Here is a 124,368-nt window from a genome sequence, read left to right as displayed (position 1 = left end):
TCAACTTTTTCACTCCGGACGCTTTACCTGGACATGGTTCATCAACATCTTCAACAGCCGAAGCTAAGTAGTAACATTAACATGATGTCTTCTAATTGCAGTCGCTGTACTCGCTGTACTCATAATATACAGGAGAATTCTCGCCTTACGGCGAGAATAGCTGTGCTACAAGCCCAGCTTCAGACGCAATCGTTAGGCAAGGGTAATATCAGTGTAGGAAAGGAAGAAACAGCGTCTGTGCCACCAGTAAGTACAGATAGTAATGTTAGTATAAAATCCCCCGCACAGTCCCCGCGGCCGGACAACTTTCTCATGGCTTCTGGAGGGAAATACTGTTGGAATGCTCAACCGGTGTCGCTCATTCAGCCGACAGAAACCTTCAACCGGTTTTCCCCATTATGTAGCGAGTCGGAGTCTGAGTCTGAGTCTTCTCTAGTCTCTACTCCTCCCGTTACGGGGTCTGAGACTCCGAAGGCTCCCACCATTAGCTCTGACAAATTGAAAACCCTAGTCATTGGCGACTCCATTACCCGCAGTATTAGACTTAAAACGAATCACCCAGCGATCATACACTGTTTACCAGGGGGCAGGGCTACCGACGTTAAGGCTAATCTAAAGATGGTGCTGGCTAAAGCTAAAACTGGCGAGTGTAGAGAGTATAGAGATATTGTTATCCACGTCGGCACCAACGATGTTAGGATGAAACAGTCAGAGGTCACCAAGTGCAACATAGCTTCAGCGTGTAAATCAGCTAGAAAGATGTGTCGGCATCGAGTAATTGTCTCTGGCCCCCTCCCAGTTAGGGAAGTGACGAGCTCTACAGCAGAGTCTCAGCACTCAATCGCTGGTTGAAAACTGTTTTCTGCCCCTCCCAAAAGATAACATTTGTGGATAATTGGCCCTCTTTCTGGGACTCACCCACAAACAGGATCAAGCCTGACCTGCTGAGGAGTGACGGACTCCATCCTAACTGGAGGGGGTGCTCTCCTCTTATCTACCAACATAGATAGGGCTCTAACTCCTCTAGCCCCACAGTGAAATAGGGTGCAGGCCAGGCAGCAGGCTGTTAGCCAACCTGCCAGCTTAGTGGAGTCTGCCAATAGCATAGTCAGTGTAGTCAGCTCAGCCATACCCATTGAGACTGTGTCTGTGCCTCGACCTAGGTTGGGCAAAACTAAACATGGTGGTGTTCACCCTAGCAATCTTATTAGGATAAAGACCTCCTCCATTCCTGCCATTATTGAAAGAGATCGTGATACCTCACATCTCAAAATAGGGTTACTTAATGTTAGATCCCCTCACTTCAAAGGCAGTCATAGTCAATGAACTAATCACTGATCATAATCTTGATGTGATTGGCCTGACTGAAACATGGCTTAAGCCTGATGAATTTGCTGTGTTAAATGAGGCCTCACCTCCTGGTTACACTAGTGACCATATTCCCGTGCATCCCGCAAAGGCGGAGGTGTTGCTAACATTTACGATAGCAAATTTCAATTTACAAAAAAAAATGACGTTTTCATCTTTCGAGCTTCTAGTCATGAAATCTATGCAGCCTACTCAATCACTTTTTATAGCTACTGTTTACAGGCCTCCTGGGCCATATACAGCGTTCCTCTCTGAGTTTCCTGAATTCCTATCAGACCTTGTAGTCATAGCAGATCATATTCTAATTTTTGGTGATTTTAATATTCACATGGAGAAGTCCACAGACCCACTCCAAAAGTCTTTCGGAGCCATTATCGACTCAGTGGGTTTTGTCCAACATGTCTCTGGACCTACTCACTGCCACAGTCATACTCTGGACCTAGTTTTGTCCCATGGAATAAATGTTGTAGATCTTAATGTTTTTCCACAAAATCCTGGACTATCGGACCACCATTTTATTACGTTTGCAATCGCAACAAATAATCTGCTCAGACCCCAACCAAGGAGCATCAAAAGTCGTGCTATAAATTCTCAGACAACACAAAAATTCATTGATGCCCTTCCAGACTCCTTCTGCCTACCCAAGGACGTCAGAGGACAAAAATCAGTTAACCACTTAACTGAGGAACTCAATTTAACCTTGCGCAATACCTAGATGCAGTTGCACCCCTAAAAACGAAAAACATTTGTCATAAGAAACTAGCTCCCTGGTATACAGAAAATACCCGAGCTTTGAAGCAAGCTTCCAGGAAATTGGAACGGAAATGGCGCCACACCAAACTGGAAGTCTTCCGACTAGCTTGGAAAGACAGTACCGTGCAGTACAGAAGAGCCCTCACTGCTGCTCGATCATCCTACTTTTCCAAATTAATCGAGGAAAATAAGAACAATCCAAAATTTCTTTTTGATACTGTTGCAAAGCTAACTAAAAGCAGCATTCCCCAAGAGAGGATGGTTTTCACTTCAGCAGTGATAAATTCATGAACTTCTTTGAGGAAAAGATCATGACCATTAGAAAGCAAATTACGGACTCCTCTTTGAATCTCGTATTCCTCCAGGGCTTAGCTGTCCTGGATCTGCACAGCTCTGCGAGGGCCTGGGATCGGGAGAGACACTTAAGTGTTTTAGTACTATATCTCTTGACACAATGATGAAAATAATCATGGCCTCTAAACCTTCAAGCTGCATACTGGATCCTATTCCTACTAAACTGCTGAAGGAGCTGCTTCCTGTGCTTGGCCCTCCTATGTTGAACATAATAAACAGCTCTCTATCCACCGGATGTGTACCAAACTCACTAAAAGTGGCAGTGATAAAGCCTCTCTTGAAAAAGCCAAACCTTGACCCGGAAAATATAAAAAACTATCGGCCTATATCGAATCTTCCATTCCTCTCAAAAATTTTAGAAAAAGCTGTTGCGCAGCAACTCACTGCCTTTTTGAAGACAAACAATGTATACGAAATGCTTCAGTCTGGTTTTAGACCCCATCATAGCACTGAGACTGCACTTGTGAAGGTGGTAAATGACCTTTTAATGGCGTCAGACCGAGGCTCTGCATCTGTCCTCGTGCTACTAGACCTTAGTGCTGCCTTTGACACCATCGATCACCACATTCTTTTGGAGAGACTGGAAACCCAAATTGGTCTACACGGACAAGTTCTGGCCTGGTTTAGATCCTACCTGTCGGAAAGATATCAGTTTGTCTCTGTGAATGGTCTGTCCTCCGACAAATCAACTGTACATTTCGGTGTTCCTCAAGGTTCCGTTTAGGACCACTATTGTTTTCACTATATATTTTACCTCTTGGGGATGTTATTCGAAAACATAATGTTAACTTTCACTGCTATGCGGATGACACACAGCTGTACATTTCAATGAAGCATGGTGAAGCCCCAAAATTGCCCTCGCTAGAAGCCTGTGTTTCAGACATAAGGAAGTGGATGGCTGAAAACTTTTTACTTTTAAACTCGGACAAAACAGAGATGCTTGTTCTAGGTCCCAAGAAACAAAGAGATCTTCTGTTAAATCTGACAATTCATCTTGATGGTTGTAAAGTCGTCTCAAATAAAACTGTGAAGGACCTAGGCGTTACTCTTGACCCTGATCTCTCTTTTGACGAACATATCAAGACTGTTTCAAGGACAGCTTTTTTCCATCTACGTAACATTGCAAAAATCAGAAATTTTCTGTCCAAAAATGATGCAGAAAAATTAATCCATGCATTTGTTACTTCTAGATTAGACTACTGCAATGCTCTATTTTCCGGCTACCCGGATAAAGCACTAAATAAACTTCAGTTAGTGCTAAATACGGCTGCTAGAATCCTGACTAGAACCAAGAAATTTGATCATATTACTCCAGTGCTAGCTTCCCTACACTGGCTTCCTGTTAAGGCAAGGGCTGATTTCAAGGTTTTACTGTTAACCTATAAAGCGTTACATGGGCTTGCTCCTACCTATCTTTCCGAGTTGGTCCTGCCGTACATACCAATACGTACGCTACGGTCACAAGACGCAGGCCTCCTAATTGTCCCTAGAATTTCTAAGCAAACAGCGGGAGGCAGGGCTTTCTCCTATAGATCTCCATTTTTATGGAACAGTCTGCCTACCCATGTGAGAGACGCAGACTCGGTCTCAACCTTTAAGTCTTTACTGAAGACTTATCTCTTCAGTAGGTCATATGATTGAGTGTAGTCTGGCCCAGGAGTGTGAAGGTGAACGGAAAGGCTGGAGCAACGAACAGCCCTTGCTGTCTCTGCCGGGCCGGTTCCCCTCTCCACTGGGGGTTCTCTGCCTCTAACCCTGTTGCAGGGGCTGAGTCACTGGCTTGCTGGTGCTCTTTCATGCCGTCCCTGGGGGTGCGTCACTTGAGTGGGTTGAGTTACTGACGTGATCTTCCTGTCTGGGTTGGCGCCCCCCCTTGGTTTGTGCTGTGGTGGAGACCTCTGTGGGCTATACTCGGCCTTGTCTCAGGATTGTAAGTTGGTGGTTGGGGATATCCCTCTAGTGGTGCGGGGGCTGTGCTTTGGCGGAGTGGGTGGGGTTATATCCTTCCTGTTTGGCCCTGTCCGGGGGTTTCTTCGGATGGGGCCACAGTGTCTCCGGACCGCTCCTGTCTCAGCCTCCAGTATTTATGCTGCAGTAGTTTATGTGTCGGGGGCTGGGGTTAGTTGGTTATACCTGGAGTACTTCTCCTGTCTTATCCAGTGTCCTGTGTGAATTTAAGTATGCTCTCTCTAATTCTCTCGTTCTCTCTTTCTCTCTGAGAACCTGAGCCCTAGGACCATACGTCAGGACTACCGGGCATGATGACACCTTGCTGTCCCCAGTCCGCCTGGCCTTGCTGCTATTCCAGTTTCAACTGTTCTGCCTGCGGCTACGAAACCCCTACCTGTCCCAGACCTGCTGTTTTCAACTCTAAATGATCGGCTGTGAAAAGCCAACTGAGATTTATTCCTGATTATTATTTGACCATGCTTGTCACTTATGAACATTTTTGAACATCTTGGCATGGTTCTGTTATAATCTCCACCCGGCACAGCCAGAAGAGGACTGGCCACCCCTCATAGCCTGGTTCCTCTCTAGGTTTCTTCCTAGGTTTTGCCTTTCTAGGGAGTTTTTCCTAGCCACCGTGCTTCTACACCTGCATTACTAGCTGTTTGGGGTTTTAGGCTGGGTTTCTGTACAGCACTTCGAGATATTAGCTGATGTAAGAAGGGCTATATAAAATAAAATTGATTGATTGATTATGAATAATGAAGAATAGAGAGGAAATTGTTTGGCTGGTTACACAGAGGTGTGATGTTATAGATACACAGTCGTTCCACACAGCTAAACCTTAATCAATAGTGAATAATTTCTGAATGATGATGCACCCACAGCGCCACTTCATATCTGTCTGCTTGAACTACTTGTTTATCAAATGGCTTATTGACAGACAATTAATGTAAGACAAGGTTCATTTGAATGATGCTGTTTTTGATCAACTACTGTAATGTACAAGGTCTATTCCCTTTGTAAATGTCCTTTACTTCAGCTCCTTCATTGAGAGTGTGTACTTGACTAAATACATCAGTTTATTAAATTAAAACAAATCAAATTGTATTTGTCATATAATCCGAATACAACACATGTAGACTTTACTGTGAAATGCTTGCTAACGAGCCCTTCCCAACAATGAAGAGTTTAAAAATTAAATTAAATTAAAATAGTAACACAAGAGGAATACAATAAAATACATGAGAATGGAGCTATATAAAGGGAGTACCAGATCAATGTGCAGAGGTATGAGGTATTTGAGGTAGATACACTACATGACCAGAAGTATGTGGACACCTGCTCGTCGAACATCTCATTCCAAAATCGTGGTCATTAATATGGAGTTGGTCCCCCCTTTGCTGCTATAACAGCCTCCACACTTCTGGGAAGGCTTTCCACTAGACATTGGGACATTGCTGCGGGGACTTGCTTCCATTCAGCCACAAGAGCATTAATGAGGTCGGGAACTGATGTTGGGCGATTAGGCCTGGCTCGCAGTCAGCGTTCCAATTCATCCCAAAGGTGTTCGATTGGGGTTGATGTCAGGGCTCTGTGCAGGCCAGTCAAGTTCTTCCACACCGATCTCGACAAACCATTTCTGTATGGACCTCGCTTTGTGCACGGGGGCATTGTCATGCTGAAACAGGAAAGGGCCTTCCCCAAACACTTGCCACAAAGTTGGAAGCACAAAATCGTCTAAAATGCCATTGTATGCTGTAGCGTTAAGATTTCCCGTCACTGGAACTAAGGGACCTAGCCCTAACCATGAAAAACAGCCCCAGACCATTATTCCTCCTCCACCAAACTTTACAGTTGGCACTATGCATTCAGGAAGGTAGCGTTCTCCTGGAATCCGCCAAACCCAGATTCGTCCGTCGGACTGCCAGATGGTGAAGTGTGATTCATCACTCCAGAGAACTTGTTTCCACTGCCCAGAGTCCAATGGCAGCAAGCTTTACACAACTCCAGCCGACGCTTGGCATTGCGCTTGGCTGCTCAGCCATGGAAACCCATTTCATGAAGCTCCCGACGAACAGTTATTGTGATGATATTGCTTCCAGAGGAAGTTTGGAACTTGGTAGTGAGGACCAAGGACAGACGATTTTTACGCACTACGCGCTTCAGCACTCGGAGGTCCCGTTCTGTGAGCTTGTGTGGCCTACCACTTCGCGGCTGAGCCGTTGTTGCTCCTAGACATTTCCACTTCACAATAACAGCACTTACAGTTGACCGGGGCATCTCTAGCAGGGCAGAAATTTGACGAACTGACTTGTTGGAAAGGTGGCATCCTATGACGTGCCACGTTGAAAGTCACTGAGCTCTTCAATACGGTCCATTCCACTGCCATTGTTTGTCTATGGAGATTGCATGGCGGTGTGCTCGATTTTATACACCTGTCAACAACGGGTGAGGCTGAAATAGCTGAATGCACTAATTTGAAGGGGTGTCCACATATATAAATAAAAGTATATATACACTATATACACTACCGTTCAAAAGTTTGGGGTCACTTAGAAATGTCCTTGTTTTCGAAAGAAAAGCAATTTTTTTGTCCATAAAAAAAACATCAAATTAATCAGAAATACAGTGTATAGGTTGAGAGCTTTTGTGAAAGAGCACAGTTAGAAAGATATGGCATATAGAAGCAAACCGGATGGACATCATGAAAATGATTGGAGAGGTTGAGGGTAGAGGAAGTTCAGGAGTAAAAACAAACAAAATAGAATTATTGTAAAATTGACTGTCTGTAAAATGTATATAGTATGTATAAGCTGGAAGTAGAGGCCTAAGCATGGTTGTTCACTAGTTTACTCCAATTAGGGAAGGGGTGGTGGGGTTGGAAAGTAATAAAGGGAAATATATTTTTAAAAAGGATATGTATGTATGTATGTATATATATTTGCGAGAGAAAAAAAACATATGGGGGATTGGAAGTGATGCAGACAATTACATTGATGGAAATTAAAATCGATCTACAATATTTAAAAAACTTTCTGAAACTCGTCAGTCTATTCTTGTTCTGAGAAATGAAGGCTATTCCATGTGAGAAATTGCCAAGAAATTGAAGAAGTCGTACAACACTGTGTACTACTCCCTTCACAGAACAGCGCAAACTGGCTCTAACCAGAATAGAAAGAGGAGTGGGAGGCCCCGGTGCACAACTGAGCAAGAGGACAAATACATTAGTGTCTAGTTTGAGGAACAGGCACCTCACAGGTCTTCAACTGGCAGATTCATTAAATAGTACCCGCAAAACACCAGTCTCAACGTCAACAGTGAAGAGGCGACTCCGGGATGCTGACCTTCTAGGCAGAGTTGCAAAGAAAAAGCCATATCTCAGACTGGCCAATAAAAATAAAAGATTAAGATGGGCAAAAGAACACAGGCACTGGACTTTTTCTTTGTTTCTGGCCATTTTGATCCTGTAATCAAACCCACAATTGTTGATGCTCCAGATACTCAACTAGTCTCAAGAAGGCCAGTTTTATTGCTTCTTTAATCAGCACAACAGTTTTCAGCTGTGGTAACATAATTGCAAAAGGGTTTTCTAATGATCAATTAGCCTTCTAAAATGATAAACTTGGATTAGCAAACACAACGTGCCATTGGAACACAGGACTGATGGTTGCTGATAATGGGCCTCTGTACGCCCATGTAGATATTCCATTAAAAATAAGCAGTTTCCAGCTACAATAGCCATTTACAACATTAACAATGTCTACACTGTATTTCTGATCAATTTTATGTTATTTTAATGGACAGAAAAAGAAAAAATTTATATATATAGTGTATGTACATGAAGGCAGGGTAAAGTGACTTGGCATCAGGACAGATAATAATAAGAGTAAAATAAAGAACAGAGTAGCAGCAGCATGTGATGAGTGTAAAAGTGAGTGTGTGCGAGTGTGCGTGTGTGTAATGTGTATGTATGTTTGTGTTTTGTCGTCTGCATGTGTGTGTGGGCATATGTAGTGTATGTGAATGTGTGTGGGTTTTGTGCGGGAGAGTCAACGTAGTGTGTGTGAGTGAGTGTGTATATTAACCAACAGACATTTACTGAAAACGGTATAGCCTAATAATGTTCTCATTTGATTGTTATCCCTCGCTCCCTCTTTCTTTATCTTTCTTTCTGAACGACCAGAGCAGTGCTGTCGTGACCCAGATATAGGCCTGCTGTAGTGTGAGTGCTGTAGTGTGAGAGCACAGAGAGGTGGTTAACCACAAACACACATTTTCACACTCTTCTTCCCCTCAGTGCTCTCTGTTTCCCAGGCCTGTACAGTCTATCACAGTTGAGCTGAGTCCTATAAATAAATAAATAATATTCCATTTAGCAGACGCTTTTATCCAAAGCGACTTACAGTCATGCATGCATACATTATTTTTTTGTGTATGGGTGGTCCCGGGGATCGAACCCACTACCTTGGCATTACAAGCGCCGTGCTCTACCAGCTGAGCTACAGAGGACACACACTACTAGTAGTCGTCTACTACTGCTTTATATGAATGGAGATAAGGAGGTCTTCCCATGAGCCACTTACCTGGGACCATATCCAATCCCTCCATCTTAACGGACAGGCCTCTCAACACTTGCCAAAAATGAACTAAGGAAATACAAGACATGGCAACGATCGAAGCCATTTTGAAGATTTGACAAAATATTGTCTTTGTCTATAGTTGCTAGCTCTTACTCTCAATATTGGGCTATTGTGTTATCAAAAGAGTTCCTATCACTGTCATGAGCCCTCTCACTCCACCGGGTTACCACCTTAATGTGTTTCCACTATCTTCCACTCTGCTCATCTCTCTCTCTCTACTCAGCCTAACGAGCTCCACCTGTCCCTGCTCTGCTCGGCTCTAATTACTCTGCCAGCTGCGCTGCATTACCCACTAACCTCTCCCAGTATTTAAAGTCCCGTCTCTCAGCTCTCCTTTGTCAGATCGTCTGCAAAGCTCACACCCGGAACCTGTGTGCTCGCGCTTCTGGCTCACCCTTGTTTTGTGACCCCGGACCTGCCTGATTCTTGGATACTCTTCTGCCCCAGGAAAACCAGACCTGCTTTCTGCCATTACGACTCCTGACTACTCTTCGACCCCGGTAACTCTGACCAGCCTTCTGCCTTGCTACAACGTATTTGGATTTCCCTTGAACTGTACTTCTGCCTTGTTTCATCCGCCCCGTTGTGTCTGTGTTCCTCCCCCAGGACTTCTGGACCACCAACCACCGGCGTCATCGGACGCACCGCTGCCACTGGGGGGGCACAGACCCAGCACATTGACGGGATAACCCCTGGAGCCTTCACTCACTCCCTACTTCCCTTTTCCCTTAAGTTTTAATAAACTTTCTGGTGTGACGCAATTGTGGTCCTCTTGTCGTCTGTCTGAATCGTGACAGTACGATCTGACCATCATGGACTCAGCGCACACTTCCCCCGACATGGAAACCGAAGAACCTGAGCAACCCACCGCCATGCTACGCCTGGAACACACTGAGAGAGAGCTAGGCCGCATGAGCGGCGACATCACCTCTCTGCTTCAGGTCGGCCACCAACAGCATCAGCAGTTCCAGCAGCACCAGCAGCAGTCCCAGCAGCAGCAACAACAACTCGCCAGGATCATCCAACTCCTCACCAACCTTACCCCAGCCAGTCTGCCCACCAGCCCTGCCTCCGAGTCACCTGCCCCGGGTCATTTCAGCCGCTGCCCCGGAACCCAAGATTGGAAACCCCGAGCGGTTCAACGGCGATTCTACCCAGGTCCGGCCATTCCTGACTAGCTGCCGACTTCAGTTCTCCTTGCAGCCAAGGACCTTCGCCACGGAGGGGGCTAGGGTCGGGTATGCCATCACTCACCTGACGGGCCGAGCTCGACTCTGGGGAACAGCAGAGTTCGAACGTCAAACCCCCGCATGTGCAACCTTCGACCTGTTTGCTGAGGAGATGCTGAAGGTGTTTGACCTGGATTCACCAACCGCAGAGGCGTCTCGTGAACTGTTCAGTATTCGACAAGGCAGACGTGCAGTCGCAGACCATTCCATCGACTTCCGAACCCTGGCAAGACGAAGTTCTTGGAACACACCATCGTTGGTGGACGCGTTCTTCCATAGCTTGGCTGACTATATCAAGGACGAGTTGGTCTCCCATGAACTGCCTTCCACTCTTGATGAAGCCATCGCACTGACTGTCCGGATCGACAGAAGGATACAGACCCGTCGTCATGAGAGGGGGCGCCAAGGCCCACCAACTACCGGCATTCGGAGAGATCCGACTGGGCTCCTGTCAGCTACTGCCACTCACCCAAGTCAGCTTGATCAGTCTGAGCCTATGGAGATTGGGCGAGCCTCTCTCACTCCTGCAGAGCGCCAGCGCCGCTTCACCTCAAACCTCTGCCTCTATTGTGGAGGTGATGGACATCGTGTGGTAACCTGCCCTTTAAAAGCCGAAGCTCACCGGGCATAGGGGGAGTCCGGTTGAGCTCAATGACCATCCAGTCCTCCGACCGCAAACCCTTGCTGCAAGTTCACCTCCGCCTCTCTGACTCTACTCACACCCTGGCTGCTCTGGTGGATTCTGGCGCCGAAGCCAACATAATGGACATCAAGCTGGCACGCCAACTGGGACTGGAGAACCTCCGTTTGACACCTCCTATTCCTGCCCGGGCACTGGACGGACACTTACTCGGATCGGTCACTCATGTCACGGCCCCGGTCTTGATGGGTCTGTCCGGAAACCATCAAGAAACTATCCAGTTTCACCTGCTCCCCTCTCCAGGCCAACCCCTCATCCTGGGTTACCCATGGCTCCGCCGGCACAACCTCAGCTCGACTGGGTGACCGGGGTGATCAGGAGTGGGGAGAGGACTGCCACCGAACCTGCCTGCTTGCTGCCGCACTACCCCCTCGGCCAGTACCTACTAACTCCGCCCCTGACCTCTCCCATGTCCCAGAATGCTACCATGGTCTCAGAGAAGTGTTTAACAAAGCAAGAGCCACATCTCTGCCCCCTCACCGACCGTACGACTGTGCCATCGACCTCCTCCCTGGAACAGCCCCTCCAAGGGGCCGTCTTTATTCGTTGTCTGCTCCTGAAAGAAGGTCCATGGAGGACTACATCAATGACTCTCTGTCCACAGGATTGATCCGTTCATCTTCATCTCCGGCTGGTGCTGGCTTCTTCTTTGTGGGGAAGAGGGACGGATCTCTTCGCCCCTGCATCGACTACAGGGGACTCAACGACATCACAGTGAAAAACCGTTACCCTCTCCCTCTGCTCACCTCTGCTTTTGAGTTGCTCCAGGGAGCCACTGTTTTTACCAAGTTGGATCTCAGAAACGCTTACCACCTAGTGCGGATCCGGGAGGGAGATGAATGGAAGACCGCATTCAATACACCAACAGGCCACTACGAGTATCTGGTTATGCCTTTTGGCCTCACCAATGCTCCTGCTGTGTTCCAGGCTCTAGTGAATGATGTACTGCGGGACATGTTAAACAAGTTTGTCTTCGTTTACCTGGATGACATCTTAATCTACTCCAGAAACCTGTCTGAACACACCCGCCATGTCCAGCAAGTCCTTCATCGTCTTCTGGAGAATTCCCTACGCCAAGGCAGAGAAGTGTGAGTTTCACGTCAAGACAGTGGCCTTCCTGGGGTACATAGTGGCAGAGGGAAGTATCCAAATGGATCCTGCCAAAGTATCAGCAGTCACGTCATGGCCAGTTCCGGAGAACAGAAAGAAGCTGCAACAGTTTCTGGGGTTTGCTAACTTCTATAGAAAGTTTATCCGGAACTACAGTACCGTTGCTGCCCCTCTCACTGCTCTAACCAGCACCAAGCAACCCTTCACCTGGACCCCAGCAGCCGACAAGGCCTTCAGTACCCTCAAGGTAAGGTTCACCTCCGCTCCCATCCTCCAGATGCCTGACGTGGACCGGCAATTCATTGTGGAGGTGGACGCCTCGGATGTGGGAGTTGGTGCTGTGATTTCTCAGTGGGCTGCGGAGGATAGGAAGCTCCATCCCATGTGCCTTTTTCTCACGTCGGTTGTCCCCTCTGAGTGCAATTACGACATAGGGAACCGAGAGCTGCTGGCTGTGAAGCTTGCCTTGGAGGAGTGGCGTCACTGGCTGGAGGGGTCCACCATTCCATTTCTCGTTTGGACCGATCATAAGAACTTGGAGTACATCCGCACGGCCAAACGGTTGAACTCCAGGCAGTCCCGCTGGGCCCTGTTCTTCACCAGGTTTAATTTCACTCTGTCATACCGGCCTGGATCACGCAACACCAAGCCAGACGCCCTCTCCCGTCCAATTCCAGAAGGATGACAACCCCTCCAAGGATCCTGTGTCGATTCTGCCAAGTCCCTGCATCGTAGCAGCTCTGACCTGGGCTGTTGAGGAACAGGTGCTGGAAGCTCTCCGTAACCAGCCCGGTCCCAGCACTTGCCCAGCTGACCGCCTTTTGTCCCCGAAAACCTAAGGTCCCAGGTCGTTCAGTGGGGACATGACTCCCGCCTAGCTTGTCACCCTGGCTCCACCCGCACTTACAACCTGCTCGCCCAGAGGTTCTGGTGGCCCGCTCTGAGAAAGGATGTACGGGGAATTCGTCCAAGCCTGCCCCATCTGCAACCAACACAAGTCGTCCTGCCAGCCCCCAGCCGGATTGCTGCAGCCCCTGCCTGTGCCCAGACGTCCCTGGTCTCACATCGCCCTTGACTTTGTCACGGGGCTGCCCCCTTCAAGGGGCAAGACCGTCATTCTCACCATAGTTGACCGATTCAGCAAGATGGCACACTTCATTCCCCTCCCCAAGCTCCCAACCGCCAAGGAGACCGCCCAGGTGGTCCTGGAACACGTCTTCCGGATCCACGGACTGCCAAAGGATGTAGTTTCTGACCGTGGTCCACAATTCTCCTCCGCTTTTTGGAAGGAGTTCTGTCACCTGCTGGGAGCCACAGTCAGTCTGACTTCCGGATTCCATCCCCAATCCAATGGGCAGTCAGAGCGGGCAAATCAGGAGCTCGAGAAGGCACTGCGATGCATGACTTCACGCAACCCCCACTCCTGGTCGCAGCAATTGACATGGGTGGAGTACGCACACAATTCTCTGACCTGCTCTGCCATCGGTATGTCCCCTTTCCAATGTGTTTATGGATACCAGCCTCCTCTATTTGCCAGTCAGGAAGGGGAGGTTACTTGCCCATCTGCACTTGCGTTTGCCCGTCGATGTCGCCGCACCTGGTCACAGGCCCGAGCCACACTTCTCAGATCCGTTGCCAGCTACACTACCGGGGCCAACCGTCGGAGAATCCCTGCTCCCCACCTACCATGTTGGTCAAAGGGTGTGGTTGTCGTCAAGGAACCTGCCACTCAGGGTGGAGTCGCAGAAGTTGGCACCTCGGTTCATTGGCCCATTCCCTATCATAAGCGTGATTAGCCCAACTGCTGTCCGGCTCCAACTGCCTAATTCCATGAGGGTGCACCCCACTTTCCATGTGTCTAAGATTAAGCCCATTCATGAGAGTCCGCTGGTCCCTGCTGCGCCTTGTCCTCCTCCTCCACGGCTCGTCGATGGTGGTCTGGTTTACACCGTCCCGCCGCCTGCTTCGGTCCAGACGGAGGGGTAGGGGTCTCCAGTACCTCATTGACTGGGAGGGCTATGGACCTGAGGAAAGGACCTGGGTGCCAGCTAGTCGGATTGTGGATAGGACTCTCATCACCGCCTTCCACCAACGGCATCCTGATCAACCTGCAATCCGTAGGGGCCGCCCCAGAGGGATCCCTAACCGTCCTGCCCGCTCGGCTTCCTGTCCTGTGCCTGATCCTGTCTCGGGACCTGTCCCATCTCCCGACCACGGCCCTCCGGCTTCCTCCGAGGATGAGGGCGTTCGCTCGGACCGTTCGGAGGAGTTCTAGCCCTCCTCCGGCTCCCCTCCTCCCGCCCGGCGTGGTGTTGCTCTTGGGACTTCTGGGGCCGTCCCTTGGGGGGTTCTGTCATGAGCCCTCTCACTCCACCGGGTTACCACCTTAATGTGTTTCCACTATCTTCCACTCTGCTCATCTCTCTCTCTCTACTCAGCCTAACGAGCTCCACCTGTCCCTGCTCTGCTCGGCTCTAATTACTCTGCCAGCTGCGCTGCATTACCCACTAACCTCTCCCAGTATTTAAAGTCCCGTCTCTCAGCTCTCCTTTGTCAGATCGTCTGCAAAGCTCACACCCGAACCTGTGTGCTCGCGCTTCTGGCTCACCCTTGTTTTGTGACCCCGGACCTGCCTGATTCTTGGATACTCTTCTGCCCCAGGAAAACCAGACCTGCTTTCTGCCATTACGACTCCTGACTACTCTTGACCCCGGTAACTCTGACCAGCCTTCTGCCTTGCTACAACGTATTTGGATTTCCCTTGAACTGTACTTCTGCCTTGTTTCATCCGCCCCGTTGTGTCTGTGTTTCCTCCCCCAGGACTTCTGGACCACCAACCACCGGCGTCATCGGACGCACCGCTGCCACTGGGGGGCACAGACCCAGCACATTGGACGGGATAACCCCTGGAGCCTTCACTCACTCCCTACTTCCCTTTTCCCTTAAGTTTTAATAAACTTTCTGGTGTGACGCAATTGTGGTCCTCTTGTCGTCTGTCTGAACCGTGACAATCACATTCACTGTTTGAATGCATTAAAATCATCGACTGACTTCAGAAGATTATGTCTGAAATTGCCACTTGTACATGAGATAAAAAATGCAGCTTTTTTATTTAAACCAGTTAAATGGTTGTTTACTCCTCTGCAATCAAAATGTATCCCGTTTGTTTTCAGATACAGCTGGGAAAAGGGGAAAATCATGCAAAACAGACGTTAGAAATTGTGTTGCCAGGCAACCATTTGAGGTAGCAGTTGATTCAACCGCTTTTCAGACTGGCTCAATCGAAAGTGTCAGAGTTGGTGTGTGTGTATGTGCTATTAAATTAATTCAACTGTGCAGTAACAGAAAATTGGTGAAGCACGACTCATCTTACTGCTGTGAAATACCCTCATCTGAATATGTACTGTCTGTATTAAATTAAATGTATATTACATTAAGAACATGCTACAGTCTTGGAAATACAATAGGCTACTAGTCACTGCCTGTATGAAGAATCACAATGAAATCCAATCAGTAATGAAATGGTTATTACTACCTATGTACTTCATTCAGGCCTACCCTCCAGCGAGTTTATACATGCTAAAAAAAAAAAACACCTTGATGAATTCTTAATCTATATAAAAACTGGAAAACAAAGCGTCACTACAAAATCAGTAGAAATTTATTTTCTTATCAACACTTATCAAAAATATCTGCACCGCATTTTGCATAGATGGATAACAAATATTTTACATGATTGTTAAAACAACTTATTAAAGTGAAAAGTCAAAAGAAAAGAGGGTTTTAGCTAATTCAGGACTTTGGTCACACTGTAGATACTATCAACAAACTATCTATTTCTAAGCAACAGACTATCTGTTGATAAGCAACTGCTTGCTAAGGTTAGGGTTAGGGTAAGGTTTAGAATAAGGGTTAGGGTAAGGGTTAGAGTTAGGGCTAGGGTTAAGTTTAGGGTTAGGATAATGGTAGGGGCTAGTAGATAGTTTAAATGTTACTGATAGTCTGTAAAGCATCTACAGATGGACTATCCAATTAAAGTTTTACCAGGATATTTTACAAACTGTTAATGAGAAAATGCAGCAGACCTACAATTTCCCTATGTACACAAGAAAAAACAGATAATTTAATAACAGGACTAAATTCCTATTGACTGGAATAACTCATGAACATCCTTAAATACATATTTGAAACTAAAGCCTTGGACATTTCAATAGCCTATCAACTCTCTCTCTGAATATATTTTTCTTACATCCAAATAAGATATATTATATCTATTCAATAAGGAATACAATAAATATTGCAAATATATTATTGTAGGTTACTAACCAATTTTTGTTAATCAAATATATTAACCTAATTTACTTAAATATAACAATGAGAGAAAACATTGAACAAATATTTAATAACATTTGTTCATAACTTAAAAACACTGTCAGGGCCATCAGTCTCAAACAGCATGTCAAAAAAAGTAAAGATATTCCAAGAAAATAATCCTCAATTTCAAAATGTTCCAAGAACATAATCCTCAATTTCGATCAGTTTCTTCACAGATCTGTATTCCATATGGATTGACTCATATGTACTGTACTCAACTATCCACAGTTGACTGATCCTTCCACACAGTACTGTTGAAATCTGAACCTTCCAACCCATCTCTGCCCGCTGTCGCGGATGAGGATGAGGATGATGTCCTGAGCTCCGTATGTGGGTAGCTCCTCCTCTGCTTCCTCTGACGTCACTTCCTTCTCTATGTGACATCAGTAATCCACGGAAAAGTGGCTGGGTAATCCATGTCCAGAATTTCAGAATTCCTAAGCGACAGCATTACCAGTTTTTCCACTTTCCTCCCAGCCTTCCAGACCAGGTAATCCCAGACTTGGCATTTAGCCAAATCATCTCTCCTCCTCTTCCTCAGATGAAGGTGTACTGGGTGAGGCATCTCTAGACAGTCTGTGCCCTACAGGGTAAAGGTGCCAGGTGAGACGCCCAGGATCAGTTGGCGTACTGGGCATAGAAGGCCACCTTGACGCGCTCTATCTGGTGACACAGCTTGATGGCTGGACCCAGCTTCAGCTCCATACACTCCTGGACTGTGGGCAGGGTCAGCAACAACAACGCCTGGCCATCTATGTCCTGCAGAGAGAAAGAGAGAATACGATAAGAGTGAGTGAGAGAGAGAGAGCATGAGAGTGAAAGAGAGAGAGTGAGAGAGAGAGAGAGAGAGAGGATGACGATGTTAATGATAATGTGAAGAGAGAATCTGTACATCAAACAAGAAAGTGTGTTGTTTTGGGGACGTGTGTGTGTGTGTGTGTGTGTGTGTCTGCATGTATTTCGGAGTGTGTGCACTGTGTGAGCACTGTGTGTGTGTGTACCTGCTCCTGGAAGATCTTGGCGAGAGCAGCACAGTCAGTGGAGGTGATGAAGGTGACCACGTCGTCTACGGACCACTCCAGAGGGTTCCTCTCCAACACCAGCTGGCACTCCTCCTCACAACACTCCACCTGCAGGACCACAGGACACATGGCCAGAAAGATGAATCTACATACAGGGCCTTTATCGACTGAATATGACATCAGGACGTCATTCACTGACCATACATTTACATTTTACATTTTAGTCATTTAGCAGACGCTCTTATCCAGAGCGACTTACAGTTAGTGAGTGCATACATTAATTGTATTATTTTTATTTTTTATACTGGCCCCCCGTGGGAATCGAACCCACAACCCTGGCGTTGCAAACGCCATGCTCTACCAACTGAGCTACATCCCTGCCGGCCATTCCCTCCCCTACCCTGGGCCAATTGTGCGCCGCCCCATGGGTCTCCCGGTCACGGCCGGCTACGACAGAGCCTGGATTCGAACCAGGATCTCTAGTGGCACAGCTAGCACTGTGATGCAGTGCCTTAGACCACTGCGCCACTCGGGAGTACCTGGGGCACCGGCCAACAGGGAGTCAAAGTACTCATCAAATACTAAATCACATCTTCATTAAATGTGGGTCTGTGTATGTGTTTGTCTCTGCGTGTAGCATTCTATCTCACCTGCATCTCCTGTCTCTTGGGTGGGTGGTACTTGTTTCCCTGGTTATATGACAGGGACCGAGTGCTCCGCCTCCTGCTTTCAGGACCCTCATGGCTGCCCGAAGCTATGCCGGTATGGGTGGCCCTGCGTAGCGTCACGGCGCGCCGCGGCCGGCTGTTAGCCACCTCCACAGAGGAAGTGTCTGTGTGGTCCTCGCGCGGCTCAGAGCTGGTGCCTTCTTCACTGCCCGACTGCAACATAAGATCCTCTTCATCCTCGTCTTCATCACTGTCCTGTATGGAGTTATAGGGTCAATCTTAGTGCAGTGACAATCAAGTCCATTATAGAATAGAGAGAGACACTAAGAGGGAGAAGGAAAGAAAGACAGAAAGAGAGAGAGAGAGAGAGAGAGAAAGAGAAAGATAAAGAGAGGGGGGAGGGAAACACAGATAGGAGATATGTATTTGTATTTATTATGGATCCCCATTAGCTGGGGTCCAGCAACATTATGGCAGTTCATACAATTTTAAAAACATTACAATACATTCACATATTTCACAACACACTGTGTGCCCTCAGGCCCCTACTCCACCACTACCACATATCTACAGTACAAAATCCATGTGTATGTAAGTGTATAGTGCATATGTTATTGTGTGTGTGTGTGCAGGAGTCTCCTACAGGAGACAGGAGACTGAGGGCACCAGCATTTACTCTTATACACATGAGAAAGAGAGACATGGAGATAGCGACAGACAGACCGAAATAGAAAGAGAGAGAGACAGACTGAAATAGAAAGAGAGAGAGACAGACAGACAGACAGACAGACAGAGAAGCGAGAGAGAGAGAGCGAGAGAGAGATCTGTCAGACCTGTGGTGACCCTGCAGGAGTGTAGTCCACTGCAGACGAGCGTCGTTTCTTCTGGACAAAGATGGCCTTCCTCTTCTTCCTGCGTCGTGTGGGTTTGGCCTCCAGACTCTCCTCTCCTCCAAACGGCTTAGACAGCTTCCTCTTCTTACCGTAGTAATATGCTGGGGACACAACACTCAATACAGTTCATATTGGCTCAATTCTCACGCAGGTTAGCTATTAATTTAAAGGGGGTTTTAATCAAACAAATGGATGTGTGTATTTTCGTGTGTGTATGTGTGTTTTTTGTGACAGACACACAAACTCACACTTGTAGAAAATTACTGTATTTGTTCGCGCACGCACACACCAACCTACAAACATATATGAAGTTGATCTTAGTTCCCATAAACAGAAACCCACACATAAACACACATGTACAGTAACCACACCCTACACACACTTACTGTATTTGGTCTTGGTCTGCATGGCGCAGTTCTCAGGGCACTTGTCTGTGACTTGGACGGGGCTGAAGAGGTTGGGACAGCACTGCAGCTTCATACACACTTTACGACAGAAGTCTGGGATCTGCTCTGCCAGACGCACGATCCGGATGGACGATCGATACGTCTTCCCTTTGTATCTAAGGAGCGAGAGTGAAACATCAGTGTCAGCTCAGGCCAATAGTATTATTCATACAGGACCTTGCACTCAGGATGTTTACGAGGAGCATGCATGTTCTGATGTGGCTTGTCTTGTGACTTTGTAAAATGGGTTCTAATGGTCATTCCAATCCTGGACGAGCTCCTCCAGGTGGGACTCACTTGGCTTTGAGGGTCTCCTCGTGGCAGTCCCAGTGCTGGTCCTCTACATCCTGTAGCTCCCTCAGGACACGCCCAGGCTTGTAGGCTGCATTGATCAGCATGCTCAGCACCTGCATGGGGACACACAGGAGAGAACTGTGGAAGCTGAACACCATACTGAACACACTTTCTTTAAGACATTTTTTCGCTCTAGTTTTCAAGTTAACGTGACACGAAAACTAGAGAACAACTCAAACCAGTAGAACACAAACACACGAACCTGCAAACACACTCAAATGAGCAAGGACACACACTCACACTAGGGGGTATCTAGGGAAATTAAAGGCTGTTTTTGCTGAGTTACTGCGTGTTTGTGTGTGTGTAAACAGAAATGACTGACAGTTCACATTCAACTGAAGCTGCTGCTGAGAGACTGCAGGTGGTTAACAAGACATCTCCTTATCTCTCTCTCTCCCTCCCTCTCTCCCTCCCCTCTCCAGTCCTTTAATTAGGCATATGCCTCTCTACCTCCTCCAGAGTCTGTTGTTCGTTTTTTCGGATCCCTTAGGGCTCTGGTCAAAAGTAGTGCACGATGTACGGAATAGATTTGGGTGCAGCCAGTAGGTTGATGTACCTCTACCTACCTCTTTGAGGACCAGAGTGCATTTCCCCGGCCCTACAGCCTGTGGCAGCTCAGCGATGCGGCCCTTGTTCAGGTAAGGGCCAGAGAAACAGCGGTGGTTCACATAGATCCTGGAGCAGCAGTATCTCCCATTGGCTGAGCCTGGGGAGGAGAGAGAAGCATCATGGGACATCAGACAATCTGCCAATAACAGACAGATATAAGAACGTCAGGCAGCCTATCAAGTTTAATCTCTTGTTAGACTATATAGAAGTCCAATTAGTGAGAAATAAAATCAGCCCAATTCTGATTCAAGTTTTTACTAATTGGCCTTTTGACCAATCAAATCAGCGCTGAAAAATATGTGACGTAAAATAATCTGATGTGATTGTTCAAAAGACCAATTAGTGGAACAAATATCAGAATTGGGCGGCCTGTGTAAAAGCAGCCTAACACTTACATTATGTATGACTTGTGTTATAAAACTCCACTGCACTGCCTTGTTAATGAGGCTTGTATAGAGGTGTGATCTACATAACAATGCAGTGTGATTCCACACCTCAGTTTACACTTTGTTACTCATACACCTGTAATTGCACAGCTCCGGTTGAATAGTGATTAGACAAATTATAAATATATAGAATGGCATGGGGACTCTTATGGACACAACACTGATACACACACACACACACACACACACACACACACACACACACACACAATAAATAAACATAACATTGGCTGTGTAAAATGTTGAGAGGAGTATGTGCTAACAGAAGTGTAATATTGATTAAAATGTAGAGGTTTGTTAGAAAGCAACACTTTTCTGAGACAAGCTGTGAGGTACCAATCAGCAATTGTGAAGCGCAACTGTTAGACAGACGAATGTTGTTTGCTCATAAATATGAATCTGCTTTGAAACAGGTGTGGCTAATGAACACAACCCAGGTACACACACACACACTCATTCTGTTTACAGGGCTTTTCCATGTTAATCATGATCATCATTAACTCTCATTTTCATCAATTGCTGTAAATAAATCATCTCATATTTGAATTATCAATCTTGTTTACCCGTATCCATGGCAACGGGCTCGCAGAGGTTGAGAGGGATTGTCTCCACGGGTTGGGGCGGAGCCAACCTACAGACAGAATGTCAATCAATCCATGAACCAATCAATCAAGTGAACAGCCAAGCCGTCCAATCACTCAATCAACAATACAGCTATTTAAGACCCTGTCAGCTTTAGCTTAGTGTGATACATGTCCTTCCCCAAACACTACTGAACCACAATGGAAAAGAATGAGGGATACTGATGAATGAGTCCCTTGGGGGCGAGATATGGTAAAAGAGGTTAGACGACAGGGGTTGACAAAGTGTTACTGAAAGCCTCATATGTTGTCTCTGAACGACCACATCCCTGATCCTTCAGAGCTACGTTTCCCAGCCGCTACTGAAACATGTCATTTGTCAATATAACAAATCTGTCCGCTGAAAAAAAGGCAATTTCCAAGTGAACAGCTAGCTACTGTTTCGGTGGAAAGGGTATGGTTTGAGAGAGAGGGGCCTTGAGGCTTTTTAAGGAATCTACTTGAGTGTGTTCTCCATCTAGGGTTTTCTATTGTAAAGTATAGGGCGTGCATTTCTGTGGGTGCTGAAATGGCTTGGCAATGCATTGATTTGTTTTTAGAGTGGAATAGCAATCTGTGTGATGGAACTGTTAAAGTGCTGGATGGGGATTTTCAAAAGGGAATGGAATAGTGAGGGTTTTAAATTGGAGTGGTTCTCTGTAGTTTTGGAGCATCAGCGAACTTACTGCTTCTCTGGTTGAACGACGGCTATCTTCTTCTGCTGCTGGCCTACAATCAACAGAAAATAATAGGGTTTGCACTGTGCACAGTGTGTGTGTGTGTGTGTGTGTGTGTGTGTGTATGTGTGAGAGAGAGAGATGAGGGATACATACAGACAGGCTTCAGTGGTGGAGTCAAGAGGTAGGCATTGGTCTCACACCATCCTACAGGAAAGATGTCCATGGACTCCACATCCACAATACACTCCGGGACAGACTTAGATAGACCTGGAGAGGGACAAAAGAGCATGGGGTAAGACAGCTGTCCATGCACACGCACAAACGCACGCACACACACACACACGTCTCACCTTCCAGTCTGAGCCACAGCAGGCGACCCCTGACCTGTGTGATCTGAGCCACACACACCTCGGCGGGCCTGACAGGGTTAACGGCCTCCAGCCACATGTCTTTAGCGAAGCCTCGGCTCTGCCACGCCTACAGACAGCCAATGGGATAAACAGTAGACATAACAATGGATCCTTCTGACAATTAAGAGGGAATGTCTGTGTTGTTTATGTATAATCATTAATTTAAAGGTGCAATATGCAGAAATCGCTCCACCATTTCCTTATGTGACAAAACAAGCAGTCATTGTGTACAGACTCATTGTACCATCTAAACCATTGTGGAAAATATTTTCCATAACCAAAAATATTGTATTTTCAGCTGTTTGAAGCTGGTGTACAAAACCTAAAGTAAAAGACGCAAAAACGAAAGTTAACGGGAAGCATATAAATAGTGCAGAAAACAGACCCAAGCATCTTAGACTTGCTTTCAATGAGAATGACAGATCTATGACTGACATTTATGTGAATTTGGTCGGGTCGCCCAAAAAGTGACATAATGCAGCTTTAAGGGGGGTGGGGACAGGGATGACAAGAGGGAGATAGATGGAAATGCAGGAAGAGGGGGGAGGGAGAGAAGGATGAGGACAGTGGGGAGAAGAGGCATTGAGAGAGGGAAGAGGAGCGGGATGGAGAGAGAAGGATGAGGCAAGGAATTGAAGGAGGAAGGAAGATAAAGTATCTTACATCAGGGAAGCATGCGTCGGGGGCGGTCTCAGTCCCACTTTGTTTCAGGTAGTCTGCCCAATCAAAGTCCTGGCTCAAGTAGCCCCTGGGCCGCTCTAGACCAATCCCGTTCTTTAGACACCACTGGACGGGGAGGATGCCCGGCGACTCAGCATGGCACACCAGGGACAGGGGTGTGGCCTCTGGAGTGAGGTCATCCACTGTGACCTGGAAGTAGTGCTCATTGTAGACCTACAGAGAGAAGAGACAGAATGATGGGGGCGATATAACCATGGCTTCATTAACACATAGAAACACTTTTAAGGGTATGACTAGGTTTGTTTGGTGGGGTTAGATACAGTTGGCTAAGGTTTGAGATGGTCAGGTAGGCTCACCTGTGTGACAGATACAGGGCAGATGTGGAACGGCTCCAATGGCGACACCATCTCCAGCTTCATCCCCGTCCTGAAGGAGTGTTTGATCAGGTCTGCATGGTCCTGAAACAACCGAGTCACAGTGTAAAACACACACGTTATAATGGTCATTGCAAACAGGCTTTGTTAACAAACACTAAAGCAGTGGGGTTAGGCTATATAATGAAAATCATATTACTTTGTCATTACTTACTAGCCTGCTCAACTGCTCAAATATGCTCTGAGTTAGATCAAATAATGCCTATGTGAGTCTAACTAATTGTCTGTGACAGGTGTATTTGACCTATAGAGACAAATATAGCTAGCTAGTATGGCCCTTTAAAACCCACTGCCATGGAGGCGTGAGGCAATCAGACAGGTCCAGCCAGATCACTGTAGTCTGTATGACAGGTACACACCCAGACTTAAGAGGGGCGTGGGAAAGACAGCAGCTTATCACTACACACCCACCATAAACACACCCACCATAAACACACACCCACACACACAGATAGGAGCGGAGGTGTCTGAGCCATGTAGCATAAAGATTTTACATTGACATTTTAGTCATTTAGCAGACGTTCTTATCCAGAGCAACTTGCATTCATCTTAAGATAGCTAGCTGAGACAACAACATATCCCAATCGTAGTAAGTACATTTTCCCTCAACAATGTGGCTATCAGCAAAGTCAGCGCTATTAGGAAAAGACAAGTGCATCTTTTTTTTTTTGCCATGGGATTTATTTATGATACTCTTTAAAGAGGTAGGGTTTCAGATTTTTCGGAAGATGGGCAGGGACTCCGCTGTCCTGACATTAGGGAGACGCTTGTTCCACCATTGGGGTGCCAGGACAGAGAATAGCTTTGACTGGGCTGAGTGGAATCTGATAACATGATATTGTCTGTTAAATGACTGATTGGAACTCAGGGGTTTGACAACATTGATTAAGTGAGTATTGGATTTGTGTAACTGTTTAACCACCAGCCCCACATGGCCTGATCGCACACACAGTAAGAATGGTCATGGGAACTGATGAACCTGCACACCTGAGCAGGCAAGAGTACTCAGGAAGTGGGTTGTGTGTAGAAGCACTTCCTGTGTCACAGGGCTACTTCCTGTGTGGCTGACCCTCACCTTAAACACCTCCAGGGGCAGTGGGTTCTGCTGGGCCTCGCTCCGCGCTGCCTCCAGGGCCTCCTGCCACTCGAGGGCGCGCTTCAGGCCACGCAACTCTGAGACAAGAGAGAGAGATGTCAGAGTATAACTCTCAAGCTCAGCATCAAATGAAAGACCTTACAAATCTCTCCCAACTGTTTATTTAAAAGGGATAGTGCAATATTTTGTCTATCAAGCCCTTTTTCTACTTGGCATGCTAGCTGTACCTGTAGACCTCTAGTCATTGTGCTAATGCTAGTTAGCAATGGCTCACGAAACTACCTTTAGCTTCCTTCAAACTGCATGCAGACATAAAAATGGTATCCATGACTTCATCTGACTCTGGGTTAGTAGAAAAAGGGCTTCATTGCCAACATCTCACACTATCCCTTTGAGCAAACCTCTCCCAGTGCTTCCCAAATGTTTATTTTTTAAATCAGATGTCATTTAAAGGAATAAGTCTTACAACCACATGACCCTCCCCTTCCCTCCTCCTCCCACTCTCTACAAACTGGCTTAACTGGTCCTCTGTAGCTCAATTGGTAGAGCATGGCGGTTGTAACACCAGGGTAGTGGGTTCGATCCCCGGGACCACCCATACGTAAAAATGTATGCACACATGACTGTAAGTCGCTTTGGATAAAAGCATCTGCTAAATGGCATATTATATTATATTAACTGAAACCTGGGACTGGAGACACTCATATGGATTTCTATTGATCATTTGCAATAATTTGGAGAGGAGATTTCTAACGTTATGTAGAGTTGTACATTTTCCATTTTGTGTTCCAACAGTCGACCAGTATATGTATGTCTGAAGGAAAAATATTATGTGTGTCATTGCAAGTGTGAGTGTGTTGCTATGATTGTGACATTGCGTGTGTTGTGTTCTGTGGAAAGGCAAAGGCGTTTTTTGATACAGTCATCAGTTCTGTAGAAATTGAAACTGAAAGATCTACATCTCGAATATGAACCGAAGCCACGTTGAGTCATTCAGAGAGAGAGAGAGAGAGAGAGAGAGAGAGAGAGAGAGAGAGAGAGAGAGAGAGAGAGAGAGAGAGAGAGAGAGAGAGAGAGAGAGAGAGAGAGAGAGAGAGAGAGAGAGACTTCATAAGGGGGTTTATGATATTGAACAGAGAGAAGGGAAACTCCCAGCTGTTCTGAATGGCGTAAAACATAGTCATAAAAACGTATGGGTGTAACATTGATCCTCACTAGATCAAGGCCACCATTTTATCCTAATCTATGGCTCTCATGGGATATAATTCATAAGTATACCCTTAATAAACTGTAAGTCCAATAGAGTTGGAGAGTCCTGGAATGTTGCAGGTTTTCATTTCAGCCCAGCACTAACACTAACACAGCTGAATGTGACCCAGAGCCCCTCACTCCATGCAGTTATGACCCCGCCCCCTTACCTGCTGGGGGCTCCAGTGACAGGCGGTTCTCCTGAGCCCAGCCCAGTGGGCGGAGCCTCACGTCGAGGTAGAACAGCCAGGTGTCGTGGGCGTCGTCTTGGAGACCCACATGGCGCAGGCGGAGCCTCCCGCCGATGTTCTGGGCGACGCGGGCGGCCCAGTAGAGGGAAGGGTCAGTGAGGTCCCGTACCTCCATCACCGAACCCTCCAGAATCAGATCCACTGTGTTCTTCCCCCTCAGAGGCTGGAGAGAAGGATGTGGAGAGGGAGGGGGAGGGGGAGGGAAAAAGGGAATCGATGGAAAGAATTCAAATCTGTGTGTACAGTGCCTTCAGAAAGTATTCACACCCCTTGACTTTTTGTTGTGTTGTAACCTGAATTTAAAATAGATGGTGTCCCCCAGGGCTCAGTTCTAGGCCCTCTCCTCCTCTCTCTATACACCAAGTCACTGGGCTCTGTCATATCCTCACACGGTCCCTCTTATCATTGCTATGTGGATGACACTCAACTACTTTTCTCCTTCCCCCCTTCTGACACTCCATGGTGTCCCCCTCCCAGAGTGCAAAGAACCTTGGCGTGACCCTGGACAACCCCCGTCGTTCTCTGCAAACATCAAAGCAGTGACTCGCTCCTGCAGGTTCATGCTCTACAACATCCATAGAGTACTACCCTACCTCACACATGAAGAGGTGCAGGTCCTAATCCAGGCACTTGTCATCTCCCGTCTGGACTACTGCAACTCGCTGTTGGCTGGGCTCCCCGCTTGTACCATCAAACCCCTGCAACTTATCCAGAATGCTGCAGCCCCCTTGGTTTTCAACCTTCCCAAGTTCTCCTATGTCACCCCGCTCCTCTGTACACTCCACTGGCTTCCAGTCGAAGCTCACATTCACTACAAGACCATGGTACTTGCCTACAGAGCAGCAAGAAGAACTGCCCCTCCCTACCTTCAGGCTATGCTCAAACCCTACACCCAAACCCACCTAGCCATCTTAAGATGAATGCAGTAACTGTAATTCGCTCTGGATAAGAGTGTCTGCTAAATGACTAAATTGTAAATGTAAAATGTGTCACTGGCCTACACACAATACCCCATAATGTCAAAGTGAAATTATGTTTTTAGATTTTTTTCAACAAATTAATAAAAAATTATAAGCTGAAATGTCTTGTCAATAAGTTTTCAACCCCTTTGTAAAAAAATTAAAAAGAAGTAGACATTGAATATCCCTTTGAGCATGGTGAAGTTATTAATTACGCTTTGGATGGTGTATCAATACACCCAGTCACTACAAAGATACAGGCGTCCTTCCTAACTCAGTTGCAGGAGAGGAAGGAAACCGCTCAGCGAGGCCAATGGTGACTTTAAAACAGTTACAGAGATTAATGGCTGTGATAGGAGAAAACTGAGGATCGATCAACAACATTGTAGTTACTCCACAATACTAACCTAAATGACAGAGCGAAAAGAAGGAAGCCTGTACAGAATAAAAAATATTCCAAAACATGCATCCTGTTTGCAATAAGGCACTAAAGTAAAACTGCATCAAATGTGGCAAAGAAATTAACTATATGTCCTGAATACAAAGCATTATATTTAGGGCAAATCCAACACATCATGGAGTACCACTCTTCATAATTTCAAGCATGGTGGTGGCTGCATCATGTTATGGGTAAGCTTGTCATCGGCAAGGGAGTTTTCTTTTTTTGATAAAAAGAAACGGAATAGAGATAAGCACAGGCAAGATTCTAGAGAGATCCTAGAGGAAAACCTGGTTCAGTCTACGTTCCAACAGACACTGGGAGACAAATTCACCTTTCAGCAGGACAATAACCTAAAACACAAGGCCAAATATACACTGGAGTTTCTTAACAAGACGACATTGAATGTTCCTGATTGGCCCAGTTACAGTTTTGACTTAAATCGGCTTGAAAATATATGGCAACCCTTCAAAGTGGCTGTCTAGCAATGATCAACAAAATAAAAAATGTTAAAGAATAATGTGCAACATTTGTACAATCCAGGTGTGCAAAGCTCTTAGAGACTTACCCAGAAAGACTCATAGCTGTAATTGCTGCCAAAGGTGATTCTAACATGTATTGACTCAGGGGTGTGAATACTTATGTGAATGAGATATTTCTGTATTTAATTTTCAATACAATTGCAAACATTTCTAAAAACATGTTTTCACTTAGTCATTATGGGGCATTGTGTGTAGATGGGTGAGAGCAAGCATTTTGAATTTAGGCTGTAAGACAACACAATATGGAATAAGTGAAGGGGTATAAAATACTTTCTGAAGGCACTGTATGTGTGATTTCCCCTCTTTGAGAGGGAACTGGTATTATCTGGGGTGAAACCTCAGCTCAACATACAGAGCTCAACAGATTAGCTAAAGCTCTAAATGTGTTTATGGTTAATACAAGGGTGTCACCTACACATACACTGTCTCATTATCTCTCTCCCTCGTTCTCTGTCTCGTACTCAGTCACACGCGCACTGAGACAGTACTCACCCCTTCCAGTAGGTTTGCTGGTGCGGTCCGTGAGCCAGTCAAGTCCTGGATGAGAAAATCTGTCCAGTCACTGTACTTCTCTTTGATGGCTACAAGACAGAACAGAGAGAGAGAGATAGATGGTCAAATATACTGTGCATGCAAAACCCTACATGACTATTAGCACCAGGCTAAGCAGTGAACAACCGTGGAAAACAGTTAGCTACAGAGCACTGCAGTATAGAGCAGTCCACATAAACAGGTGTTTAGAGAGGTACAATGGGAGTATGGTAGAATAAGGCAGGCATGAACGAACACATGCATCACCCTCTCCAGAGCCATTTAAACGGCTGGTTCCTGCTAATTTGCATAGGACATGTTTGTTTACTCCACTTTCTGTTTCCCACAGTGCAACAGTAGTGATGTATAATTCATGGTGCATCGTGGGTCTTGATTTGACTTTGACTCCACGCTGACTAGTGACTTCCCACAGGCATACACAGGTCTACCAAAGACAGTACAGTAAGAAGATAGGCAGAAAGTGCTTCTCCAATAGAAATCCCCCGATCACACTTGTAGGCGATGTCATGGCGACGTTGGCTAGCTAAGCTCATGCATAGAAACATGTCATGGGGTTTAACGGTCGTCTCGCACCGAACTGCGCATGTGCAGGCCGTCAAATCAAACGCACTCCTTCGATATAAAGTTGTTTTCCACTAAAATGTAAACGTTTCAGTTTGTCAATTTCACAAGGTTGGAGTAATACCATGTTCAACTACTTAAAGACATTGGCTCGAATCTAGGTTGTGCTTTTAGTTTTCATGAAAATGAACAACTATGCAGGGGTGTCAAACTCAATCAGCACAAGGGCCATATTGAAAGAAACTGCCATTTGGCGTGCAGCACGTTGGCAGTGCTTGCTGTGACTTGTAGTGCAGCGCATCGCGGGCTCTATGTAAGCGGGCCAAAATGAATTGACAACCCAAGTCATTGCGCAGGCCTTGTGTTTGACACATGAGAACTAAGGAATCATTTTTCACTTCTCTCATTGACTTCTCAAACCCCCAAAACCGGCCTAGTCTGCTTGGTCTGTTTCACAATTGTTCCCGGAAGTCTCGCGATGTTTAGAAACTCTGTGGTTCTACTAAGTCACACACACACACACACATCTCTCTCAAGCAAAACTAGACATCTATTTTTAAATGACAAATTATTCAGCCCTCTCCAAAGACATCTAATACTGGCAGGTTTACAGTCACTGATTGGACACAAAGATTCAGAGAATATCTGACTCAATGGGGCAAGGTGAGATGAGTCACCGTAGAATGACTAGTGGCCAGCAGTAGCCTATATCATGGAGGATTACACTGCTATCTGTTATTAAGCCAAGCCACACTTAGAAAACAAATAGAATAATTAATTCCTATGGGAGAGAACAGAGGTATTTTTCCCTCATTTTATATTCTCTCATTAGTATATTCTTCTGAAGCCAGATGAGACAGATTTAGAGAAACAGTCAATTAATTTTCCTACAAACAAATCTGTCTCGGGACATGGCCGATCCCTTTTTCCATACATGGTGCAAATACAGTTACAAATAATGTCTCTCTGCCCCAGTACATCTCTCCACCAGCCCTGGTTAATAATAGTGTTTTTTCCTGTCAGAATATTTTCTTTCCACACACACGGTGCTCCTGATGATCTCCGGTGTGCAGAAATAGATAAACTATTTTTACAGATCCTGCTAGATTAGTCATCAAGCCATTTAGAATAGGCCACAGAGCAGAATGCAGGCTGCTCCTTTGGCATCTGAACTTCAGCCCCTCCCCCTCTCTCCCTCCCTCCTTTTTCTGTTCTACCTCCTCGGCTCCCTCCGGTCCAGAGTGTATTTACAGTACTAGTTTGCATGTAAATAATAATAATAATAATAATAATAATAATACAAAAAATATATATATCTTGCCCATCCTCCAGGCGATAGACTGAGGCAAATCCTGACTTCCACAAAACAATAACTGCATAATTTACTTTGAAGAGAACCCCCTCTCCCCTTTTCGATCTTTCGTCTTCTCCCCTCCCCCAATCCTCTCCTCTCGTTTCTCTCTCCTCTCCTTGCTTTTGCTATACTTGGAGACATCCAAACAAATATCCACCATACAAAAAAATATCTGATTTGCATATCCAACAACAAGACATTGTGTAAACAGACAGTGAAGGCTAATTCAAAAGCTTATTTAAGATAATCAAAGTGATTATTAAAAATAACAAGTCTGGCCTGTATCGTGGCAGGGAGGGATGTTTTTATATGTGATCACAGCAGTACAGCAGATTCTAATCAGGGCTAATGGGACCAAATTAGACTATTTATTCTCAGTCTCACTCACAGTGCTTATCTAGTCATTATTATTACAGTGGCATAGTAAACCACTCTATCTACTAAGTCTCCAGGGGATCCTGTAAGACTGAATTAATAGTATAACCATAGACCATATATCAGGGTTTAATATCTAGCGTAACAATCTAATAATTTACTGCTAGTACATAAGTACCCCATTGTTTAACCAGGTGGGTTGTTGACAACAAACTACCTTCTAGAAAAAAAGCCAAAACATGCAGGTGAATGTAATTCATAGTCAGAAATGTAGCTCAATAGTCACTGAATAACAGCCAACAGGACAGACAGACACCTCTCTGTTCTGATAGGCTAAATCATGTGTAGGTGTTTTACGACGGGGGAGACGCACTAGCTTGTGATGATGTTAACCATTAACGTAAAGCCATGTTGATGAGAAGTCAGGAGTGAATAAGAGACAGGCATGAAATATGAATTAACTCAGAGACGTGTTTACAGTAAGTGCGGTGAATTTACTGCCCCCAGGACATAAGGGGTTTAGAGTGTGTATGAGGTGTGTGTGTGTGTGTGTGTAGGTGGGGTGGGGCGTTTGTAAATTGCTACTATAATGACACGCTTGGCTAAACCTAATAGCACCTGGCTAGGTAGAGAAAAAGACTGCCCTCTAAAAGACTGCCCTCTAAAAGACTGTCTCACACTAAATACATCCAGCACTAGTTATATAATCATTATGAAAATGGAGACAAGCAAATGAGATTGGGAGATGGGACTACACCCATCCACACCATACTACACACACACGCACACACACACACACACACACACACACACACAGCAAATACAAAGCTGTTGCAAATCAGGTGGTGGAGATGGGAGGATGGGTAATTTGGGTATCAAATCAGTCCTGGCCTGCTCTTTCTGAGTGCCTTGTGTTAACTTGGCTCGTCTTTGACCAGGATGATGCATGTGTGTAGTCCTTCCTGCCAACTAAGGATTAACTCATGCACTATTAAGGACAGAGGCAGGTCACACACACACACACACACACACACACACACAGCTGTGAGCCTGAGCCCCATCTCAGAGCCTCATCTCTAGCAGGTCCTGGCAGTAAGGAGTGAGTGTGGCGAATGCATTATGCAAATGACCTCTGTGGGGTTCTGAGAGCAGCGCTGTTATCACATGACTAAACTTGTGACACCCTCAAACCTCCTGACACAAACACACACAGGAACGCAAACAAACATAAAAGATACACACACACACACAGGGCTTGCATATGCAGCCAAATATTTTGCTGTGCGAAATTGGAATTTTTAAAAAAGCGTAACAATATTTCGCTGCAACCCTGCTCAAACAAGACAGGCTGAAGCCCTGCCCCCTGTCACTCAACAGGCAGGCAGCACATAGACAGCTCCTCCACGCTGTGCCTGTTTCTCTCAGCATGCACTCAACAGATTGTTCCAAAACAACAACGATGCTGCTTTCCACATTGCTTCTAAATATGAATCCACATGTTCTCTATTATAATAATAGTTTGTGAATCTTGCTCTTTGCAAAACGCCAGTTAGTTAGTCTAAGGAAACTGGCATGTGCCTAAAGCTCATCGTTAATGCCTATTCTAAACTCTTTGTCTAAATATAACTATGCATCTATTCAAACGCTATTAGGGTACCCTAGGAAACACTGACCAGCACTTTGGTTCCTACCCTGTCATAAATCCTACCTAATTTGTTGTCATGCCAAACACCAACCATAGAATTAGAATAATCATTGTATTTCTATGATTCCAACAGTTCACCGAAGTGTTTTAATCTACACTGAACAAGAAGCCAGATGGGGAGGTCCTGGGCTGGCATGGTTACACGTGGTCTGCGGTTGTGAGGCCTGTTGGACGTACTGCCAAATTCTCTAAAAACGACGTTGGAGGTGGCTTATGGTAGCGAAATGAACATTAAATTCTATGGCAACAGCTCTGGTGGACATTCCTGCAGTCAGCATGCCAATTGCATTCTCCCTCAAAACTTGAGACATCTGTGGCATTGTGTTGTGTAACAAAACTGCACATTTTAGAGTGGTGTGCCTAACTTCACCAGTGCTACCAATAAAACATGTAAATTTAGAGCCCTGCACACACACACACACAAACACTGGTAATTCTGGAGTAGGAATCCTGGTGAATTCTGAGAATGTGTTGTAGAATGTGCCGAGCAGGCAGAGTGTCAGCCATGTCTAGACAAGCTAAGATCCTAGGCTGAGACACCTGCTGTCTAGTGGAAAACCGTCTGAGAGAGTTTCATGTTCGTAATACACACTGGTGGAACAGGAAGATGATATGCACATCCTAAACTTGAGTATACCGGTGCTAGGATAAAAAAATGATGAGTCATTCTTGAATTGCGATGGTAAATGCTGTTCCTTGACTTTGGCACCATGCAAAAACAATTTTAAATGACAAAAACATGACAAATAATACATTTTCTGTTTTATTTAACTGTTACTTATTAAGAAAACATTTGTTTATTAGGTACACCACCCCGTTCACGAAAATGGTTCGCTCCTAGACAGTGAGTCACGTGGCCGTGGCTTGCTATATAAAGTAGACAGACAGCCATCGAGGCATTCAGTTACTGTTCGATTGAACGTTAGAATGGGAATAACTAGTGACCTAAGCGACTTTGAGCATGGTATGAACGTCTGTGCCAGGCGCACCAGTTCTAGCATCTCAGAAACGGCCGGCCTCTTGGGCTTTTCACGCATGACTGTGTCTAAGGTTTACCGAGAATAGTGCAACAAACAAAAAACATCCAGTCAGCGGCAGTCCTGTGGGCATCAGCTCGCTGATGAGAGAGGTCGAAGGAGAACGGCAAGAATCGTCCAAAATAACAGGTGGGACATAAACAGGAAAATAACGGCGCAGTACAATAGTGGTGTGCAGAATGGAATGCACAACTCGTCGGTCCTTGTCACAGATGGGCTATTGCAGCAGATCACACCGGGTTCTACTCCTATCAGCTAAAAACAATAAGAAGCAGCTCCAGTGGGCACGCAATCCCGGTTCCTGTTTCGTCATGCTGATGGCAGGATTTGGCGTAAGCAGCATGAGTAAATGTAAAGATACCTTAATAGAAAATGACTCAAGTAAAAGTGTAAGTCACCCAGTAAAATCCTACTTGAGTAAAAGTCTAAAAGTATTTGGTTTTAAAAATACTTAAGTATCAAAAGTAAATGTAATTGCTAAAATATATACTAAGTAAAAGTATAAATCATTTTAAATTCCTTATTTTAAGCAAACCAGACTGCACCATTTTCTTGTTTTTATTTATTAACAGATAACACTCATTTACAAAACGAAGCATGTGTTTAGTGAGTCCGCCAGATAAGAGGCAGTAGGGATGACCAAGGATGTTCTCTTGAATTAGACAATTTTTCCTGTCCTGCTAAGCATTCAAAATGTAACGAGTACTTTTGGGTGGCAGGGAAAATGTATGGAGTAAAAAGTACATAATTATCTTTATAAATGTAGTAATGTAAAAGTAAAAGTTGTCAAAAATATAAATAGCAAAGTACAGATACTAAAAGAAAACTACTTAAGTAGTACTTTCAAGTATTTTTACTTAAGTACTTTACACCACTGACACACACACAGATGTTCTAAAGTTATATTCTGAACTCTGCCCCCCTCATGTCTCTCCTCTCCAGTTGACAGAGCCTATAAACAACAGTGAGACTGACTACCACAGAATGTGTGTATGTAGGTCCTTTATACTGCAACACATATATTTGTATGCATTGTAGAAACTACTGGGGGCTAGCAAATTGGCTTGTCCCACTGGTGATGTGTAGAGGTGTAGTGACATGGTGTGGAGATAGGCTTATCGATCTATTGTTTTGAATAATGAACAAAAGTATTTAATATATTGTATAGATCAACAAAACAAGGAAGGCTATTAAAATACATTCTTTTTTAAAAACTAGTATAATGTGTGTCCATCAGTTTTATGTCATTGGTGTTACCACCTTGAAAATCACTGATTACAAGGACCTTGAGCATTCTCTCCAGTGGCAAACTGTTATCGGGGGAGGGGTCTATATTAAATAAACATATTAGTTTATCACACCCTGTTAGTATGTCATACATTTGAGGATTCCATTAATAATTTGGTGTCTAAATCCAAAGTGTCACTTGGTGTTAGTCAATTTAAAATGAAAGGAAATAACATGAGCAAAATGATGAATCATATCACTGTAAATAATTTTTAAAGGATTGATGACCTTAGATTTGAGAATTTGTGGCCTCCATTTCCAAAAATCCTAATTGACCTAAAATTTATATTTGATGTTACCAAAATGTCATGCCCAAATGCCACCGTAATTCAAGAACCACACTAATAATATAAAATATGCCATTTAGCAGACTCTTTTATCCAAAGCGACTTACAGTCATGTGTGCATACATTTTTACGTATGGGTGGTCCCGGGGATTGAACCCACTACCCTGGCGTTACAAGCGCCATGCTCTACCAATTGAGCTATAGAGGACCACAGATAGAAATGAGGCCAGCACACTTCTAACATCTATCCCTCCAAAATAATAGGTGGTGGAGAGGTGCAGGAATGGGGAAATACAGAGGGCAATGCAGAAAGACGTGGGGGGTATAAGAGTCAAACAAACTCTGAGGCAACTTCCTGTAAGCTGACAGGAAGGAGGAAAAGGAAGCACACATGCAATGCTGAGAAGGTTAGTGATTTGCAGAATCCTTGGGACGTCCCTACCCTAAACCCTAACCCTAACCCTAACCCTAACCCCTACCCTACCCATAACCTTAACCAAAACCCTACCTAACCCTAATAACCGTTTTTAATGTCAACTTCAATGGGGTGACTTCAGAGTTGGACATCCCAAGGATCCCATTTACAAATGTTTTGCTGAGAAGAAACATTGGTCCATGTTAGCAGTTAACAGCTAGCTAGAGCCAGCAGGCAGGCAGGCGAGTTAGTCAGGAAGACTGATAGGGCTGCTTACCTTTTCTTAGGTAAACGTTATCTGAGAAACAGAAAGAAATAAAGGTAACTGTAACATAGAAACACACACACACACACACACACACGCATACAATGCATACACTCACTTTGCTTGGCATGATGCAAGAGGCTTGATGACAAATAGCAATGAAGGGGAAGATCACTGTAATTTGATCAATTATCGCATTAAGGAGAAAACATGAAGAGGAAAGGTTGTCTAAATGTAACCTTATATTACTTTACCAGCTTAGTGAAACATACTACAGCCTTCCACTCCCCACCTGTTCCTCCTCTGCAAATACATTAGGTCTACCAGCCCTATTCACTAAGCCGTATACAGTAGCTAGCAAACACATATACACTCACACCAACAGTCTGTGTCCACCTCTCATGCAAACCCTTATTATAGACAAACCAATAAACACAACATCTCTTGAGTCAAATCTAAACGAGAGTGTGTGTGTGTGTGTGTGTGTGTGTGTGTGTGTGTGTGTGTGTGTGTGTGTGTGTGTGTGTGTGTGTGTGTGTGTGCCATGGCGTGTGTTAACTACCCAGTCCCTTGGGTGTCATCTAACCCACTAAACATGCACGGTTATTAGAGTCCATTTCATAGCCATTCAGTCCCCTCACCCCATCAGGTCTCTGCCAACACAGAGATACTCTATGTTTCTCTTGTGGCCACTCATGCTCCAGTGTATGTGTTAAAATATCAATTAAAGCTACATAAAAATCTAGCACATTTTATCCCCCACTGCTGCAGTTTCTATAGGCCCTTTATATATTTTTACACTGTCCTAATTTTCCCCCGAAGTGAGATTTGCCACCAGGTAAAGATTGCGGTGTGAAAATAAAGTCAATTAGAAGCAAATGCAGCTATAGTCTCCTTGAAAACAAAAAATGCTCCCAAAAATCACCATCAATAAATCTGTTATGGAGGGTGAGTCATGTGCGGATGAGATGATCCGGTGTGAAAATGCCTTTTCTAGAAAGACCGCTGAAAGGAGGATTGGATGCTAAATTATAGATGGCATTTATTTTTGACAAGCTTTGGAAGGGGTGAAAGAGAAGGATCGGGGGGTGGAAGGGAGAAAGTCATGCTAGTTCTATTGGGGTCTCTACAAGCTACAGGTGTTTTATTATACTATGAGGTCAAGTAAAGTCCAGCTACAGGTGTGTGTTCAGTATAATTCCTCAAGTATCAAAAATGAGCTATAAAGCCACAGATAAAGAGGGTGTGTTAATTCACTATAGACTAAGATGTATATATTCACGTGTAAAACGCAAATGTAAAGGTGTGTGTGATCACATATCAACTCACAGCTCCAGGTGTGTGTGTGTGTGTGTGTGTGTGTGTGTGTGTGTGTGTGTGTTGTGTGCATGCGAGTTCCCAGGTGGTGCCCCTACCTTCAGGGGGTTGGAGGGTCTTGTTGTTCTGGGAGCACCAGCCTACTGGGTGGAGTTCGGCGGTCATGACATCACACCAGAAGTCGGCCTTGCGGTCATCTCCGTAGCCACTGAAGCGCAGCAGCAGCAGCTGGCCGCAGGTGGTGACGATGGTGGCCACCCAGTAGGTGTCTGGGCTGCTCTTATTGGCCACCTCCAGCTTCATCCCCGGCTGGAAGCTGCTCTGTAGGCTGATGTCCACCTGCGAGGACCAATCAGAGAGCGCCACGTCACACAAGAGCCCGCCCTCACTTACACTGATAGGTGAGCTTGATTATAATAGGCTTGCACTTAATAGGTAAATCAAGTGCATTGGGCAAGATAAAGCAGATCTATACATTGACGTTCTAAAGTGAATGACATCACAGGTCTACATGAAAAATGAGGGACGTCTGACTGGCTCGCTGAGCCATGATTGACAGAGTAAAACACAGGTGGCCACAGGTAATGAACAGGTATGACACAGGGGATTTCTAAAAGCTCCCCACCCACACTATCTGTTTATGAACCTGTTTGTTCACAAGTGTCAAGGGTTCTTTGAAGTTCCACTGATCTTTCAACCACTTTGAATATTCTAAACAATCTGGCCTTTCCGGACAGTGACTCACAGAGAGAACATGAGAGATAGAGCACATAACTAAAAGGGCTAGTGTACCAGGAAATTGATAATGTAATGTGTTTCAACCATAGCCACATGCTGCACTCACACTAACACATATCTAAAACACACACTGCCTGTGTTACTGGAAAAAGCCAACATCTTAGAACTAAAAACAATGCAAATGGCCTCATGAAAGAGAGCTACCCCACAAAGAATCACTGTTTCAATTCGCACTAGGTCTGTTGAGAGCATGAGAGATATTTCACTATTTCACAGAATCACATTTTCAGGGGAAATCATGCTCTTTTTCCTGTGACTCATTCCACTTACCAACAAAACTCCCATTCAAATATGATCATCTATGACGTGTCCAACTGGGCAATCACATCAGCGCACGCCTCATGGACTTCAGTTCACACACAGAGCTTGAGCCCGCTTAAACTGACATCTATGAAATCAGTCAACGTCATTAAACCCACTGAAAGTGATGTCTACTACCAAACTGTATGCTCCTTTCTTTCTGCTACATTATGTAGGATTACTTATATATTGCCTTTTCCCATAGTCCCCTGCAGCTGTGTGGCTGTGTGGCAGGCCTCCTGAAGAACAGCTGTCTATCAGGCTTCACTACTACTACTGGTAGTCTGACACTACAACAGGCAAGACTGGGAAGTACTGTAACATTTAAGGCAGGGGTATTCAACTCTTACCCTACGAGGTCCAGAGCCTGCTGCTTTTCTGTTCTACCTGATAATTAATTGCACCCACCTGGTGTCCCTGGTCTAAATCAGTCCCTTATTAGAGGGGAAACAATGGGAAAAGGCAGTGTCACTGGCTTCGACATCTAGAGTTGAGTTTGAGGGATATAAGGTATAGGTGCCTTTTTCCACCTTTTCACAACTTTCATTGAGCCTGAGTCATAATCTCTGAGTAATTGTGTGGGTTGGGTTCAGGCCAGCTGTTTTGGTGTGGGTTGGATTCAATGGAATCAATGCTAAATGGAATTTACGTGTGTATGATGCCAAAATACACATGCATTGTGTACAGCGCATTCGGAAAGTATTCAGACCCCTTCCCTTTTTCCACATTTTGTTATGTTACAGCCTTATTCTAAAATTGATTAAATAAAAACAATTCCTCATTGATCTACACACAACACCCCTTAATGACAAAGCGAAATCAGATTTTTAGAAATTGTTGCAAATGTATTAAAAAACAGAAATATCTTATTTGCATAAGTATTCAGACCTTTTGCTATGAGACTCGAAATTGAGCTCAGGTGCATACTGTTTCCATTAATCATCCTTGAGTTGTTTCTACAACTTGATTGGAGTCCACCTGTGGTAAATTCAACTGATTGGACATGATTTGGAAAGGCACACACATTGTCTATATAAGTTCCCACAGTTGACAGTGAATGTCAGAGCAAAAACCAAGCAATGAGGTTGAAGGAATTGTCCTTAGAGCTCCGAGACAGGATTGTGTCGAGGCACAGATCTGGGAAAGGGTACCAAAAAATCTTTGTGTAGATTGATGAGGGGAATTTTTTTTTTTAAATCGATTTTAGAATAAGGCTGTAACGTAACAAAATGTGGAAAAAGTCAAGGGGTCTGAATACTTTCCGAATGCACAGACGCAACAATGAGAGAACAGGGTATGTCATCTCTGGTATGCGAGTCTCCGTCAACAGCAGTGACTGAATATGTGACTGTATTTGAGTGTGGTCTTCAGCAGGTAAGCCTAAGCCTAACTACACTGTGTTTAACATCATTAGCTAAAGTACATTCTCACTCAAACACATGTTTAAAAGGATTTGCATGAATGCCACTCATTCAATAACAGTATTTACAAGATGTTGTGAGGGTTATGGAAATGTAAAGAACGTGTGTTTTTCACTCACATGTTTAAAAGCGGTGTGGGGTGCAGCGGTCGCCCCCGTCTCCTCTAGGTACTCCTCCCAATTAAAGTCTGCCTCTTCCTCCATGGAGTCTGCGTCTGATTGGAAGAAAGCACTGTCAGTCATTTTGACTGCCACCAACCCAGTCACAATTACACTGACATGACAAAACATAAAAATCACCATACAAAAACAACCATAACAGCATCACACTCAATAATGACATGTTTTATTTAATTAAATAGCAGAAACAAATCATTCAGTCGACATTCATACCGGTTTTAGACTAGGGGGATATCGTCTATATGAATGCAGCTGCCACTGTATTGAAGCCATTGGACGCAGTTTATCATAGCGGTTTATCATAATTTATTGCAGGCGATAGGTTCAATACACGTCTGCATTCTGTATCAAAGTTCGGGCCGCACTGTGAACCCGAATGAATACATAAAAATTTAAACTAGCCCTATAGGCTTTGAGAGGTCCCGTGTGACTCAGTTGGTAGAGCATGGCGCTTGCAACGCCAGGGTTGTGGGTTCGATTCCCACGGGGAACCAGTACGGGGAAAAAAGTATGAAAATGTATGCCTCTTCAGTAAATCTGAGCGGAACATTATTTTTCAGTCTATTCCGTTCAAACAACTAGAGCCTATGCGCACATTGTAATCAAAATTAGAATCTTAATTGCTGCATTTAAAACGGTCCTTTTGTGAGGCGCCGCTGGGAGCTAGTTCTGTACGATGGCGAGTGGTGGGGGTCGATAAACCAGAATTGGGGGATCCTCCATTGTTTAAATCTCCAGTTTGGGAACATTTTGGCTTCCCAGTAGATTACAACGGCGACGGACAGAGAGTTGTGGATAAAACGTTTACAGTATGTCGCCAATGCTCAACGAGAATAGCCTATGCAGCTGCCAACATCTTAAATATGTTGACACATACGCTGACGTCACCCCAGTATACTGGAGCAAGACGGAAACGCAAAGAAACACAACATCGTTTCACCTCTGCATTCAAGCATTCCTTGGCAGCTGGTTCTGACTGGGCCAAAGAAATTACAAGAGCGATAGGTAGACTATGTTTATATTTTTTTTACAGTCTTTGGTTTCTAGCCGCGGATATGCGCCCATTTTCGGTGGTTGGGAATAGACCGTTTCAGTACCTTGTGTAAGTGCTCGAGCCACGTTACAAACTTCCCTCCTGCACCCATTTAAGCAAACCGGTAGTACCCGCTCTCTATAAGCAAGCCAAAGCTTTCAATGAATTGGCCAATGCACCCTGTGTTGCACTTTCTTAACAGTGACAGGCCATTACATTACCCCGGAATGGGAGATATCCCATGCTACAGACAAGCCCCCTTTCTGAGAGTCACAACTGTGCATCTGGCACTTAAGGAGGCAGTGTCATGGTGCATTCGTAACCAAGTAAGGAAGTGGGAATATACCACATCCGACTAAAAAAATTCCACTTCAACAGCCCTCCATCTGATAATTACTAGGGGAACTCGTCTATCATCCTGAGCACCCACTTCTCTCACATGGTGACCTCTGACGTCAACTACTAAGGAAATGGCCTTTATAACAGTATTTTCGACAGTTAAAATAAATCCATTCTGGTGGTTTTTGAACTCTAATTTGTTTACAAGCATGATAGTTGTACTTTTAGTTTATGGTTGACGCTGCTTGTTCAAATAACATGAATGCATCCATCTGATATTTAAGACTTCACAACTCGTAAATTCCCACCTCCCACATGGTTACAAACGTAGCAACAGAGTGGAAACTTGACAGGCCCAACATAACAATCCTGTCACAACAGACAATGCCAGGAACATTATGAATGCTGAACATTGAGCATGGCATTTCATTTTCCCGCAGTACTGAAACTGAACCGTGACCCCAAAACCGCAACACGTACTGATCTGTGGGTTTGGTGGCCCGTTACACCGCTACTTATAGAGACGTACAAGATACCAGACCCGGTCTCAGGGATGGCTAACTCTGGAGATTCCTTCGATCGCCACTGAGCTGGGTAGATCTGTTTTTAGTTATTTTGCACCTTACGTGTGGAATGATCCCCAATGCACTTTAAAATTGGAGGAATTTTGGCCTCTAGGGCACTTCAGACTGCTGTTAGGGGACCTGTTTTACTGGAGAATGGGTCTGTTTTTTATGATTGTGTTTTGCTTTTCATGTATTGTTGTATATAATAACGAGTATTTTAATGTGTACATGGATGTGTAGTTGAATGTGTACAGTCGTATGAAAAAGTTTGGGCACCCCTCTGAGGCTGCATAATAATTAACTCTGTCATCACAGAAAATGATCACAGTGGCATGCCATTCATTTTCTAATAAAAGCTGAGTACTGGGGTATTGTCCAGACAAAGATTTTTATTGTAGCAATATTAAGTTGTATGAAATTAAATCAGATGTGAAAAATAGGCTATGCAAAAATGTGGGCACCCTTGTCATTCCGTTGATTTGAATACCTGTAACTACTTAGCACTGATTAATTGGAACACACAATTGGTTTGGTGAACTCATTAAGCCTTGAACTTCATAGACAAGTGCATCCAATTATGAGAAAGGGTATTTAAGGTGGCAAGTCGTTGTTCTCTTTGACTCTCCTCTGAAGAGTGGCAACATGGGGGCCTCAAAACAACTCTCAAATGACCTGAAAACAAAGATTGTTCAACATTATGGTTTAGGGGAAGGCTACAAAAAGCTATTGCAGAGATGTAAGCTGTCAGTGTCTACTGTGAGGAACATAGTGAGGAAATGGAAGACCACAGGCACAGTTCTTGTTAAGGCCAGAAGTGGCAGGCCAAGTAAAATATTGGAGAGGCAAAGGCGAAGGATGGTGAGAACAGTCAAAAACAGCCCACAGACCACCTCCAAAGACCTACAACATCATCTTGCTGCAGATGGTGTCACTGTGCATCGTTCAACAATTCAGCGCACTTTGCACAAGGAGAAGCTGTACGGGAGAGTGATGCGGAAGAAGCCTTTTCTGCACACACGCCACAAACAGAGTCGCTTGAGGTAGGCAAACGCACATTTGGACAAGCCAGCTTCATTTTGGAATAACAATTTTACATTTTATGTAATGTGCTGTGGACTGATGAAACAAAGAGTGAGTTATTTGGTCATAACAAGGGGCGTTATGCATGGCGGCAATAGAACACAGTGTTCCAAGAAAAACACTATAAAATTAGGTGAGGGTTCCATCATGCTGTGGGGCTATGTGGCCAGTGCCGGTACTGGGAATCTTGTTAAAGTTGAGGGTCGCATGGATTCCACTCAATATCAGCAGATTCTTGGGAATAATGTTGAAGAATCAGTCACAGAGTTGAAGTTACGCCGGGGCTGGACATTTCAACAAGACAACGACAGAGGAACAAGTACAATGTTCTGGAATGGCCATCCCAGTCCCCAGACCTGAATATCATTGAGAATCTGTGGGATGATTTGAAGCGGGCTGTCCATGCTCGGCAACCATCAAACCTAACTGAAGTGGAGATGTTTTGTAAGGAGGAATGGTCCAAAATACCTTCATCCAGAATCCAGACACTCATTAGAGGCTATAGGAAGCATCTAGAGGCTGTTATTTTAGCAAAAGGAGGCTCTACTAAATATTGATATGATTTTTCTGTTGGGGTGCCCAAATTTATGCACCTGTCTAATTTCGTTTTGATGCATATTGCACATTTTCTGTTAATCCAATAAACCTCATTTCACTACTGAAATATTACTGTGTCCATCAGTTATTTGATAGATCAAAATGAAATTGCTGATCCAAACACCCAATTATTTATAAATGGAAATCATGGAAATTGTCAGGGGTGCCCAAACTTTTTCATACAACTGTATATTGTATTTTTATGTGTATTCTTGTGCTAAACAGGGCTCATCTGGAAAAGAGACCTTGGTCTCAGCATTGACTCCCTGTTAAAATAAAGGTTAAATAACATTAAAATAAATTACAATGCAGTGGAGAAAAAGCAATGAAACAGGAATAATGTTGTAAACAAAACAGTATATTTCCTCAGTCCCTAGCGAAAGAGTTGAGTGAAATACACTTTGCGTGGAGTGGGAAAAATGTTTACGCCTTCATTCTGCAACGATCAAAGTCACTGTGTAAACAAATACGTCATAATTTAATGAGACAAGTAGGGAGAGATCTGATCACACACACACCAATGTCATTTCTCAAAATCTATGGGGAAGGAACTTTATAAAGAACACAGCAGGAACCAGCTGAAACAAAGTTGTCTCTTTTCAACCATCCAAAATTAGGTCACTTGAAAATGTATCTGATTTTTTGTGAGTTTTATGTGTGTGTGTGTGTTCCACGTAATGCCACTAATGTTTCTCCTCAAGGTGAGAACTGTTCAATTTGCCCGTGGGAGACTGATACTTGGACAAGGTATAATGTGTCTTCTCTGTGTGTGTGTGTGTGTGTGTGTGTCTCTTGTTCCTTCTGTGTGGTTTCTCCTCTAGGCTGTGTCTCATGGGACTGAGTGTGTGGGACTTAACCTGCACCAATGAGAGAGAAGAAACTACCTGTTGCAGTCGGGGGCTTTCTGAAAACAATCTGCTAGGCTTGATCTTCTCCCTTACACATAGTAGTGTGTGTGTGTGTGTGTTTGCGTGTTCACACTCCTCATCCCCAGACCTTTACAAAGGCTATGACATCATACCTTCCACTATCCATCTCAACCTGATTCAAAAGGGGTCATGTTACGAACGCTTTTAACAAAAAGTAATCTTGTCATTCAAGCGTATTTGGGATTTAGAAAAGCACTTTAAAAATCCTTTAAAATATATTTTATAATTAAAAAGATGTTAGATCAATCGTAGTGTTGAGAAAATGCTCCTAGGTGAGTTGCATTTCCTCTATCCTTTCAGCCAGACAAAACTTTCCTGTTTTCTATTACTTTTCATCCGAGTTCCCCTTTTCCAGTCTGTTCATTTGATAAGAAGCACCTTGTAGGGCTGAACAGAACAAGGAAGTGAACACAGGAAAACAATGACAGAGAGACTAACTATGACAAGTCAGCTGACACATCCCCACACCACTGACCCTGACCAGGCAAACTGGACCAGATTCTCTCACAGCTTGACACAGTGGCTGCTGCAGATTCCTGCTGAATAATCAAAACAAAAAAAATAGTCCCGCACTACACGCATTCTGAGAACTTGGTGAAGGTCAATAATGGTGTGGCATCTCAAAAGGAATGTGAAAAATTGGAAAATGGCTGCTTTTCAATGCAATCACTGAGCATTTTAAAACCACAACCCCCTGTTGTGATTGTGATACAATGGAGATGAATGGTTGTACCCTTCATGTGTCATCAAACAAAAAATGAGGAAGGGATCGAAGATTAAAAAGTGTAGGTAAAATCCCTCACCTGAGTGCACCTGTTCTTCTCTCCCGTTGGTCGGGCTGTGGGATTTTCCTGTGGAGAGGGTGAACGGCCTGTCCTGTGGGCGGGACTGCATCCTGCTCTCTCTTCCTGGTAACCTTTACCTTTTTACCCTTAGTCCGTCTGTCTTCAGACTCCTTAGTCTTCACTGCATCTCCCTCATTCCTCCACTGTGTCACACAAAGGAGGAGTTAAGTAGGAATGGAGCAATAAAATTCATATCATGTCCATCTAAACAATTACCACTAAAACAGTAACGAAAGAGAATATGGGCATTTATTTCAGACCAAACAGATGGAATAGCCTCTGTTCTACTAATTATATTTGTACAGCATAGAATACCTGTTCAGCACAGTGTGTTTCTATGTCTCTGCTTGGTAGTCTGCGAGAGTAATGTGCAGTTTCTGCTGTTGTGGATTTGCATACCTCAGCACAGCTCTCCAGCCACAAGAGATAACCAATCACAGTTTAAATAAGGTAGAAGACCAGGACCGACACAGCAGAACCTCATAATAACCATGCCACAGAGATCAGCGTTACATGAACCATTAAGAAAGAAGAGGTATTTCAAAAGGCTTAATCACTCATATAGGAATCATAACGCTTAGACATCATTTACTCATAATTTAGTTTTTGCTTTATTTAAAAGATCTTGGAGAAAAATAAACTAAATATTTTCCTATTATTTTTCCACTCTGTCTCTTTCCCAGATCATGGTTACGTTTGTGATATTTTTGGATAACTGCCATTTCTCTCAGCCTCCGCAATGACTCACTCTAACTGCACCCACTTCCATCAACTGTTCAATTAACACTGATTCAAAGAGCTGATTCATACTGATGCCCTTCAATCAAACTAATACACAAAAACAACTCTCTGCAGACTTAACAATTTGCCTAAGCATTCAAATGAGCAATAGGCAATGTTCTGTGCTTGTCATCATCCGTTTTTATAGCATGAGGAACATCATTGGAAATGCATTTAAATCAACTCGTTGCTTCGTGTGTCCTCTGTCACGCAGGGATCCAAACACACATCTATCCATAGCGTAAACAACATGCTGGTCTAATTGGACTCACATGATGTTGGCCCCTGTTCCTCTCCACTCTGCCTGATAGTCCACACTCTCCAGGACGCAAACATAGGATCCATCTACTGACTTCAGTCCAGAAACTATCAGAGATCACAGTCCACAAGGTCCATGAAATAACTAAAATGTAGTATAAACCACAATGTCTAGGACACAATCAGAGAAAATCACATATTTACATGTAGGTTTACAGGATAAAGGGAACCGGGCACCTTGTCTCACAGACAGAGGGTCACTTATCCCAGAAATGTTGTCACTGATTTAAATCGAAAAGGTTCACTATTATTGCATTCAGTCAAGAGGATCTAAGGCTGTGTTTACACAGGCAGTTCAATTCTGATAATTTGTTTTCACTCATTGTTTTTTTTTACCAAAAGCAGCCTAACTAAACCACTAAATGAAAACATATTGGTCCATACTGGTCCCCAGCATCCCAGTGAGCAGCCCAGATTGTCTCCTGGGATGAAAACATATTGGTCCATACTGGTCCCCAGCATCCCAGTGAGCAGCCCAGGTTGTCTCCTGGGGATTAATCTGAGACACAGGTCTTTCCTGGTTAAAGCCTCATCAGATTGAGATGGAGGGGGGCGGTGTTATTGATTAGCTTCGATGAGTCCAGTAGGCTCCACACGCTGTCCCTTAGCTGCCTTTCTCTAAAACCCCAACCAGGACAATAGAAAGACTTCATGGGGAATTGACAAATGAACTAACACTATTTGGGCTGGGTGTGTCCTTCCTTATCTCCCATCATGTTTTTGTTTTTAGGTATCAACATGACACAAATGATCCTGTTAAGAGTAATGATATCTCTCAACGATTTCTACACTTCTCTGTTTTATCACTCACCATTCATTCTATGTAATCTATAATATTACATCCAATGAAAGATTTCATGATTTATTACATTTACATTTTAGTCATTTAGCAGATGCTCTTATCCATGTATTATTTATTCATCAGTATCTATGATGTATTAGTATAATATATCAGTAGAATATAGTGTCTTGTCTCTATGGCACATCTAGCCTGGTGTGTTCCTTAAACAGCCTGTGATGCTGTGTGAGATCAGCTGACTGACATATTTAAAAAACTGAAGTGCAAACAACAACTGCCCCGGGCAGACAGACAGACAGACAGACAGACAGGCCACAATGCACAGAGGCAATGAGAAAACATACTAATGGGCAGCCTACTGCCTACATCAGCAGCTTCAGTCAACTTCTCCAGCATCAAGCCATTGTTTGAGTAACATCACACCAGAAGGGCTATATGATTACTTTTTCCATCAACTCAGAAATAATCGAAAATAGATGGAAATTGATCTTGTTTGATCTTATTCCAAATGTTATGTTGTATAATATGCTTTTATCTTCTCTGAAGAAAAAACATCCGATGTAGGCTAATCATTGTACAGCCTTTTTGCGCAGAGCCCGTTGTGTCTGTTAGGCTGACTATTATGCCACGTGACTCATTATCTCTCCTCCAGACATTGATCGGGTCAAAATAAAATTAAAAATATTTTTTTAAACCTCCTGTGATTCATTCATGCATACACCTCACTGAAGACTCTTAGTGGAGAAAACGAAATGTGGCTTTCTTTACATTGCAATTAATCTAGTCAGCCAGACACTTCCCGTGAGCAATTAGCCTGGGGATGTGGTTACCTTGCCATTATTTCACCTGAAACTATAGCAGACACCTTTGAACTGATGATGTCAAGTCACAGCCTTGACCTAATGACTTAATACATCCGTTTTCCATATCATTTTGTTATGTAATTCACTGTGAAAGACGTGTTAATAATGTAAGTTGTTCTTGGCTAATACAATTCTCTGTCTTCACTCACAGAGCAGTGCCAATCCATCAATGTTTTATCTGTTCTTCCTTTAGAACCTTATCAGGGACATTTACATACAATGGCATGTGTTATCAAAAGATCGATTATAAACGGCGCTGAGGAGTACATGAATAAACCCATCAATAACCGTGCATCCTTGATCACCGTGATCTTTACCCCTATACCAGATCCCTGGACACTTCATAGGGTTTTACAGTAAAGAGGCGAGATCTTCTCCATGATGTTGCTTGCTTCCATTCCATCTAGGCTACACCAGTACCAGGAAAAACGATCTCACATGACAGCCACGGACCTACCGTATGTTTTAGGGTTTTATGGCAATACGCAGCCTGAATACGCATGAGAGTGCACATGCACATCACTGCTCATTTGGTAACGTGGCTTTATTTTTATATTCATTATGGAGCTGAATGTAATCCCGAAGAGAGATCATCAGAATAATGCGCAGCTAAACTACGGATTTGCTGACCGCCCGCAATAAATAAATAAAAAATGTAATGGATATACGCGCGGTTTAACCCAATTAGCAACTTCGTCATACACATTTGGCATAAAGTCGGTTTGGGAGAATTACCTCGTGCAATTTTACAATCATCAAGATTGATGTTAAAACCTTGATGGATGATTAAAAAGACAAATGGAACCGTTCATCAGACCATTATTCTTTGTCTACTAAATAACGAGTAAAAATAGATTGTAACTGCTAATGCTGATGAAGTGAAACAGGAAATGTAGCTAGGCCTACTGTGCATTTGTGGGATACGGGTGTCGCCGACGTCCTCTCAGTGCGTACGCAGTCAGTAATTTGTATTTGGCACTTCGCTAATGTACTTTGCACACAAAGTATTGCAGCGGAAAAAAACTCGAACGGTATTGCTAAACGTCCACTTCTAATTTAATTCATTAGAGCTCGTTAATGTGCATCAAAAGAAACTGGAACTGGACGGTTAACTGCAGTAATTGTATTTTTTCCTCATTCAAAGATTTTACATGCAGTTTTTTACACACCATAACCCGCCATGTTGAAAGTGGTTTGACATATTGGCAATGTCCGGTATTTTCCGATGCCTTTGCGCACCTATGTGTGGAAAAAGCATGACACACCTAGACGTTTAAACTGTAAATATGAACATTTAAAACGAAGTCAGGGTTGTGAACTTATGAGCATTTCACTATTTTATCGTTTTCAGTGGAAAGCAGACCGTTAGATGGAAATTCATTTATCAGGCTTATTGAAATGTGTTTTTCCTACGCACCGCAAGCATTAAAATAAATGTTTATGTAACCAATTTATTTTTGCATCAAGGTTTACATTATGCCTTTCAATAAAGAAAAACAATCATACCAACTAAATTGAAAGTGCCACGAAGCGACCTTCTCACCGCATGTGAAAGCTATAATTACGCACGTAAAAACACTTTGAACAACTTGGCTCCTGAAAGCGCCAGTATTTCTGTTTCTAGAGAAACAGCCTCGAGTCGGAGTGGTTAAAGGTTTACGCCAGGAAAAACCTCTCACGGTGGATATTTCGTCGAGAAAACGACGGCTCTGGATTAGTAACCTACATAAATATTTAAAGAAGCGCCAACCTGTCACCTGTCTTACCTTAATGATGTTTTTTTCGCGTCTAATTTGCGAGCCTTTTCGTTCGGTGGAAGCCAGCGAGCGACGTCTTGCAGCTGCACAGCACAGAGCTCGTTCCAATATGGCATCCCACATCTGCGCATGTCCAAAAATCTTCAGATTATTTTCAAGCCAACTCCTTCAATGACCTTTAGTGCAGTTGCGAAATTTGTTCAGCCAATTATAAATAGAATGTCGAAGTAGGCTACCCACCCCCATATTTTAACCCCTCGGTCTTTCATAGCTGAAATACACAATGCAATATGGCTGAAATACACAATACATAGATATTGCTACCAGTGTGTTTACACAATGATGAAGCCACCATTTTTACACTTCTGAACCAATTCATGATAGATGTAATGATATTTCCGAATACGTTTTTCATTGTCAAGACTAATTGTTTTCATTGTTTTAAAAATTGGAATATTTACATTTTAGTCATTTAGCAGACGCTCTTATCCAGAGCGATTTACAGTTAGTGAGTGCATAAATTTTTCATACTGGCCCCCCGTGGGAAACGAACCCACAACCCTGGCTTTGCAAGCGCCATGCTCTACCAACTGAGCTACACGGGGCCCAATACTATATAGGCTACATTCTGTTAAGGTTGTTTTTACATGTGAAATATAAGTATCCAATACACAAATCCCAACAGAAGCCCAACAGGCATACTGTATAGCCAAATATAAAAACTTGTTCAAGCCTGGAGCCAAAATGCTTGTCTTACAACTATTTGATATTCAAATAAATGAACAAACGTATAGGCCTATGCATGTGCTACCGCCTTCTTTGAGAATTACATTGGCACTGTTTTTGACTGTTACAGTTGTGTGTTGGAATACATAACCTTTTCTTTCGGTTAATTGTGTTTTTCTTAAGAATTATGCTATTCAACATATAAAGAAACGTAACTAAATGTTCAGTGTGCACGAGAGACACGAAAGCCTTACTGATTACAAGGGAATTCAGTGTAACACACTGCACAGAAGTCGTATTATTTTTGATGGTATTCATTTGAAAGATAAGTTAAAATGGTATCGTTTTTTAACAGCTCAATTTGTGTTGTTTTGTAATGTTAGTACGTACTGTCAAAACTGTTTCCACTTGACTGAAAACTGAAAACGTTTATACACTTTATTAAAATACTTAGAGTAGCCTACATGAGATAACACCATTGACATTCATTGATAAGAAATACATTGATAAAGGTGAGTATGCTCATGATCATTCTGTCAGTCAACCAAGCCGTTGTATTCATGCCGTCCAGAAGCACATTGGGGTATACGGGCTTCATATGGTCCCAGTTCGGCCCATGTCTCCAAAGTCCCAAATTGAAGGCGACTCAGCAAAGCATGAACGTTTGAAGTTTCCATAAATTGAATTGTACTATCAACCATAATATGATCAGGGTATCTTCATGACAATGTAACAAAAGCATCGCACTCAATGGATAGATATTGCATTAGAAGGAGGCGTATTGTCCTGTCACATTTCTGGACTGCCTCATGTACTGAAGTGACTGTCATCATTTTATTGCTCTCACTAAATGACACATATTTAACATACCTACTCTATTTGGAAGATTGTCAATTTCATCAAATAATTTTTATAGCGTTCACGCATTACTGTAAGATTAAAAGGTATTTCGTCCCAAAGTCAATACTATCCTCTAGTGGTAGAGCGTGTGAAGGCCCACTTACCAACTGAATGGGAATAGATAGACATGATGAGGGTTTAAAATATAACACATTTTGAACTGTCTTGAACTGGGTATCATATTTTATGAGGGTATTCTTTTGGCTAAATTCATTTACATAAAAAATGTATGATTGTTTGAAAACGATAGTTATAACAGTGTGGTAACAGTGTATTGTGGAGGTTTTAGGCCTGTAAAATGACAGGCTATAATGTTTGGTATAGACTATGAGTAAAATTAATTGTTTTAAATTGCGGAACAATAATGCAAAATCTAAATTGCGCAATATAGCCCTACTTGTTGGATAATGATTTTGGGAAACCCTGCAACCTCCTTCGGATGTCTTCATCCCATAACAGTGCTAGCATGAATGAGCATCATCTTCCACTTGCAACTCTCAAACAAAAAAGCGGGCAGTCACTCAGATAGGCCTACCGAATCGCCTGAGTTGCCTAGCGAGCACCGGCATCATCCGCACCCCTCTGATGAAGCGAATGCTTCTCCACGGCTTCGCGCCTCCCGGTCCATCCCGGTGTAGGGAAGTGTGCGTGTGCACGTGGTGGTGAGGTGCTGGTAACAGATGGTTGGTTAGAAGCGCGCGGTTTAATCTGCCAGAGAAGAGGCTTTAACAATCGCGCGTGGGAACGGATTATCCCCCACGTGCGACGCATGCATTGCACGGGCAACTGCCCTTTGTCTGTGTGCCAGTCAGAAGAAAAGTGATGGTTTGTCTCTATAACTCAATAACTCCCAAATTCATCTTGCCTGCCTTGACAATGACCATGGAGTAGGCTTATTATAAACCATTGGATTGAATGAAATACCATAGGTCTATTGCAAACCCATAGGCTATGGCTATTGATTGAATAAGTAATTAATCAGTCATTAATTAGATGCCAATTCCCTCCTCATTCCATAACTGGACAATAGTGGCTTCATGACTAGGCCCTAATGCGCACAGCCCCTTAATCTCCAACTAAAGGCCATTCAAAGTCAGTTTAGTTTATTAACACTAGAAAGGCCTTGAGGGATCCTACTTTGAGCCAATGAGCAGTTATTTTGACAGCAAAATAACAGTCTAATAAATAAATGTAATATATTATTGCAAAAATAATGATTTGGTTGTGTTTATGAAGGCTTGGGTGACATTATAATATGTTACCCAATAAAACAAAATCAAAGAGCATTTTCATTAGTTTATGTTAGTGTAGGCTATCTCTGGTGCACATGGAACAGTTGTTCTTGGAAAAGGTGATATTTTCTACTAGAGCTCATCTCTTCAATTTTGAGAGTTATTTGTCAAAGGTAAGTGTTTTGGAAACATCAGAATCTGCTCTTTCTGATACTATACAGAAGTCAAAAGGTCTTACCTGCATGTATCTCTGTAGGAGCCTCAGAGGATTTGAAAAAGTCCCTTTTTGGTGCTCTGTTTCCCTGCCTCTGTGTCAATTCCAACTAAACTGCACTGTCTCTTCATATTCAATTTGACAATTGACAATATTGTCACCCATCAGACTATTGTCAATTTAATATTGTCTTTAGGCTATCTCTATTATTATATTTCTGAAATGATTTTCAATATAGTTTAGGTGTAGTTTAGATGGGCCATCATCAGCTGCACAGGCTGACTGCTGGTGAATGACTGGCGGTGAATGAGGGGAAGAAATAAATACATGTCCTTTTGAAACTGCATATAAAACAAATTCTGTTTCTGATATCGAAATTCTAAAAACATATGTATGTGATAAATATACTTATTTAGGAAAAGTCAAGGACGGAGGGCGACATTAGTTTAAAAATGGCAGAGATATTTAAATGTTATTAATATGCAGTCAAAATGACTGCCTCAACGCTTAGTGTTAAATCCACTATTGTTGTCTCTCATCATGTGTAGGACACATCATCTGACTGCTGTATTATAGATAATTCATATAGAAAATGTCGTCCATTTAGAATAAATTATAGGCTAAACTCTATACATGTGATTAGAACGTGGTAACTGATAAAGAGTATTTCAAATGGCCCTTGGGACATTTGATGCCCCCCCCGCTGCGGAGACAGGGGCGCGTGACTGCATTAACAAAAGGAACAAAGACCGCCTGCGCTCGCAGAGGGATCCAAGGAATTCAACAGCGGGAGGTGACGTCAGAATTCCGTATATTGCAGTGTTGTCGCTTTCAAAAACGTTGGATATGGGGTAGAACATTTAACCCTGTTCCGAACTTTAGTTTTCGCATTTTCGGTGACTTTTCATTTCGCGAAATACTTTTGTATTAACTTCGCGAGAGAGACATTGAGCAGTGATAGCATGCCAAATTCGTTGTTTTGTTTTTCTTGAGGATTTACGGAATTTCTCCTCGCTAACAACAGGGGAAGTGCCCCCTGTCCTTTGTCTGTCACGGGTGTTTTTAAAGTATTCGACATGGACATTTACGGATACAATGGTGTTTTTCTGGTCAAAAGACTGTTTAATAATGCAGTTTTTGAGATTTCGAACATGTCAGACATTACGAAGGCGAACCCTCACGGATGCGATAACGGGGCTTTGACAAACAGATTCGGAGTCTTGATTCAAGGGTTGCTGGCGATAGTCGCCTTCAGCACATTGATGCGTGAGTATTTTTCAGAAGAGAACGTAACAATGTTTCAAGGGCTGAGCAGTATAATTGTATAGGCTAACTTATTGTTTCTTAATAGCAGATCATGTTTAAAATAAAATACTTAGAAATCACTTTTAATGGGAAAATCAAGGGTCTACTCAGTCAAGCACTGCACTGGTATCCACTGCAGCTACACTCTCCGTCTGTGAACACGTGGCAGTTTGTTTATGCTATTTGACGTTTCTATCCGATAGGCTGCTGTTGCACATTATAAGGCTGATAATAAATATATAATAATATTATAATTCCATTTTCAATAGCCTATTATAATAATGTTTCTCAAATGCTTTTATGTGCTATGTTTAAAATATTCAACGCCACACGTATCCATATATCATCAGTGGCCCATCAACACAAATGTAAACGACCTCGAATGTATCCTATAACTATTAGACTATTGTAGATTTATAAACTATCCTTAAACTATAAACTACTTGTAAACCATCTATAAACCCGTTTAATTTGTATTATTCTTATTATTGAAATATGCCTCTTCAAGACAGGGGTGAACGTTTATAGTCTATAATGGAAAAAACCGTTTTGAGAGGGGGGTCATAAAATCATACAGAATACATCCATGCCTTTTGAATATAAGAGAATAGGCTCTCAGTCTATATCTCTATCTACAGTGTGATTACATGTTGTAGTCATGTCCTTTACAACAGAGTGATTTATGACAGAATGGGGTCAAACTCTAAAGGTGAGTGGAGGAACAATGAGCTTTGAACTCCTCACAGTTACTTATTAGTAAGAAGATCAATATTTAGCCAGCAGTGTGTATGTGCAGCCCACCCTGTGTGTGTGTGTGTGTGTGCATGTAAGTGCTGCCTCACCCAGAGTACCCAAGTCTGTTAATGTACTGCTGAAAATCAAGGGTTTACTCAGCCAAGCGCTGCACTGGTATGCACTGCAGAGCTACGCTGTCCATCTCAAAGCCTCTCCTCTGCTTGCCAAGATGCGTCCATTTTTGTTTAGAGCCCACTTCCTCTTGGCTATTTTGGTGACTTCCTCCCATTGACAGACCACTGGCCTGACCTTTTGCGTGCCACAGCTCTTGGATACAGTTGCTATCATTTTATACCAGGCACCAATCCTGTCTTTGCATTCTAACCTTCATATAGTTTTTTGGTGATAATGAGTCAAACTGCAGCCACAACATGATGTTGGTATGTGGACAGTCACAGAGTCAGACCTTGTGTTAGATGGGGAGAGAGGAACAGTGGGTTCCTGTTAGTCACGTACAGCCCTGAGATACCAGTGACCTGATGGGGATGGCTGGACTGAGGGAGCATGTGTCTGACTGTGCCATTCTTTATCCATCTCTCCTGTAGCCACAGAGGACATGTACGCTCACAAATATATTATTTTTCACTCTTCTATGACTGTCTCTGTCTCTCTCTGTCTCTGTATCTCTCTCTCTATCTACAGTGAAGAGGTTCCGGGAGCCTGTAGGGATCAGAAGACCATGGAGGATCTGGTAAGAGATCAGTGTTTTTACTTCTATTTCTTATCAGTCTGTATCAAACCCCAGGGAAGAACAGGAGACCATCGGTTGATCACATGGCTGAGGATCATAGATTCTATTAGATTTAGAGATGTTAATACAAAAAGTTAATGTTTGTTGTTTGACTCTTTTATATTTGGCTATTGCAAGTCATAAAGCTAACCATGGTGATGACCATCTGTCATTTCACCCCATCTCTACAGGTTTTACGACACATCCAAGCAGGCCATTGGCGCTCTCTTCATCCACTTCGCCAACATCTTCCTCTCCAACCTCACAGAAATGGACCCTTGTTCCCTGTGAGTTCATAGCTGTGATTGGACAGGCTGGCAGAAACCAGCTGCCAATCTAAAGCCTCAACCAATCATTATGATAAATAAATAAGATGTTCTATTGTCACATACAGCAGATAGGTGCAGTGAAATGTGTTGTTTTACATGGTCAGCCATAGTAGTATGGTGCCCTAGAGCAAATTAGGTGTTAAGTGCCTTGCTCAAGGACACATTGACAGATTTTTCACCTTGTCGGCTCGGGTATTCAAACCACTGACCTTTCGGTTACTGGTCCAACGCTCTAACCGCTAGGCTACCAGCTGCCCCATGTCAAATCACTGACTCACTTCCTGGTGGGTTTCCACAGGTATCTGATGAACTTCCTGCTCGATGCCACGCTAGGCATGCTGGTCATCTGGGCGGGGGTCAAGGTTGTCTCCAGGATCGTGGAGTACAAGCAGTTCACACTGCTCACCTTTGGAGAATACGGTGAGTCTCCTAGACATCTGTTTAGTTAAGGTCGTGTCAAATGTTTGGATGTTGGCCAAAGCATAGACCACTACTGTTCTGTGACTGTGTCATTGGAGAGGGTTGTGCCAAGTAATTTTCAGAATATTTCAGGAAGGTTGACACTTCTTCCTTTCACCAATGGAGGCCGCTGTAGGCTCATGGGAATATTACATGAAAAACAATATGGCATGTATCTGTGCATGGTTCTGTTTCATGATGGTTTTTCCATTGATTATTATGATCCACCGGATTGTAAATGCAGCTGTGCCATGACCACTGGCCAAATGTTTTAGTGGGCTTTAGTTTCCATCCGATCTGTATCACTCTCTTTGTGTGGTGACCATTTCCCCAAAAGCCTGCTACAAATACTGTCCCTCTGTCATAACTATTGGTCCAGAAAACTAAACAAAAAGTACAACATTTAGCTGTTTGTATAGAGTTAGTTGTAAACCCATTCTGTCCCTCTTAAAGAGCTGAACAACAACAACATGCAATCATGGCAGGCTTTCTTTTGCCTTCTTCAGCACTGTTTCTCTCCTATACCTTTCTCTCCACTGTCTCACTTCTCTCTCTCTCTCTCTCTCTCTCTCTCTCTCTCTCTCTCTCTCTCTCTCTCTCTCTCTCTCTCTCTCTCTCAATTCAATTCTCTCTCTCTCTCTCTCTCTCTCTCTCTCTCTCTCTCTCTCTCTCTCTCTCTCTCTCTCTCTCTCTCTCTCTCTCTCTCTCTCTCTCTCTCTTGTCTGTCTCTGCTGTGTTCCCAGGTGTAGAGTGTTTGTTAATGACAGAGAAATGTCGCTGTCTGTGTACACTGAAATGACAGAGAGATGCAAATAGTACACTTGGGACATGTTTAGACCAGCACACTGAGTTTGTGGGTGCTTGTGTGTGTGTGTGTGAATGCCTCTATGCGGTCAATGTGTAGTTGTGGCAGTCTAGTGTCCTCCTCTCTATTGCTGATCTGAGTCGGTTGGTCTGTGTATGTGGTTGCAGTGTGGTCGCTGTACGGTCATTAAATGGTCATTAAGTAATGGTGTGTTCTGTTTCACCAGGTGACCCTCCCCAGGCTGCAGCATGGCTCGGTCAGTGTGGGGTCTACCTTCTCATCATGGTCCTGGAGAAGAGTGTGGTTAGCTTGGTGCTGCTCATCCCTGGATGGACCAACGTGAGTAGCTCTACAGTACCCACAACCACCTGCTCCAGAGACATGGGCTAACCATGAGAGAATTGAGAGAATCTACCCACTCAAGGGAGAGAGCGGAAGTGTCAATCATGTTCTTTCTTCTCTGTTCTGTGTTTGAAATCTCTGGTGGCAATTTAAAGTCAACAAAAAGTCAAGCCTGAAAGACAAAGGGAGGATAAAAGCTTATGGAGGGAACAAAGAGAAAGAGTTGTCCTTTGAACAGAATGGGAACATTGACCTTCAGCCAACTGAATATCATCCGTCCTCTGGGACTATGGTCTTCAAACTATTTGTTTGGTTGGTTATTTGTTTGAGGCTGTGGATCTCCTGCTCAAACCTTCTTTGTGTTTTAGGGCCATTGTTGTTCTGTTCACTGCTCCTCTCTTGAAGAGTGGCAATTTTTTTTCTTCACTACACATATTTATTTGGGACACTGGGGCTTTATCTCAGGGAGGAGGAGGAGGAGGGGAGGGGGGGGAGTGGGTGGCAGCCCAAACTGTCATTAACATAGCCCATCCCAGTAAAATTGAATACTTAGAGAGAGAGAGAGAGAGAGGGAGAAATAAAAGCTCTCTCTCTCTCTCTCTCTCTCTCTCTAACATGGTGAATACCACGTAATCATCACGTTAGCTCCAATCTCACGCATATTACACAGTAGAGAGCCAAAGAGATGCTCATTCTATTATTGTGGAAAATATTGACGATCGAAATGTCATTGAATGACAGTCGCTTGTGTAACGCGTCTGTTATTTTGCCCTGCCCAAATTAAAAGTGTGTGTGTATGTGTGTGTTATGACCCTGTCTTTCTCTGTGCGCTGCTGTTCCAGCTGCAGTCTGTGTTGCTGGACTACATCCCTAACCCTCAGGTGGAGCTTGTGTTGGTCATGCTTATCGTGCCCTTCATTGTCAATGTGAGTCTCACCTTCGGTCTCAACCAGCTTGCACTAACACTCTGCATAATCTTGTGTATACAGTGCATTCAGAAAGGATTCAGACCCCTTGACTTTTTCCACATTGTTACGTTACAGCCTTATTCTAAAATGGATTAAATTGTTTGTTTTTTCACTCATCAGTCTAAACACAATATCTCATAATGACAAAGCAAAAACAGGTTTTTAGACATTTTTGTTAATAAAAAATAAAAATAAAGGAAATATCACATCCTATATACACTACCAGTCAAAAGTTTGGACACACCTACTCATTCAAGAGTTTTTCTTTATTTTTACTATTTTCTACATTGTAGAATAATAGTGAAGGCATCAAAACCATGAAATAACACATATGGAATCATGTAGTAACCAAAAAAGTGTTAAACAAATCAAAATATATTTGAGATTTGAGATTCTTCAAATAGCCACCCTTTGCCTTGATGACAGCTTTGCACACTCTTGGCATTCTCTCAACCAGCTTTAAGAGGTAGTCACCTAAAATGCATTTCAATTAACAGGTGTGCCTTCTTAAAAGTTAATTTGTGGAATTTCTTTCCTTCTTAATGCGTTTGAGCCAATCAGTTGTGTTTTGGCAAGGTAGGGGGGGTATACAGAAGATAGCCCTATTTGGTAAAAGACCGAGTCCATATTATGGCAAGAACAGCTCAAATAAGCAAAGAGAAACGACAGTCCATCATTACTTTAAGACATGAAGGTCAGTCAATATTGAACATTTCAAGCACTTTGAAAGTTTCTTCAAGTGCAGTCGCAAAAACCATCAAGCGCTATGATGAAACTGGCTCTCATGAGGACTGCCACAGGAATGGAAGACCCAGAGTTACCTCTGCTGCAGAGGATAAGTTCATTAGAGTTACCAGCCTCAGAAATTGCAGCCCAAATAAATGCTTCACAGAGTTCAAGTAACAGACACATCTCAACATCAACTGTTCAGAGGAGACTGTGAATCAGGCCTTCATGGCCGAATTGCTGCAAAGAAACCACTACTAAAGGACACCAATAAGAAGAAGAGACTTGCTTGGGCCAAGAAACACAAGCAATGGACATTAGACCGGTGGACGTGTCCTTTGGTCTGGAGTCCAAATGGGAGATTTTTGGTTCCAACCACCGTGTCTTTGTGAGATGCGGTGTGGGTGAACGGATGATCTCTGCATGTGTATTTCCCACCGTAAAGCATGGAGGAGGAGGTGTTATGGTGTGGGGGTGCTTTGCTGGTGACACTGTCTGTGATTTATTTAGAATTCAAGGCACACTTAACCAGCATTGCTACCACAGCATTCTGCAGCGATACGCTATCCCATCTGATTTGGGCTTAGTGGAACTATCATTTGTTTTTCAACAGGACAATGACCCAACACACCTCCAGGCTGTGTAAGGGCTATTTTACCAAGAATGAGAGTGATGCAGTGCTGCATCAACCCAATTGAGATGGTTTGGGATGAGTCGGACCGCAGAGTGAAGGAAAAGCAGCCAACAAGTGCTCAGCATATGTGGGAACTCCTTCAAGACTGTTGGAAAAGCATTCCAGGTGAAGCTGGTTGAGAGAATGCCAAGAGTGTGCAAAGCTGTCATCAAGGAAAAGGGTGGCTATTTGAAGAATCTCAAATATAAAATATATTTAGATTTGTTTAACAATTTTTTGGTTACTACATGATTCCATATGTGTTATTTCATAGTTTTGATGTCTTCACTATTATCCTACAATGTACAAAATAGTCAAAATAAAGAAAAACCCTTGAATGAGTAGGTGTGCCCAAACTTTTTTAACTGGTACTGTAAGTATTCAGACCCTTTACTCAGTACTTTGTTGAAGCACCATTGGCAGCGATTACAGCCTTGAGTATTATTAGGTATGACGCTACAAGCTTGGCACACCTGTATTTGGGGAGTTTCTCCCATTCATCTCTGCAAATCCTCTCAAGCTCTGTCAGGTTGGATGGGGAGCGTCGCAGCACAGCTATTTTCAGGTCTCTCGAGATGTTCGATTTGGTTCAAGTCCGGGCTGGCTGGGCCACTCGAGGACATTCAGAGACTTGTCCCGAAGCCACTCCTGTGTTGTCTTGGCTGAGTGCTTAGGGTCGTTGTCCTGTTGGAAGGTGAACCTTCGCCCCCAGTCTGAGGTCCTGAGCGCTCTGGAGCAGGTATTCATCAAGGATCTCTCTGTACTTTGCTCCGTTCATCTTTCCCGCGATCCTGACTAGTCTCCCAGTCCCTGCCACTGAAAAACATCCCCACAGCATGATGCTGCCACCACCATGCTTCACCGTAGGGATGGTGCCAGGTTTCCCCCAGACGTGACGCTTGGCATTCAGGCCAAAGAGTTCAATCTTGGTGTCATCAGACCAGAAAATCTTGTTTCGCATGGTCTGAGAGTCCTTTAGCTGCCTTTTTGGCAAACTCCAAGTGGGCTGTCATGTGCCTTTTCCTGAGGAATGGCTTCCGTCTGGCCAATCTACCATAAAGGCCTGATTGGTGGAGTGCTGCAGAGATGGTTGTCCTTCTGGAAGGTTCTCCCATGTCCACAGAGGAACTCTAGAGCTCTGTCAGAGTGACCATCGGGTTCTTGGTCACCTCCCTGACCAAGGCCCTTCTCCCCGATTGCTCAGTTTGGCCGGGCGGCCAGCTCTAGGAAGGGTCTTGGTAGTTCCAAACTTCATCCATTGAAGAATGATGGAGGCCATTGTGTTCTTGGGGACCTTCAATGCTGCAGACATTTTTTGGTACCCTTCCCCAGATCTGTGCCTCGACACAATCCTGTCTCGGAGCTTTACGGACAATTCCTTCGACCTCATGACTTGGTTTTTGCTTTGACATGCACTGTCAACTGTGGGACCTTATATAGACAGGTGTGTTCCTTTCCACAGGTGGACTCCAATTAAGTTGTAGAAACATCTCAAGGATGATCAATGGAAACAGGATGCACCTGAGCTCAACTTCGAGTCTCATAGCAAAGGGTATGAATTCTTACGTAAATAAGGTATTTCTGTTTTTTATTTTTATCAAAGGTGCAAAAATGTCTAAAAACCTGTTTTTGCTTTGTCATTATGGTGTATTGTGTGTAGATTGATGAGAAAAATAAAAACAATTTAATCAATTTTAGAATAAGGCTGTAACGTAACAAAATGTGTAGAAAGTCAAGGGCTCTGAATACTTTCCGAATGCACTGTATGTCACAGGAGGCTGCTGAGGGGAGGACGGCTCATAATAATGGCTGGAATGGAGTAAATGGAATGGAATCAACCAAATGTAACCACGTGTTTTATGAGTCTGATACAATTCCATTTCAGCCATTACTATGAGTCATCCTCCCTAATTAAGGTACCACCAACATCCTGTGGTATATGTAGTATCCCAGATAGTGCATAAAGCTTGTATTTTTGGATAGAAAACATGCATAAAGTTTACAGAATGCAGTATGTAGGCTTACTAGGCTACAGTGATAGTACGTACATGGCCATTCTGCGTCCACCACTGCACCAGTTGTACTGACTGAGTTTGTTCTCTGTGTGACCCTCTGTAGTCCATCATGTTCTGGGTGGTGGACAGTCTGATGATGAGGAAGTACAAGACGCTGAAGAGCCTGGACGAGTCCTGCGACTCCTCGGCCAAGGTCGACTCCACGGCGCCGTGGGTTACCGGCGACGAGTCACGGGTGAGAGTCTATCAGTTAACTAGGGCTGTCCCCGACTAAAAAAAATCTTGTTAGACCGAAAGTCGTCAGTTCTTTTGACCAATCGATTGGTCTAAATTTTAAAACGACCATCCTCCTCCCGCTCCTACTGGCTTTCGCAGATTCTGCCGTTACTCTCCTGAAGTTGCCGGTAATAGGCTACACAAGGAGTCGGCAAACTTTCTCATGTGGAATGCCAATTTATCTTACCATTTTTACCGATCTGCGTGCCAGTTATGGTTTTCATATGCACATTTTCGTGGCGCAGTTTCATTTATAAAACGTCGTCCTATCTCAAAATCATTGTCATGTGGTTAATCAAATTCTATCCAAATCTAAATGAAAATGATACAAACCTAAAAAGTAACTTCTATTGCCATTGCCAACTATGTAAAAATAGCCTATAAAGCCAACAAATAAAAACATTGCTGCCTGCAGGTAGAAAATATCCTGATAAAAAGAAATCTCCTATAAATCACATTGACTACGCATGGCCTGTCTGCAACGAACTTGAAACGTATCAACTATTAACTTGGGTCTGGCCTGAAGCTCCTTGCAACATTGTATAAAATATTCTGGGTCCTCAGAGTTTCCCGTGCCAGTGAGCTCGAGACAGACACAGCTGTAGGCTATTTGCGTAAGGGATAAGAATTAATCAGGTTGGCCTATTTTATGATGTTTCCACTGGATCTGAGCATGACATTTTTCTCTTTCACGCTGAGTGGTTATCGAAAGGGAGAGAGCTGGAAAGATTTTTCAAATACATTGAGGAACTATTGTAATTCTCAATGGATGTAAAAACAGACTTTGTTTGCTGTCTGTTTGAGGTGAAGAAAACATTACTTTGAGAAGCTCTACAGCGCATTAGTGATGGTGCATTAAGCCAATCAGAAATACTATCAGATCCCCAAATGGGCACATTTATATACCTACATTTGCACGCAGGCCAGGTAGCCTATAGGCCTACTTCTATGCGTAATCAGGTGCGCGTCCTTACTCAACATTGACAGGAGTGCTCCAAACAAAAGACAATGACTAAATTGACAAAACTCGTAAATGGAATGAACTAAACCAAAATGTGTAGCACTCTGCAAACAATGTGTTCACTCCAACAATGAGAATGGTAAAAGACTGAAATAATAATATATTGAATGCATTACCGTAACTAAACAAACATTGTAGATTGGAAATTATAGGAATTAACGGTAAATGTACTACTGGTGATATACGTATGTAATGGGGAATTGATAGAAACTAACAGTCAAACGCAAACAGTTCACACAATGAACGATGAATGTGCACAAATTGGCGGGAGAGAGCCCATTCTGGAGAGAGACGTGCATTGTGCAGCCACACTCCCCTTCTTCTTGGACTGTGCCATCCCCGCGGTTTCCGCAATGGATTAGTTCACTGAGATGGGCGCGAATTAGACAGGTGTCTCGTGTGCCATAAAAATATAGTTTTGTATACCTAGTGTATATACAGTATATATGTGGACACCCCTTCAAATTAGTCTATTCGTCTATTTCAGCCATACCCGTTGCTGACTGGTGTATAAAATCGAGCACACAGCCATGCAATCACCATAGACAAACATTGGCAGTATAATGGCCTTACTGAAGAGCTCAGTGACTTTCAACGTGGCACCGTCATAGGATGCCACCTTTCCAACAAGTCAGTTCGTCAAATTTCTGCCTTGCTAGAGCTGCCTCAGTCAACTGTAAGTGCTGTTATTAAACGTCTAGGAGCAACAACGGCTCAGCCGCGAAATGGTAAGCCACACAAACTCACAGAGCGGGACTGGCGAGTTCTGAAGCGCGTAAAAACCGTCTGTCCTCAATTGCAACACTCACTACCGAGTTCCAAACTGCCTCTGGAAGCAACGTCAGCACAATAACTGTTTGTCGGGAGCTTCATGAAATGGGTTTCCATGGCAGAGCAGCCGCACACAAGCCCAAGATCACCATGCGCAATGCCAAGCGGCTGTCGGCTGGAGTGGTGTAAAGCTCGCCGTCATTGAACTCCATCTGGCAGTCCGACGGACGAATCTGGGTTTGGCGGATGCCAGGAGAACACTACCTGCCCCAATGCATAGTGCCAACTGTAAAGTTTGGTGGAGGAGGAATGATGGTCTGGGCCTGTTTTTCATGGTTCGGTCTAGGCCCCTTAGTTCCAGTGAAGGGAAATCTTAACGCTACAGCATACAATTATATTCTAGATGACTTTGTGCTTCCAACTTTGTGGCAACAGTTTAGGGAAGGCCCTATCCTGTTTCAGCATGACAATGCCCCCATGCACAAAGCGAGGTCCATATAGAAATGGTTTGTCGAGATCGTTGTGGAAGAACTTGACTGGCCTACACAGAGCCCTGATCTCAACCACATCGAACACCTTTGGGATTAATTGGAACGCTGACTGCTAGCCAGGCCTAATCGCGCAACATCACTGCCTGACCTCAATAATGCTCTTGAGGCTGAACGGAAGCAAGTACCCTGCAGCAATGTTCCAACATCTAGTGGAAAGCCTTTCCAGAAGAGTGGAGGCTGTTATAGCAGCAAAGAGGGGACCAAATCCATATTAATTCCCATGATTTTGGAATAAGATGTTTGACTAGCAGGTGTCCACATACCTTTGGTCATGTAGTGCATATTTGCTACTGCTCAACTAAAAAATCTGTTGGTCTATTTGAGTGGCTGTGAAATCATGTACTGTATATTAAGGTAGTGAGACTGTCGACAGAAGCCTTCTGTGTTGGGGAATCAGAGAGAATTGACCTCCTACACAGTAGTCAATGTGTTACTGTAAACCCTCCTCTCTCTCGATCTGTCCTCTCTCTCTGTCCTCTCTCCCTCTTTCTCACACTCTCTCTGGAGTCACAATGATTATGACAGGCTGGCAGTGTTGCTCTCTCTCTCCCTCTCTCCCTCCTCGTCCCTGGTACTCTGCCAAGCAGCAACAAATCATCTCTTCATCCCGGGAATAAAAGTGACATTTGGGATTCATTTCCATTCAGTGATGTTATGGAAAGCAGAGTGGAGGAAGGGGAGAAAGAGGGAGAGAACTATGTCAATGGGAGAGAGGAGGGCATTGATTAGGAAGAACTGTTGGCGTTTGGTTGGTCAGTAGTCGTGTGTGCAATGAGTTTCATTTCAGTTCCCGACATGGTCTGTAGGATAGTGTTGGGGAATGATTTCATCCATATGTTTAATTTGGTGGTCAGCTGTGGCCATATGGTGTTCAAAGTATGCTGTTTACTTGTATCATAACAAAATGTTTGGCTGTTTATTTTAGAGCTGTTGTTAGTTATGGCTTTTATGGTGTATCCTGTCAAACTGACTAGTTAACGCCCTAACATCTCCAACCTGTTTCCCTATGGGATGAAACACACAGACATACCATCGATAGTCTGTCTTCTTAGTCTGAGTGTAACTGAATGAAGATGATTTATTTGGGATTGGCCTCATGTTGGTGAGAGAGGAAGGCTGGGCAAGCCCCCTTTCTACCTCTGCTTCTTCCATTACAGTAATCTCATCCAAGATGTCTGCATTGCGCACACACACTCACACACGTGCATGCACACACTACCATAATCTCGTCCAAGATGTCTCTGTGGGTTTATTATGCCATAAAGGCCTTTCCATAAACCGTATGAAGTTCTGGAATTCTGCTGTGTTGGGATTATATGTGATGGAGCAGTGGTCTGGATGATATTCCGGAAAATAAAGTGGGATTTTATAACCTTGGAGTGGGAATCACAGGGAATAACAGAACACCTGGCCTGGACACATCAGCTCATCTTGGCAGACAGCTGCTCACATGTCTGTTTGACGGTGTTTATATGTTTGTGTCTGTTCCGTGACGTGTTTCTCTCTCATATCCAGGTCCTGTTGACGACCGAGACAGACACGGAGGAGGAGCAAGAGGAGGATAGGTCAACAATGGTCCGAGGACGGTCCCACTCTAGCCTCCCAGGAGTGGGCATTAATACCTAGCTGGGTGGAGGTGTAGCTCTGGTACCCTCCTCTACAAGACCCTGACACACATGCAGACACGCACACAAGGATGTGTGGATGTACACCCCTTCCAGATCACACAGATTTGCGGTTGACAATTGACAGTTGTCATTTGACATGGAGAGTCTGTCACTGGTTTTAAATTTCTACACATCCCAATGATGTCTTTAATGATGACTTGACTGTTATGATGATGTTGAATGATATATGAACAGTGCTTTATTATGAAAAAAGTCCTCCACCCTTGCAGACCCTGTTTACCGAAACAACAAGCTTGGGGGTGGCTATAAAGTGTCTCTTGATGGAGATAATTAGAGAGCACAGTGGGAGCATGAGGGAACAAGACAGCGATGATGAAAGGAGAGAGAGAGTAAATCTGTCTCACGGGGGGGATTTTGTGATCTCCAAAGAGCTCTTTATGACATCAACTTCCAAAGAGTAGCGGTTTTCCTTCATCATCAAACAGATAACTGCTTAGTTCAAACCTCTACATACAGCATATAATGGTCTGTAATTAAATACTTTAAGTCTGCTTTGGACCTGTAGTATCAGTAGAATCCACTACTAGTGTCCTTGTCTCCTTTCAATCCTACTGATTTCACCTATCACGTCCAGTCAGATCAGTTGTCAGATTATTGTAACTCAGCCGGAGGAGTTGGACCATAAAGTTGGAGATGTTTCATCTCTGAGTTGGACTGTAATAGTCTGGTCTGGAACAGTTCTTCACACTGTCTCCAGAGGATGTTTAACAAGGTGGAAAATGGTGTTCTATGTAGAAAACGGACCAAATCATTTAATATTCCTCATGGATGTCCATTTTTGATTGATTTGGATTTATCCAAATATTTGCAATGTTTCTACTATGAACTAAAGAGCTTTGTGATATGGAGAGTGATTTTGAATGTTGTAATGTATTTATTTTCTTATTTATTTTGTCTATTTTACATATTTTACTGTATTCATATATTAGTTGTGGTTAAACCTGTGGTAATGACACGTAATGGGAGATTTCCAAGCAGTATCACAGAAATTATCACGGTCAATAGAGATTACTTGAGATACCAAAATAGTGTTCAGTTTACCATTGTATGTTCATTCTTATAGATCACATTTCTCAAACATTTCTCAATCATTGAGCTGTGAACGCTAACATGAAAATACAGTACTGATATTTTTGTATTCATTTAATTATGTTCCTGGAACCATTTAATGTCTTAGTGATGTGAAAGATTCTGATTGTGAGACTGTCATTTCACGTGACCTCAGACGTATAGAATAGCTACTGTGAGGACCTGTGCCACTACACATGTTTGCATTTATGCTAATTATTCACTGTAAAAAAAAGAACTCCCTTTTCATGCTCTGTTTATAATATATTTTTTAATTAGCGTTACTCCAATCCATCATGTATGTGTTTGGAATTGTGACTGAAATCTTTGGAATGTTTAATGGATATCCACTTGAAAGTGCCATGTTGCTATAATATATTCATGATTCATTTATGATACAAGAAAAATATGTCTTTGTCTTTTGTCTTAACTGTTGTCACTATTGTTCGTATTATCATCATTGAAATTAAAGTAAAATTGTATAATAAAATAAAAAAAGAAACACGAGTGTTGAATTCCTTTGGTGGCTCGGGTCGGCCCGGTGGCCCCTGAACTCGATGACAGACACCTGAGCGGGACGCGGAGGAGCACACCTGTGTGAGCGAGGCCAGCAGTCCTGTGACCCCAAACTGATGACAGGAGGGGTGAGGGGGGCAGTCATTGGGACAGGTAGAGGAGAGGGTTAGTTAGGGGGGGTGTCTGGGGTGACCAGGTGTGATCCTAAGCAGAGTGTCGCCAAGTGACCTGGTTTACCTGTTTGCTCTCCCAGTGAGCACCTAAACCTAGCATGCAAAGAGCCTGCCTTCCTGCAATGACTAAGGCCTGGATTCAGTTCCATCACGAGTTGTAGACAATGAGGCTGTTAAACGCAATTTCTGAGTAAGCAGCCTTTACCGTGAATGCGAGCTCTGCGAACGTGAGGATGTTGCCTTTAAAGCCTGTGATGGGATTGACTCAGTAGGTTGGAGCACAGTACTATTTTTCGTATCGTCTGAGATCCCAAAAGATTGGAAAGCTGCCGATGGTCATCCCCCTCTTCAAAGGGGGTGACACTCTAGATCCAAACTGTTACAGACTTATCTCCATCCTGCCCTGCCTTTCGAAAGTATTTGAAAGCCAAGTTAACAAACAGATCACCGACCATTTCGAATCCCACTGTACCTTCTCCGCTATGCAATCTGGTTTCCGAGCTGGTCATGGGTGTACCTCAGCCACGCTCAAGGTCCTAAACGATATAATAACCGCAATCGATAAAAGACAGTACTGTGCAGCCGTCTTCATTGACCTGGCCAAGGCTTTTGACTCTGTCAATCACCACATTCTTATTGGCAGACTAAATAGCCTTGGTTTCTCAAATGACTGCCTCGCCTGGTTCACCAACTACTTCTCAGATAGAGTTCAATGTGTCAAATCGGAGGGCCTGTTGTCTGGACCTCTGGCAGTCTCTATGGGGGTGCCACAGGGTTCAATTCTCGGGCCGACTCTATTCTCTGTGTATATCAATGATGTTGCTCTTGCTGCTGGTGGCTCTCAGATCCACCTCTACACAGACAACACCATTTTGTATACATCTTGCCCTTCATTGGACACTGTGTTAACAAACCTCCAAACAAGCTTCAATGCCATACAACACTCCTTCCGTGGCCTCCAACTGCTCTTAAACGCTAGTAAAACTAAATGCATGCCTGCCTGCCTGATTAGAATCACTACTCTCGGCGGGTCTGACTTAGAATATGTGGACAACTACAAATACCTAGGTGTCTGGTTAGACCGTAAACTCTCCTTCTAGACTCACATTAAGCATCTCCAATCAAAAGTTAAATCTAGAATCGGCTTCCTATTTCGCAACAAAGCCTCCTTCACACATGCTGATAAACATGCCCTCGTAAAACTGACTATCATACCGATCCTTGACTTCGGCGATGTCATTTACAAAATAGCTTCCAACACTCTACCCAGCAAATTGGATGTAGTCTATCACAGTGCCATCCGTTTTGTCTCCAAAGCCCCATATACTACCCACCATTGTGACCTGTACGCTCTCGTTGGCTGGCCCTCACTACATATTCGTCGCCAAACCCACTGGCTCCAGGTCATCTATAAATCACTTCTAGGCAAATATCTTAGCTCATTGGTCACCATAGCAACACTCACCCGTAGTAGGCGTTCCAGCAGGTATATCTCTCTGGTCATCCCCAAAGACAACACCTCCTTTGGTCGCCATTCCTTCCAGTTCTCTGCTGCAAATGACTGGAATGAACTGCAAAAATCTCTGAAGCTGGAGACACTTATCTCCCTCACTATCTTTAAGCATCAGTTGTCAGAGCAGCTTACCGATCACTGCACCTGTACACAGCCCATCTGTAATTAGCCCACCCAACTACCTCATCCCCATATTGTTATTTACATTGTTATTTATTTTGCTCATTTGCACCCCAGTATCTCTATTTGCACATCATCTTCTGCACATCTATCACTCCAGTGTTAATACTAAATTATAATTGTAATTATTTTGCACTATGGCCTATTTATTGCCTTACCTCCATAACTTACTACATTTGCACACACTGTATATAGATTTTCTATTGTGTTATTGACTGTACGTTTTGTTTATTCCATGTGTAACTCTGTGTTGTTGTTGTTTTTACCGCACTGCTTTGCTTTATCTTGGCCAGGTCGCAGTTGTAAATGAGAACTTGTTCTCAACTGGCTTACCTGGTTAAATAAAGGTGAAATAAATAAAAAATAAATACAATATTTTGGGGTGTGATTCCTGCTTGGGCCACATACAGTATATACTGTACTTTATACTAAATGTTTGTTAACAGTTAGTTACCTTGATAGAACTGTTTACTTTATAATGTTAGGATTATGTTTCAAGTGTTCTCACAATTTAGAGCTGTTCAGAAAAATGTTGATCTTTACCAATAAATATAGTTGTTATGTTTTACTTCCTTTACACACAAAAGTTCATCCTGTTCAATAAAGGTTATATTTACAAGTACAAAATGACAGTATAAAACGATACACGTCAAACAATGTCCTTATTACATTTATATTAAAAATAGTACAAAAATATATTTGAGAGTGTTGATGGTTGGTTATTCAGTGCAGGTGCTCCTGAGGAAAAACCTGAAGAAGAACAACAGGAAGTAGGCAACAGGAAGTGGGTTGAAAGACATGGTTGGAGGGGGATGGGTGGATGGGGTAGTAGCATAGAGAATGATAGAGGCCTCAAGTGGCCAAAAGGCCGTATTAGCATGGGCAGTGCCATTGAGGGCTTCCATGATTTTAATGTAGTCAACTGGGTGGGACTTCATTGGCTGATCCAACTTCATTGGCTGATCCCTCTTGGTGACCCAGTTGGAGTCATGTCCTACTGGGTCATCAGGCCGGATAAGCCAATCGTGAAGAAGAAAATGGACTACTTTAAAATGGAGATAGCCTCAATGGCGCTGCCCATGCTGTCACAGACGCTACATGGCACAGATACAAAGATGAGTCCTCTATCTATCTCTATGGGTAGTAGAGGAGTGTTTGGAGTGTGAGTATGTGGGGTAAAAGAAAGCTAATTTAGAGGTTTAGCGTCAGAGGGTATGAAAAGAGCTTGTTGGCTACTATAGCTGTACCTGGGCTATAGTTCCTGTGTGGGCGGCACAAGTTAATTGCTGGCTTCTTATTGGTCCTGTCTCAGGCTCCGTTACTTCCGTGGGGCCAATCGCCCGTGTCAAACAGGTGTGACACCACATAGTCCTCATACTGTCCGTCGATCAGCTTGGCTGCGTTGTTCCTGGCAAACCAGCAGTCCACGCTTTGACGTCCGCTGTAGATACGCCGGGTCTTCTGGACCACCGGCACTGAACGCCCTTTGACCTTCAGGATGGGTGACCGTGAAGACGCGCTGTTGTGTCCTGTTGTGGTGGCATTGCCAGGAAGCTCTGCCAGTCCCACATCCTCATACAGGAACTGACCTGGAAGAAGAATCACAGAGGGTGAGAATGGAACAGAACCACAGAGCCATAGGCAAACCAATGCTAGTTCTCACTAGGGCCTAATTCCATTTTGGCTCAAGCTCCTTCTCCCACCCTAGCACTAGTAGTTGCTGGGTGTCCACCCAGTAGTCTGTGGCAGTTGTGGGACAGCCCCTTGCTGTTGGACCATTATACTAAGGCCTAGTTCCCTTTCGTCTCAAGACCCCTCCCCCCACTTCCCACCCTCCACTAGTAGTTTCTGATATCTACCCAGTAGTCCATGACAGTCATGTGACAGCCCTTTGCTGTTGGAGATGTAGAATCCCAGGTGGTCTCTCTGGTAGGGAGCAGGGTTCTTGTACTGATGCACCAGTATGACGAAACTAATGGTTCCTCCTATGGTTACGGTCACGTTGGACTTTCCCACTATCGCCACCGCCAGCCCGCCACTCTCCACGGAGACTGTGGTGTCGCAGGGCAGGACCAGGCGGTCGCGTCCATCCAGGATGACCTTCTTGGGAGTGACCTCGATGTAGGCACGTTTGGGTTGGTTCACCACAATGGTAATTGTGCTGAAGTATGTCCTCTGCTGTTTGTGGCTGCCTGCTGGCGCTGGGGCGCCTATCAGCTTACCGTTTACTGTCACACCTAGACTCACATACACACGCACGATCACACACACAAATAGACCACATGAATCATATGAAAACACGTAACCGAACATCTAACATAAAGTCAGAATCTCTTGAGAGGACATTCTTACCAGAGTGCTTGTGGTCAGACACCATTCTGAGAATGTGTCCTGGCTCTCCGTTGATGTTGAAACACACAGTCAGTTTACTGAGGGGGAACTCCACCACAAAGTGGGGATCGCCGTCCGCTGTGGTGTGAGAGAGACACTGGTATTTTAGGAATATGAGGAAATAGTACAGCTATGCATACCTGGATTCAAATACATTTGTTATTTAAATACTTTTTTTCTGTGTATTTGAGTATTTTCAAATACACAGCCAGAACAAGTACTTTTATTTGAGTATCTGAATGATTATTTGTAAAAACCAAATAGTCGGCCAAATTGTATTTGAAAGCATTTTCAAATTTTATTTTCAAATACCTGGGTTAAATGCATGGGAGTGTATTTGAGTCTGTGTATTTGAGTATCTGAATACTTGTTTGGAAATGTATTGAAAAGTAGTTGTAGGCAGTTAGTTGTAAGCAGTTAGTTGTTTCCTGTTAGTTGTAGGCAGTTAGTTGTAAGCAGTTTGTTGTAGGCAGTTAGTTGTAGGCAGTTAGTTGTAGGCAGTTAGTTGTAGGCAGTTAGTTGTTTCGTGTTAGTTGTAGGCTGTTAGTTATTTCCTGTTACTTTGAGAGGGCCTGTGAGAGCTACGTGAAGATTCAGGAGATGAGAGAGCAGCAGTAATGACAGGGTCTTGAACCTTAACTGTCTGTGATGTCATCTCACATTGCTTCTTTAGTGTACTGATCTCTCTCTCAGTGTGTGGGTGTGTGTGTGTGTGTGTGTGTATGTGTGTGTGTGTGTGGTGCATGTGTGTGTGTATGTGTGTGTGTGTGTGTTTGTGCGCACACGTGTGTGTATTCCCGTGATTGTGTGTGTGCCTGTGTGTGTGAGTACTTCCCAGTACCAATCCCAGGCCCAGAATCACTAACCTGATGTTTTGGAGATGGTTACAGATTTTTGGGCTGGCCTCTTCACAATTTTATCTGTAGACAAAACAGACTTAGATGTTTACAGGTCATATGTTTTGAATAGTCCAATACTTCCCCTCATTTTCTGTTTGAACCGGGCTCTTGGCGTTGGCATACTACAAAACGATAACAGGAAGAATTTGATCAAATGGATTAAGTCAGAAACAGAAGCCTCAAGCCTGCTAACCCGTTGTCTTGGTAACCGTGGAACTCTGTCCGCCCGGCTGGTCTTTCTTCAAGTGCAGGCTCTGGGCCTTGTTTTCCTCCCCTTCCGTCTCATCCGACAGCTCATTGGCTGAAGCGGCCTTCTTATCTGTCTCTGTGGTTACTGGGGTGGGGGTGGGTGTGTCCTCAGCCATTGTTCCGTCGGCCAGCACCTGAGGTTTTTCCACCACCAGGGAGGTAAGGGGTGTGAGGAAGTGGTAGGCCAGAGAGAGGTCAGTCGCCTGCTGGGTATGTCCCTCTCTCTCCCTGCTGGTCTGGCTCTTCAGCCTGGACCTCAGCCCCTCCTTCACACTGAGGAAACCCCATACACGCTCCACGAAATCATCCAACACTGACCCTGTCGTGCCCGCCCCTGTGACCCCTGACCCCACCCCGGCCGCCGCCTCCTTCACGTGCCTCTCCGTCTCCACCTCCCTTTGCCGTAACGCCACGTCTGTCTCCAGGATGATGCTTTTGTCGCTGTTGCTGGCGGTGACCTGGACGTGCAGGGAGTCTGCACTTTGATTGGTCAGTTTGCCGGCGATGACGATCTCTGAGCCATTGAAATAGTTGGTGAAGAGGTGCTGGGTGACGTACTGGACTGAGTCCTCTGTGTAATTCACCCTGATATCAGAGAGCAGTGGCGTGCCTATCTCATCATAAAACCTAGAGGAAGAGAGAGGGAGGGACATGGAGGGAGGGAGAGAGAGAGAGAGAGAGCGAGAGAGAGAGTGAGATGGAAGAGTGAAAGAGGGAATAGAAGTAACATCCAATGTTATAACATAAGTGTTACCATGTTATAACATGTTGAGAATCTACCTCTAGCGCCCAGTAGAGGTCTACACCTCAGCTACTTCACCGTATCATGGACACAAGAATCAAGACATTGTGTGTGCTACTCTCTGAGGTGCTCTAGGGGCCTCAAGTGTGGACACTCAAGTGACTGTGTGACTGTATACACACACTCACCCCTAGAGATCCGGTTAGGTGGCGGTGATGTATTAAGGAGAGTATGCTTGCGTCCCAAATGTCACCCTATGGTTCCTGGTCAAAAGGAGTGCACTATGTAGGGATTAGGGAATAGGGTGCCATTTTGGACACAACCTGTGTGTGTGTTTGTAATGTGTTGGTTTTCTAGCCAGGCCTTGGACCATAGCACAGTAAACCTCCTCACCTCTTTAACTGTGTGTTGGCTCAGCTAAGTCTCTCCTCTGTTATTATCTCAGGAGGCTATCAATTAACCCCTCAGACATACCCAGACGACCCTTTCACAACCCACAGTCACACACATTCCTCCCTTCACTACTAAACAAACACTTCCGAAAAGTGTCCGGTAAGACTGTCGCCGAGTGTGTGTGTGTGTTTGGTTTGGTTTGAAAGATTGCAGTTCAAGACTCTGAAGAGCTTTCTCTCAGTATGTGTATAATTTGTAATTATTTCAATCATTTCCATTCCTTTATCTCACCCCATGACGTTCTCTATACCACTACTTCTGCCTTCTCCTCTCTACTAGCTGTCTACTGAACATTAGAAACACCTGCTCTTTCCATGACATAGACTGACCAGGTGAATCCAGGTGAAAGCTATGATCCCTTACTGATGTCACTTGTTCAATCCACTTCACTTCCATCAGTGTAGATGAAGGGGAGGAGACAGGTTAAAGAAGGATTTTTAAACCTTGAGACAATTGAGACATTGTGTATGTGTGCCATTCAGAGGGTGAATGGGCAAGAGAAAATAGTTAAGTGCCTTTGAACGGGGTATGGTAGTAGGTGCCAGGCACACTGGTTTGAGTGTGTCAAGATCTTCAACGCTGCTGGGTTTTTCACGCTCAACAGTTTCCCGTGTGTATCAAGAATGGTCCACCACCCAAAGTCCATGCCCTGACGAATTGAGGCTGTTCTGATGGCAAAAGGGGGTGCAACTCAATATTAGGAAGGTGTTCCTAATGTTTTGTACATTCCGTGTACAATCCTGCCCTTATGAACCAATTACATCTCACTAATCCCTCTGTCTCTGTCTCATCTAACCATCACTAATCAGGCTATAGGTTATAGTCTAGCTAGAGACCTGGATGTAAATATGTTGGTGCTGACACCTGCCCTCTTTAATCAACCTGGGAACCTGACAGCTAGCACCCAAAATGGTTTCTCTCTCTCTCTATTTCTCTCTCTCTCTATCTCTCTCTCTCTCTCTCTCTCTCTCTCTCTCTCTCTCTCTCTCTCTCTCTCTCTCTCTCTCTCTCTCTCTCTCTCTCTCTCTCTCTCTCTCTCTCTCTCTCTCTCTCTCTCTCTCTCTCTCTCTCTCTCTCTCTCTCTCTCTCTCTCTCTCTCTCTCTATGTCTCTCTCTCTCTCTCTATGTCTCTCTCTCTCTCTCTCTGTCACACACACACACACACACCCTTACCCTTTGAGACTGGTGCTGGCATCTGAATCCTCATGTATCCTCCTCATCATCCCACAGTTTTCCAGGGCCATGCGTTCCAGAAGCCTGTAGTCCACATCGTTCCCCATCCCGATGGTGAACACGCAGAACTGCTCCTTCACCGCCGCCCGCGCGTTGCTGAGGATGCTGGGAGACTGCAGCTCGCCCACCGTGGGCCGCCCGTCTGTCAGGAAGATGATGAGAGACACACTGTTGTGGTTGGCGTCCGGATCAGCGTTCAGATGGCCACTTAGCAATGAAGAGCCCGTCTGTATGCCACCGTTGATGTCGGTGCCTGGTAGAGGAGAGATGGAGAGAGAGATGGATCTTGGGAAATGTAGTGATTCTCAAACTAAGGGTATATCAGTGTAATCTGTCCAATATGAGAGAAAGAAAACAGTCATATCACTTCAGACAAAAATGGGGGTTGGGTAAGAAAAATAACTCTATGAGGGGCGGTAGGAAACCTCGAGGTTAGAACGCTGGGCCAATAACCGAAAGGACGCTGGTTTGAATACCAGATATACAATGCCAGTCAAAGGTTTGGACACACCTACTCATACCAGGGTTTTTCTTTATATTTACTATTTTCTACATTGTAGAATAATAGTGAAGACATCAAAACCATGAAATTACACATATGGAATCATGTAGTAACCAAAAAAGTGTTAAACATATCAAAATATATTTGAGATTTGAGATTCTTCAAGTAGCCACCCTTTGCCTTGATGACAGCTTTGCACACTCTTGGTATTCTCTCAACCAGCTTCATGAGGTAGTCACCTGGAATGCATTTCAATTAACAGGTGTGCCTTCTTAAAAGTTAATTTGTGGATTTTTTTTCCCTTCTTAATGCGTTTGAGCCAATCAGTTGTGTTGTGACAAGGTAGGGGGGGGTATACAGAAGATAGCCCTATTTGGAAAAAGACCAAGTCCATATTATGTCAAGAACAGCTCAAATAAGTCAAGAGAAACGACAGTCCATCATTACTTTAAGACATGAAGGTCAGTCAATATGGAAAATGTCAAGAACTTTGAACGTTTCTTCAGGTGCAGTCGCAAAAACCCTCAAGCACTATGATGAAACTGGCTCTCATGGGGACCACCATAGGAATGTAAGACCCATAGTTACCTCTGCTGCAGAGGATAAGTTCATTAGAGTTACCAGCCTCAGAAATTGCAGCCCAAATAAATGCTTCACAGAGTTCCAGTAACAGACACATCTCAACATCAACTGTTCAGAGGAGACTGTGTGAATCAGGCCTTCATGGTTGAATTGTTGCAAAGAAACCACTACTAAAGGACACCAATAAGAAGAAGAGACCTGTTTGGGCCAAGAAACACGAGCAATGGACAATAGACCGGTTGAAATTTGTCCTTTGGTCTGGAGTCTAAATTGGAGATTTTTGGTTCCAACTGCCGTGTCTTTGTGAGACGCGGTGTGGGTGAATGGATGACCTCTGCATGTATATTTCCCACCGAAAAGCATGGAGGAGGAGGTGTTGTGGTGTGGGGGTGCTTTGCTGGTGACATTGTCTGTGATTTATTTAGAATTCAAGGCACACTTAACCAGCATGGCTACCACAGCATTCCACAGCGATACGCCATCCCATCTGGTTTGGGCTTAGTGGAACTATCATTTGTTTTTCAACAGGACAATGACCCAACACACCTCCAGGCTGTGTAAGGGCTATTTTACCAAGAAGGAGAGTGATGGAGTGCTGCATCAGATGACCTGGCCTCCACAATCCCCTGACCTCAACCCAATTGAGATGGTTTGGGATGAGTCGGACTGCAGAGTGAAGGAAAAGCAGCCAAAAGGTGCTCAGCATATGTGGGAACTCCTTCAAGACTGTTGGAAAAGCATTCCGGGTGAAGCTGGTTGAGAGAATGCCAAGAGTGTGCAAAGCTGTCATCAAGGCAAAGGGTGGCTATTTGAAGAATCTCAAATATAAAATATATTGTTTAACACTTTTTTGGTTACTACATGATTCCATATGTGTAATTTCATAGTTTTGATGTCTTCACTATTATCCTACAATGTAGAAAATAGTAAAAATAAAGAAAAACCCTTGAATGAGTAGGTGTGTCCAAACTTTTCACTGGTAGTGTATATGTAGCTGTGCCCTTGAGCAAGGCATTTAACCCACATTTTTCCAGGGGCGCTGGACAATGGTGACTCTGGCCGTGACCCCACTCCCTGGGGCTGTCTCAGGGGGAGTTGGATATGCAAGAAACACATGTCCATTACACACCTGTACAAGTGTGTAACAGGACAAATATAAGCACCCCTAAATTATTCAGATTAGGCCTATCAGTGAAATAACTAATCTTCCTCTATTACAGCATGCACTGCTGTGTCTCTAACTCTCTCACCTCCAGTGGGTTGGAGCATGTAGATGAACTTCTTGGCATCTCGGACGTTGAGGGGCGTGACAGGGACCAGGCGGTTGGGCTGCCACACCTTGATACGGTTGGAGAAGCTGACAAAGTTAAACCGGTCGCCTGGACGCAGGTCCCTCAGGATAGTGAACAGAGCATCCTTAGTCTGAGAGAGAGAGAGGGAGGTGGGTGAGAGAGAGAGAAAATTTTTGTTTTGCTTTCATCAATAAATCAAATTATATCATTGTAATACCTTTACCTTCTTGCGAAATCATTCTATTCAGTTGTGTTTACATGAGCGAACCAAACAGGCCTGGAAAACTTTGCCCCAACAGGAAGAGATGCCTTGTCACATAAAAGGCTATTATAACACACGGTCATGGTTTCTGTTAGCACCAACACTGTGGTAATCACCAAGATGTAGTGTTTTAGTCATGGTTTTTGTGAGCAGTATTGTTGTAATGCCAACTCTGTAATGGTTGGACTTAACCTGACGCTGCCACTCAAAGACCCAGCCCTTTGGAACAGCTGTGAGATTCCATTTCCTTTGTTCAGAAACTCTGTCTCTCTCACCCCCTCACACACAAATGCACGTAAACACACACACCACAGCTATTTACTGTGTCCATGCTGCAGCTTGTTTCTCAACTGTACTGGGGTTTATAAATTGCACAGAACGAAAAGCCTACTAAATGAATAGTGAACATTACATCTGTAGTCGTGTGGGTGTGATAGAGTTGGAGGGGTTAACAGATTCCTATAGACTGTAGGGGGCAAGGGTCAGAGCCATAGACAGACTGAGTGCTCTATTGTAGGGAGAGATCAAAGCACACTTGTTCAATACAGAGTGGTCCACTGGGGGTGGAGGGGAACGGGGTAGGGATCAAGGGGTGATGATGCTGTCATCTGGAGTGTTTACATTACTTCAGAGACAATGACGCCTCTCCTCAATAGCATTCATTTCAATTCAATACGACTACAATAGTGAACTTTGAGCATGTTTCCAGCTTTTCAGGGTGTGCATGAATCACTCTTTTCTGTTTTTGCCACTCTAAGTCTTTGGGTTTCTGGATCTGCAGTGGAGCAGCTGCTCAGATGAAGTATCAGATGATACCAGGGGGATTATAATGCAATCTCCCAGAAGGAAGGATCTGATTTTGATATTAACAGACCAGTGTGGGAGTATTGTGCCAGAGACCGGAGAGGGGGCAGACTGGGGGTCATATTCATCATCCGCTGCTACACTAACTCAGGATATCTCAGGATCTTTAAGGCTTTATCACAGAGCTGTGAAGGACTAAAGTAAAACAAAAGTTAACTCCACCTGGAATTTATTAAAACCAACAGATTCCCCAAAAGTTATACAGAATATATTTGTGATCATTGTATTCAGACGGAAACCATGTAAAAGAAAAGGGAGTGCGAGAGAACAAGATGTCGTGACCCTATCTAAGCAGTGGACACTGGTGTGATGAGAAGGGTTTGACCGTAACCGGTTACCTGTCTGATCTTGGTCCCCAGCATAGAGGCGCTGGTGTCGATCACAAACACCACGTTCTTGGGCACCACCGGCAGATCCTTGGGGGCGAAGTAGTGCACAAAATGGCCATTCAGAACCTGAGAGAGAACCAGAGAAAAGTTAGACAGTTCTCAGTAGCCATGAGCAGTAAAACAGACCCCACCAACACAGTGTCCACAGGGCTGCTGGACTGATGGGGTGGTTGTTGGGTGACCCAGGAGGGGGTGGATATGGCGCTGGAAAATGTATGTGTTGTGGGTGGATGAAGGCTATGGGACCAGGATGTGTGAGAGTGTGTGTGAGAATGAGAGAGATGTGCATTTTTCCTGTTTGATCCTTGATTAATGCATGCAGTTTTCATTTATACTGTGAAGTGGAGATACATGGTTTAACATGTTTTTATCTACCATGTCTGGACAGGCCCTGGTTATGGCATGACACATTTACACTCATCGCGAGAGCGTTGCGTGTGTGTGCGTGTGTGTCTGTGTCCGTGTGTGTGTCTGTGTGTGTGTGAGTGTGATTTTGGTGTGTGAAATCTGACCTGTATGTCTCCTATCCCCAGCTCTCTCTCCACATCATAGTGCACCACAAACTCTCCCAGAATGCCGCTGGTGGTGATCTTAGCTTGCTGAACGATGTTGGGGCTGAAGGTGATCCTACAGAACGTCTTATTCTGTTTGATCACCGTGGAAACAGGAAGAGCAGGCTTGGCTGGTGGGAGGGAAAAATTAGATATGTGTGAGATAAAGCTGGGAAGTGTGTGTGTGTGTGTGGGGGGGAGGGGGGGTGCTAAACTAGAGATGCCCAACTTGCCCATAGGAAGGTTAAATTAATTAAGTTGGAATCTGAAAATTAGAGCATTGGCCAAGTATTTTCAGAGGTGCCAATATCGCTGCAGAACTATTTCTAATGTTAGATACAGTGCATTCAGAAATTATTCAGACCCCTTGACTTTTTCCACATTTGTTACGTTATAGCCTTATTCTAAAATTGATTAAATCGTTTTTTCCCTTCATCAATCTACACACAATACCCCATAATGACAAAGCAAAAACAGGTTTTTAGAAAAGCTGAAATATCACATTTACATAAGTATTCAGACCCTTTACTCAGTACTTTGTTGAAGCACCTTTGGCAGCAATTACAGTCTTGAGTCTTCTTGGGTATGACGCTACAAGCTTGGCACACCTGTATTTGGGGAGTTTCTCCCATTCTTCTCTGCAGATCCTCTCAAGCTCTGTCAGGTTGGATGGGGAGCGTCGCTGCACAGCTATTTTCAGGTCTCTACAGAGATGTTTGATCGGGTTCAAGTCCGGGCTCTGGCTGGGCCACTCAAGGATATTCAGAGACTTGTCCCAAAGACACTCCTGCGTTGTCTTGGATATGTGCTTAGGGTCGTTGTCCTTCTGGAAGGTGAACCTTTGCCCCAGTCTGAGGTCCTGAGTGCTCTGGAGCAGGTTTTCATCAAGGATCTCTCTGTACTTCGCTCCGTTCATCTTTCCCTCGATCCTGACTAGTCTCCCAGTCCCTGCCGCTGAAAAACATCCCCACATTATGATGCTGCCACCACCATGCTTCACCGTAGGGATGGTGCCAGGTTTCCTCCAGACGTGACCCTTGGCATTCAGGCCAAAGAGTTCAATCTTGGTTTCATCAGACCAGAGAATCTTGTTTCTCATGGTTTGAGAGTCCTTTAGGTGCATTTTGGCAAACTCCAAGCGGGCTGTCATGTGCCTTTTACTGAGGAGTGGCTTCCGTCTGGCCACTCTACCATAAAGGCCTGATTGGTGGAGTGCTGCAGAGATGGTTGTCCTTCTGGAAGGTTCTCCCATCTCCACAGAGGAACTTTGGAGCTCCTTCAGAGTGACCATCGGGTTCTTGGTCTCCTCCCTGACCAAGGCCCTTCTCCCTTGATTGCTCAGTTTGGCCAGGCGGCTAGCTCTAGGAAGAATCTTGGTGGTTCCAAACTTCTTCCATTTAAGAATGATGGAGGCCACTGTGTTCTTGGGGACCGTCAATGCTGCAGAAATTTTTTGGTGTCCTTCCCCCTATCTGTGCCTCGACACAATCCTGTCTCGGAACTCTACGGACAATTCCTTCAACCTCATGGCTTGGTTTTTGCTCTGACATGCACTGTCAACTGTGGGACCTTATAGGTGTGTGCCTTTCCAAATCATGTCCAATCAATTGAATATACCACAGGTGGACCAATCAAGTTGTAGAAACATCTCTAGGATGATCAATAGAAACAGGATGTACTTGAGCTCAATTTCGAGTCTCATAGCAAAGGGTCTGAATACTTATGTAAATCAGGTATTTCTGTTTTTTATTTTTAATACATTTTCAAACATTTCTAAAAACCAGTTTTTGCTTTGTCATTATGGGGTATTGTGTGTAGATTGAGGAGGAAAAACTTTTTTTAAATCCATTTTAGAATAAGGCTGTAACGTAACAAAATGTAGAAAAGGTAAAAGGGTCTGAATACTTTCTGAATGCACTGTATATTACACCCCTACTATGGACAAAGCACAGACTCAACACTTCACACACTCAAACTGTACCAGGTGTCTTCGCTGCACTGGCACCACTGGCAACTGCTGTGTTGCTCTTGCCGTTGCGCAGCGGCAGCACCTCCAGGTGGGTGATGGTGGAGTGATCCACGATGGTGATGTCCACACTGAGACGGCTGACCAGCTGCAGGGGTCTCAGGCTGGTCACATGCTCATACCTCCCCAGCCTCCGCTGGAGCAGCTCCTCATAGGTCAGCATGAACATGGCCCGATTACGACCTGGGATACTGGCCCCCATCCTGAACACCTCCACCTCTGGTTCGCTACTGAGGGAGAAGAGAGGAGGAGAGAGCGGAGAAGGAGAGAGAGATGGAGGAGGGGAGAGGGGAGAGGGGAGAGGGGAGAGGGGGAGGGAGAGGGGAGAGGGGAGAGGGGAGAGGGGAGAGAGGAGGAATGGGAAAGATGGAGAGAGGGAAGAGTGGAAGAAAAAATAAGAAGAATATAGAGGAAAGAAAAATAAATAGTTAGAGTTGAGGAAAGAGGAGGAGTGGGGAATGAGTCATTCCAAGTAGTGACATCATCAGTGTGGAAGGGCAGTGACTGCCAGGAGCTCCCCTCACGGGACTCAGCCCTGGACTCAGCCTCTGGACTAACCAATAAACAGATTAATTCCTCTGTCAATATATCTATACCTCTCCCTCCTTTATTTTCTCCCTCCCATTCTCCTTCACGATTTCTATCACTCTCCTTCTCTCCCCTTCTCTCTCTGTGAAATTGTAATTCTCTCTCTGTAAATCTGATTTCGTTTTAAAAGTGTCATTTTGTGGACTGGCAAGTAGAAGCATGATGTAATTTCTTCCTGTCAGAGACTGGTCACAGATATATGTGACAATAATTCTTCATTTCCAGTCTCTGGAGCTATGATCCAGCCCTGCTGCTCAACTCCAGGCAGGTCAGAAACACATGCTCTGTGGTCAGGCTGGTGTTTAAAGTCGCACTCCAGTCTCCTTTTCACCTCATTTAACACCTGATTTACTTAAGAAAATACCTTTCCTCTTTTGATCTCTATTGCTCCTCTATTGTTCCCACAAACAAGGGGGAGGCTGATGACATTTGAGGGCACCATCAGACCAACTCCTTTAATGGCCTAACTCCATTAAGTTTGCACTTGTATCTAAAAAACACTATTTTGCTCCAAACATGTTTTTTTTACCCTGAGTGTGTGTCGATTACTGTATTTATATGTGGGATATTGTTTTTCAACAGGAAAAGTTCAAAAATAGCCGGAGTGCGTCTTTAAAATAGTTTTTTAGATGGGATATAAACCTGTTTCTACTGGCAGAGCAGTAGCTAGTGACTCTAGAGGACTCTAGAGGTTGTACTGGCGGACAAGGTTAGACAGTGGTGACTGGCCACACACACACACACACACACACAAGAACACACACACTTTACCTCTGTTCACCTGTCTCCTTGTTCTTGGGTTTGGCCTCACCCCCCTTCCCCTGTTTGACCTTCTTCTCCTTTGGCCTAACCTCACTAGGGTAGACACGCCCCCCAATGATCCTGTGTTCAGGGTAGAGGTCAGAGGTCAAGGGTTAAGAGTGGAGGTGATGATAAGGACCACCCTAGTAAGTAGTTCTTCCGTGGCAAAACTCTATCCAAGAATCATTGGAAAAACCCTAATTTCATTGTGGTAGGTCTATACTGTATATTGCTGTGTTATTGTGATACGTAAAAGTAAACAGGCAAACAAGTCAAAGCCATATGTTGGATTTCACAGGCTTCTTCAGAGGCTTCTGGACTATACTGTCTCTCATGGTCCAGTGAACAATCTAGTAAATGTAGATGAATGAAGGCTGGTGACCATGACACAATAAATGACCTCTGCACCATTGAACACTCACAGGCACCACACTAACCTCTCCCATAGCAACAGAGCCCTCATAAAACCACATAATGATTGACTGGCTACAATGGCATACCATGTGAAGAGGGCAAACACAGCAAAGAGGAGTAGTAATCACACAACACTAAACTGGGGAAATAAATAAGAAATCCAAATAATCAAAAGTGAAAAAATTGAGGGGGAAAAGATCCACTGGCAGGGATGACTCACTGCATTGCTTTGGCCATTATAGTTCACTTTCAATAAGTGTACACAATCTGAACCACATTAGACTCAGACTGACCAATACCAATGCGCCATTATGCATTTGTTGCGTTTTGGGCTTGCTTACATGGTAAAGTTCGAGACATAGGCGTTCTTGGGGATCGGGAACTGGAAGACGCCCTCCGCCGCGGCGGAGTGCCGGTTGAGCATGGTGCACGACACCGCCGTGAAGGCGTATCGGGAGATGATGGTGGTCTTCACCGACAGCTCCTGGATGTGCGGTTTGGTCTCCTACACGGTTGGACATCAACATGTTAGGTTAATGTGTATTACTTATACCTTAGCTTTGATTAGTTTGTAATACATTTGGTTAATTTAAATCTGGCAGTGATTGATGTTTTTCAGGTCTCGTCAATGGGACAACACAGCACTGCGCACACGCACACACACGTTGCGCATTGGAAATTGTTCCATTCCGTTAATTTCCAGTGATATATCGTTCCAAACTCCTTATCAGCACGTTTGCGGGATATCCTCACATATTTTGGATTGTATTTCTGGATAGATGTCCAGCGATTTCCACTCATCTGGCTTACAGCGCGGTGCGTTTGGAAGTTCTCTGCGTGTCACACCCGAGCAGAGTTTTCGAGGATGACAAAATGCAGAGCTGAACTACCCATCCCTCTACTCAGCTTACACGAAATACTTTTTGTGACATATTCTATAATTGTTATCAATGAATAACAGTATGCATATGCAGATCTCTTTGAGAATTAATGTGAATGATATTTAGTCTATAGTAGCCTAGGCTACACACACAATGACGCACAAGAGCGCAAAAGATGCATAAGGGCAGAAATGTCAAGACACTAAACGGTGTATTCTTTACCTTAGTAAGCATGGCTTTCACCTGGCGAGGCACTCTATGGGGTGACTGAGATGGGAAACAAAATAGATTTGTTAAACAGCGCTCTAATGAAGCTCAAAATATATATCAATGTTGCCAAATGAAATAGTTCAGAGTTGAAATGACACTCACAATATCCAAATCAAAGTCGGTCAAGTCGGGACAAAGATCATCCTCAATATTAATATCCTCAAACAGTCCAAAAACATACGGATTGAAACAAATCAGTGAAGTCAAAAACAGCATGTTGACGTCCATATCCATTTACAGTAATAACAAATAAGAGCTCAAATTTCCTGCGGGTCGTTCGGATCAGTGACTGGACCTGGAGCTGAGACGATGAATGAGGACACTTGACTCGCATCGGCAAGCCCACTCGCAGAGAGATACAGAGTCGTCCCCCTCGACTGGACTAGCCGCGTCGGGGGCTCGGGGGGCTGAGGGAAAAAGCGCCTGGCCCGGTCACACACAGGCACACTGCTATTACAATGTGCACGCCAATCCAAAGCCCATAAATTACCTCTATAGTCTTCGTTCACTACTCGCCTTGAAGTTGACCCCACTTCCACTCCAACAAATCACTTGGACCTCAAGGGCAATGTGGTTCAGCCAAGTGTCACTGTCAAGGCTACTTTGAAGAATCTCAAATATAAAATATATTTTGATTTGTTTAACACTTTTTTGGTTACTACATGATTCCATATGTGTTATTTCATAGTTTTGATGTCTTCACTATTATTCTACAATGTAGAAAATAGTAAAAATAAACAAAAACCCTTGAATGAGTAGGTGTGTCCAAACATTTGACTGGTACTGTATGTAATGGGGAATTGATAAAAAATAACTAATCAAAGGGTAAACAATTCACACAATGAAACAATGAATGTGCAAGAATTGGCGGGAGATAACAGACCACATTCTGGAGAGCTGAGTGCATGCATTCTGGAGAAAGAAGTCCACATCTTCACCACACACCCCTCCCCTTCTTCTTGTCTCAACATTTTAAATTATACTCAAGACACATTATCTTCACATATTTTAGATGCTTTTCACTGACAGCCACAACTCAATAATCAGCTAGGCCTATTGCCACACGCGTTGCCCAAATGGCTGGCTTCCCAAATAAGCATAGGCCTATGCACTTGTGATTTGAAACAATCCACAGCTATTTTTTAAAGGAAGCTGATGATCCTCTGTGGCTAAGTCAAGATCTTTGGTAAAGTATTTTCTATTATTTTATTTAGACAGGAGTAATGATATAATTTTGACATTTTGCCAGCACCCGAACAGTGAACTGTGCACCCACCAACTTTCTTTTTTAATTCGCAAGAGGCTGAAACCAGAGTTCTGTATACAGTGCATTCGGAAAGTATTCAGACCCCTTTACTTTTTCCACATTTTGTTACGTTACAGCCTTATTCTAAAATTGATTAAATTGTTTTTTTCCCCTCATCAATCTTATACACAATACCCCATAAGGACAAAGCAAAAACGTTTTTTTAGATGTATTACAAATAAAAAATGGAAACATCACATTTACATAAGTATTCAGACCCTTTACTCAGTACTTTGTTGATGCACCTTTGGCAGCGATTACAGCCTCGAGTCTTCTTGGGTATGACACTACAAGCTTGGCACACCTGTATTTGGGGAGTCTGACCACAGAGCATGTGTTTCTGACCTGCCTGGAGTTGAGCAGCAGGGCTGGATCATAGCTCCAGAGACTGGAAATGAAGAATTATTGTCACATATATCTGTGACAAGTCTCTGACAGGAAGAAATTACATCATGCTTCTACTTGCCAGTCCACAAAATGACACTTTTAAAACGAAATCAGATTTACAGAGAGAGAATTACAATTTCACAGAGAGAGAAGGGGAGAGAAGGAGAGTGATAGAAATCGTGAAGGAGAATGGGAGGGAGAAAATAAAGGAGGGAGAGGTATAGATAGATTGACAGAGGAATGAATCTGTTTATTGGTTAGTCCAGAGGCTGAGTCCAGGGCTGAGTCCTGTGAGGGGAGCTCCTGGCAGTCACTGCCCTTCCACACTGATGATGTCACTACTTGGAATGACTCATTCCCCACTCCTCCTCTTTCCTCAACTCTAACTATTTATTTTTCTTTCCTCTATATTCTTCTTATTTTTTCTTCCGCTCCTCCCTCTCTCCATCTTTCCCATTCCTCCCCTCTCCCCTCTCCTCTCCTCCTCTCCTCTCCCCTCTCCCTCTCCCCTCTCCCCTCTCCCCTCTCCTCTCCCCCTCCCCATCTCTCTCTCCTTCTCCGCTCTCTCCTCCTCTCTTCTCCCTCAGTAGCGAACCAGAGGTGGAGGTGTTCAGGATGGGGGCCAGTATCCCAGGTCGTAATCGGGCCATGTTCATGCTGACCTATGAGGAGTTGCTCCAGCGGAGGCTGGGGAGGTATGAGCATGTGACCAGCCTGAGACCCCTGCAGCTGGTCAGCCGTCTCAGTGTGGACATCACCATCGTGGATCACTCCACCATCACCCACCTGGAGGTGCTGCCGCTGCGCAACGGCAAGAGCAACACAGCAGTTGCCAGTGGTGCCAGTGCAGCGAAGACACCTGGTACAGTTTGAGTGTGTGAAGTGTTGAGTCTGTGCTTTGTCCATAGTAGGGGTGTAATATACAGTGCATTCAGAAAGTATTCAGACCCTTTTACCTTTTCTACATTTTGTTACGTTACAGCCTTATTCTAAAATGGATTTAAAAAAAGTTTTTCCTCCTCAATCTACACACAATACCCCATAAGGACAAAGCAAAAACGGTTTTTTAGATGTATTACAAATAAAAAATGGAAACATCACATTAACATAAGTATTCAGACCCTTTACTCAGTACTTTGTTGATGCACCTTTGGCAGCGATTACAGCCTCGAGTCTTCTTGGGTATGACACTACAAGCTTGGCACACCTGTATTTGGGGAGTTTTTCACCATTCTTCTCTGCAGATCCTCTCAAGCTCTGTCAGGTTGGATAGGGAGCGTCGCTGCACAGCTATTTTCAGGTTTCTCAAGAGATGTTCGATCGTCTGGGCTCTGGCTGGGCCACTCAAGGATATTCAGAGACTTGTCCCGAAGCCACTCCTGCGTTGTCTTGGCTGAGTGCTTAGGGTCGTTGTTTGGTTGGAATGTGAACCTTCGTCCCGGTCTGAGGTCCTGAGTGCTCTGGAGCAGGTTTTCATTAAGGATCTCTCTGTACTTTGCTCCTTTCATCTTTCCCTCGATCCTGACTAGTCTCCCAGTCCCCCAGTTCTCATGGTCTGAGAGTCCATTAGGTGCCTTTTGGCAAACTCCAAGCGGGCTGTCATTTGCCTTTTACTGAGGAGTGGCTTCCGTCTGGCCACTCCACCATAAAGGCCTGATTGGTGGAGTGCTGCAGAGATGGTTGTCCTTCTGGAAGGTTCTCCCATCTCCACAGAGGAACTCTGGAACTCAGTCAGAGTGACCATCGGATTCTTGGTCACCTTGCTGACGAAGGCCCTTCTCCCCCGATTGCTCAGTTTGGCCGGGTGGCCAGCTCTAGGAAGAATCTTGGTGGTTCCATACTTCTTCCATTTAAGAATGATGGAGGCCACTGTGTTCTTGGGGACCTTCAATGCTGCAGTAATGTTTTGGTACCCTTCCCTAGATATGTGCCTCGACACAATCCTGTCTCAGAGCTCTATGGACAATACCTTCACCCTTATGGCTTAGTTTCTGCTCTGACATGACCTATCAACTGTGGGACCTTAAATAGACAGGTGTGTGCCTTTCCAAATCATGTCCAATCAATTGAATTTACCAATCAAGTTGTAAAAACATCTCAAGGATGATCAATGGAAACAGGATGCACTGGAGCTCAATTTCAAGTCTCATAGCAAAGGGTCTAAATACTTATGTAATACATTTGCATACATTTGTCATTATGGGGTATTGTGTGTAGATTGATGAGATTATTTTTTTGGGGTAAATTTTACAATAAGGCTGTAACCTAACAAAATGTGGAAAAACGGAGGGGTCTGAATACTTTCTGAATGACGAGGTGCTCATGTCTCCATCCAAACAATACGAGTTGTTGTCCCAAAGGCGGGAATGCAGGCGACAAGCTTAGGTCTGTATATTATGCCCATAGAAACACATTTTCGGCGAGAGTGAGCCCTCTTGCTTCGCCTCTTCCTCTCTGCTAAATCTAACGCGCAACACAGCGCCACACTGTCTTACCATATGTAACCCATGTATCTGATGCTGTCTGGTCAGAAAAAGTATGACATGCCATACTCCTTTTTTTTCCAGATAGCATCAGATACATGGTCTACACATACGGAGACAGAGGAGCGCTGTTTTGCTTGCTTGGATGCTTTATCTGAGAATGATGCGTCTTTCTATTGGTGCGCGTCTCGGTCAAATAAATGATCAATATTTATATATTTTATTTGGACGGGCAAGGAGGTACGGTAGGGCGGGCCAGGCCCCCTAGGGCCCGCCCATAACGCCGGCCCAGCACACAATTACATTGATTTAACACAACACTCTCCATTTGTCATTATCATTACTCAGACTGGAAATGCTGCCACACTGTAATTTCAGCTGAGACATCACAGGGTGTTTGAGGGGCTGTTTATTTTTTTGAGTTGGTATTGTAATAGGCTATGCTGTGTGTGTGTGTGTTCAATCAATTTCAAGTGTTTCAAGTGTATTTCTATGTCTCTTTCTCAAGTGCTATCTTTCCTCAACAAATGTGCATTTGCATTTCTGAATTAGTGGAAAACATTTCCGAATGCATTTTAGCGGACATTGAAGTTGAACTTAAAAAAAAAAAAAAAACGTGAGAATAAATCAGTCTATTCTTGACATTTATGTCTTAGGTACATGGCTTCTTTTTTGGATAACACAGTTCCTCTACAGTTCTACAGGATTTCAGGAGTCATGGCTGAAGAACTGGTCACGTCAGATAGGGCGGTTCATCTCCCAGTACAGCCAGCCAGCACCTGGCAGGGGATGAGAGGTCAGCGCTGGTCAGCATACAGAGGGAGGTCAGGCTCAGAGCTCTGATTTTCATTAAACTGACAGACAAGCAAAAGCCCCCCATGGCCAGAGAGCCCTGTAAAACATGGAAGGGGCCAGGAATTGGAGCATGTGATGGCGCCCCCATGGAGCAGGTGGCGTTTGACCTCAGAAGACCAGGAGGTGGCCCAGTTGGCAGCAGCCATGGCCATTCTGTGTCTTCCTGATTGATAATGTGAATGAATTGTGCCTACCAGGTTTGGGGTCAATTCCATTTTAAATCAGTTAATTCAGGAAGTAAACTGAAACTCCAATTCCAATGAGGAAAGTTGAAATTGTATTGGAATTTCAGTTTACTTTCTGAATTGACTGAATTAAAAAGGAATTGACCACAACCCTGGTGCCTACCACTCATAATTAAATCAAAGGATAAAATCAGATTACTATTTTAATACACATTTAAATGTAATTCAAAAATTGTGGTGTGTGTTATTTGACAGAGATTTCTTCATGAGAAATATCAATGTATATGTACATTTTCAAACATTTGTGTACTGTGTAATACTGGTAAAATATAATATAGTACCATTTAATATTGCAATGTGACAGTGGTAGTGGTGCTTGTCCGAGACAGAGGTCTGGATAGTAAGGTTATCACGATCGTTTACGGATGAGAAGGAGCAAGGCGCAGCGTGATATGTATTCATATTTATTTACGTACTGAACACATGACAAAACAACAAACGAACCGTGAAGTCCAAGGTAGACAAAATAACATACCTCACACGGAACAAGATCCCACAACTGACTGGTGCCAAAAGGCTGCCTAAGTATGGTCCCCAATCAGAGACAACGAGCTACAGCTGCCTCTGATTGGGAACCACCCTGGCCAACATAGATCTAAACGATCTAGAAACTAAACATAGAAATAAACACAACACAAAATATACACACCCTGGCTCAACATTTAAGAGTCCCCAGAGCCAGGGCGTGACAAAGGTGTGTCCTCTCAGATGTAATAGTCTCAGCATCACACTCCCTCATAAACTAAACCCAGTTGCACAATTCCCCAAGAGAGCTTGCGAGAGACTCCCTATGATTGGTCAATTAATAATTCAGGAACACTGTTTCCACCTTAAAGGACTAATCCACAAAAAAAGTACAGTCCCAAAATGTTTTGCATGTCAGCAGTCAAGCAATCAAGCAATTTCCATCATCATGATGAAAGTCCCATATCTTGAAAACTTGATTGGTCTCATGCAAAACATTTTGGGACTTTATCAACAGTGGACTAAAAATACAAAAATATCGTTTTTGAGGAGATTAACCCTTTAATGCAGTGCACACCCAGCATGGTGACAAAGGTCAATAGTCCATTTTTTCCCCTCTATTTCTGTTTATATTCTATTGTTGTTGCACAGCAAAAAGTGAATTGACGTGACCTCACAGTGATTGCCATGCAAAGTGGCCAAATTTGGCGCCAAATCGAATGTTTGAACTCTGTCTAAAGTCCAAACGTTACCTCCACTGCACGTGGCCAAACCACAGGTATTATTATTGAATGATCACATAGAGTAAGGAAACTACTGCTGCATTATGTCAGTGTTTACATCTGTACATACCAGCATTGGAAACCCAGTTCAGATTTTCTGTGCGTGTTGCAGGCTTTAGGCCTACATAAATCAAAGAGAAATCCAAACCAAACCTGTATGATCCCAAACATGCTGTATTTACCCTCCTACACGGCAGGTCAAGTTTCAAAGTTTCCCCCTCCAGGTTACGTGAAACACAACAAATATTGACTGGGGCCAAGCGTCTATCAGCACTCGGTGGATTTTTAACCCTCATTTTGGGATCTCTCTGCTCCTGCTTCAGTCCCGGCTGAAGGACTGTATCTGTGAGTGTTAAACCTCGGCCAGCACATACAGGCCTGGAACCATGAGACGCCTGGCTCTCCTCCTAAGCCTGCTGGTCCTACACCAAGCCCACTGCTTTGAGTTTGTGGTAGAGGGAGAGTGGGAGACGGAAACGGTGAGTTCATATATTTCCATTTCAACTGTTATACGATAATGAGATTGTTTTATAGATGTGTCTTAATTGCCTTAATGCTGCTGGACCCCAGGAAGAGTAGCTGCTGCCTTGGATCCTTAATAAATACAAATACAAATGTGTGTAGATACAGCCTTCTCTCTATCAAATGTGTTTTTTGATAATGTTCCTTTTACAGAACTATGTTTTATGTGATGTCCATGTGATTGATTAATGTACAACTTTTATTCTCTGTCATTTTAAAAATGGCCCCTTTGTTCTACCAGTCATTAGAGGAACAACATGGACGATTTAGGGTGAGATGAAACTCTTATTTTTTCCAAACAATTTGTCTGAATTAATGTTATATAATGTCATAGTTTACTATTCACAATCGTTAATAATCTGCATTGCTTATATTCAATATGACATTGATTCAATAATACAACATATTATGAGGGAAATTATCCTGTCTTGAGGTGGGTTTTTTGTTTTGCCCAGTTACAGAAATAGAATACAAACAACATGTAGAAGAAAGCAGTCTGCTTCATTGACCTCTGAACTATTGATAAAGGGGTTACGTAGAGGTCAATGGATTGAACCCAATGAAAGTCCTATACATGTGGTCAATATAGGCTTACTGACAATTCCAAACATTTAATTTAGAATTTTTATCACCTACACATAGTTACTGTTAAACCTTTTCTCTCTGAGGGCAGTATGGGACAGTATAGATGTTTCTGCATCTACATTGCTTGCTCTTTGGGGTTTTAGAATGGGTATCTGTAAAGCACTTTGTGACAACTGCTGATGTAAAAAGGGCTTTATAAAATACATTAGCTTGATTGTTTGGTACAGAGCTGATTGTTTCTGTGTGTTTCCAGAGGGCGATATTGACCAGTGAGGAGCAGGAAGACTTTGAGGTAGGTTCCTCTCTCTGGTCTCTGCTTGATGTTCGACCCCTCTGTCCACTGTAACAGAGTTTAGTCCTCTTATCTACTAATCAATGGTCCTGTTTGAAGACAATCCGCTGACAGACAGGTTATTGACTTCACTCTGCAGTTGCTACATCCATTTAACGTTTCTGTGGTAAAATATGTCATTTTCTTTCTCAGAATGATCAGCCTGTTATACACTGAGTATACCAAACATTAGGAACACCTTCCTAATATTGAGTTGCACCCCTTTTGCCCTCAGAACAGCCTCAATTCGTCAGGGCATGGACTCTACAAGGTGTCGAAAGCGTTCCACAGGGATGCTGGCCCATGTTGACTCCAATGCTTTCCACAGTTGTGTCAAGTTGGCTGGATGTCCTTTGGGTGGTGGACCATTCTTGATACACACAGGAAACTGTTGAGCGTGAAAAACCCAGCAGCATTGCAGTTCTTGACACAAACTGGTGCGCCTGGAACCTACTACCATACCCCGTTCAAAGGCACTTCAATCGTTTGTCTTGCCCATTCACCCTCTGAATGGCACACATACACAATCCATGTCTCAATTGTCTCAAGGCTTAAAAATCCTTCTTTAACCTGTCTCCTCCCCTTCATCTACACTGATTGAAGTGGATTTAATAAGTGACATCAATAAGGGATCATAGCTTCCACCTGGATTCACCTGGTCAGTCTATGTCATGGAAAGCGCAGGTGTTCTTAATGTTTTTTACACTCAGTGTATAAGTAGATACTCCAAAGAAACATGTTTCCTATCAATTTTTCAGTCAGATATTTCGATTTATTGTAGTTTTTTAAAATTCTGTGTCCCGAAACCACTAGTTTTATGTGGTTTAGATGGATATGATTGATGTACAGATTTACATTTGACATTTTAGTCATTTAGCAGACGCTCTTATCCAGAGCGACTTGCAGTTAGTGAGTGCATACATTTTTCATACTGTAGAATAAGAACTCACATCAGCTCTATTCATGGCATTTCTATCTGCAACGTTCGACAACGTTTGGAAACTGAACGTGGCCTTGTATTCTACCCAGCGACAGTGCATGAAGGAAAAACGTCCCTGATTGGTTGAAAGAAAATAAAAACATTTTACATTGTTACAATATCTACATTGCCCTAGTTCTTAAAATAAAATAGGTCAAAAGAAATAAGATTGATGTAGATAGTTACAGTAGATTGTTGGTGGTGATGTCTTAATAACAATAATGATTCTACCAAATTAATGATCTGACCAACATTGCAAGCAGAACGTTTACCCTGCTATGAACAGAGTCGGGTCGGGTGAAATTGGTATCATTCAGGACAGTAATGTTAAGACCTGCAATGATCCCCAAAACAATTTATATTAAAGTTGATGCATTGTTTAATCTTTTAATTGCTCTTCTGTACTGTCTAAAGCATGTAAGCAAAGCTGATGTAGAGAGAGAGAGATTTAGAGAGCTTGACTCACAATTCCTACACAATGACAATCGTGCCTAGTTGATGACATCACAGCCAAAGTCAGTCTCACATGCTCCACCTCTCTCTGTAGGCCATCCGGGGTGATGACATTACAGTTAAGAGCTACAAGATGGAGAGCCGCATCACGTCGCGGTTCTGCCACACCACGGTCAAGAGCTCTGTGGTCAACTCTGGTCCAAATGCCCAGAGCATTGGCTTCAATGTCCAGATCCCCAAACGATCCTTCATCACCAACTTCACCATGTGAGCAACCGTCTCAATCACAATAAAAATCACAATCTCAATCCTCAATCACAATCTCAATCCCAATGTCACGATCACAATCACACTGTAATACAACCCTCAACTTGTTGTTCTGTCCTGTTTTTAGGAATGTGAATGGGATAACGTTTGTGGGCTCAGTGAAGGAGAAGACTGTGGCTAGGAACCTCTACGCTCAGGCTAGAGCCAGAGGGAAGGCCGCAGGCATCGTCAGGTACCGTACAACCCACAATGCACCATGGCTATGGTATTTAGTGTAGCTATACTGAAGAATGACATCTTGGACAATACAAGGAAATGGGTACCCACCCATTGTTTGACCACTATGAATCCTATGCCATTCATAACTGTCTTTGCCGTGTATAACAAACATTGTTGTTGCATAAGACCTTTCTAGTGTACTGTAACTGACTATAGAGCTGCTAATGCAGGGCTAACTCCCAGGACATGGAGACCTTTAAGACGGAGGTCCACGTGCCTCCCGGCAGTAAGATAGAGTTTGAGTTGCACTACCAGGAAATGATGCAGAGGAAGCTGGGCTTCTATGAACACTCACTACACCTGCAGCCCGGACGACTGGTGCCCCACTTCCAGGTGAGAGAGCCTACGTGTATGTGTGTGTGTGTGAGTGTGTGCCTGTGTGTGGTATTTAACAACTGTATTTGATGGGTCAGTGCTGATGAGTCAGCATATTCGTCTCTCTGCAGGTGGACGTGTATATCTATGAGCCCAACGGCATCGCCTCTGTGGAGACACCCAACACATTGGGAGAGCATTTCAGCGGCATGGCCAAACTCACCTCCTCTAAGGACAAGGCTCACGTGGTGTTCAAGCCCTCGCTCCAGCAGCAGAGGAAGTGTGAGAACTGCACCACCACCGCTATCGATGGCATCTTTACCGTCAAATACGACGTGCTGAGAGACAGCAACGCCGGGGAACTACATGTGGGTACATAAACACACACAGTAACACACTCTTTCTATCACTTTACTTTGTAACAGAAATGTAATACAGGAAGTATTGGTCACTGTTATCTCACTGTTTCTCCTAGGTTTCTGACGGGCATTTTGTGCATTTCTTCGCCCCGACCAACCTCTCCCCCCTTCCTAAAAACATTGTGTTCGTCATTGACGTCAGTGGATCTATGTGGGGAGTCAAGATGAAGCAGGTGTGTGACGTAACCATAGGAAAAACTCACAGGGGTCAATCTGTGCCCCATCAGAGTCGTACATCTCTCTTCTCTCACAACTGGTAGAGCATGCCTGACAAATGCAACACTGCCTTCATGTGGGTATTCTGTGAAACTGCACTGAAATGACTGTCCTCCAATCTCATTCATGACTTTATCACTCTCTCTTGCTCTATAACTATCTCTCTCTCAGACTGTGGAGGCTATGCAGACCATATTGGATGACCTGACCATGGATGACTACTTCAGCATCGTTGACTTCAACCACAACGTGCGCTGCTGGAGTGAGGAGCTGGTTCCAGGCAGCACCATACAGGTGGCTGAGGCCAAGAAATACATCCAGAACATCAAACCCAACGGAGGTGAGAGAAGGAGGGAGAGAGAGGGATGAAAGAAGGACAGCGACAGAGAAAGAGAGAGATGTGGAGGAGTATAAGGAAGTAGAGGGTTGGATGGAATTAAGAAATGGGGAGGGACAGAGGAAAGAGGAAGAGAGGAAAGAGTGGTGGATAACGAAAGGCTGTGTCTGATTGGCTCTCGCTGCCGCTTGACCCGATGCAGGCACCAATATCAACGAGGCGTTGCTGAGGGCGGTGCAGATGCTGGTGAAGGCGTCCAATCAGGGCATGATCGACCCACGCTCAGTCTCCATGATCATGCTGGTGTCTGATGGAGACCCCACTGTAGGTGAGACATCATACCGCTGCTGATCCCAAAACTGACACTGACTGTCTTTTCATCACCCACCTAATACCGCTTCACCCCCCTTAATTTTCACCCTATACCCCCATCTAATAACCTCTAGTAGTGTACTGCCCTTCATACTATTGTGCTACCATCATCCACCATCTTTCCCTCTCTGTGTAGGAGAGATCAAGCTCAGCACCATCCAGAAGAATGTGAAGAAGGTCATGAGGGAGGAGTTCTCTCTCTTCTCATTGGGCATCGGCTTCGATGTCGACTACGACTTCCTGGAACGCATCGCCAACGAGAACAGGGGCGTGGCCCAGAGGATCTACACCAGCCACGATGCCTCAGAGCAGATACGGGTACGACAGACCCCTGTCCCTAAAACTCCCATTCATCTTTTTCTCCCTAATCCTGCATACTGTTGTATCACTACTCCTCCTCCATCTCCTCCTATTCTTGTATAATACCTCTCCCTTCGCTGCCTCTCTCACCGCCATCTCTGACCTCCCTCCTCCGTTCTCCCCCTCCAGCGGTTCTACAGCCAGGTCTCGTCTCCCCTCCTGAGGAAGATCACAGTTCAGTTCCCAGAGGACTCTGTCTCTGACGTCACCCAGAACCACTTCGACAAGTACTTCAGTGGCTCAGAGCTGGTGGTGGCTGGGAAGGTGCTGCCCTCTGAGTCCAATACTCTAAACAGCTTCACCACCGCATCCGCTGTGAGTCATACATACACATGCACGCATGCACGCTCATACACACAGGGGTGGAAAAAGTACCTAAAAGTCATACTTGAGTAAAAGTAAAGATACCTTCATAGAAAATTACTCAAGTAAAAGTAAAAGTCACGCAGTAAAATACTACTTGAGTAAAAGTCTAAAAGTTTTGAATTTACATAAGTATCAAAAGTAAAAGTATAAATAATTTGAAATTGCTTATATTAAACAAACCAGATGGCACAATTTTTAATTTTTTTTATTTACTGATAGCCAGGGGCACACTCCAACACTCAGACATAATTAATAAAGGAAACTTGTGTTTGGTGAGTCTGCCAGATCAGAGGCAGTAGGGACGACCTGGGATGTTCTCTTGATAAGTGGGTGAATTAGAGCATTTTCCTGTCCTGCTAAACATTCAAAATGTAAAAAGTACTTTTGGGTGTCAGGGAAAACGTATGGAGTAAAAAGTACATACTTTTCTTTAGGAATGTAGTGAAGTAAAAGTAGTCAAAAATATAAATAGTAAAGTAAAGTACAAAATATTTTTACTTAAGTACTTTACAAATCTGCATACACACACACGCGCAGGCACACACACTCACCCGTGTCCTACCCTCTCTCTGTCACCCTCTTCTCCCCAGGATCGTCTGGACCTGTCCCTGCAGACTGAAGCAGACTACCTGGAGCTAGACGCTGCGCTGGCCCAGCAGCAGCATGCCTTCACTGGCTTCGCCAGACAGATGTGGGCCTACATCACTGTCAACCAGCTACTGGCCGAGAGGTGAGAGAGAGGGAGAGAGGGAAAAAGAGAGAGAATTTAACACATCTTTATTTTCAATCTAAGGAGTGAAAACAAAAAGCTTGTGCTATAAATAGCCAGCCCTTCGCTACAGACTACAGAGCGTTAATAGAGTAGAGTAGCATTTTGTGAATGTTATATCCCTGTTCCCTACAGGTCCCTGGCCCCCACTGCTGGTAAGAAGAGGAAGATCACCCAGAGGATCCTGACCTTGGCTGTGGAACACCAGTTTGTCACGCCCCTCACTGCCCTACTGGTGGAGAGTGAGGAGGCCAAGGAGAGGCTGCTCGCTGACTCCCCGAAGGACCCCAAACAGGGCTGCTGCGGAGGTGCTGATCAAAATCACTAGTGTCCCCCATTTTGGGTTTTGTAAATGTACATGAGTGTAAGAGAGTGAATAGAGCTATCCCAAACCCACTGTGTGTGTGTGTGTGTGTGTGTGTGTGTATGTGTGTGTAGGGGGATCTGGATCTGGTATGACTGCTCTCGGAGGAAGGACTCCAGTGCAGGTGGTTCACAGCATCCCCCCCTGGGTCCAGTTGACCACCCCTGCCCCACCTAGCCACGCCGAGAGGCCCCTACCAGATCACATCACCATAGGTGACAATAATAACACACACACACCTCTATACACATCTGTGCTACAGTGTAATACTTCTCTACCTGTCCATATCACCATCGGTAATAACACACACATAGCCATACACTGTGTTTTAAAGGGGAAGTGTGGACAGAAACGTGATTTTCCTGTGTTTTATATACATTTCCACACTATGAGGTTGGAATCATGCTGTGAAATTGTGAATATTATGATAATGCACTTTTAGTGTAAGAGCTGTTTGAAAAGCCTGCCTGAAATTTCAGCTTGTTTTGCTGGGTGGGGGTTTTAGACTGCCTGGTGATGTCACCAGGCGATATAAGTTAATAGACCAATAACAAAGAGAGTTGCACTCCTCTCTGCCAATAACAGCTAGTTTTCAGGTTACACATCCTTCCCATTAGACTCCTCCAATTAGGACCCGCTCTCAGACCACTCCCAGACAGTCCTAGCTAAATTCTTGCTTGAGAAATTGCATTTTGCTAAGAAGCTATTTTTGTTTCTTTTTGACCATTTTAATTTAACAGAATCACAGTAAGTTACTTAATTGTTACCCAGAAATGATTTGATATTGAGATAAAAACAGCTGCACTGGGCCTTCAACATAGCCTACCTCCCTACCTGGCAATATTGCCGTGGGTAATATTCTGATGTCCATTGTGTCACTACAGTAATGGCTGTCTGTGTGTTTTCTGTATGACAGTGGAGAACGACCCTCACTTCATCGTCCACCTGCCAAAAAACAACATGGACGTCTGCTTCAACATCGACTCAGAGCCTGGACACATCCTCAACCTGGTGTCAGACCCCGGTGTAGGTATGTGTGTGTGTGTGCGTGCTTTCATGTGTGTGCATGCATGCAAAAATTTGTGTGTCCGTGCTTGTGTCCTCTTACCTCTATTCTCCGCCCTCTTTGTCCTCTAGGTGTGGTGGTGAATGGCCAGCTGGTTGGCTCTAAGAGGGTGGGGGTGGAGGAGAAGGAGAAGGTGAACACGTACTTTGGCACCATCTCAGTGTTCTACCAGCCTGACGGCATCAGGGTGTCAGTCAGCACCGACCGTATCGTCCTGACTGACGACAGAAACAACCACTCCTTCAGCTGGGGAGCCACGGCCGACATCACCCAGGACCGGTAGGAACATGCACGCCCACACACACACACACACACATAGACACACGAACCGCTGGTCAGGCACCATCAGCCTATTTTACTATGGTAAGGATTGGTAAGGTGAAAAAGTACATTTCAAAAGTACACGGTTTCCTGTTTTACCCACATGCTATGATCACTGTGTGTTTCAGGGTGAAGGTTTCAATAGTCAAGGACTCCAAGGTGATGGTGACGGTGGATGACAAGATCACTGTTATGGTGCTGCTACATCGTGTGTGGAAGAAACACCCAACCCACGTGGACTTCCTGGGCCTCTACATCCCCAACAACAACCAGTACTCCTCTCAGGCCCACGGCCTTATAGGTAGGTCACCAATTATACCCAAGTGTTACTCTATTACAACAATGTTATAAGCTAATTAAATCAGTTTGGCAAGATACCCTACATCTCCCTTATAGTGAATCCTGCAACAGTATCCCTATATTTGATCGCAGCCTACTTCACTAGGTTCCACTGACCTGTGTGTGTGTGCGTGTGTGTGTGTGTAGGTCAGTTTGGCCAGGAGCCAGAGGTGAGGGTGTTTAACCTGCACCAGGGAGCTGACCCTCTGAAGAAGGAGGCCACTATGGAGGTGAAGGGCAACAAGCTGGTCGTCACCAGGTAAGAACACACACTCTCTCACATGCACATCCCTGCAGCCAGGTAAACCACACACCATTATTGGAAAAACATCAGCACATATCACACATACTCAGCCGGTAGACTTCATCTCTGTTCAGGTCATCCTTCCACCATATCACACAGTGGGACATAGGGCATATGAGCGCTAACATGGTGAGGTTTGTAGATGAGGTTGTAACTATTTGATGGTGTGTGACAGGGGCTGGCAGAAGGACTACAGGCAGGATAATAAACGGGGATCTGACGTCTTCTGCTGGTTCATCCACAACAGTGGCAAAGGCTTCATCGACGGCCATTACACCAACTACATCGTCCCACGACTCGACAGCTTTCTGCCGCTCCCACTCTGAGTGACCAATCGCAAGGCACACAGGGGTACCATGTAACCCAGGCAGTCAGAGACAGGGTGTAGTTATAAGGGATATTCTATGGTACAGGAGACATATATGCAGCCAATCTGAATACAGACACGTTATTACCAGTTTTCATATCACATCTGTCTGACAACTCTCACGCTTTATAAAAAGTTATACAAAAAGCTGTAGCAGTATGTATAGATGTGTGAATGTTTCATTATTTTCATGAAGACTACGATGCCAGCTTTGAACTTTGTGTACACACACACTGATTTCTTAACCAGAACATTCTAATGAATTTTGAAGTTGTATTTCTCAGACCTCATCTTACATGGCAAAATCCAAATGTTTTTCAATCAATCATTGTATCAAACAATTCATAGGTCAATTGTGTTGTACTTTATTCAATAAAATAATACAACATTACAATTTAATTGTAGAGAACCATTTTAATAACAATACAAAATAAAACTAAAACTAAAAAGTATTTTTTTCCATAATCATTGCTCGGCTAACTCCGGAAGTGATACCGCCATAGAAAATGCATTCTGGGATATTTACAGAAAGTAACTCTGACACAGTAGAGTCTCTCGGCTGATGGGCCTCTCAGTGGAGGGGTAGGGGTTCTTGGGTAACGCTGTCATGTAACGGAGGTCATCATAGATCAGGCCATTTTGGAGAAATCCTCGTAGGCGATTCCGTCCACCCTCCTCCCTTTCATCCGACCCTGAGGAAGAAAACATGCCCTTGTATGAGAAAATAAGAACCATTCATATCATCCCAAAGCAGTTGCTATACCAAACATCTATTCCACCACCAACCGGTAGAAACTGATGCATGACTGCAGCCATTTTGTGCCTGGTCCTTACCGAGTCAAGTGTGAGGGTGGCACTGAACTTCCTCTCGTCTATGGAGTCCAGTAGGGCCTCTGTGTCTCTGTACACACCGTTCAGAATCAGGACCCGTTTACCTGTGGGACAGATGAGTCAGATTAGATTATTAGATTTGGTAAAATAACAGGTCAGATTACAGAATGGGATATCAAGTAAAATGTACAGTTTGCAAATGATCAGTTTCCTGTGGACAGGTGTGTGTAACCATGGCGAGAGCTAGGTTACCTGGTGCAGGGATGACCGTCTCCAGGTGACTCTGGTCTAGTTTCAGTTTGTCACCTGAGTCAATCATCTTCACTACGGCCGTGTATTTATCCTGCACCTCCTACAATACACAAATGTTAGCCTAAATGTACACATGGCCTTCTTCTCAATGGCAGTGTATTGACTATAACCCTCTTATAAACTACTTAGAACACAAAACTGGCCCAATCACACATCTTGTATTTGATCATGCATGTGTGGAACTAATGTGTTACCTTGACGACTCCTTTCTTCTTGTGGTATTTCTCCCCCAGTCTCTTGGTAACAACTTTGATTACGATGCCTGGGTGCAGCCAGTGGTCTGCTCTCACAGACCTCTTCTTCTGCTCCTCCATCTGAACAAAACACAGCACACAAAGGGTTACATGCACACCTGTTTAACACAGAGTTAACTTGATAGTGCATCAAGTCAAATCGGAGAGAGAACTGGAAACACTACCGTACCTGCATGATCTCATCCAGGGCTGATTTCTTCTTCTTTTCTTTGGCTTCTGAGGTGGAAGGTGCATCTTTCCTTTTCACTGATCCTGCTGCCTTCAGGGCACTGGGACCCAGGGCCGCACTAAGGGGAAGAGGTAGACACAGTGTTAATCTGAGTGAAAGAGTGAAATCCCCACAGTCATTTACTATTGCTGTTTTACATTGCTATTGATGACGGTGAGTCATTCTTAATGAGCTTCAGATTACTGTACCTGGCTTTAGATGGGCCTTCCGCAGAGGAACAGGAGCCCTTGGCCAGATTGAAGGTAACTTAAATATAATCAGAAATATAACCAGTAAGAGATGAGGGGACATAACAGTGTAATCAGTATAATTTCTGACCAAACGCATAGAGTTATCTATAAAAAATAAAAAAACATACTTTTCTCTTCTTCACTTTCTCGTTTCAACTCAGTGAACACCGGTGCTTCCTGAAAAAAAAAGAGGGACAGATTGTTTTGATTCCATGACATGTCATAGGTAAACAGTATCCTTGGCGAACAGTAAGGATGCGAATCTTTCCTTTCAAGCACGATTCGATACAGGAACAAAACCTTTAGTTTGAAACGATTCTGCGTGATTCGGTTTAATTAGTGGAATGAATCGATCCGATTCAGTTGGATTTGATGCACTAACATTTGTTGCATGAACACATTCCTTTTCCATTCTAAACTAAAATCTGATACTGATGATGCTCAGGAGCTGGGTCTCTCTGAGCTGGATCTGTCGGAGATGACTTCTCTGAGCTGTGTGTGTGAGTGAGAGTTATGTATGGTGTGTGTAGGCGCCTGAGCTGAGCCATAGGGCAGACTGAGCATCTACCACTATCAGATTAGGGGGGAGCGGGGGAATTCACTTTTGAAATCTCCGTCACCCACTGATTAATTTGTCATTTTAGCAGAATCATTCGATTTTTTTTGGCTCATAAAATGTCAATATTTATCTTTAGAAATGAGCAAATTCATATATTGAATATATATGGATTTCACCCCCGTCTCAAAAGCGAATGGTTGTGAACGTTTGGAACTTTACGGAGGAGAGCTGCTCTTCTCCCGCTCCAACCATAGGCCTACATTGCGGCTCGCAACATGTTTGCTGTCCTTGCTATGAAATTACAACTTTACCCTGTTCATGTAAAAATGACAAAATGCACTGACTCTTAAAATCAAAACTAACAAAACGATTTCTTATGGATAACCTGGCAATCGAATAGCCCCAATCAGCAGTTAGATGTGCAATCAGCAAGATGTGAGTTGTGTCCACTCCGGTAGTCAAAACAACACCACCAGTAAAACACAATTTTCTACAGTACATTTGGTAACAATGACCCATCAAATTACATTGGTTGTCACCCAACTAATAAAGCCTAAGATTTGACATTGCGAAAGCCATTGCGAAAGCTGAAGGTGCCGCACAGATATACGAATATTAGATCAGGGATAGGCTCTCGTTGGCGCGAGCTGCTCTGTGTGCACAGTTGTTATCTGACTTGGAGACCAATGACTGTCATATGCATTTACATGCTTAGTTCGATAGGCTACTGAAGGAGAGGACACATCAATTCAGTCACAAAAGATTAGAGGGCTTTTTGGAGGTGGGAAATGAAATTATATGAGTAACAAACATTAGTGAACTGGAGGTTCGTAAAATATTTTAAATTGATTTTCTGACCGATTCATGCTACATTTGGATCGGTTTGGGCTACCGCGGACCAATGCACTTTGATCTTAAACATTTGTACCGGGTGCCGATGCGTATCGGTGAATCGTTACATCCCTAGTAAACAGAACCCTTGGCCAGTCCCTGTTCAGCAGACAGAGTGTAATATGTCCTCCTAGTCAGAGGAGGGCAGTAGTTGTGCTCTCTCACCTCTGGCTCCCTGCCCCCTTGGCCCCGGCGGACCTGCTCCTCTATGAACTTGGCACTGCGCTCCTCGTCATCAAGGTCCTGCTTCTTCTTCCTCTCCAGCTCCTCCTGCCTCCGGATGGTCTCTGGGTCGCGGTCGATGTACTGGATGTACCAGCCTTTGGGCGTCTCGTCCACCTTACAGAAACCTGGGAGAAGTCATCAGACACAGCAATGTCAGGGATCAGACAGACACAGACAAATGCACATAAACTCTGTTCTAAGAAGTATGAGCGTGACAGTACCCTCTTTCCCCAGCCACTTGGTGAATTCAGTGAGAGTCTCCCACTGGGTGGAGTTCATATGGACATGCTCTCTGTCATTGATGTACTCGTTATAGACAATGTTGTTGTGCACTCGCTTGGTTCCTGGAGAGAGAGAGAGAGAGAGAGAGAGAGAGAGAGAGAGAGAGGTTGAGGTTTGTCTTACAGTCTCTTTATAAGTAGTTAGTATGTAATATTGCATGTACATGTAATAGATCATTTCAGAAGAAATCAAATATTACCAAAGCGTCTTTTGATCAGCTCAACAAAGTCAGTCTTGAACTCCCTTGGTGAAAGGAAGAGTGGAGAAAGCAAGTAAGTCCATTGGTGGAACACCTCCCCTGGCTCATCATTACACCATTATTGACATGTCATTTCAACAGTTTATTGGAGACAGTGTTATAGAACACAACATACCAACAGCCAGACCTAAGTAAATGCAGATTGACTCACTGTGAGAAGTTGTCCATGATCTGGTTGGGGTCCTCCGAGGCCAGCAGCAGTTGTCTCTGGTGGGACTCGGACATACAGTGGCATTTGAAGCCATTCTATGGACAGAGAGGGATAGCTAGTTCAACCTTCTGTCTTGTATTAGCTAGCTCTTGTCCATGGCGTTACCATTAGTGCGCAGAGTCTAACTTCTGACATGCCTGATCGAGATCTAGCTAACGTTACCTACTTTCCTGTCGACAATACAGTCTATCTAGCTAGCTAGATACATGGTACGTTTGCATTATGTCTCAATGAGTAGGTCGTTTAGGACGCTTTCAACATTTGGCTTGCACCTACTAGCAAATATGCCAAACGTTACGCTATATAACGTTAGCTAGCCATCTTTCTTACCTCGTCTCGACATTGTTTCTGGCACATCTGACAATACCATCGCAACTTTTGAAGACCTTTTGCTTTGATCCTATTCCCGATCGCCTTTGGGCTTAGAAAACCCTCTTTCCCCATGTCAAATAGTAACGTTAATCGTCTACATAAAAATATGCAAGAACATTATTTAAATTCGAAATAAAACTCGAACACGTTAAACGTTGTTGTGCTCTTCTCCTTCGTTGTAAAAACCTGCCGCTTCCGTGGGTACTTTGTCATCAATTTACGTGTACTTTAAAGTAACGCGAGGTTTGTTTTTTCGTCCACATTTTGCTATTTACTTGCGCTTGCGCAGTCCTGCGAGTCTGACCTTCATCGAAGTAATCATGTTCGCCAGGACCAGCGCGTTGGTGTTCCTCCCACAATGGTAACGTTTTATTAGCTAAATTACGTATATTTGAAAATATGATTTTGAGCATTGTGCTGTCGTACACATATATGACAAACATGTACGTCGTATGCATTGATGAGCGATGTAAAACATTGCAAGGACGCGCTAACCCATAGGCCGCAGATGGTGTGTGGTGTAGAGAGTGAATGGCCAAGTTCAGCCGGTGCGGTGGCTAAGCTGACATTAGCTTGCTAACTAACCATGTCATTGAAGTGTGTGACAACTAGTTAACGTTGATTAAATGTTCCTTAAGTCATTCGTACAATGTCAGATGTTTTCAGAACAGCGTTCAGCTCGTGTCAAAATCACTGTCCCTCCCACTAACTAAGTTCGCATACGTTATCTGGATAAACCTAGCTTGCTAACTGTTAGCTGGTGACAGGGACTCTAGGATAACGTTAACTGTTTGCTAATATAGTTGTACTAACAACATTTATTCGCTTATAGGTAGCTAGCTATTTGTATTGGGAGGCAAATAGTTTGTAATCCCCGAATTGAGGATGTCCACGTTATGGTGCGAACTTGCAATGATAATGTTTCTAACTAGCTAATTCTGTTTGTAGTGGGCAGGTCAGGAACATGGCTACTTTGAAGGACAGTAAGTATTTACCTTGCCATCTCTTTAACTAATCTGTTTTACATCAAATCCACCCTTGAGCTTCCTTTTTAAAGTCTTATGCACAAGTCGAACTTTAAAATCATGATGATATTGTAGTTGTGTGTGTCAATGTTATTGAACCACAAATGTTTAGTCAGTCAGTGGCATCCATCGTTCCCTCTCCCATTCTAGTCACCATCCGGTTGAAGTCTATCAAGAACATCCAAAAGATCACCAAGTCCATGAAGATGGTGGCCGCTGCTAAGTATGCACGCGCTGAGAGGCAGCTGAAGCCCGCCCGCGTCTATGGAAATGGTGCTGTGGGTATGTCACTGCACACACTGCATGATCTCTATACACTAAAGTCCAAGGGAATGGATGGTTTCTATGTGAAGGTCATGACTGTCCATTATTATGGTCCTCTATTAGGACCATAGCCCTAATAGAAGGCAGGGGTAGTTCAGGGCCTGTATTCATAAAGAGTCTCAGAGTTGGAGTGCTGATTTTAGGATCAGTTTAGCCTTTTATGTCATAATGAATAAGATAACTTAGGATCAGGTCCCCTCTGTCCATGTAAACACTGCTACTCTGAGGCGCTTCTTGAATACTGTCCCTGTCCTGTCAGGGTCGTTTCACACACAATTACTGGAAATGCTTTTTGTGACGTTTGCCAGTGGTGTTCAACAAACCTGTTGATGGTCCCTCTTGTCTGTATGTCCTCCAGCCCTGTACGAGAAGGCTGAGATCAAGGCCCCAGAGGGAACGGCCAACAAGCACCTCCTGATCGGTGTGTCGTCTGACCGTGGTCTCTGTGGCGCCGTCCATTCAAACGTGGCCAAGGCCATCAAGGCCAAGATCGCCAACCTCACTGGCGAGGGCAAGGAGGTGATGGTGGTCAATGTGGGGGACAAGCTGAGGAACATCCTGCAGAGGTACAGAATGATAATAAAGAAATACAGCCACGTCAGCTTTACTTTACTGTATGATGCCCACAGCAACAGGTCCAGGGTCAGCTTCGTGGTTCCCTGTTGTATTTAGTGTATTACCATGACAACAGTGTTCCCTCCCTCCCCACCACCCAGGACACACGGCAATTACCTGCTGCTCAGCTGCAAGGAGGTGGGCCGCAAGCCCCCCACCTTTACAGACGCGTCCATCGTCGCCACAGAGCTGCTCAACATGGGCTACGAGTTTGACCAGGGTGCCGTCATCTACAACAGATTCAAGTATGGATGGACTCCTTCCACATAGCCACATTTCAGTATCTTGTCTCCTCCAAATGGCTTCTTAGTTGAGCCACTATAAGGAGATAAAAAAAAATGTGGGATGAGAAAATTCACGTCAAGGATAGTCCCATCCTTATCCTTCAAAGTACATAGCCCATTATCAAAACAAGTCTTGAATGGATGTTATTTTCCCCCCTCATTCAGGTCTGTGATCTCCTACAAGACTGACGAGAAGCCCATCTTCTCCATTGATACTGTTGCTAATTCAGGTACAACACCATTGTTTTGAAGGTCGCATTCATTCTTTAGAGTAAGACATTTGGGGGGTGGGTTCCCCAGCTGACATGGACTTGTTTTAAGATGGTCAAACTATGGATCATTTAATTATAATTATTTGATAAAATATAGATTTTGGCCTTTACTACTAAAGCCCATAGAAACACATTGAATAACACATAAAAAAATGGCAACAAGGACAGTCAAAAAATTCATCATAAGAAACAAGGTTTTGAAGTGTCTGTCCTAAATCTAGGCGTTATATATTTCCTGAGTTTTAAAATATTTTTTTACACACATTTAACCCCTTTTTTTTGGGTAGGCACAACTACCTAAAACGGGTAACGGTTACCTTCAGATGAGTCCCGTGACACTTGTGGGGATCGTAGAGCAAAACAACACCATCGGGTTCGTGAGAGTCACCCCTTTCCAGAGTGGTCATAATAGTTTATAGGCCAAACCGTTCGCTACAGGCGTTTTCACAAGATGACAGATTTTTGGGATGTCTCATGGTCTGACAAACGCCGCTCTAGCTCTCCCACCTTTCACAGCAGATGCGGAAGTGCAACATCGGTGGATTGAGACTCATCCAATGCAAATAGATGTCTCTAGCTTAAACTGACAGATTTTAATAGGGATTTTTTACAATTATATTAATTAGGTTGACGCACCGGTGCATCAATCAACTCTAGGGGACTGCTATAAGATGTATGCCCCACAAAATGGCCGATTGACATCATACGTCTTATTTTTCCTCTCCTGTAACAGAGAACATGGGCATCTATGATGATATTGATGCCGACGTGCTGAGGAACTACCAGGAGTTTGCCCTGGTCAACATCATCTACTTTGGCATGAAGGAGTCCACAACCAGCGAGCAGAGTGCCAGGATGACCGCTATGGACAGCGCCAGCAAGAATGCCTGTGAGCATCTTCTTCCTCCACCCCAGCCTCTGCCTCTATAACAACTGGCTTATTGCTCATCTTCCTCACTTGTCTATTAAGTTGTAGTCTTCCTGCCTGCCTCTTAGCACACACAGTAGCTGTTGTCCTTTGTGATGATCTTCCTCACTCTCCCTCTACTGCTTGATTGACCTAGTGTAATGCCTCTAGGGTTGCCATTGATATTACAAAATCAGCTAATCTGTGTGCCTGCACTGTGATGTCTTTGTTTTGTGATTCATATCAACCCTAACTCTGTTGTTCTCTCCCCTCCAGCTGAGATGATTGACAAGCTGACCCTCACCTTCAACCGTACCAGGCAGGCTGTCATCACCAAGGAGCTAATTGAGATCATCTCTGGAGCTGCTGCCCTGTGAGTACTGTTCACTCTGTCAGCTTATTTCTGCCTAGCTCTCTCTGTTTCACTCTTGGTCCCTCTCCCTCAAACTCTTCCCTCAAACTCTTCCCTCATACATTGGTTGTCTTCCCTTGGTGTTCGATCTGTCTCTCACAGTAATGGTTTTCTTTTTTCCACACACAAAATAACTCCACTCATTCTTAACCTTGATTAGTTACCTAGACTTTGAAAATATCCTCAACTTCTTGCATGAGCCCACCCATTGTCTGTCATTATTAAATATTTAGAGTCCTATTCAAGTTTGTTCACTAACCATTATTTTGTGTCAACCTTATTACTCCACTCCAACCCCTCATGTTGGTATCAGGACCTAAATCATGTGATCTTAGGTAACAGCCTGTAGGATACACTCACTGGGTCAGTTTCCTGGACACAGGGGGAAAAAAACATGCCATGCTCAATGGAGACTGTTACAAGTGCTTTTTAGTCCATGACTATGCTTAATCTGTGTCCAGAAAAGCGGCCCACAGTAGTCTAATATAGAATAGCGCCCTCTGGGGCCTAGTGTGTTTGATCATGAATCCAGATCAAAAGTATCCTGTGTTTTTATGAAAATCAGAATAGCAACCCTATTATTCCCCCACATTTAGTGTGACATTTTGGTTGGGTGTTTTGTTTTCATCCTGTTTTTCTGAATGCGTGTTTGTTCTGTGTGGTTTCAGATAAATGGAAAGATCATCCTGCCAGCCATCGCCATTTTGTTCTGGTATACATGCTTCTAAGTACTTCAAATGGCTGTTGAGAGTTTATGAACATTTGTGCTTCTATTTGTAAAATATGCGGAATAAATAAACCTCTTACAGAGAAACATGTTTCTTTCTAATGTCCTACTAGCTATACTCACAATAAATCCTACTTGTGACCATGAAAGATGAGTGTTGAGATGTTTGAACATAAAGCTAGGCTACACTACCGGTGAAACGTTTTAGAACACCTACTCATTCAGGGGTTTTTCTTTATTTTTACTATTTTGTAGAATAATAGTGAAGACATCAAATCTATGAAATAACACATATGGAATCATGTAGTAACCAAAAAAGTGTTAAACAAATCAAAATATATTTGAGATTCTTCAAATAGCCACCCTTTGCCTTGATGACAGCTTTGCACACTCTTGAATGAGTAGGTGTTCTAAAACTTTTGACCGGTAGTGTACAATTTTACATTGCTATTTTGTTTCCTTCTGTCTGAAAAATGTATCACTCAATGCTATCATTGCACTCAATTCCTTTGAAATAAAAGGTATGGTGTTTGGCACAACTCTTGATTCTACACTGAATAAATATATAAATGCAACAATTTCAAAGATCTTACTGAGTTAAAATTCATGAGGCAATCAGTCAATTTAAATAAATTGATTAGGCCCTAATCTATGGATTTCACATGACTGGGAGTACAGACATGCATCTTTTGGTCACAGATACCTTAAAAAGAAAAGAAAACCAGTCAGTATCTGGTGTGACCATTTGCCTCATGCAGCGAGACATCTCCTTCGCAGAGTTGATCAGGCTGCTGATTGTGGCTATGGAATGTTGTCCCACTCCTCTTCCATGGCTGTTGGAATTTGCTGGATATTGGCGGGAACTGGAACGCGCCGTCGATCCAAAGCATCCCAAACATGCTCAATGGGTGACATGTCTTGCATATGCAGGCCATGGAAGAACTGGGACAGTTTCAGCTTCCAGGAATTGTGTACAGATCCTTGTGACATGGTGCCGTGCATTATCATGCTGAAACATGAGGTGATGGCAGCGGATGAATGGCATGACAATGGGCCTCAGGATCTTGTCAAGGTATCTCTGTGCATTAAAATGCAATTGTGTTCGTTGTCTGTAGCTTATACCTGCCCATACCATAACCCCACCGCCACCATGGGGCACTCTGTTCACAACGTTGTCATCAGCAAACCGCTCGCCGACACAATACCATACACGCTATCTGCTATCTCCCCGGTACAGTTGAAACCGGGATTCATCCGTGAAGAGCACACTTCTCCAGCGTGCCAGTGGCCATCAAAGTTGAGAATTTGCCCACTGAAGTTGGTTACGACGCCGAACTGCAGTCAGGCCAAGACCCTGGTGAGGACGCGAGCATGCACATGAGCTTCCCTGAGACGGTTTCTGACAGTTTGTGCAGAGATTCTTCGTTTGTGCAAATCCACAGTATCATCAGCTGTCTGGGTGGCTCGTCTCAGATGATCCCGCGGTGAAGAAGCTGGATGTGGAGGTCCTGGGCTGGCGTGGTTACACGTGGTCTGTGGTTGTGAGGCTGGTTGGACGTACTGCCAAATTATCTAAAACAACATGGTATAGAAATTAACATTCAATTCTCTGGGATCTTTTATTTCAGCTCATGAAACATGGGAGCAGCACTTTACATGTGTTTATATTTTTGTTCAGTATAGATCTATACTTTTCACCACATAGATATTCTATGTAACAAAGAACCAATTAATTAACTGGTTATTCAACGAGTTTGTGTGATATCTACTGTATATCCCATCTGCATTTAATCAATATTGTTATTCCACTGTCCAATGAGAAAATAATTGTTCTGTCAAATACAATCAATGATAATGTTAATGTTGGACATTTTGTTGCAGAACTTGATTCTATGTCTGAAATGGAATGAAAAGGATAAGTATGCTTTTCATTGATGGTGTCCGGGGCTGCAACATTTCGGCAGTTAATTTATAAACAGTGCAGCCATACACAGTGCAGCCATATACACAACTCACTATGTAACCAATGAGTTATGTTTTATTACAGTTATATAAACCATCTATACTTGTTATTAACCTATTGCTATAAAACCTTTATAAAGGGTTCTCATTATTCCTGTTATTTCAAGATGTGTTTGTTGTTGCTGTAGTAGGTCTTGTAAGCAATGTTAGTTCAGTGATATCAGGTGACTCCTGCTTAGCAGCAGAGTCTCAGCCCAGCGTCTTAGAAAAATAAAGGCCGATGCTATTTCTTGTCTGTGTTATTTTTACACCACTAAAACTGAGAGCAAAATGTGCTCTTAAGAGCTTAGCCCCAATACTATGCTAACACATACAGAAGAGTTTATATTAACCAGTGTGTGTGTGTGTCCCACTCTATTACGTCTCTATTGAGTGTAACTTAATCTGAATGGGGCTGCTGTGTCTGCCTGACTTGGTCCAGACAGGGCTAACCTGTGTGTCACTGCCTGCCGTGTGTAAGTATGTCTGTGTGCATGAGTGTTTCAGTGTGTGTATTGGGATGATATGTGTCCCCAGGAGTACAGGAGTGTTCCGGAAGGAAATGCAAGGGCTCGCCACTCGCCAGCCAGTCCCCTGGTATCCAGTAGGCTGCTAGACACTCAGGAACTCCAGCGGAAACCCCCTCCATCTTCCTTTCCTCATCCTCCCACCCCCCATGTGACATCCACTTGTATTGATCATATATCTTCACTAATGCTGCAGAGCTTTGCTCCAAAGCAACATCAGTTCCCATTGGCTGTAGTGACCATAACATCGTGGCAATAACAAGGAAAGCAAAAGGACCAAAGGCAGGGCCTAAAGTTATGAGATCCTACAAAATGTTTTCTCAGGACTCTTGTTGAAAATGTTTTTTTTATTTATGTTGGCCTGATGTATATAAGGAGGATAATCCAGATGCAGCACTTAGATTATTCGTAAAATTATTATTGCAAATTGTTAACAAACATGCACCTGTTAAGAAACGTTATGGGTTAAAGAAATTATGCAAAAAAGGTGGCAAACAAGTCAGGCTGCTCAGCTGATTGGTTGACATACTGTCAATTGAGAAATGTTGTGACTAAACTTAACAAAAAAAGGAAGAAATTATATTACCAAAACAAGATAAATGACATAAAAACTATGGAAAAATACATAAATGATATTATGGGCAGAAAACCAAATTCATCTCCATCTCCAGACTCCAGGTGAACATTCCTGCAGTCAGCGTGCCAATTGCACACTCCCTCAAAACTTGAAACATCTGTGGCATTGTATCGTGTGACAAAACTGCACATTTTAAAGTGGTCTTTTATTGTCCCCAGCACAAGGTGCACCTGTGTAATGATCATGCTGTTTAATCAGCTTCTTGATATGCCACACCTGTCAGGTGGATGGATTATCTTGGCAAATGAGAAATGCTCACTAACAGGGATATAAACTCATTTGTGCACAACATTTTAGAGAAATAAGCTTTTTGTGCATATGGAAAATGTCAGGGATTTTTTTATTTCAGCTCATGAAACATGAGACCTTAACATGTTGCGTTTATATTTCTGTTGGATATTTTTTTTTAAAGAACAAGTTAACTACTGACTTTCAGCATGCTTATAGGGAAGGGCACGCAACTTGTACTGCACTGACTCAGATGTCTGATGATTGTCTAAAATATGATTGTCTAAAATAAATAGATAATAAGATGATAGTTGGAGCTTTATTGTTAAAATTCAGTTCAGCCTTTGATGTTATTCATCATAATTTGTTGTTGAGAAAACTCACTTGTTATGGCTTTACATCACATGGTTGGAGAGTTACGGATCCAATAGAACTCAGAGAGTATTCTTCAATGGAAGCTTCTTGCCTTGGGTCCTTACTCTTCTCTATTTTTACAAATGATTTGCCACTTGTCTTACACGAAGCTAAAACGACGATGTATTTTGATGACTGCACACTACACATCAGCACCTACAGCCAGTGAGCTCACTGAGACTCTTTGCAAGGAGTTACAGTCAGTGTCAGAATGGGTCATTAACAATTAACTGGTCTAAAAACATCTAAAACCAAAAGCATTGTATTTGGTTCAAAGCATTCTCTTAGACCTAAACCTCAACTGGAGTTGTGCATAAAGGGTGTGACCATTGAACGAGTTGAGGAAGCTGAACTCCTAGGAGGAACATTGGATGGTCAGTTATCATGGTCAAATCATATTGACAAAGTTGTTGTGAAGATGGGGAGAGGTATGTCTGTTATAAAAAGATGTTCTGAGTTTTTGACACAAATATCAACTGTACTAGTTGTTCAAGCTCTTATCTTGTCCCATCCACTGTCTGGTAATATGGGAAGGTGTCAGCAAAGAAAGACCTAGTAAAGCTGCAGCTGGCTCAAAACAAAGCAGCATGCCTTGCCCTTAACTGCACACACAGAACTAACATCAACAACATGCATGACAGTCTTTCATGGTTGAGGGTTGAGGAGAAATTGACTACTTATTTTCAAGCCTTTTTAAGAAAAAAGTGTGTGTTGTAAATGCCTAACCACTTGTATAATCTATTTGCATACACTTCAAACAGACATACATACGCCACTATGGGTTTCTAACACGGTACTCAAACCAAAAACAGATTTAATACGTTGCTCAATTATTTATAGAGCCACATCATCATGGAATGCTCTGCCACCAGAAGTTTCTCCGGCAAAAAGCAAGTTTAGCTTAAAAAAAACAGATAAAGCACCTCTCCTCTTTCTAAAGCTCTAATCTAACTGTACTGTACATAAGAATATGAGTATGTATGCAATGCCTTCAGAAAGTATTCACACCCCTTGACTTGTCCCATATGTTGTTGTGTTACAGCCTGAATTTAAAATAGATAAAATTGAGATTTTTTTGGTCACTGATCTACACACAATACCCCATAATGTCAAAGTGGAATTATGTTTTTAAATGAAAGGCTGAAATGTCTTGAGTCAATAAGTATTCAACCCCTTTGTTATGGTAAGCCTAAATAAGTTCAGGAGTAAACATTTGCTTAACAAGTCACATAGTAAGTTGCATGGACTCTGTGTACTTTATCATGTATTTGTACGTTTTATGTGGACCCCAAGAAGAGTAGCTGCTGCATGTGCAGTATCTAATGGGGATCCTAATCAACTAAACTAAACCCCCCACTTCTCCTTAAGTAAAGAAAGTAAGACTTATCCGAGTTAGAATGGCCCACATCTCCTTAGGGTGGACATTATATTAGGGTTGTGTGAGGTGTAGGAAGAGGATGTTTGTGTGGTCTCAAGTTCTGATTTGCCAGGACGCCACACAGCAGGATAGAGAGGTGTGGTATTGGTGGTGGTAGCGCCCAGCATAAACTGACAGAAAGGTGTTGTGTGTGATGTGTAAGAGGGCCCAGTCCAAACGGACAGAAAGGTGTGTGTTATGTGTGTGATGTAAGGGGGTGTGGTCCAGACTGGTAGGATGGCAGACAGGGAGAGTTAACTGGGCCTGGAGCCAGGACTCAGCTGGGTGCCTCTCTCTACTCTCCTCCACTTCCACTGCTCTCTGGCTATACAACTCAACCTCCTGCAGTTCAGACAATGTCCAGCAGTCAGCACTATTTGATAACAAATGCATGCCTTCCAGAAATGTATAGAAGCCTGTCAGTAGATCTCTGATTGAACAAGGCTATCAGCAGAACAGTAGTAGATCTCTGATTCAACAAGGCTATCAGCAGAACAGTAGTAGATCTCTAATTCAACAAGGCTGTCAGCAGAACAGTAGTAGATCTCTAATTCAACAAGGCTATCAGCAGAACAGTAGTAGATCTCTGATTCAACAAGGCTATCAGCAGAACAGTAGTAGATCTCTAATTCAACAAGGCTGTCAGCAGAACAGTAGTAGATCTCTGATTCAACAAGGCTGTCAGCAGAACAGTAGTAGATCTCTGATTCAACAAGGCTGTCAGCAGAACAGTAGTAGATCTCTGATTCAACAAGGCTGTCAGCAGAACAGTAGTAGATCTCTGATTCAACAAGGCTGTCAGCAGAACAGTAGTAGATCTCTGATTCAACAAGGCTATCAGTAGCACTAGAGGGGCATGTTGAATTGTAGTACAAGGGACAAAAACAACCCTAACAACTGAACTTAGATCAGTGGTTTTGTCCTATACAACACACTAGTGATTTTTTTCCCTCATAACAGCTGATCTAAGTTCAGCATCGGGTGCATCCGTTACTAGAGCCCTAACCTTGACTACAAACCTTGACGTTAGTGAGCCTGGATAAATGTTTCTCCTTGGTATCACATTTGTGTGTGTGTGTCTGTGTGTATGTCTGTGTCTGTGTCTGTGTATGTGTGTGTGTGTGTGTGTGTGTGTGTGTGTGTGTGTGTGCCCAGCAGGCCTTGTTTTTCTATTGTGTTTGAGCTTGTTATTGTTTACTCCTGTGGGAAGGAGGAGCGATAACATCTGAACACTGAAATTACAGCGATGCCAGTCCCTGATAAATGCACGCCGAGCACAGCCTCATATCTCCCTCGTAGGCACAGCCCAACGATCCCAGATCACACAGGGGGCACTCTGGAATTCCGGTTTTAGGAATTTTGGTACTGTATTGGGAATTCTCCTCCTCCTGCCTGGGCTCAGGGTTTAGGGTGTGGAGTAGAGGAAGGATTCTCAGAACTGTTGGGATATGTAGGGATCTATAGTGGTTTGTCTCACGTTACAAAGACACACAGAACATTGAGATTTACCTCTGTGTGTTAACATTCAGATATAAACATAATAATATAATAATATGCCATTTAGCAGACGCTTTTATCCAAAGCGACTTACAGTCATGCGTGCATACATTTTTACGTATGGGTGGTCCCGGGGATCGAACCCACTACCTTGGCGTTACAAGCGCCGTGCTCTACCAGCTGAGCTACAGAGGACCACATGTCTTGAAGGTGTGTGTGTGTGTGTGTCCAGGCATGCGTGTGTGCTATGTAGAACCTGCAAGTGACATAATTATATGGATGAATATCTGTGTGTCTGAGTGTGTGTGTGTGTGTGTATGTCTGAGTGTGTGTGTGTGTGTATGTCTGAGTGTGTGTGTGTGTGTGTGTGTGTGTGTGTGTATGTCTGAGTGTGTGTGTATGTCTGAGTGTGAGTGTGTGTGTGTGTTTGTCTGAGTGTGAGTGCGTGTGTGTGTGACGGTGCGAGTGAAGACATCTGAACGGGGCCCTGCTCCTCTCGCTGTATTAAATTCATCCTCGTTATCATTATCACCCTCGTCTCATTGTGGCGAGACGGAGGAAAATGATTAGAGGAACAGGTGACAATGGAGGGAGAGACTTCTGCCATTACCCCGGGCGCTGGCACTGTCAGAGACAGCAGCATTACACTCAAAAGAAGAGAGAATAAGAGAGAATGCATATAAAAGGGTATCTTCAGAGAGGAGAATGGCTTTCATTGGAGCCAATTGACTTTACATCTCTCTCTACCTCCTTTCTTTCCTCCCCCTCTCTCCTTCCTCCCCCCATTGCTGGCTCAGGGGCAATCACAGAGGTAGAGGGAGAGCTTAGTGCTGATAATACACATTGAAGAGAGAGAGAGAGAGAGAGAGAGAGAGAGAGAGAGAGAGAGAGAGAGAGAGAGAGAGAGAGAGAGAGAGAGAGAGAGAGAGAGAGAGAGAGAGAGAGAGAGAGAGAGAGAGAGAGAGAGAGGGGGGATAGAGAGAGAAATAGAATGTGTGAGAGAGAGATAGAGAGAGAGATAGAGAGATAAAGCTAGAGAGAGAGAGAGATAGAGAGAGCGAGAGCGAGAGAGAGTGAGAGAGATAGTGAGAGAGAGAGATAGAGAGAGAGAGAGAGAGAGAGAGTGAGTGAGAGAGAGAGAGATAGATAGAGATATATATATATATATATATAGAGAGAGAGAGAGAGAGAGAGAGAGAGAGGGACCTCACCATTCCTCTCGTCCTCTCCCTTACCTATCCTTTCCTCCTTTCCTCCTTTCCTACCTCTCTATTCTTATCCTCTACCGTCCCTCTTTCCCTTTTCTCTCTGCTTCTCTCCTCTTGATTTCCCCCCTTCTCCTCATCTTAACTCCATCCCTCCTCTTCTCCATTCCCCTCTCTCTCCCCTATGACCAGACCCCAGGAGAGAGAAAGAAGGAGAGATTCAGGACTGGGCTGGTTCCCATGGCGACAGATGGTGCTAGTCTGTCTGTGTGTTTGTGTGTGTGTTTGCGGTTGTGACACTGACTCTGATGTAGTAATGCCAGAGCATTATCTCATTCACCCCCTTATCTCAATGCATTCCCCTCCCTCCCCCATGGCCCTACACAAAGCTATCTGTTTGCCGGACTTTTCGGACTATTTATGTCGGACAAGGTCACAATCGTTTAAACTTGCCTGCCTCTCTCAAGCCCTGCAGATGAGATAGCAGGGGAAGAGGAGGAGGAGGAGGGAGAGATCGATCCACCCCACTCAGATTTATCCTTTCTCCCTTTTGTTTTTTTTACTTTTACCATCACCGTGGTAACTGGGCCTTATAATTGAGGTGCCTACGGCGGCTGCCCCATCAGTCTCTTTAACGTGGTGCGTTGCGTGAGAAAACACTTGGGACGTTTAAAATACAGTAGTGCATTTAAACGGGCCACTTTTCTCTGCCTCTCGCCCAGTCCAAATGAGAGAGCCTTCACATCAATCTGAAGGTTCTGTTACCGTCCTGGCTCTGAATAGTGAGGCCTGCTCAGAGACTCATTGAGCTGTCTTCAGAGAGAGAGAGAGAGAGAGAGAGAGAGAAAAGGGGCATATCAGTCTTTTAGTGGTTTTACAAACTAAATGCTGGATCAGGGTAAAGACATGGCTGTGGAATGGCTGGTGAGGTGTGCTTGCGACTGAGGGTGTCTATAAGTGTTTTAGACGGTGACCGTGTGCGTGTGTGTGTGCGTGCATGCGAGCGTGTCTGTGTGATCCCTGTCACTCAGGGCTTGGGTTACTGTGTTCTGGCTGTATGATAGATGGGCCAGCCCAACCTCAGCGCCCCCAGCCTCAGCCACAGGAGATCGTGTCACAACCAGTTTCCGCTCGCTCTGTCCGCTGCCTCACTATGTGTGTGTGTGTGTGTGTGTGTGTGTGTGTGTCTGCTTGCGGGGTGGTGGGATGACCCCCCACTGCAACAGGATAGGTGGGTTAGGATGGGCTGAGCTGTGTGTGTGCTTGTGTGTGTGTGTGTGTGTGTATTTGTGTGCTTGTGTATGTGGGGTGAGCTGACCTGGGCTGGGTCCTGCTGTGTTTGTGTTGGCCCCAGCCCCTTCCTGTCCAGACCACACTGCTAACCAGAACCCAATGTGGTGGTGTTACACCCCACACCACAAGACGTGGTTCACTCATTCATATTTATCTACCTTTCATCTCTCTCTCTCTCTCTCTCTCTCTCTCTCTCTCTCTCACCTTTCTGTCTGTCTGTCTGTCTGTTTCTCTATTTCTTTCTCTCTTATGATTTTATTCTTCAATTTTTCAACTTTTCCTATTAATGTATTCACTTGTCAGATTGCCCTACAGATATAAATTATATCTTAGCTTTACAGTCCAAGTCCTTTACTCTAACTCTTACAAATACAATACTCTCACTATAAGCAGATTGACCACTGATAGGAAACAACTGAACTTTACATTGAGGAGAGTAAAATAAGATATCAAATCCAATCCCTCCATCTGATCTTTCTTTTTTTCTTCTCTTCTGACCAATACTTTTAGAGGAATGTGTAGTAGAGATTATACCATAATAACAAGAACACAGTCTGATACCGTATCCGCTCTGAATTACAGATCAGCCGTTTTAAATCATATTTTAAAGACTTTTCAGAGGGTCTTATTTCATTGTTGTTACAGTAGTACTGTATTTTTCTGAGAATTGGTGGTATGAGGTATTTAAATGAGAAAGGGAGGTTTAGATACTGCCTTCTTGCCTTTGGAAAATCCCTCCTTTCTTTTGAATGTCTTCTTGGTATAAATAAAAGGAGTAAAAATAGTGTTAAAAGGACAGAAATGAAGGACGCTAATTAGTCTAATGTCTTGTGGCATGGGTGTATTAAAGTTAGATACATGCAGACATCGTTTTTCTGTTGCTTTATAGTTGTTCTTTGATTCTTCCTGCAATGTGGGTGTTTGTTTTATGACCACGCAAGGATTTAACTTCAATGGGTTTTCAATGCTCATGTAGATCTTTATTGGTGAAAGGAGAGAGCGTGTTTTTGCTTGTGTAGCGTGGCTATAGTGTGCCCCACAGGCTGCAGTACCTGTGCTGACCTACTAGATGGTGTTGTTGCTCCAGTGATCCTTAGGTTAGCCTGTAAGGTCCCTCTATCCCGTTCTTTGGCTGAGCTCTTTGTGTTCTGGCGTTTCATGATGGGATTCTGTGGAGAGCAGTGGATAGAGAGAGGTACTCCTCCCCCCATCATGCCTATTCCTCTCTCTCCCTCTTTCCCTCCTTCCCTCCCTCTCTCCTTTCCTGGTTGTAATGCTTCCCCTACCCCAACCTTGAAATATCAAGAATCAAAACGGTGGTTCCACCTTCCTTGCTGGTTGTTGACTTTACATGTGTTTGTGATGGAAAATGAAAATGAACTGTAAACTGAATCATATTGTAGTGTTTAGGGCAATTCTCTAGTGTCAGACTTCAGTTGGACGCAGTGGTTGAATCATAAGTAAATTACTCACTCTTAATTGCAGTCACACACACACACACACACACACACACACACACACACACACACACACACACACACACACACACACACACACACACACACACACACACACACACACACACACACACACACACACACACACACACACACACACACACACACACACACACACACACACACACACTGCCCATTATGATCTTGTTTATTTATGGTATCTGAGGGAAAGTATGTAGAATGGGCCCTGGGGAGGGAACATAGCCCGGGGGTTAAACAAACCCTCTCTCCAGTCTCACCCCCTGCCAACCCCCTCCTTACCCCTCCTCAACCCGCTTTACCCACTCAATACCCCTCCTCAACCCTGCTTCACGCCCGCCTCACCCCCTCCTCACCCCCGCCTCACCCCCGCCTTACCCACTCCTCACCCACGCTTTAACCCCTCCTCAACCCCGCTTCACGCCGTCTTACCCCCTCCTCACCCCTGCCTCACCCCCGCCTTACCCACTCCTCACCCACGCTTTAGCCCCTCCTCACCCCCTGCTCACCCCTGCCTCACCCCCACCTTACCCACTCCCCTCACCCACACTTTAGCCCCTCCTCACCCCGTACTCATCCCCACCTTACCCCCCCCCTCACCCCGCTTCAGCCCCTCCTCAAACCCTCCTCACCCCCGCCTTACCCCCTGCTCACCTGCCTTACCCCCTCCTCACCCACCATACCCCCTCCTCACCCACCTCACCCCTTCTTCACCCATCCCTCACCCCTTCCTTACCCACTCCTCACCCCCGCCTCACCCTTTCCTCACCCCGCCTCACCCCCTGCCTCCCCTGCCTTCAACTACTTCCCTCATCCAAGCAGGGAGTGGATAGTGGAGGAAGATTGGACCATCTTTGGGCCAATATGTGTCTTTTATCTGGGCCGCCATGACAGTAGGGAGAAGGACGTGATGTTTATTATTGGGCAGTTCTCTGAGGAAATTAGGAAATGGTCAGACACCGTTGTTGGTGTTGAGAAGCCTTTTTCGGTCGAATGGTTTTCATGTCTAATGAACCCGACTTCCCCTCAACTCTGTGCTTGTGTGAGGGTGGTTCCCATAGACATTATAGTCCATTATGTTCTGCCAGGTTATTATTGTGTGTTTATTGTTTCTGGAGTGTGCGTGGGTGAGTGTGTTAATGCCACCATAGGAAATTATTAGCTGATGAAGGGGTGAGATTGACATGAAGAGAAAGAGAGAGTGAGAAAGAGAGAGTGAGAAAGAGAGAGAGAGAGAGAGAGAGAGAGAGAGAGAGAGAGAGAGAGAGAGAGAGAGAGAGAGAGAGAGAGAGAGAGAGAGAGAGAGAGAGAGAGAGAGAGAGAGAGAGAGAGAGTCCAGGGTCAGTTACGGAACACCTCTGTTTTCCCCAAAAATGTGTCAGTGAGAAACCTTTTATTTATTGCGCCAGCTTGCTTTATTTGTAGTCATGCCTTATGTGTCATCAGAAGATATAAGATGATTGTTTGTATTAGAGAGGGCAGACTAAGTGTGATTGTGTACTGAATGTGTGTGGGAATGCAGACTGTGTCATGTTTGTCAGTCTTACGGTAACTGCGGTGGTGTGTGTGTGTATTTCATTGACCCCTGAGTGTCTGCTGTCTTCACCTCATCACAGAATCACAGTAAGGAAGGCACATGTACTCCTCTCTTCTACTGTTTCATTCTCTCTCTCTCACCTTCACCCCATTCCCTCTTTACACTCCATCCCAGTCCATTTCTCTTTTATCCCTCACCCTTTCTCTTCCTTCCCTTCTCACGCTCCTTCGTTTTCACTCCCTCCATCCTCTTTCCGTCCTCTCCCTCTATCCGCTCCTCCTCATCTCCATATTCCCAGCTCCGTGTCAGCCTTCCCTCTAGCGTCGGCGGCATTCTCTCGCTCTCGCTCTCTTTCTCTCTCCGTTAAGTGAACTGAATTCCCATCTCTGTGTGTGAGAGCACTCCGTATTACTCTGGCCATTATTTTAAAGGCTGTCATTAGGAACTTCAATTTCACTCCTTCCTTTTGTAGCTTCTGTTCACTAGCTACTGCTATGGCACGGGATATTATACAGAGAGAGAGAGAGTGTGTGAGTGTGTTAACATTTAATGGGGTGGTGCTTTCACTAGGCACACACACAGTCATTCTTAAATGTTTTACATAGTAAAGATTGGGTTCATTCAAACAATTATCTATTTTATTACTCAATGTGTTTAGGAGTACAGGAGTTGGATGTTGCTCTGTTCTACCTAGATACCTTATTCTCATTGTGCCACTGTGCTGTTTGTACTGCAAATGAAGCAGGTATATTCATGACCTTCTCTCTCTGTGAGTATAATGACCTGCAACTCTGTCTCTGAACATTCAATTACCCACTGTGACCTCTGTGTGGAAGGCCTAATGCTCTGTCTGACCAGCCAACCATAACCAAGGGCTGGTCTTAAACACCTGCCCAAAGCAAACCAGGTCAGAGGTGTGTGTGTTTTCTGTGTGTGTGTTGGTGTGTGTGTGTGTGTTGGTGTGTGTGTGCCTGCGTACGTGTGTTTGTCGGCCCATAAAACTTGTTAACGAATAGTTTTCCCATGATGTCATTTTCAGGTAGGAGACCTGTGTTTTAGGAACATAGGTTTATTTTTAAGTGAGTGTGTTTTCTCAGACTGCTGTTATTTTTACCTGTGCTTTGTTTTTGCTTTCAGCACTATGCCTACGTGGCTGTCCTTTCAAAGTAGCCGTGTCTATCAGCGAGGTGTGTGTGTTTGAGTGTGTGTGTGTGTTTAGAAGCGGTCAGGCTACAGTGAGTGTGCAGCCATCGGCAGTAGTGATTGAGTGATCAGTAGCCACATAGCTTGTGCTAAAACAGCTGCAACGGTTCCCAACGCTGCTGAATGACTGAGGTAGACAAGACTGTGACAGGTGGTTTTCCTGACCCCCTACCCTGACTTAGAAAAACTCCCGGCTCTAGTTATAACTCTGCATAAGGCAGTCATAGAGCTACACAGAAGGGTTAATTAACAGGGTGCCATAAGGCAGGTTATGACCAGGTGTAGTTTGAGACAATTTCAAGACACATCAAAATGCCCTCCTTTTCCCGAATGGCAGCCATTTTGAAGTCGAACACCAGAGGCCCTATATAGAACCTGTGACTCCTGCTCTGCCATTCTCAGAGTTGACAGAGTGTGTAAATATATAATTGCTTCATG

General features: G+C 44.0%; 6 protein-coding genes across 11 annotated transcripts; 3 read left to right on the top strand and 3 right to left on the bottom strand.

The window, feature by feature from the left end:
• Positions 1-15,997: 15,997 nt before the first annotated feature.
• On the bottom strand, positions 15,998-50,128 carry LOC121559067 (scm-like with four MBT domains protein 2). Of its 4 annotated transcripts, XM_045215579.1 has the most exons (22): positions 50,045-50,128; positions 45,477-45,661; positions 40,070-40,164; positions 37,530-37,770; positions 36,127-36,147; positions 28,769-28,857; positions 26,256-26,499; positions 24,817-24,914; positions 23,664-23,765; positions 23,290-23,520; positions 22,567-22,693; positions 22,370-22,483; positions 22,223-22,265; positions 21,480-21,547; positions 20,428-20,567; positions 19,805-19,914; positions 19,448-19,623; positions 19,310-19,354; positions 19,002-19,162; positions 18,151-18,423; positions 17,480-17,608; positions 15,998-17,237 (listed from the first exon to the last, which is right to left on the bottom strand). In XM_045215579.1, exons 2-22 carry the CDS (start codon positions 45,565-45,567, stop codon positions 17,097-17,099), a joined length of 2,739 nt encoding a protein of 912 aa, XP_045071514.1. In that variant the 5' UTR covers positions 45,568-45,661; positions 50,045-50,128; the 3' UTR covers positions 15,998-17,096. The 4 variants fall into 4 exon arrangements, with proteins under 4 accessions (XP_045071514.1, XP_045071516.1, XP_045071515.1 ...); XM_045215581.1 differs by lacking the exon at positions 19,310-19,354; XM_045215580.1 differs by lacking the exon at positions 36,127-36,147.
• A 3,745-nt stretch (positions 50,129-53,873) lies between these two features.
• Positions 53,874-68,127, top strand: LOC123484810 (store-operated calcium entry regulator STIMATE-like). Its single transcript, XM_045215568.1, has 8 exons — positions 53,874-54,373; positions 55,850-55,898; positions 56,129-56,224; positions 56,565-56,686; positions 57,757-57,869; positions 58,715-58,798; positions 62,358-62,489; positions 66,389-68,127. Exons 1-8 carry the CDS (start codon positions 54,184-54,186, stop codon positions 66,497-66,499), a joined length of 897 nt encoding a protein of 298 aa, XP_045071503.1. The 5' UTR covers positions 53,874-54,183; the 3' UTR covers positions 66,500-68,127.
• A 2,434-nt stretch (positions 68,128-70,561) lies between these two features.
• Positions 70,562-85,732, bottom strand: LOC121566711 (inter-alpha-trypsin inhibitor heavy chain H5-like). 2 transcript variants are annotated; one of them, XM_045215569.1, is made up of 14 exons: positions 85,503-85,732; positions 85,353-85,397; positions 84,591-84,754; positions 83,806-83,916; positions 82,402-82,676; positions 80,382-80,551; positions 79,819-79,935; positions 78,313-78,484; positions 75,919-76,231; positions 73,495-74,177; positions 73,269-73,322; positions 72,364-72,480; positions 71,871-72,248; positions 70,562-71,600 (listed from the first exon to the last, which is right to left on the bottom strand). In XM_045215569.1, the coding sequence occupies exons 1-14, from the start codon at positions 85,632-85,634 to the stop codon at positions 71,320-71,322; spliced, it is 3,012 nt and encodes a 1,003-aa protein (XP_045071504.1). In that variant the 5' UTR covers positions 85,635-85,732; the 3' UTR covers positions 70,562-71,319. The 2 variants fall into 2 exon arrangements, with proteins under 2 accessions (XP_045071504.1, XP_045071505.1); XM_045215570.1 differs by having other exon boundaries at positions 82,402-82,673.
• Positions 85,733-92,174: 6,442 nt separating this feature from the next.
• On the top strand, positions 92,175-101,653 carry LOC123484811 (inter-alpha-trypsin inhibitor heavy chain H2-like). Its single transcript, XM_045215583.1, has 20 exons — positions 92,175-92,402; positions 92,687-92,716; positions 93,284-93,322; positions 94,888-95,060; positions 95,188-95,292; positions 95,510-95,672; positions 95,786-96,022; positions 96,130-96,246; positions 96,461-96,629; positions 96,829-96,954; positions 97,135-97,316; positions 97,488-97,673; positions 98,315-98,454; positions 98,629-98,801; positions 98,932-99,072; positions 99,774-99,887; positions 99,995-100,202; positions 100,373-100,545; positions 100,731-100,842; positions 101,063-101,653. The coding sequence occupies exons 1-20, from the start codon at positions 92,310-92,312 to the stop codon at positions 101,211-101,213; spliced, it is 2,832 nt and encodes a 943-aa protein (XP_045071518.1). The 5' UTR covers positions 92,175-92,309; the 3' UTR covers positions 101,214-101,653.
• On the bottom strand, positions 101,604-106,123 carry LOC123484812 (DNA/RNA-binding protein KIN17-like). The gene is made up of 12 exons (XM_045215584.1): positions 105,868-106,123; positions 105,478-105,572; positions 105,267-105,310; positions 105,007-105,129; positions 104,726-104,910; positions 103,239-103,287; positions 103,069-103,126; positions 102,821-102,938; positions 102,592-102,711; positions 102,338-102,437; positions 102,089-102,189; positions 101,604-101,946 (listed from the first exon to the last, which is right to left on the bottom strand). The coding sequence occupies exons 1-12, from the start codon at positions 105,979-105,981 to the stop codon at positions 101,884-101,886; spliced, it is 1,170 nt and encodes a 389-aa protein (XP_045071519.1). The 5' UTR covers positions 105,982-106,123; the 3' UTR covers positions 101,604-101,883.
• Positions 106,124-106,172: 49 nt separating this feature from the next.
• LOC123484813 (ATP synthase subunit gamma, mitochondrial-like) lies at positions 106,173-110,624 on the top strand. Of its 2 annotated transcripts, XM_045215585.1 has the most exons (9): positions 106,173-106,270; positions 106,858-106,892; positions 107,085-107,216; positions 107,617-107,824; positions 107,975-108,118; positions 108,323-108,387; positions 109,163-109,318; positions 109,613-109,709; positions 110,417-110,624. In XM_045215585.1, the coding sequence occupies exons 1-9, from the start codon at positions 106,230-106,232 to the stop codon at positions 110,418-110,420; spliced, it is 882 nt and encodes a 293-aa protein (XP_045071520.1). In that variant the 5' UTR covers positions 106,173-106,229; the 3' UTR covers positions 110,421-110,624. The 2 variants fall into 2 exon arrangements, with proteins under 2 accessions (XP_045071520.1, XP_045071521.1); XM_045215586.1 differs by lacking the exon at positions 110,417-110,624 and having other exon boundaries at positions 109,613-109,713.
• Positions 110,625-124,368: the final 13,744 nt, after the last annotated feature.

The sequence above is a fragment of the Coregonus clupeaformis genome, unplaced genomic scaffold, assembly GCF_020615455.1.
Source record: "Coregonus clupeaformis isolate EN_2021a unplaced genomic scaffold, ASM2061545v1 scaf0474, whole genome shotgun sequence".
Taxonomy (NCBI): Eukaryota; Metazoa; Chordata; class Actinopteri; order Salmoniformes; family Salmonidae; genus Coregonus; species Coregonus clupeaformis.
The sequence above is the reverse complement of the archived record's forward strand: the minus strand, read 5'-3'. Positions and strand labels throughout refer to the sequence as shown.

What these genes read in the sequence shown, in the direction of transcription:
- LOC121559067 (XM_045215579.1), bottom strand. Translation starts at nt 45,567, where the DNA reads ATGCAGTCCCGCCCACAGGACAGGCCGTTCACCCTCTCCACAGGAAAA. An exon ending in GCCCGTTGCCATGGATACGG is followed by an intron (nt 20,568 to 21,479) that starts GTAAACAAGATT and finishes TCTCCTCCCCAG; the next exon opens with GCTCAGCCAATGGGAGATAC. An exon ending in GAGGAGACCCTCAAAGCCAA is followed by an intron (nt 19,624 to 19,804) that starts GTGAGTCCCACC and finishes CTCGCTCCTTAG; the next exon opens with ATACAAAGGGAAGACGTATC.
- LOC123484810 (XM_045215568.1), top strand. Translation starts at nt 54,184, where the DNA reads ATGGACATTTACGGATACAATGGTGTTTTTCTGGTCAAAAGACTGTTT. An exon ending in AGAAGACCATGGAGGATCTG is followed by an intron (nt 55,899 to 56,128) that starts GTAAGAGATCAG and finishes CCATCTCTACAG; the next exon opens with GTTTTACGACACATCCAAGC. An exon ending in TTACCGGCGACGAGTCACGG is followed by an intron (nt 62,490 to 66,388) that starts GTGAGAGTCTAT and finishes TCTCATATCCAG; the next exon opens with GTCCTGTTGACGACCGAGAC.
- LOC121566711 (XM_045215569.1), bottom strand. Translation starts at nt 85,634, where the DNA reads ATGGATATGGACGTCAACATGCTGTTTTTGACTTCACTGATTTGTTTC. An exon ending in TGAAAGCCATGCTTACTAAG is followed by an intron (nt 84,755 to 85,352) that starts GTAAAGAATACA and finishes CCAACCGTGTAG; the next exon opens with GAGACCAAACCGCACATCCA. An exon ending in GCCAGCACCAGTCTCAAAGG is followed by an intron (nt 74,178 to 75,918) that starts GTAAGGGTGTGT and finishes CTCTTCCTCTAG; the next exon opens with GTTTTATGATGAGATAGGCA.
- LOC123484811 (XM_045215583.1), top strand. Translation starts at nt 92,310, where the DNA reads ATGAGACGCCTGGCTCTCCTCCTAAGCCTGCTGGTCCTACACCAAGCC. An exon ending in CAAACAGGGCTGCTGCGGAG is followed by an intron (nt 98,802 to 98,931) that starts GTGCTGATCAAA and finishes ATGTGTGTGTAG; the next exon opens with GGGGATCTGGATCTGGTATG. An exon ending in AACAAGCTGGTCGTCACCAG is followed by an intron (nt 100,843 to 101,062) that starts GTAAGAACACAC and finishes GGTGTGTGACAG; the next exon opens with GGGCTGGCAGAAGGACTACA.
- LOC123484812 (XM_045215584.1), bottom strand. Translation starts at nt 105,981, where the DNA reads ATGGGGAAAGAGGGTTTTCTAAGCCCAAAGGCGATCGGGAATAGGATC. An exon ending in GCTGATCAAAAGACGCTTTG is followed by an intron (nt 105,130 to 105,266) that starts GTAATATTTGAT and finishes CTCTCTCTCCAG; the next exon opens with GAACCAAGCGAGTGCACAAC. An exon ending in AGAAAGTGAAGAAGAGAAAA is followed by an intron (nt 103,127 to 103,238) that starts GTATGTTTTTTT and finishes ATTATATTTAAG; the next exon opens with TTACCTTCAATCTGGCCAAG.
- LOC123484813 (XM_045215585.1), top strand. Translation starts at nt 106,230, where the DNA reads ATGTTCGCCAGGACCAGCGCGTTGGTGTTCCTCCCACAATG. An exon ending in TTGGTGTTCCTCCCACAATG is followed by an intron (nt 106,271 to 106,857) that starts GTAACGTTTTAT and finishes TTCTGTTTGTAG; the next exon opens with TGGGCAGGTCAGGAACATGG. An exon ending in CATGGCTACTTTGAAGGACA is followed by an intron (nt 106,893 to 107,084) that starts GTAAGTATTTAC and finishes CTCCCATTCTAG; the next exon opens with TCACCATCCGGTTGAAGTCT.